Source organism: Eubalaena glacialis, chromosome 3 (genome assembly GCF_028564815.1).
Source record: "Eubalaena glacialis isolate mEubGla1 chromosome 3, mEubGla1.1.hap2.+ XY, whole genome shotgun sequence".
In the NCBI taxonomy this organism is placed as follows: domain Eukaryota; kingdom Metazoa; phylum Chordata; class Mammalia; order Artiodactyla; family Balaenidae; genus Eubalaena; species Eubalaena glacialis.
The window spans coordinates 93,586,376-93,730,554 of NC_083718.1; the positions used below are offsets into that span (position 1 = coordinate 93,586,376).

Below are 144,179 nucleotides of genomic sequence, written 5' to 3' on the forward strand. Positions count from 1 at the left end.
AACATAGCGTAAGCCCCCATCCTATGTGACCTCAGGGAGTTCTGTCCACTCCCTAAGTATTTCTAAGATTCCTTGGGAAATGCTTACATGTTCCACAAATATATTATTGTTTCTTGCCATCTCTTACTCCAGTCTACTGCCCTGTGTTTCTCACAAGATCTCTTCATACTATCTCAAAATCATTTCAACATCCTACCAGGATTATCCCCCTAAAGTTTTGCCCCAAGTGTAGACTTAAGCACCTACCTAAAATCCCTAAGTACAGCTAACCTGAGGCTTTAGTATTTATAAATTTAACCGCTGGCTCAAATATAAAAGGGACTACAAAACGGGAAAAGATGATCATTTAAAACAAAATTTTAATTATCATTGCCCTAGAATCTACTGGCAATATTTTATCCCTGAGGGTTCTCTACCAGTGAGCTCTCTCCTTACCCTCCAGTTGGTCACAGTGCTGTAGAATGGCAGCTCTCCTCCCAAAATCAGGAGTCACTTTAGCATTATCTTTTCCTTTCCAAGCCATGGGCTTTTGGTCTTTTTCTCAGACCCAGCCAGAGAAAAGGCTGGCCTCTAGGTAGGGGCCACATTTTCTCCTCAAGGATGACTGATAGTGGGAACAAGCACTGAATTCAGGAAAGATCTCCTATTTCCCATCATGTAAAGTATGCCATCGACCCTGGCTCCAGGAAGCCAATCCATAATAGTTGATAGTGCAGTTTCCAAAGTCTGACTCACTCAGCCTTAACTAGGCCCATGTGTGGTTCACTATCCTATTTTGACACTGCCATGTCAGATCCAGTCCAGTTCCTTTTCACACACTTTTCTCCAGGTTATAGTGAAAAGAATTTCAGACCTTCATGTTCCTCTTGTGGACTGTCCTCCCAAGCTCTTATAAGCAAATATTTATACTAAAAACATGCACACTCCTAAAGAAAAATAGTAATCATATTCTGTCACAGAGCAGCCTAAGACTGGAAATATAAAGAATACTATTAACTGTAGGCAGTCAGTTTTATTAAAAATGCAATATATGTGCAAAAGATGTACATAATTCATTCAGACCCTGCCAGGAGTATATATAATATACAGTACATGGATCTTATTACCTTTTTAAAGTATTACATTTTCTGAATCTCAGAACACATCATGTCCCAAGGTTTTGAATAAGGAATTATGGACCTGTGTAATCAAAAGCTGACTTAGGATACTATACATAGAGAAGCCTAAAGATGCTACCAGAAAACTACTAGAGCTAATCAATGAATTTGGTAAAGTAGCAGGATACAAAATTAATGCACAGAAATCTCTTGCATTCCTGTACACTAATGATGAAAAATCTGAAAGTGAAATTAAGAAAACACTCCCGTTTACCATTGCAACAAAAAGAATAAAATATCTAGGAATAAACCTACCTAAGGAGACAAAGACCTGTATGCAGAAAATTATAAGACACTGATGAAAGAAATTAAAGATGATACAAATAGATGGAGAGATATATCATGTTCTTGGATTGGAAGAATCAACATTGTGAAAATGACTCTACTACCCAAAGCAATCTACAGATTCAATGCAATCCCTATCAAACTACCACTGGCATTTTTCACAGAACTAGAACAAAAAATTTCACAATTTGTATGGAAACACAAAAGACCCCGAATAGCCAAAGCAATATTGAGAACGAAAAATGGAGCTGGAGGAATCAGGCTCCCTGACTTCAGACTATATTACAAAGCTACAGTAATCAAGACAGTTTGGTACTGGCACAAAAACAGAAACATAGATCAATGGAACAGGATAGAAAGCCCAGAGATAAACCCACGCACATATGGTCACCTTATCTCTGATAAAGGAGGCAAGAATATACAGTGGAGAAAAGACAGCCTCTTCAATAAATGGTGCTGGGAAAACTGGACAGGTACATGTAAAAGTATGAAATTAGAACACTCCCTAACACCATACACAAAAATAAACTCAAAATGGATTAAAGACCTAAATGTAAGGCCAGACACTATCAAACTCTTAGAGGAAAACATAGGCAGAACACTCTATGACATAAATCACAGCAAGATCCTTTTTGACCCACCTCCTAGAGAAATGGAAATAAAAACAAAAATAAACAAATGGGACCTAATGATACTTAAAAGCTTTTGCACAGCAAAGGAAACCATAAACAAGACCAAAAGACAACCCTCAGAATGGGAGAAAATATTTGCAAATGAAGCAACTGACAAAGGATTAATCTCCAAGATTTACAAGCAGCTCATGCAGCTCAATATCAAAAAAACAAACAACCCAATACAAAAATGGGCAGAAGACCTAAATAGACATTACTCCAAAGAAGATATGCAGATTGCCAACAGACACATGAAAGAATGCTCAACATCATTAATCATTAGAAAAATGCAAATCAAAACTACAATGAGATATCATCTCACACCGGTCAGAATGGCCATCATCAAAAAATCTAGAAACAATAAATGCTGGAGAGGGTGTGGAGAAAAGGGAACCCTTTTACACTGTTGGTGGGAATGTAAATTGATACAGCCACTATGGAGCACAGTATGGAGGTTCCTTAAAAAACTAAAAATAGAACTACCATATGACCCAGCAATCCCACTACTGGGCATATACCCTGAGAAAACCATAATTCAAAAAGAGTCATGTACCAAAATGTTCATAGCAGCTCTATTTACAATAGCCAGGACATGGAAGCAACCAAAGTGTCCATCATCGGATGAATGGATAAAGAAGATGTGGCACATATATACAATGGAATATTACTCAGCCATAAAAAGAAATGAAATGGAGGTATTTGTAGTGAGGTGGATGGAGTTAGAGTCTGTCATACAGAGTGAAGTAAGTCAGAAAGAGAAAAACAAATACAGTATGCTAACACATATATATGGAATCTAAGGGAAAAAAAAAAAAAGGTCATGAAGAACCTAGTGGCAAGACGGGAATAAAGACACAGACCTACTAGAGAATGGACTTGAGGATATGGGGAGGGGGAGGGGTAAGATGTGACAGGGTGAGAGAGTGGCATGGACATATATACACTACCAAATGTAAAATAGATAGCTAGTGGGAAGCAGCCGCATAGCACAGGGAGATCAGCTCGGTGCTTTGTGACCACCTAGAGGGGTGGGATAGGGAGGGTGGGAGGGAGGGAGATGCAAGAGGGAAGAGATATGGGAACATATGTATATGTATAACTGATTCACTTTGTTATAAAGCAGAAACTAACACACCATTGTAAAGCAATTATACTCCAATAAAGATGTTAAAAAATAAATAAAAAATAAAAATAAATGATGAAGTAATAAAAAAAAAAGCTGACTTAGGGAAAGTGGTCAATATCTGGAAAGAAAAGTTTGAGCTAGATAGATAATACTAAAGCTCTCTGATGCATAAGACATTGTTTGCAGGAAATCTAACCTGTATGGTAATTGTGAGGATTAAATAACTTAACTACTATAAAGTCCTTAGAACAGTGACAGACACAGAGTAAGCACTTAACATCAGTATTGCTGTCAATACTGATAGCAAATCTGGATACAATTCTTTCCATAAACCAGGTGTCAGAGACGGTTATGGTACCATAGAACTAGTATATCTTCTACTGTAAACTTTGGCTTCCCAGGTTAGGAAAAAGGGGGGAGGACAGGATCTAGGCCTCCTGAGGCACAGCAGAGAATGGTAATAGGAAAAAAATTCCACAGGATAGTATAATAAGAAGTAGAATTCAATAGAGTCGATTACATACTTTTGTGGCTTTCTAATGGACCTAAAATGTCGTCTTCCAGATTTCAGTAGGAACAGATTGTATGAGTGTAACAAAAAGAGAATTAGAGAATTCCACTAGATTGTCTCTCCTATGGGCCACTGCCTGTTGTGTATACTTAGCACCTCTCCTTTGCATAATGTAAATGTTCTGTGGGACTGTGGCTCAAATCGTGTGGGAAAGTGGAGGAGAGCACTAATAGCTTGGAATTGTGGTTTTAGTAAAAGAATATATTAAAACATTGTTTGCAAACTCTGCAATTGTGGGATAGGTGGGCCAGCAGTATTATCTATAGGAGGTGTGGTAGGCAGATTTTCTTCCAGAATCTGCTGGGAATACAAAGGTAAAAAGCCCAATTCTCCTCCCGCACCCCCTTCTCTGACCTCTCACTACTGCTGTGACACTCTTGCCCCTTTCACCATGCTCCTAATCATGTCATTACCTTCAATTACTTATAAGAGTATGAACTCTTTCTCCCATTAGAATGTAAACTCCCTATTCACTTTGTTATACAGCAAAAACTACACACCATTGTAAAGCAATTATACACCAATAAAGATGTTAAAAATATATATATAAACTCCCTAAGGGCCAAGACCTTGTGTCATTCTCTGCTGTATTCCCAGACACTAAACATTGCCTGAAACAAGACTCTCCAAAAGTATTTACAGTATTAAAGTAATTAATGAAAAAGAACAAAGTTTGACACACAAGCTTGACAAGGTAAACTCATAAACCAATATAACAGCACAAGTCATTGCTGTTCTGGTTAAATTTATTTTCAATTAATAATCGAATTAAAACAGAAAAAAATAGGTAAGCAGAAAATAATGACTCCATCTCACACACATTAAGATGGCTATTAAGGGCTTCCCTGGTGGTGCAGTGGGTGGGAATCTGCCTGCCAATGCAGGGGACACGGGTTCAATCCCTGGCCCAGGAAGATTCCCACATGCCGCGGAGCAACTAAGCCCATGTGCCACAACTACTGAGCCTGCGCTCTAGAACCCGTGCTCTGCAACAAGAAAAGCCACGACAATGAGAAGCCCGCGCACCACTCTCTGCAACTAGAGAAAGCCCGCGCACAGAACAAAGACCTAACACAGCCAAAAATAAAAACAAATAAATAAATAAAATTTAAAAGATGGCTATTAAAAAAACCCCAGAAAATAGCAAGTGTCTACAATGATGTGAAGAAATTGGAGCCCTTGTGCACTGTTGGTGAAAACGTAAAATGGCACAGCCACTGTGGAAAACAGTACGGTCATTCCTCAAAAATTTAAAAATAGAATTACCACATGCCCCAGCAATTCCACTTCTGGGTATACACTCGAAAAAATTGAAAGGAGGGATTCAAACATATATTTATACATGTGTTCATAACAGCATTATTCACATCAGCCAAAAGGTGGAAGCAACCCAAGGGCCCATCAGTAGAGGAATGGATGAACAGAACGTTGTGTGTATATATATATATATATATATATATATACACACACACACACATATACATATATATATGAATACTATTCAGCCGTAAGAAGGAAGGAAATTCTGCTGTACATGGATGAAACTTGAGGACATTATGCCAAGTGAAATAAGCCATTCACAAAAATGACAGTTATGATTTATATGATTCCACTTGTATGGGGTACCTAAAGTAGTCAAATTCACAGAGACAGAAGGTAGAATAGTGGTTGCCAAGGGCTGGGAGGAAGGCAGAATAGGGAAAGTCTAATGGGTGTAGAGTTTCAGTTTTGCAAGATGAAAAGAGTTTTGGAGATGAATGGTAGCGATGACTGCACAACAACCTGAAGTACTTAGCACTATTGAATGGTTAAGATGATACATTTTATGCGTATTTTACCAACATTAAAAAAAAATTTTTTTTTTTAAAACGGTTACAATAACAATCCACATCAATCAAAACCAGTAGGGACAGGAGAAATTCGGACTAGCCCAGCCTTAACACAACTTGACCACCAGGCTGTGGAAACAGGAAACCAAGGGCGCGGCAAGGTCAAGCCTCCGGGGCTCTGCCCTGGGCGAGACTGCAAGAAAGCCGCGAGTTGAAGCGGGTCACCGGCCGCCTAGGCTGCCACTGCGCAAGCGCATATAGCGGCTACCGCCGAGGCGCCTTTTAAACGTACCCGGAAGTGACGTCTGTAAAGCTGAGACCGGCTCAGGGAGATCTGAACCCTTCGCACAGGTGAGCGGTGCTGCGACTGTCGTCCTGGGGCCGCTATGAGCTGCACCATCGAGAAGATTCTGACAGACGCTAAGACTCTACTGGAGAGGCTGCGGGAGCACGATGCGGCCGCCGAGTCGCTAGTGGATCAATCGGCGGCGCTGCACCGGCGGGTGGCCGCTATGCGGGAGGCAGGGACAGCGCTTCCGGACCAGGTCAGGCAGAGGGTAGGGGTCCGTGCCCTCGGGTTCCGGGCACTTGAGGGGTGGAGGGTGAGGTAAAGTGGGCACTCGGCCTGGAATTTTGTCCTGGTCCAAGAGGGCGGTGGTGAGAACTTTCTGCGGGGTCGGGGCTGAGGATGCTGCCCTGAAGCTCTGCCTCCTGCCTATTAAGTTGCATCTGCGGCTGTTCTGTTTACTGCGCGATTAGTCTGTCTCTGTTTGTCCAGTATCAAGAGGATGCATCCGATATAAAGGACATGTCCAAATACAAACCTCACATTCTGCTGTCCCAAGAGAATACACAGATTAGAGACTTGAAGCAGGAAAACAGAGGTTGGTCAGGCCTTTTTGTGTAGTTATGATTTTTTCATATCCAGTAATATTTCATAAGTTCTTGCAAAACTGACAAACTGTTCACAAAAGCGCACATGCTGTATGTATTTCCAAGTCAGTATTTTTAACAGGAAAGTTAGACTGTGCTCGCCCAGTATCAGTAAAGTTTGTTACATTACCCTTTTCAAGGTCTTCTGATTTTTTATTTAAAGGCAGCTTATCAAAGAGGTGCTTAGTACAGTTGAATTATTGCATGGCTTATTAGGTGTCCCAAGGTGGAGGCTTGCATAACAAGAAAATATCCTCAAGGACTTAAAACTTAATGTTTAAATATTAATTGAAATAAACATTAAAGCTAAGATTGAAAGTTTTATGTTCCTTGTGCAAGGTGGAAGAGGTAAATCGTATCCTCGTGTGTATATTCTTGGGCTTGATGAATACATTATTAATGATAGTAGTATGAATAATTATTTGTATATCAGTTTACAGAGGGCTTTCACGTGTATCATGCCATTGTATTCTCATATCTTCATTTTGAGGTAGACAAGCAAGGTTTTTATTATTACAAGGCAGATAAGAAATAGGCTCAGAGAGGTTAAATGATTTGCCTAAGAGTCGTAATCTAGTAACTCACAGAACTGAACTTAAACTCATGTCTTCTAAGGCCACATCCCGTGTTGTTTCTACCAGATTATGCTGCCACTGCCTAGAAAGATATTTTTCACATAGACCGTAACTGTTGAGTTCTGTGGACTTAAACACTAATTAACAACTTTGGATTCATAATGTTACATAAAGTGTCATAAAATTCCAACTGTTTGAGTTTGGCTTTAGGACGTATATCTCAGACATCACTGCCAAGTTATTTTATTTTTTTGATAGAGCTATGGGTTTCCTTGGAGGAACACCAGGATGCTTTGGAACTCATCATGAGCAAATACCGGAAACAGATGTTACAATTAATGGTTGCTAAAAAAGCAGTGGATGCTGAACCAGTCCTGAAAGCTCACCAGTCTCACTCTGCAGTAAGAAACTTTGATGAATAAATTCTAAATGAATTGAAATCTTGAAATTGTTTTAGATTGTTTACTTTTGAAGAAAAGTAAGCTTGTTTTCCTTTCATGTTTATCACATTTGCTGTAGGTTTTACTATAGCTTTGTAAAGATATGAATAGAAAGAAGCGGGTAAAGGGCTGCTCAGGGCCTTTTATTTGAGTAAGACTAAAGTTCCTCCCCCCTTCACCAAGATCTCTTTTCAAGATGTTAATGAATGCTTAGTTAGTTCTTCCACCAAACAGAATGCCACTTAGTGTTGAAGGTGCTCAGTAAATACTTGGGTGGTTATTATTATACATTTCACCGGTCTGTAAGCTCCTTGGTTGTAAGGAGCATGAATTCATCTTTTATCCCTAACATAGTACTTGGCACATAGCAGGGGGTCAGTACACTTTTATTAAACTGAACTACATAGCATCATACTATGTTGTTAGGAGAGAGAAGTATGGTTTAAAAAAAAAAAAAAAAGACATGGCATAGTTTCTATACTTTGGTTGCTTATGATTTAATTTGGGAGACCGAGTAATTGTTCTTAAGTTTGTAGAGTGCTTCAGAGTTGTCATTGTACATTCACAGGTACTATATCATTTAATCCTAGATTAATAGATTGACATCTCACTACTACTGCAGTGGAATTTACGGAAGATAAGTTTCATCTTAGATCCCATTGAAAGCATTTTAATGACTTCAGTTAACTAAAGTCATAGGGCACAGGGATATTTTAAATATGTGAATGGCTTTCATCTGGACAAGATTATAATCTGTGGTCCAGAGGAGAAAACTTGATCCTTGAAGGAGACAGAGTTTAGCTTTTATGAAAAACTTGCTAAGAGATATGTCCAGTGATAGAATAAGATACCTTGGAATATGGTAAGCTTCCTGCCAATAAAAGTATTCAAATTTAAGTTAAACAGCCATTTAGAGATAGTGTCCAATATCCAATGGGTGGTTAGACTAGAATTGATCTTTTGAAAACAAATTATCTGTGAATATCACAAGATAACTTTATTATGGCTTTACCTCTGAGGACTTAGATTGTAGTGAAACTCCTTTGTAACCTCTGTACCACAGATTAAATGAACTTTTAACATCATAATGCACATGTTTTCATGAACTTCATATCTGTAAAAAAGATGACTTTTTCACCTTTTTATTCTTAATATCCTCACAGGAAATTGAGAGTCAGATTGACAGAATCTGTGAAATGGGAGAAGTGATGAGGAAAGCAGTTCAAATGGATGATGATCAATTTTGTAAGATTCAGGAAAAACTAGCACAGTTAGAGGTAAGATTCTTGATATTTTAGGTTCACAATATTTTACAGAGATTTCAGACTCTGGAAGGTATGCCATCACTGTATTACCACTGTTATGTACTGATATTTCCTTTGTGGTCTGATTTAAAATTAAACTACATCCTCCATACACTTTTCAAGAAAGGAAATGTAATCAGCAGCAAACAATGAAAATGCCAACTATGTATTGGCTAGAAATTGAGATATCATATTGAGAGGGTAGAGAGAGTGGAAGGGACAGAATACACGTGAGCTAAGGTGCCTCATCTGCTATAAAAAGAACTCAAATAGGTAATGTCTAAACTTGATGATCAGGAAATAGCAGTACTGGGCATATTATGTAGAATTATGGAAGTAAATACCAAAAGAAATAGATAAAAATATTAAAAGTGGTTGCCTTTGGGAAACACAGTCAAGGGACTGCAGTCTATTTTATAAGTCTTATAGTCTTGATTTTTTAAAATTAATTTTTATTGGAGTCTTGATTTTTTTTAAAAGCTATTTTCATGTAATATTTTGATTAAAATGGGAATAATTTACAAAGAAAGGCCTGGGGTGTTAGTGTGCCCATAAAATTGTTAAGGAAAAGCATTACAATAGCTCAGCAGTCCCCAACTTTTTTGGTACCAGGGACTAGTTTTGTAGAAGACAATTTTTCCACAGACTGGGGGTGGGGATGGGGGGATGGTTCAGGCGGTAACGTGAGCGATGGGGAGCGGCAGGAACGGCAGATGAAGCTTCGCTCGCTCACCTCCTGCTGTGCAGCCCGGTTCCTAACAGGCCGTGGACCAGAAGCCATCAGAGGCCCAGGGGTTGGGGACCCCTGCAATAGATGATTTGAATGTTCCTTATTACAAGATGCTGTCATGGGCCCTTTGAGAAATACTAGAGAGAAAAAGACAGGGTACCTGCTCAGAGTCTAACAAAAGGAATAAGACTAGTAGTATTTTGGTATGAAATGGTATACAAATGCTAGGAGAGAGATTCAGAGTATTGAGGGAAGCACTTTATATGGTACAAGGTTTAATGACCATGGGCTCTAACTCTCAGTGAAACCTGAAAATGCTATGGCTTCCCAGAATTTCCTGCAGAGAGAATAAGGATGAAGAGTGCAAACTGCCCTACCTGGGAATCAAAGGGAGGCAAGGTCCCAATTAGGAACTAGGAGTTAGTTAAAATGATAGAATGATCTTGTCTATGCCATCCCTAATTTATCTCACTTATGGAAACAGCCTAAGGAAATGTGGGACAAATTTTACTTAATATTTTAAGTGGAAAAAACATGGGCATGGGATTGAGACCCCAGCAATACCACATCTAAGTTGTCTAAGTTTGGACAAGTTTTTGGACTTTTGTGAGCCAGTGTCCTCATCTCAAAAAGAACATGGATGTAGGCAATGGTACTTACCCTACCTATTGTGTGAGATTATAGATGTAAGACACCCATGTGATACCTGGCTATGTGCCCAGTAATTCTTTTCCCCCTTTCCTTCCTTTCTCCAAAACTGTAGGACATCTAGGAGAGAAGATTGAGCAGAGTTAAATTATTATTAGGAATTTGAAAGACAGAAGAAACAATACTAAAACTTGTGGGAACCATAAAGAGTTTGACAAGCAGTGAATTCCTCAAGTGGAGAGGGACCTTGTTTTTTTCTGTGTAGTCCTAACACGTGGCATGTGGAAATTACTCAGTAAATGTTTTTTAAATGAATAAATAAGTAGAATTTTAGGAAATTCTCAGTCCTTTTTGTTTCCTTAAAACTTCTAAAATTAAAATAATATGCTTTCTGTTTCAGGCCCAAAACAACGTGTTCTGATACAATTTGACAGTCAAAATACCTGAAATGAACATATACTTTTTTTTTCCAGCTTGAAAATAAGGAACTTCGAGAATTATTGTCCATCAGTAGTGAGTCTCTTCGGGTCAGGAAGGAAAACTCAATGGACACTGCTTCCCAAGCCATCAAATAATTCAACTTCTGAATGACGGCTGGAGATTGTTTATCGAGGAAGGAAGTTATTATCTCTCTATTCGAGTATTGTCCATTCAGTGTCTTGCCTCAGACTTGATTTAACGTTGATTAAATGTATCAAGTGGCAGTTTAGAATTCGCAGTCAAAAGTGGCTGTCCACAAAACAGTTTTTGGGTATGTTAGTGAAAATACTCACTAAAATACACTGAGTTTCACCATTCCTTTCTCTAAGAGACTACTTTTAATTTTCATTTCTGGGACCTCAATTTATATAAACTGTTTTCAGTTCATTTTTTTTCTTTCATATCTCTGAAACTTAGAGCATTTTATTATAAACCAGCAATTTTATTTTATATAGGATTGTAAATTGCAATTCTTAAAAATTTTAAAAAGAGATTAGCTTTTTCAATCTATTTGGCATAAACTTGGATTTGTTTCCATTTGAGAAAAATAATACAATTCCACAGAAGTAGATTGGCAGATTCTCTAATTTGTAATGTCATTCACCTTTTTTGAAGTTTTAAGTCTCTCTGGTGCTAAGAGTTGGCACTTTATGGCCTGGTGTCTTTACTCTTAATTTGAGAGAACCTATTGCTAGTCCCTGGGAAACATACTTGAAAATAAGTCAACTGTTTTTTTTCTAGTCGTAGTATAATCATCGTATTGTTCAAAGAATGCTGAAAAATTTGTCCTGTGTGTGTTTACGCACACATGTGCTCTTAGTTCAGATGCTAAAGGTAACTTTTATTTATTCTATTAGATGTTAGTAGTCAATTTTTCAATTTTGTCCTACTAGGAAATCTTCAGCTTGGGTAGTTTACCCAGTGTGAAGAAGATATAATAGGTTTATTCACATCATAGTTCTTAGGTACTACATTCTACAGTTTATATATAACTTTCATTTATAATTAAGAACCATCACTTACTTGGCTGTCTTTCATTACTAGTACTAGTAGTTGGCTTTCTTTTTAGATCCATTTTTCACAAGGAAGCAAAGTTTTATCACTTAATGAGAGTTTATTACATTCATAGAAGCTGTGTTGAGATTCAAATGCTAAGTGATCAGCTAGGCCCACTCATCATTTCATTCCCCCATCTCCGTTTACTCACATTTCAAATTTATAAATTACTTCATGTAATACTATCAATTTAGGTTTGCCCAAAAATAATTGAAATAATGAATGCTAAACCTGTCAATATTTCCCAGTAACCGTAAGCACTATACTGCATGGGAGAGACACATCATTAGAAAGAGTTTTTTGTTAGTGCTTTGTGTGGTGTAAACTTTCTTCTGTACAGCCATAAAGAATTAACTCCAAATAAAACAACAGAATTTCTCCAAGATATCCTAAAAGCATCTGATCCCAGTAATACCAAAGGACTTTGCCTAAAGTGGTAGGCTGTAATGAATCGGTATATGTCATTTTTGAATTTGTCAAATTTCTATTCAGAATCCTGCAAACAATTTCCACCCGAAGTGTGGACGTTTTTATCTCATTTCCTAAGAGTATGTAAACTTTTAGTCTAGCCATTTGCCTTGCAGTATATGCCCTAAGTGCCACTCTATGTTCCACAGTTCCATTCAGGAGGCAGGTACCCTATACCATTGGTCAGCTGCCATAGCCAGTTTTCAGTGAAAATGATAAGGTAATCAAATGGCCCATTAAACTATAACATGGTGTCCCTTTATCTGCTTTATGTTCCTTTAGAGTTGTTCGTAAAGTTCTTTACATCTCAGATATCAGGATAAATCTAAATGTTAACTTTTCCCCCTGGCAAATCAAAAGCTTGAAGCATGAGCCTCAAGAGTTCTCAGCACCCTATATAATATGAATTCTAGCTGGTGTTAATACTATGAAAATAGTGTGTAGTTAGAAAATTGAAGGTGAGAAGGAATGTTCTTGACTTTGGTCTGAGTGGGTATGAAAGTTTACTTTGCAGTGGATGATGGAACTTGACTGGTGTGCAAAATTTTAGTACAAACTTATCTTTTCTAATAAAAATCTCATTTTGAGAATATCAGCTAATTTTACTCAGTAATGAGTCTAATTATTAGGAAGTGCAAGGGTTTATTTTTCACTTATATAGCAACCTGTCAGGCACACAGGGTTTTTCATAAATACTAATTATCACATTGTAGTTCGTATAACTGTAAATAGTTGTTTCTGAAATGGTTTTAGAGGTTTCCTCATGGTTAGAAATCATAAGTTACATGATTACAAGTCAAAGTATAAAATTAAAACTGTTTGGAAGTATCTTGGAAAAATGTGTAAATATTATTGATACCTACATTTATTACCTTATATTAATACCTTATGCATAATTTGATTCAAACATTGAAGGTCTATTTTAGTGTTCCTCAAAATGTGGTTCACTGACCTACTACAATAGAAGTTTGGGGATGGAATCTAGGAATTTGTATTTTAATAATCATCCCAGATAACTTCTAAGGACACTAGTTTGAGACTGTCTAGTCTACTATGTTAGGCACTTCATTTGGAGTTATGAATTTTAAAAAGCAGGGGGGAGGCATTGACAGTGTTTTTGAAGAAAAATCTGGTAGAAGAGGCAAACAATGTGATAAATCCAATATAAGGATGTATAGAGTACAGAGGAGGGACTATTTACAACTTGAGCATCCAATAGAGACAAAATGAATAGGAGAACTAGAAAGCTTAGTGCTTTCTAGTTATTATATAATCTCCATTTCAACTGTACCTCATTTTACAGATACTCAGGCACGAGGAGGTTGTTATTATTCCAAACTGAAACCAAGATTCAAACCCAGACTTAAACATATTCTTAACCATTAAGTTAAGATTCCTTTAAATGCCAAATACTATTCAGAGTTCAAGTGGTTCTTGAGAGGAAAATCTATTTCATTAATGGCGCAAAAGATACACCACAGCCCATATATTAGAAAATATTATGAATTTAATAAATGGAGTCTTAAGGAATGAGACATAATTGTCATCTGTTTTCTAGAGTGGTGTAGCTGAGAGTGTGTGCGTGCAACTGAAAAGCACAATGCTTAATCAGTGCTTAACAGTCCTTACTGTTGATACATACAGGAAAGGGTGCAGTTCTGTCTTTCAAATCTGTCTCCTTAGCATATTGTTTTTCAGCCTTCACGCAATTTTCTTGTTGCAAGAAGGTTGCTGCTCTGCCAGAAGTCATGTCCATGTTTGAAGGCAGAAAAAAAAGGGAAATGTCATATGCCAGCTATATGTATTCTCTTTTATGAGGAAAAACAACGCTTTCCCAGAAATCCAGACAGACTTCCCTTTGTCTTATTTGCCTGACCTGTTACATGGTCACTTCTAGCAGCAAAGGAGGCTGGGGACATAGCTGCCGCAAATAAAATCAGTATTCTATTAGCAAAGAGGAAAGAGTATTGAGAAAGCAGCTAACAACGTCTGACACAAGTCCTCTTACACTGAATAGTTTTTAACAAGTGTAAGCATTAGCCAAAGGAGTGTGTTGGTGTTGAGTGGCCAAGGAATGGGCTGCGGAAGACATCTGTCATTTCTTTTTAGGCTGCCCATTATCCTAACTCCTATACTATAGTTAGGGAACCCATCACCTAATGAGGCAGAGCCTTCCTCCCTCCTAAAAAATTTGAAGGTGTCAGATGTTTGTTTTCCCAGCCACTTTGCAGCCAGGGAAGACACCTCTGCCTTAAAAGTTAGTGATACAAAGAAGCAGGGAACTATGCTGAATTCTTTGAATAAAGGCAGTGACTACAACACTGGCTACTACATCCACCTCCACAGAAGGAGCAGCAAGTGGCTGTACTGACAACATTCAGTATCCAGTGTCAGCAAAGTCAATGGTGTAAGCTGCAGTGTCTCTGCCCCAGTGGACACCGTGGGGTCCTCACTGAAGCAATTATCTGAAGTGATTATAGAGGTTGTATATAGCCTCTAATTCTGGTTTTCTGGCTATCCAGAGATCCTGAGGATTACCTGAGGATTATTAGCTTTTAATAAAATCACTTTTTGTTAAAATTAACCTGAATTGACTATAATTAAGAACGCTGACTGATAAAATAAGCATAGTTTAAAAAGCAACAATGCAAATATAAATTTTGTCAACACATTATGCATAATTTTGCCCTTATGTTTTAATGTAATTTTTGACTTATAAAAAGATGTGACATGCAAATAAATTATCAAGCATAATAATTCATAACCTAATTTAAGAAATAGAACATTACCCATATGTTACATTTATTTATTTGTGCTCCTCTCCTGTCTCTACCCCTCTGCTCCCTCTTTTTAATAGTTTTATCACATGAGAAAAGACCTGAAATATGTATATAACACTAAAGTGACATTTTTTAGTTTTGCTCCTTTTTGAGCTGTATGCAAGTGGTATTAGACTGTATAGTAGTCTATGGGGATTTGATTTTTTTCACTCTTCATTATGTTTCTAAGATTCATTGTGTTGTATATAGCTGTCATGCATTTTCATTGATGTACTAGATTTCATCATGTGACTACAGTATATTGTTAAGAGATACATACATATAAAATAATAAAATTATACATTTTTTAAAAAATCCTTGCTAATATCTGACTCCTAATTTTTAATTCTTCCTCCATCTACCTCATTGATATTAGACACGTTTCACTATAAGCAGTTGTATTTCGTATTCTGCAGTTATTTCACTTGCAGTTGTCTCATGGCAACTTTCCAAGTGGATTAAGGAGTATTATCCGCTAATATTCATAGTGGAAAGCAGATGATGCTTTTTCTTTTGTCACTCTCCAAGAATGCTTAAGAGGAAGTGGAACCTTCAGTGCTTCGATGAACTACAATTCACTCAACATTTCGTCTAGCCTCCTGGAAATGGATTTCTGTATGTTATTGATCCTAAGATTCATTTTTATTTCATACTTTAATGTCTCTGAAATTGGGATATGTCTTATACATGTAGGGGTTGTCATCTAGTTGATTCTAAGCGTAAGAAAATTGGTTTGCATTCCTGGTGGTGTGACTGGATAAAGTCAAGTTCTTGATATTTCAGTCAACAAACTAAGGACCATTTGAGAAAGGAATGGGGGTTTAGCTGTTTTCTGTGAACTTTCCATTAGCACTTACTGTAAAATCAGGAGTGCCAGCATAAGAATTTGGAGTATGGCTGTATTCATTTTCTATTGCTATGTAACAAATCACCACAAATTTAGCAGTTTAAAGCAACACCTATTTATTATCTTACGGTTCTGTAAGTCACAAGTCCATGCACGGCTCAGCTGGGCTTTCTCAGGATCTCACAAGGCTGAAGTCAAGGTATCATCCGAGGCTAGCATCTCATCTAAGGCTCTGGGCCCTCTCCCATACTCACATGGTTGTTGGCAAAATTCACTTCCTTGCAGGTGTAGAACTCAGAGGCCTTCAAGGCCCACAGGAGATCATCTCTGACTTCCCTTGCGTTCTACCTCTACACTCCCTTTGAAGAGCTCATCTGGGGACTTCCCTGGTGGTCCAATGGTTAAGACTCTGTGCTTCCAGTGCAGGGGTCACAGGTTCGATCCCTGGTTGGGGAACTAGGATCCTACATGCTGCCGGTATGGCCAAGATAAAGTCTCCAGCCACTGAGGGGGAAGAAGAGAGAGAGAGAGAGAGAGAGAGAGAGAGAGAGAGAGCTCACCTGATTAGGTTAGGCCCACACAGAATAAGCTCCCTCTTGATTAACCCAACTGATTAGATATCTTAATTACATCTGCAATGATCCCTTTTGCCATTGACGAGATATAAGTGATATCCTCTAAGATCTACAACCCCAACCCATGCTCAAGAGGAAGGAATTATACACGGCAAGTGTACCAGGTGATAGGAATCTTGGTGATCATCTTAAAATTCTGCCTACCACAGTGGCTTCTGGCAGCTTGGAATAAAATCCTGGAGACAACAATGAAACACTCTTAGGAAATGCTGCATTACCAGTATTCTTGGTGGCCCAAGAATACTTCTGTGTGGAAAAACCTCCACATCTATGAGACAAAAAAGAGATTTATTAGCAAGATCCACCAATGCATGCTAAAATAAGTGGACTAAAGTTCAAACAGAAAAAGGATATTTGCATAGTCTCTGTATCAGTTTCCCAGAGTTGCCATAACAAATTACCACAAACTGGATGGCTTAAAACAACAGAAATCTATTCTCTCACAGTTCTGGAGGCTGGAAGTCTGAAATCATGGTGTTGGCAGGTCGGTTCTTTCTGGAGGCTCTGAGGAAGAATGCGTTCCATGCCCCTTTTCTAGCTTCTGGCAATTCCTGGCATTCCTTGACTTCCATATGCATCATTGCAATCTCTGCCTTCTCAGTTTTCACATTGTGTTCTCCTTATATGTCTCTGTGTCCAAATTTCCCTCTTTTAAGGACACTGGTTGTTGGATTAGGGTTTATCCTAGTCCAGTATGACCTCATTTCAACTTGATTATATCTGCAAAGATCCTATTTTCAAATAAGGCCACATTCTGACTTTCTGGGTAGACATGAATTTTGACAGGACATTGTTCAATCAAGTATGGTCTCAAAGTGTCTCCACCACAATATTTAATTATTATAAAGGGAAAAACAGTAATTTTACCATGAAGAATCCTGGCAGACAACACTGACCAATTGATTAGGTAAACATCACTAATAATACTTTTCAACATCATATAAGCCCTGATACAATGCAATGAGAAGGGTACATGACCTCTGTAACATTCTTCCAAATAATGCATAACCTCAATCTAATCAAGAGAAACATCAGACAAAACCGAATTAAGGGAAGTTTACAAAATAACTGACCAATATTTTCCAAAGCATCTAGGTAATGAAAGACAAGGAAAAGCTGAGGAACTGTCATAGGATAGAGGAAACTAAGGAGACACAGTATTAAATGTAGGGTGGGATCCTGGATTTGATTCTAGGAGAGAAAATGGATATTAGAGAAAAAACTGTGAAAACTGAATTAATTTTGTAGTTAATATTATTGGGTCAAGGTTAATTTCCTACTTTTGAAAATTGTTCTATGGTGAGGTAAGATTAACATAATAGAAAACTGGGTGAAGGGTTTATGGGAACTTTCTGTGCTGTATTTCTAATTCTTTTGTAAGCCTAAAATTATCTCAGAACAAATATGCATTCCCCTGATTACTAATGAGGCTGAGCATAATTTCAAATGTTTATTTGCCTATACAGAGATTTTTTTAATATAGACATTCAAGTCTTTCCTCCATTTTCCTTTTCTTTGATTTTTTTTCTTATTGATTGATATGTATTAATTTACTATATATTCATGATAATACATTGTCAGTTTTATACGTTGCAAATATATATTCTCCTAGTCTGTTGGTTTTTTATTTTTTTATGCTGCCTCTTGATGTATGGCATTTTCAAAATATGTTCAGGGACTTCCCTGGTGGTGCAGTGGTTAAGAATCCGCCTGACAATGCAGGGGACACAGGTTCGAGCCCTGGTCTGGGAAAATCCCACATGCCACGGAGCAACTAAGCCCGTGCACCACAACTACTGAGCCTGCACTCTAGAACCCGTGAGCCACAACTACTGAGCTCGCACGCCTAGAGCCCGTGCTCTGCAACAAGAGAAGCCACTGCAATGAGAAGCCCACGCACTGCAACGAAGAGCAGCCCCCAATCGCCACAACTAGAGAAAGCCCGCATGCAGCAACAAAGACCCAACGCAGCCATAAATAAATAAATTTTATAAAAAATAAAAACATGTTCAAATTTATTACTAAAAGGAAAGAGATTCAGAAGAGTTGGACTAGTAAAGAAGTTTTAGGAATACCTTAACTAATTTACTTTGCTTTTTTTCTTGCTTTATATACACACAAGTGTGACATAATTTTTTTTTTAAAAACTAGGTCTAAATTAGTTTAAAAGGGCTCTTTTAATAAATATAAAATTCTAAGTAATAAAAGTATTATGTCATAGTGTGCTGCTTTTTTTTTTTTGGCTGCGCCAGCACAGCTTGCAGGATCTTAGTTCCCCAACCAGTGATGGAACCCATGCCCCCTGCAATGGAAGCACGGACTCCTAACCACTGGACCGCCAAGGAACTCCCTATGTCATAGTGAAAATGGCAACATTTTCTTCTTGCTGGTACATAAATAATGATGTATCACACAGTCAATACTGTCTTAGATTTAATTAAATAAGTATAATTCATTCATTCAATGAACATTTATTAAGTACTGTTATCTCAGTCACTATCCTAGGTTTAGAGGATACAATGATGAACCAGAGAACTGAAGCTTACATTATCGTTCAGGAAGTAGGGCAATGAAAAATTAAATTCATAAATGTGTTAATTTTGGATAACAATACATGTTATAAAGACAATAAAACAAGCTAATATTGCTATGGAGAGCAATGGTAATAGTGGGTACTTTTACTTTAGAAAAGATCTTTGTGAGGTGGTAACATTTGGGCTGAAACCTGAAAGATAAGAAAGTGCCAAATATCTGATGATTTGGGGAAAGAGCATTCCAGGCAGAGGCAAGAGTAAAGGCAAGGATTCTGAAGTAGGAACAAATTTGCAATGTTGGTGGCAGTGGATTAAAACACAGTGAACCAGGGGTTAGAGACTTAGTAGAGACTAGGTCATTTAGGGCCTTGTATTATAGATCATTGTAAAAGAGTTTGGATTTTATTCTAAATACAATTGGTTTTATTTTTAATTAAATTTGAAATAGCTTTGCTCCATGCTTCTCTCTGGCTGATTCCCAGAGCTAAAATGTTATGGTGATTACTTTTAGTGCAGCAGCTTAGCATGTCCACATAATTCTTCCGTTAAGTGCAATGTTGACATTTTAAAGGGAAGCATCATAGGGATTACCTGGCGGCGCAGTGGTTAAGAATCCACCTCCCAATGCAGGAGACATGGGTTCGAGCCCTGGTCCGGGAAGATCCCACATGCCGCGGAGCAACTAAGCCCGTGCACCACCACTACTGAGCCTGTGCTCTAGAGCCCGTGTGCCTAGAGCCCATGCTCCGCGACAAGAGAAGCCACCGCAATGAGAAGCCTGCGTATCACAATGAAGAGTAGCCCCCCGCTCACCACAACTAGAGAAAAGCCTGCGTGCAACAACGAAGACTCAATGCAACCAAAAATAAATAAATAAATTTATTTTTTTTAAAAAGGGAAGCATTATATAAAGCTTCTGCCTTGGGCTTCCCTGGTGGCGCAGTGGTTAAGAATCTGCCTGCCAGTGCAGGGGACATGGGTGCCAGCCCTGGTCCGGGAAGATCCCACATGCCGTGGAGCAACTAAGCCCGTGTGCCATAACTACTGAGCCTGCGCTCTCATCCATCGCTGCTCAAGAAAACCTTATAAATGAGTAAGGGATGCTTACTTTTTTTTTTTAATTTATTTTATTTATTTTGGCTGCGTTGGGTCTTCGTTGCTGTGCGCGGGCTTTCTCTAGTTGCAGCAAGCGGGGGCTACTCTTCCTTGCGGTATGCAGGCTTCTCATTGCGGTGGCTTCTCTTGTGGAGCACGCGCTCTAGGCGCGTGGGCTTCAGTAGTTGTGGCTCGCGGGCTCTAGAGCGCAGGCTCAGCAGTTGTGGTGTACGGGCTTAGTTGCTCCGCGGCATGTGGGATCTTCCCGGCCGAGGGCTCATATCCGTGTCCCCTGCATTGGCAGGCGGATTCTTAACCACTGCACCACCAGGGAAGCCCAGGATGCTTGCTTTTGATTCTCAAATAGACTCCAGAGAAATGTGCTTATTGATAATGGTAGAGAAAAAAGAAACCCACAACTATAATCAATCTCATTGTCTATGTTTCTCGAAAGAAAAATTAGTATGATAAATAACCAAAAATATATGCAACTTTAAAATTCTGATTATTATTTCTTAATGGAGTAAATATCTTCCCCAAATCCATGATTACCCTGTTGTATAGGAAATGGTTTCCCAAGTGACTTCACAAGCTTCTGCTTTAATTAACTTCAGTTTAAAAAATAAACATAAAAATATAACTACATTTTGGGGTTTTTTTGACTTCAAAATTAATCTGAAAAAATATTATTGCCTTAAAATGTGATCTCCTAAGAATGAAACCTATGAGTGGTACTTGTAGAAAGCCTAAATCATTTAAACTAGTGATTTAAATCAATGATTTAAGACTAAATCATTTAAACTTGTGAATTACTCCATCTTTTACTTTAATGCATCGGAAGCTAAAATGTATGCTTCTGGATTGATACACATTTGCATTTTGTGTTAAGTGTAATTTGATACTAATTATGGACCAAGGAGGAATTTAAAGGCAATTGAGACATAGAATGAGGATGATAAAATAGTTACATTGTTTAAGAAGGTCTTTAGAAGCTATGTGTGATGGTAGAAATCGAGACTTTATTCTTATTAACAGGACTTGTATTTATAGAATTTAGTGAGGCTATTACTTTTTACATTTCCCATTGCTGTGATATTTGAGAATGTGTGCTCTTAGACCTAATTCTACTTTTAGCCCAGCTTCACATGACCTTATTTCTAGTGCAAGAGCCCAGGGCAGTTTCTCTGTAACACTAGATTAGAATATCCAAACGAGATCTATTGCTGGGGAGGAGAAATCTTAATTTAAGATTTGGACAGAGGAAACAAAACAGCTAGGTTGACATATTTACATTCTGTACTTCCCAACAGAACACTCCACTTTCTAACAAATTCTTACATTGTTGTTCAGTGCTATTCATTCAACAAGCTTTTGAGGGTTGTCTATGCCAGGCACTGTCAGGAAAGAGCAATGCAAAGATGAATGTCACAGGCCCTGTCCTAAAGAATCACTAGCTAGTATAAACTAATAATTACAATAAAGTGAGCTATGAAAGCGCTGAAAATGAAGCAAATATCTGTGCCTGGGAAAGCGTGGGAAGGCATCAAAAAGAAGAGGCAGCTTGGAGGTGGTATGGGATTAGACCAGTAGCAACAGAGGTGGAAAGAAAAATCTTTGAACATCAGAAGTAAGATACTACCTCCTCTTATAATTCAAGATGATTTGCTCAGAAATGAGCTGTGCACCTTTCCTTCATTGCAGTTATTTCAATGTGTATGTTCAGATTTTGGTTTTGTGATTATTGAATGATGCTAGACTGAAAGTTCCTTGAGGACAGAACCATGACTGTTTGTCTTTACTATAGTATACACCCCAGCGACGACGCATACAAGGTGCCGGACAAATAAGTGTTGAAGGGGAAAATAAAGTGGTGGGAGAGTTCTCAGGAGCGTGACTGGTCATTTTTTATCCAATATTGTCAAGTGAGAGAGCCACAGAATCTGTGAAAAAGCATTCCTCTCACCAGAGGGGACTGCTCTATCGTTTGGCAAGGTATATATAATTCATTGCACTTTTCTGGGGCCAGAATTAACCATTTTCCTCCTTCCCTCTTTCCCTGTGGGATGAGTCATCCATTTGCCCTGATTTCAACCTTTCGGTTACTGATTCACCCCTTTGATTACCTGATACACCATGCGGATCTTCTGTTAACTAAAAAGGTCAGTTGAAGGAGTTTGTTTTTTAATGATTATGCTACCTTGCTCACTCTTGTCTGTCTGTTGCAAGCAACATAGTTTGTGGGAAACAAAGTTCTCACGTATGGCATTCAAATTACCTTGCTAAAAACCTAACTCTATATTAAATAAAAGTCCAGTCTAATGTAGCGGACAAGGGAAAGAAGGCTTGCACTGTGAATAAAGAGGAACTGGGGTTTGGGGAACTTCCGGATTATCGCTGAGAAAAGAGAAATCCTTTACATGACATTCCTGATATGCCCTCCTAATTGTTCGCCTTCAAGGTTTATCCTGGTCTCGGGGCCTAAAACATAATCAGGTTTGCAAAGATCAGAGACGCCGAAAGTCACCCTCCACCCCGCCCCGTGCGTCCCAGTGGAGTCAGCAAACACCGAGATTGCTTCCTGCAGCTCACGGAGGAGGGGAACTAAGGGAACGTAGACACCACCTCGGTTGTGGTTAAGCGCAGCGCACTGGCCGGCGTCACTCAGCCCTCGTGCGCAGGCGTACTAAGGGTACGCTCCCCCCCCCTTCCTGTGCACGCGCTCGAAGCCCGCAACTCTCGCGAGAGAAGCGAGATTTATTCCTACGTACCGGGCCGTGCTGCTTATGGCGGCGCTGGAGAGGGGGCGCTGAGCTGTTGGGGTGAGTACGACCTCAGGGTCCAACTGGAGGTAGCAAGAAGCCACGTTAAGGGCGGATGAGAGGACCAAGACAAACGGGAGAGACTTCTGAGGCAGGGTGGGCACTCCTAGAGCTCCGGGTAGAGAAGATACCACCCTGAGTCCCTGCCCCGGGCTTTTCCACCCGGCTCCCGTTCAACTGTCTAGGCCTCACGTCAGGCTGCAGAGCAGAAGCGAAGAGTCTAGGCCAGGCGGTCACGCGTGGTGGTGGTGGTGGTGACTAAAGTGGGGGGAGGGAGCGAAAATGGAGGCTCCGACCGCAGCCAAGATGGAGGCAGGGGTGCGGGGCTCGGGCGCGGAGGCTGCTGGGAGTTGTAGTCTGGCTGCTTCCTCCTCTGCGGCTTGGTGGGGGGAACGAGAACTACAAGTCCCGGCGGGCGGGGCGAGGGGGTGGTGGCGCGGTCCTTTGTGTGAGACTGGAAGAGCTGGAGGCATAGGAGAGGGGCCTATTCTGACTCTGAACCCTGTGGTATCTTGGCCATCACCTGCTTGGGGATCTGACTACGAGTACCAGAGCGTAGTGCGGCAATGGCGCCTCCTTTGTGTATGGACTGAGACCCCGCTCCATCTAACTGCTTAGAGACACCTCCTTTCCTCGGCCACATCTGGCACGGTAGTGCGGCCGAATTGTCATCCTTACTTCCATTCACCTAGAGCTGTTTATCTTGGGTCTCAACACCCAACCTTCCCCTCTAGTCCTCCCCTTCGGCTTCTTGAGAAGGAGAACCAGCCCCTAAACTTAGGCACATGGCTCTCACCCTTCTAATCCTGGGGTTAGGGCGAACTCGGTGAGAACTCAGTGGAGTTCTCCTTACTCCCCCTCTGGTTCTTATGGTGTAAGAGCCCGGCCCATATTGTGCAATGAAAGGCATGGCTTCGTCATTCTATGTAGAATTAGTTTTTTAGAGCCCTGGTCGTAGACACTTTCGAGGTTCTTAACCATCCGATGTATCATAAGTAGGAAATCTTAGTGCTACGGTTCTTTTTGCTTTAAGGTTTTCCTTTAGAAACACCCAGTAGCTCCTCTCTTGCCTGACAAGTGAGGCAGGGAACCCTCTCTAAAAACAGCCTTCAATCCGCAAATACAAAAGCTGAACGTTGTTGTGTGAGGTAATTTCCTTGTTTTGCACCTAAAATGAGCGAAAGAATGTGGTCCTCTTAAACAGTTGGTAGACAGGGTGAAGGAGGAGGGAGGACGCCCAAAGGCACTTTGGTAGTTAAATCTTTAAATCCTTCCTGTGGGAGACTTAGCTTTTTATCAGGATGGTATGAACTGGCAGCTCTTGACCAGAGCTACCAATCTATAAAATGTAGGTACCAAATTATAACCCGCTGATATGTTATTCTATATCAAAACGCTGAGTAATTTTCGAGTTTCTAGAAGGGAAGCATTTTCAATACTACGTTGAGGGGCAGTATAATACTTTTGTGCCCTTTTGGTACTAACCAGTATTGGGTATTCTTGGTTTGGGTAAGGAAGGGGTTTATATACTTGAATAGGCATATGCCTGAGTCATAAAATCTTGATAAATTTTCAACCTTTTTTTTTTTTCCTTTTAGCCATAGGCCCGAAATAAAAGAGATGGTAGTGGTTTGAGTGATTTTGCAGCTGCTCTGGATGTTTACCATCGAGATGAGTATTTATAGCAGCTGAGTTGAAAAGTAAAGCATTTGAGGCACAGAAGATAGGTTTTCTTTTTTTGTAAATAAGTTCTGACTTGACAAGTATGACCTCTAGAGTATGGTTGAAAATTCTGGTAAATTCCTAGCAAATAAAAAATGAGAATGTGGAAGCTGACATGTAGTCCTGCTTTATCCTACCCCTGTTTTCCCTTCCCTCCATCTAAAGACACACAATGCAGGGCCATTACAACGTTTAAAAAAATATTTTCTTTTAAATTGTGGTAAAATATACATAATGGAATTTACCATTTTAACCTTTTTTTTTTTTTTTAAGTGTACAGTTCAGTAGCATTAAGTTCATTCACATTGTTGTGAGGACCAGTCTGTTGACAAGGTAGTTTAAACATGGAAATGCCATGTGGGCAGATTTTTAAGGAGTTGAATTTGAGGACTGCATTACAAAATAAAAATCTTGAGATCTTGTTAAATAAGTACAAGGCATTGGTTTGCTTTCTTAGTTTAGTCTTTTCAAAAATCAAAGGGGGACTACTTTGAGATTTTTGACCCAGACTGTCTTATGGAGAGCTGTAACTTGTAGGATTTTTCATGATAGAGAATTACAGCTAGAAGAATTATAACTATTTTTTAAGACTTAATAGCTGGAATGTCTTCAGTGGTGAAATTGCTGTGGTGGGGGTGACTTGTTTTCTTGAATCCCATCATTTCTTGCTGTTAAATGCTTTCTGCCAAATCAAGATTTTTAAAAATTCCTTTGTTTTGGTATTAGAATGTTTTCCGCTTGCATGTGTGAGTACCTAGTTAAAAAAATAATTCAAAACTTTTTTCTAGTTCATACATACTGCCAGGCCAGAGGAATTCTTAGATGTTTCTGTTTTGCTACATTTTTTATTAGGGGTATTAAACTGAATATTGTGTATTGAAAGATTATTTTTGGAGCATTATATGTCCTTTTAGGCTGAGGTATAATATTAATGTGTAGTTGAAAATAAATTGATCGGCAGTTTATTCACGTTGAACCTGTAGGCTATCCATTGGTTTGCAGCTGCAGCCAATATATAACCAGTTAGTTGTTTGCATTTCTGTTTCTCGGATGTAGTAAGTGCAGACTCCTGCTATGGGCAGGTTTGCTAGGTACTGCCTCCTTTTATCAGTGAAGGTCTTTGTTCAAGGGCCTTACATTTACTATTGCTTTATTGGGCATGCCAATGCCTTTTTCCCCTCATCAGTCTATATCTGCTCTGACCAGTGTGATAGCCATTAGCTGTGTGTGGCCATTGTGCACTTGAACTGTGCACAGTTCTGAATTGAAATGTGCTGTAATATAAAATAAGCATTGGATTTCCAGGGATGTTAAAAACATGTCAGTTACCTGTGGGAACTGATGACACTTGGATTTGGTTAAATAAGATACTTAATTAAAATTAGTTTCACCGTTCTTTCAAGTTCATATGGTTACTAGAAAATTTTAAATTACATATGTGGCTTGCACAATATTTCTGTTGGATGGTGCTGGTCTACACTATTCTTTGATTTTTGTGTCTGGAGCATTTCTTCAGCTTCTTTCCACACTGGCATTTGTCCTATTTCAAAGTATTAGTATATGTAAAAGAAGTTAAGTGATGGGTGGGTGTATAATTTTAAATATCTAGTAACAGCACAATTGTTATTACTAAAGTAAACGTATAGAAAAAGATGGTTGCAGCAATTTGATTTTCTTTTATTTCCGCTCAACGTGTTGATGACTTAAATTGTTTTAAGGTGGTTAATTATCTAAACTTTATCATTTTCCTTAGATCCCAAAGTAAAACTGAATTAAAACCTGTTAGGCACTTCAGTTATACAGGTTAGAGAAAAATGTGATATACTTAAACTTGTCTTGGGTTAATGCATCAAGAAATACCAACTGGGGAGTTGAGGCAAGAATGAGTGTTAGTCGTATAAATCAACAATAGAGAACCTTTTCAGTTCCGTGCTACCTATTTGGGTCTTTGCTCTTATTCTCAAAGAAAGTACTCTGAAGAAAGTGGGTTAGGTGGAGGGACTTTTATAGACTGGTTTAGCATTTCTTTAACATTCTTCCCAAGTGACTGCTGTACAGACTTTGAGTATAATTTGTCAAAATGATAAACTGGGTTATGTGATAACATTTTAGATGGATTAATGCCATATAAATGTATTAGTTCAACATGTATTAGTTTAGTGCCTACTGTGTGCCCGGCTTCAGCTAAGCCTTTACAATAAAGCAGCGAACTGGAGGAGACAGTAAATAACAGAACAGGTGATGATAGTTTTAAGGCAGGTGAAATAGGGCATGACTGTTTGGATTATCAGATCAAGTAAAGGAAAACTAACTTCTAAAACAGCATGACATAATTGATAATTAACTAATGGTGATAGTGTTCCCATACAGAGCAAAGGGAAAAGGAGTTGATTACTTAGTAATCAGGGAGACTCTCAGATCCACATTTAAATTGTTCCTTAGTTTTTTTTATTAGTACTCTGTATTTCATGTGACTTAAGCATCTAGCTTTGGGGGCGGGGGGGAGATTGTAGGGGGTACACTTATGTTCAGAGGATTAAAGCAAAAGAATTGGTCAGTACCACCCATGAATGTCAATAATCTTCGCATGAGTGGATAGCAAATTTATTAAAATGCCCAATGGGTATCTTTTAAAAGAAGAGGTTATTTCTTGATTGGATAATTAAGACTTTATACAGTTCACCAAAACAAAATTTTTTAAAGTTGGTGGACCTGTCTACCAACTTGAATTGTGTCTTTTGCTGTTACAGATTAACTATCTTTTGCTGTATTATTTTCTGCTGTGGTAAGTTTAGCAGTACCTGGTTAAGTGCTATCGGGGGCTGTGATAAAGAAATAAACTTGAGTTTGTCTCTCAGAAATTTGAAATATAATTGAAGGAACAAGATACATAAACATGTAAGTAAAGTGCAGAAATGATTTGGTACCAAAAAGCATGATGCCAGCAGTGGGAGTTACTGTAATAAATCTGTGCTGGAATGGTCAAGAAAGGCCTTTTTTGTCGCATTGAAGATGACAAAATGTATTCTTTGTGGAAAGACCCATATACACAAAGACTAGAATTCAGGAATCTCCCAAGAGTTGCGTTTAAGAATTAGGGAGGAAAATGCACCTATCTAGAAGAACTGGAGAGCAGAAGAAGGTAAAGATAGAACAGACACACCTTGAATGGTGGCGGTTAAACGCTGGCTGCAAGTCAGAAACACCTTGCGGGCAGGGTGGGAAAGAAAATATACCAATGCCTAGGACCTAACCCCAGTTAAATTAGAATCTCAGGGTGGGATCCATGCTCTAATTCCGCCCCCCAAGTCCCAGGTGGGTTGGATTTGCAGCCAGGATTAAGAACTTCCCATTTAGAGTGCTGGAAAAATCACTGAGGATTTTGGACAAGGTGATGAGATGAATGAGATCAAATTGGAATTTTAGATAAATCAGTCTGGTAGTGTTATGTGGCAGAATATGGAAAGGGTTGACACTGGAAGTTAGCAGATGTGTCAGACCCCTGGACTAAAAATATGTCATTTAGGGCAAAAGATGAATACACAAGGTATCTTGAAATATTGATAAGACTTGCAACATTGGTTGTGTAGGTGGAGAGGGAGGAATCAAAGATCATTACAGAAGTGGCCCTACGTCAGGCCAGTTAAATTACTCTTTGAGTGGGGACTGGGCATGTGTATGTCTTAAAGCTTCCCAAGTGATTTGAGAATCATTGCTCTAAGAAGTATCTAGTCTGGGTAATAGGAGAATGATCCAAATACAATTGAAAGATTTGACAAATGTAACACTTGATATTTGAAGTTACAGTATAAAGTCATGGAATGTTAGGTATACCCAATGGCCACAGATCAGCTGTTACTGACTTTTCATTTTGCATAGGAGAAACTGAAACTCAGGGAGATTAAATAACTTGTTTGTGACATTTTACTGGTAAGTATCAGTGTGATTAATATTGAGCTCTCCTACTTTGTTTCACCAGCTCTGACCTTTCACCTTATAGTCATTATTTCTGATGTTCTTAAAATATACTGTCCACCTCTCAGCATATCTAAAACCAAATCCACCTTTTCTTTTCCCCATATAAGTCATTTTAGTTAACATTTGAGGCACTACAAAATAATAATTTTTTACAGCTAATACAAAGCACAATTCTGTGATTTTATTCATACATATATTTCACTTCTCTTCTCTTCTCATCTTAATTGTTTCTCTTCTATAGACATTCCTCATCTGTTTATGGCAACAGCTCTAATGAGATGTCTGTTTCCTTCACTAAGTGATCCTTCATAGGATTTCAGGATTTCATACCCTTTCATCAAGAACTAAGGCTCTCTGTTTCCTGTTATATCAAGTTGAAACACTTCATAATCTGGCTTTACTGCATCTGTCACACCATATATCTCATTTCACTTTAACCCAGCCCTCTGTTCTAGCCAGGCTAGCCTATTGATTCCTCTGAAACAACCAGCCACACTTGTTGTGACAGTCTCATGCAATAAAGCTCCCTTGATGCCAGGCATAGAGAATCCTATACATGGTCTCTGCTCTCAAGGGACTTAGGATTTAGTTGTATACTCTGGCTTGGTTTATGTGATATTTTATGCCTAGAATACTCAGCTGTTTTCTTTTTCTCAAAAATCTGCCTGTTTCTCCAAATTAAGCTGAAATATTCTACCTCTTACTAAAAGCCTTCTCTGACCATGTTGCTTTGATGCACAGACGGTGATGCATAAACAGTAGTATTTCTAGAATAGTATGTGATGTAGTAGATACCCAGATATTAGTTGAGCAAATTAATTTTGGACATTTTGTCCTATATTCTAGTTTTTCCTCCATGTATAAATAACTCTTCTCAACAAGGGTGTAAACTCCCTGATGGCAGGAAATTCTTTTATGTTTTCACAGTACCTAACACAGTGCTAGGTAGCTACAAAACACTTATACTAAATAGAATATTATGTTATGTAACTTCGAATTTATTTTGGGGGAGGGGGTGTCAATAAGGACTGAATAATTTCGGGTTTTGAGTGTACGTACCAAAGGAGGTATCCATTAGCACTTGGGAGATTGCTCAAATGACATTGAGTGTGTGTGCTTCCAAGTTTTCTGCATTGCTTGATTCTAAGTTAACGAAATGAGTTTGTCCCTCTAGCTACCCTCTGTCCCTGATTCTTTTATGTAAGTTATACTTAATGTCTTCATTCTTATCTCTAGTATGAAGTGTAACAGAACAGACTTTACCACCTGAAACTGCTGCTTCAAGTTCAGATCAGGCAAGGAACAAACCTCGAAACAACCAACAAGACCAAAGAAGAGTACACTTAAGTTGAAGACACAACACTTGATCTGAAACAAGAAGTTTGTGCCTACTCAACAGCTTTGAAAGAGCACTTCCCAACGCTGCTAGTAGTCTTTGTTTTCTTCAGTGCTGTACTGTGAGATTGCCTGGTGCAGCAGCAGTTGTATTCTTTATTAGCTTGATAGGTCATTTTCTCTCGCACGTGCGCTCTCTCTCTCTTTCTTTTCTTTTTTTTTTTTTTTTTTTTTTTTAAACACTAGCAACTTTCATCCTTTGAAACGTGTGCTGAAAAAGAAGAATCAGCAAATACTACTGAAAGTGCAATATTTGATTATCACTGCGAGGTAGGTTTATCGTTTCCTATTGGCAAGAATCAGTTTATAATTCTGGATTTCCTAATTATTTGGTTAAATTTAAAATCTTAATCTGTTTGCTTCTAAAGGTATTGTGAAAACAATTTATATTCTCAACTATTAGTCTGAAAATATCAACACTAGATTATTTTATTTATTGTCTTTTGTTAGATGACAATATTTATGCCCAAAACTGGGATTTTCCACCCCATATTATATTTATTAATACATACAGATCTCTTGATTTATTGGTCTCTTAGAAAGAAAAACTCTCTCTGTACTATTTAGAAGTTAGGTTTCAGTTAGGAGTGCCCTTTGTAGTCTTTGAGGTAACCTTGGGTAAAGAAAGCCTGCAGAAAACGGACATTTGAAGGTGAGTTGTACTTTGTTAAGAGGGAGGAGAGTTTTTGGTAGAGGTATAGAGGTAACGGAATGAGCAGATTTGGGGAGATCTGAAAGCACGTGGTATATGTTGAGTAGTCTATGATGAACGGAGTAGAGAATACAGTTTTGTGGGGCAGAGAGAATAACTGGAAAGGGAGGCTTGCTGGAGGCAGGTTCTACAGGGCCCACTCTACTTGACTTTATTTCTCAGGAAAGTTGTCAGCTGTTTATAAGCAAGGGCTTAATGGATTTCGTATTTCAAACCTGAGATAGTTTATTGCTTCAGATTTTAAAGTTACATATTTATAAATGTATCTTTCAAAGACAAATGGTGCTACTTTCAAGGAATAGGCTGAGGATGGGAAGACCTGTTAGGAGTAATAGATAGAGTGTAAGGAAGATAAAAGCTAGGGTAAAGGCAGAGAAAGAGGTAGACACTAGGTTTTTTTTTTTTTAATTTTTTATTTATTTATTTATGGCTGTGTTGGGTCTTCGTTTCTGTGCGAGGGCTTTCCCCAGCTGTGGCAAGCGGGGGCCTCTCACTATCGCGGCCTCTCTTGCCACGGAGCACAGGCTCCAGACGCGCAGGCTCAGCAATTGTGGCCCACGGGCCCAGCCACTCCGCGGCATGTGGGATCCTCCCAGACCAGGGCTCGAACCCGTGTCCCCCGCATTGGCAGGCAGACTCTCAACCACTGCGCCACCAGGGAAGCCCACTAGGTGTTTTAATGGTAGAAGTAATAGGACTGGTGACTAGTTGAATGGGAAGTTGAGGCTGGAGGGAATTGATTTAGTCTATCCAGTTGTCCAAGTTAGAAATCTTTGTTCATAGGAATAGGGAAGTTCAGGTAGGGATTTGTGGAAATCTCTTGTTTATTAGATAGTAATCTGAAGTTGAGAAAATATTCTAGTATGGACTGTTAAACAGTGGTTGTTTGGGGGAGGTAAGATTGTGAAGGGCAATTGTTCCTTTTTAATCTTTAGTTTCTAGAGTTTCTAAAATCAGCAGAAATAAAGGCTTGAAATTCAGAAAGGAGTCGTCACTTTATAGGTAATAAAGGAAGAAGTGCCAAAGAAGAGAATGTTGAAAGAAATAGGTAGTCCAGGTAGGAATGCCAAGGAAGAGAATTTCAAGAACTGGGTGGTAATCCTTTTGTAAAACGCTTCATTGATCAAATGAGACGGGGAATGAAAACAGACCACTCCTAGGTGGTTGTCCTATAAAAGCTTCATCACCATTACAAGAAGCAGTGGGCCTTTATCTCCAGTTTATTTAAAGGTTGAGGACCTGGCTGTGGTAATGACCTTACTGTGGACCAGAATTATTCCTTAATTTAAAACTACCAGTAACACCAATTTATTTAAATTATCCATAAACAGACATTTAATTACTCAGTATGAAGGTTATTGTATTATTTGCTTTTTTTGTTTCTTCCTACCTCCTCATCTGATTTTTTAAAAAATAATTTTAGACTGGTACCAATTGTGCTGGGTTAGATAAAATAATGGGGATTGAAATTGTACAGCTCTATCGTTACTATTCAGAAGGGTAAAAGATTAGATGCTACAGCTTTCATTGCATTGACATGAATTGTAGAGATGGATTTAAAGTAGAAGTGCTTTTTGTTTAGCCTAATCTTTGTATTCTGAGTATTAGTTTACTACAGGAATATCCCCCCCCCCACCCCGCCCCGGGGGTGGGGGTGGAGGTAGGGGGAAGCAAATCTGTAAGGAAACAAGACAGGGTGACTAGGGGAGGGCTGTTGACAACCTGTCCTAGAAGATCCCAGTTTAGTCATCGAACTTCTCAGCAAGCCTAAGCTCAAAAGCCGCTCCCTGCTCCTCCTGGCATCAGCTGAGCCATTGGCATTATTGGCACTGGCCGCAGTGGCATCGCAGACCATTGTGAGAGAAAGCCATCATCTGCTACATGAACATTTTTAATGTGTAAATGCATGCATAGCTGTCAAAAGTTTAGTTATATAGATTAATTCACATATTTACAAACAGATAAATAACACTTGGGGGGTTATTGACAGTGAGACATGTTCTGATTGTACAGTTGTGAATTATTCCATTTAAAACGAGTGCAGCTAAGGAGACAGATTTGGTAATGCAGTAGAACCACAGATTTTGTTTTTATTTATTTTTTTACTTTAATTTTTATTGGAGCATAGTTGCTTTACAATGTTATGTTAGTTTCTTGCTGTACAGCAAAGTGAATCAGTCATACATATACATATATCCACCCTTTTTTAGATTTCCATCCCATTTAGGTCACCACAGAGCATTGAGTAGAGTTCCCTGTGCCATACAGTAGGTTCTCATTAGTTATTTATTTTATACATAGTAGTGTATATATGTCAGTCCCAGTCTTCCAATTCATCCCACCCCGCCCCTTCCCTCCTTGGTAACTATAAGTTTGTTCTCTACATCTGAGAACCACGGATTTTAAAAGAGCCTTTGTAAAAAACAGTAAAAGTAGTACATAATTAGGAATGAATAAAAATATTGAGTGGGATTGGCCTTAAAAAATATCAATGAATAAGGCTTATAAGAAGGTTGTCATGTAAAGATAGACATGGATTGTTTTGATGAGTATTTTGATCAAAGACGGTTTAAGGTGACAGGAAGGAAAGCAAAGCTAGGAACATTAAAAGAAAACTAAAGCCCCAGGTGAATGAGAAGATAACAGGGTAACTTGGCTAGGGGTGTGGAGACCTATGGTCAGGAACTATAAATATCTTGATTGATTTTCAAAGTCAGGTGTGTGAACTTTGGAGCCTGTTCTCCATCCCTAGCAAAAATCCAGGAGCAAACAAATAAAAAATAAGATGTTTCAATAAGGAGATTTGACAGAGTATCTCTTGATAACATAGTGGTCAGTATGGAATATAGATTGGATTATAAGCATTAAAAGGCTTTGACTAATGGACTGATTTTCAGAGAGGTCTCCATATGTGTGCTGCCAGATTCTATTGCTCTACTTTTTAAAAATATTTAGTAGTAAGTAGTTATGTGTGTGCTCTGTACTAAGCACCATTCCAGGCTTTTTGTATGAAGTAACTAACCCTGACCATCCCCACAACCCTGTGAGGTGGATATTAAGGAAGGACACAGAATGCTTAAAAAAGACAGATTACAAAGGCTAATAATTTAAAATTATCCCTATAAATTGGAACTCCAGGTTATCTAAGAAAAGAAATTTAAAAGCATTAGATTAGTTTTTTTCTTTAGTAACAAATGATCAGTTATACAAGTACTAAAAGGAGAAAATCTGATTTTACTAATTTATTAAGGAGTAATAGACTTTTGGTTTTTTTTTTTTTTTTAGTTATATAAAGTTACTCAAACTTTAGTCTACAGAATCAAGAAGCAATCACTCAGTGCTTTCTATATATTGGTCAGGGTACAGTAAGAATAGTAGTGAAATGTACTTCAGTGAATAATAATTTAGAACATACCCAGAAGACAGCAATTAGTCTGAAAAACAGTTGCATTCTGAAAACTGAAAGGAGCAAAGGAAGTTAAGGGGAAATATGTTTAGATTAAGAAAACAGTCATTTTCTAAAACTGTCATACAGTGAAATAGGTTGCGTTTTCTAAACTAATTCCTTTTCAGTGGGAGCCAAGCAGACTAGGTTAGGAAAAAGGGGGGGAAAACAACTCAGAGATGTTGCAAGAAGAAATTACGGAGCACAGAATTATGATTTTTTTTTCCCCGCATCCCAAGGGAATTTGGAAATCACGTAGGCCATCATTTTACATCCGCGGAAACAATCCCAGAGAAGTTTTAAAAAGTATGAGAAGCAAGACTAAAAGCCAGTCTTTTGATTCTAGTTCTGTGTTCTTTAGGGAACTTTAGTTAATTTCTTGAATTAGAAGTGAAGTTTAAATTTGACCTGTGATTCTTTCCAGTTCTCCTTTTTTAAAAAAAAAAAAAATTATTGTTAATGATTTTTTAAAAATTTTTTGGGCCGCGTTTGGGTCTTCTTTGCTGCGCATGAGCTTTCTCTAGTTACGGCGAGCGGCGAGCAGGGGCTACTCTTCGTTGCAGTGTGCGGGCTTCTCATTGCGATGGCTTCTCGTTGCGGAGCGCGGGCTTAGTTGCTCCGCGGCATGTGGGAATATTCTTGCACTAGAGATCGAACCCGTGTCCCCTGCATTGGCAGGCGGATTCTTAACCACTGCACCACCAGGGAAGTCCCGTTAATGACTTTCTGATTAAAAACAAATACATAGAAAAGAGTAGAAAGTCTAAACTTGGTGTTGGGGATATTCGTCTGCTGTGTTCATTACTATACATGTAGAACCTAGAACAGTGCTGATGCATTGTAGGCATTCGAGTTCTGGTTTAGCGTATAAAACAGTGGTTAAGAATGTGAGCCATGGAGTGGGTACTGAGTTCTGTTCCCATTTACCATTTTTAGCTCTGTGCACTTAAAACACCATCGAAGTGTTACATTGCCTGTGAGTATTGAAGTAGACTTTCCTGGTCCTTCCTTTTTAAAATACAGTTAAAATCATATTATAGAAATATTTTTGTCATTATATAAATTACTATGAAACTTTAGATTGTTTCTGGGAATTTGTTATTAAAACATTTTAATGAACACGTGTATTTGTGCGTAAAGCCTTGTCCACATTTCACATTTCCCCAGGATAGGTTTCCTGCAGTGGAATTATTAAGGAAAGCACCTCCACATTTTGGTACTTGTGGTTAAACTGTATTTCAGAAAGGTTGCACCAGTTTGCCACCTTGAAAATATATTAGCATGTTGTTCTTGACCTACTTTCTCAATTTTTTTAATCTTTTACCATCGATAGTTTGATAAATGAATAATTTGTTTTATCTAAATTTTTGCTTGCCAGAATTGAAGTTCATATGTTTTGTGTTTAATGAATGATCTTTTAAGATTTATTTGTTTTAATGTCTTTCCATAATTCAGCAAATGAGTGCTTACTATGTGCCAAGCACTGTCTAACACTAGGGATTTAGCTCTGAACAAAAAGCCCCTGCTCTCATAGAGTTTATATTCTGGTAGTTTAATTCTTATTGATTTGCTTAAATTCTTTAATGATACACTCATATATTTACATTTGTGTTTGTTCTCTTTAGGTTTGAGTATAAAAGCTTATACTTTTTATGTAATCAAATATTCTTTCCCTTGGCGTTTTTATCTATTGACTTTGAACCTAGGAAGTCCCCCCTTCCAAAAACTTTATAAATGCATACATTTTTATTTAATATTCGTTAAGGCATTTAACACAGTTCATGTAGAATATATTTTTTGTATGCTGTGAGATGAGCAACTAAATTGATTTTCCCCCATTTAAAAAAAAGCCAAGTAACATTTACATACTGGTCCACCACCACCCCCCTTTTTTTGATGTTGTCTTTATGTTAATTTTTATAAACAAGCATCTGTTGTTGAGCTGTCTACTTTTTCCATTCGATTTCTCTTTTTACGTAATTGTTTGGTGGTTTTGTTTGTTTTGTTTTTTAAGGAACATCCATTTTATTTAATGGTGCTTCTTTAAAGTTTTGATGGTGCTGGTTTTTAAAAAATTTAGCTGAACTATTAGGAATTCTTTTAAGGGTTAACATACTGTCTTATCTAAAGTTGCTTGAGTGATATATGGGTTTCCCTTTTTAAAAAAGTAGCCCTCAAATCAGATAAAGGCTAGAGAAAAATACTTAAGTCAGGAAAGGTGCTAGGAGAAAGGAGAGGTTCTGTTTCAATTCTGTTTTGTTTTTTTTTTTTTAGTTTTTTAATTCATTTTATTTATTTATTTATTTTGGCTGCATTGGGTCTTTGTTGCTGGGCTTTCTCTATTTGCGGCGAGCAGGGGGCCACTCTCCACTGCGGTGCGTGGGCCTCTCATTGCGGTGGCCTCTCTTGTTGTGGAGCACGGGCTCTAGGTGCACGGGCTTCAGTAGTTGCGGCACGTGGGCTCAGTAGTTGTGGCTCGCGGGCTCTAGAGCGCAGGCTCAGTGGTTGTGGCGCACGGGCCCAGCTGCTCCACGGCATGTGGGATCCTCCCGGACCAGGGCTCGAACCCGTGTCCCCTGCATTGGCAGGCGGACTCCCAACCACTGCGCCACCAGGGAAGCCCTCAATTCTGTTTTGATGTGCACATCTAAAGGTGAGATGAGATGAGCAATATAGCCTAAATTCCAGTACGCTTGTTGGGGAACAGTTTAGTCTTAGAAAGAAATAATAGCTCTAATCCCTTCTCATTCTGGTTCATTTTCCCTTAGGGTGAGAAGAACATGAGTCTTACCTCTTACCTTCAGCTAGGACTACTAGGACTGGAGACTTGAGAATGTGGTTTTTGCAGCTTCCTGGCCTGTGTATTACAGATCGTATCATTGCGTTCTTACTTGTATGGCGATAACTAGTCTAAATGTGAAAAAAGCACAGCTTGAAAGTCATGATCTAAGTCAGTGATGGTGGAATAGTGGTCTTCAAATTAATTTGATCATACTGTTTAACAAGAAGAGCATGTATGGTCAATATGTACGTGTATATATTTATAAATTGTGTGATTATATTCCTCCATTTGCATTGTGAAGCAGTGGTACAAATAGGACAAAGGTGAAATAAGCAATATTGTGAAAATAGTGTACCTGTTAACAGTGTAGAAACTTTTCAACCCCACTAGAAATATATATATCTGGATGCTTAGTTTATAAGTGTTTAATTTAAAAACTTTATGCTATCATGAATTAATATCTGAGGGACAGTATGCATTTTATGTTTTATTGATACTGGTATAAGTCTGTGTTATAGTCTTGATCTTAATGTTTTGTCAGACTTGTCAGATCTCATTAGATGGTCATTTGTTTCATAATGTGGAGGTACAAGAACTAATACTAGGATTAGAAGTGTTGGCTCCCAGTTCTCTGCCTTTGCTTGCTTTATTAACATTATCTTCTAAGATTCTTCTGTGGGAATCTTTTTCAACAGTTTGTCTATTTGTGAGGGCAGTTTAGTTAAACTAGATAGCTAAATATGTACAGTTAATTGGAGAGATGTAAACTTTAATATGCTGAAAGTAAATTAACGAGGGCTTCACTGTCAATCTCTTCTGAGGTTCTCCACTTTCCTCAGAATGCTTACGTAGTATATGACATGTGATATGACCTGACATATCAACTCAGCAAGGCCTCTTCTATAAATACATAATAATCATTTGTAAAAGCTAGTTGTTATCTCTGGCCAAATATATATATTCTAGTTCAGATATTTTCTTCCTACACCCCATTAGATTATCCTGTGTGTACCCTACTTGAGGGAGACAAGTGATTGAGAATATTGGATTCTGTGTAAAGTTGTGGGACATTGAGAAGAAGTTGGGCTCAGTTGTCTTGCTGTAGCAACCACCAGAGTCCATATGGCATTTTTAAAATTGTAAATGTTATGGATTAGGGGTTAAGTAAGTGCTTTAAAAAATACATTTCAGTTTGACCGTTTAATGTTAATGCTATAATTTATTTTGTTGATAGAAATCTGATTAAATGAATTATATTTTGCTAAAGTAACTTAATGATAAATGTAAAGATACACAGGTTGACTGTCAAATGTGCGTTAAATTGTTATTGATCATAGTTGTAAACATTGTGCTATGTTATCACAGCTGTGTGAGATGGAGAACGTTTTTACTGTGTCATCAGATCCTCATCCCCCTCCTACAGCCCCTCCTTCACTTTCTTTACCTTTATCTTCATCTTCTACCTCATCTGGGACTAAAAAACAAAAGAGGACCCCCACGTATCAGAGATCTGTAAGTCAGGGAAGTAGTCATCCCCGCTTTTTTCTTTGTGTTAAGAGCATGACTAAGAAGGGCCACTCAGTTTGATTGAAATACCCTGCAAACTCACTTTCTAACTTCCCTAAGTATGTCCTTCACCTTGAATCTTGAAAGGTAAGTTTAGTAGCTTAGGCCTTGCTACTCAAAGTGTGTCCAAAAATCAGAAGTATTAGTATCACCTTGGGAGCTTGTTAGAAGTGGAGAATCTCAAACCCCTGCCGCTGAATCAGATTTTGTATTTTAACCAGATCACTGGGTAACTTCAGTTTGAGAAGCCCTAGTTTCGAGTCAGTATTGTAGAGGTAGACCTTCTTGGTTCAACTCCTCTGTCATTTGACTTTGGCAGGTCATTTAATCTCAATGTCTGTTTCATCATTGGTTAAATGGGGACAATATTACTTCCTCATGGGCTTTTGTAAAAATTAAATGAGTTAGTATACATCCGACACAAAACAGTGTCTAGCATGAATGAATTAGAACTTAACCACCTACAGATGTGATGGCTTTGATTTGCATGATTTGGCTATCCCACCCAGTGTTTAACTACTTAAAACTTGGGTTTATCTTTCTAGAATTTCAGTCATCATTTTTTTCCTGATGAAAAATTTTTTTACTTGCCCAACGTCAAACTTAAATGAAAATGCTTATAAGTCAAATTTTCAATGAAAGGGTCTAAAACTGCGTGTAAAGATGTGGATATGTTGCTATAGTAAATCAATTATAGACCTAACCTTTCCAAGGGATTTTGTCCTATTTCATGCTTCACTTAAATAAAATGAAATATCCAATGTGATAGACAGTATCTGATGATTAAATAGGTCCCAGTGCATTGCATTTAAATAGCCCTTCTGTTCACTAAAGAAAGTTTTATTTTGCTTTATCTGACCATAGAAACAAATGACAGTATTTAGAGATTTCAGTGTCTGAAACAGGTGAAAAGATTTAATTATACCTGTGAAGTGATTGAAGATTTTTAGGATTGAAGAGCTTTTGTTGTCGGAGTTCTTAGAAAACTCTTGCTTTCTAACTCATTGTTTTGAGTCATCTTCCATTAAAGGACCTGAGCATGCATGCATTTTCTAGTTTGAAATAAGTATTGCATGGAAAGTTTCTTTTATTGTTTTAATCTCTACTAACTTAAATAATTGCCTTCAAGATGCATGGCTTACCAAATAGCATCAAGGTTTCTATTTACGTTTCAAAATAAGTATTAATAAATTTAATGAAATGTCCTGGTAGTTTGGGTTTCCATCTCTTGAATAGTAGTTACCTTTGTTCTGATATTGTTGTTTTAGTAATTTAGAGTTAATGTAAAGGCAACTTTTACTTATGTAGTTACTTTATCTTAATATTTAAACTCCACAAATTCTATTTGTTTGGTAAGTGAAAATTTTAGCATAAATTGAGGCAGTTCCCCCAAAATAATTTGAATTACTTCCTCTGAAATGTTTTATTAGCTAAATTAACATTTTAGTAATAAAAACACATAATCTTCCCTTTATTTGGTTTACCTTTATTTTCTTTGCCTTTTTATGTTAAAAATTCAGTGATTTGTTCATCAGACTTAGTAAGCTATGGAGGTAATATACAGATCTATATGTATTGAGTTCTTTCTCTTTTTAAAACAGATGAGCTTTGATCCAAATCTTCTCCACAACAATGGGCATAATGGGTACCCCAATGGTACTTCAGCAGCACTGCGTGAAACTGGGGTTATTGAAAAACTGCTAACCTCTTATGGATTTATTCAGTGTTCAGAACGTCAAGCTAGACTTTTCTTCCACTGTTCACAGTATAATGGCAACTTGCAGGACTTAAAAGTAGGAGGTAATCTGTTCGTTCTCCTTTTTATAAAACTAATCACAAATTTATCTTGCATATCAACTTACTCATGACAGTATTATGCTTTTGGCCTTTTAATTGTACCAATTACTGAAGTTTGTTTATATAAATTAGCAGAATCCTGATTTCTGTTGTGGTGGTAGTCTTTTTGAGGGATGAAAGAGTAATTGATTAAAAGATATCTTTGAATATTTTTTAAATAGACACTTGGTATATTTAATTGTTATTCCCCCAATAATGACTGTTTGGCTATATATTAGATTTTAAGCTAGTGAAAATATTAAACTTTATAATGTTAGTTTTAATTATTTTGCCACGTACTAGTTTGAGTAGTACCTGAAAGAAATAACTCTTACAATGTCACCACTTGGACCATGTGGGAATTCATTTTGGCTGACAACACAGAAATTACTTTCACATGTGAAAATGTGGCTTATTAAAGGACTGAAGTTACAAGGTCTCAGTGTGTGTTTTTTTTAAATATCTTTGAGAAAAAAGAAAAATAGTTACATGAATATTTGGCATACCAAATACTCTAAACTGTACGAGAGTGTTATTTTGGTTAATCCTCATTTTACAGATGAAGAAACTCAGGGTATAGAGGGATTTTGGGGGTGAGGGGGGAAGCTTGCCAAATCTCATCATTACATTGCGTCATTTGTAGTACGTGTAGGTGCCATGAAAACTAAGATATGGCTAGCTTAGTCTAAAGCAGTGGTTCTGAAACATTAGTGTGTATCAGAATTACCTATAAGGCTTGTTAAAACACAGATTGCTGTACGTGATGCCCAGAATTTGTTTTGGAGTAGGTCTGGAGTAGGGCCTGGGAATTTGCATTTCTGCTGCACTCCAGGTGATGCTGCTGTTGGTCCAGGGACCACACTTTAAGAATCACCAGTCTAAGGAAACTCAAATGCCTCATTAAGTTTAGCTTGAAAGTGAGATACCATTTTGCCAAAATTAGTCCAACAAACACAACACTCTCTTTGTTTTAGATGATGTTGAATTTGAAGTATCATCTGACCGGCGGACTGGGAAACCCATCGCTGTTAAACTGGTGAAGATAAAACAAGAAATCCTCCCTGAAGAACGAATTAATGGACAAGTTAGTGACTTAGATGCTTTATGTTTTCTTAGGGCCCTGCATTTGCATATCTTTCACATTAGAAAAGGAAGATTCTCCCCATCTCCTCAGTTTGCACGCAAGAGAGCTATAGTATATAAAAGTTACTATTTTAAAATTATATCAGAAGCACTGGCATTTCTTGACCTGAAATAAAAATTTGGTCAAGACTCAATTTGGGTTTTTATATATAACCCTAAGTCTGTACTTACAGTCAGCTTATGTACTGTAAGTTTGAAACTTGGCAGCATGACATCCTCTTGTGGATCATATTAAAATGTATCCCTTTGTATAGTATAGAGGATATTAAAATTCAGTTTATATTGCACAGTGCTGCTCCTGAAATGATTAGCAATGGAAATTTTTTTTTTTTTGACTGGTAGGTTGTGTGCGCTGTTCCTCACAACTTAGAGAGTAAATCTCCAGCTGCCCCGGGTCAGAGTCCAACAGGGAGTGTATGCTACGAACGTAATGGGGTAAACTTGTGTATTTTTCTTAAACCTTTGCCTGATCCACCATGTGATCTATAAGCGTACTTTAAAATTCAAAATAGAAAACGTAAGCTGCAGTTGATAAAAATCAGTTTAAAAGTTGGTTTTGAAGAGGCTTCGAGTGCAGCATTATCAAAAAATCTAAAAAGAAAAAAATCCATAGGACTTCCAAGTGTCTTAGCTTGCCCAAGTGTGACCTTAGTTAGAACATTAAGGTAAAATGCTTCTTTTACTCGCTTTTTTTGGGGGTTGTGGGAGGGGATCTTTTTTCTGGTTCCTTTTAAGCACTAACTCAGCTTTTTTGTTTGGAATGCCTTATATAAAAATTGTTTTTTTTGAAATGTAACTACAGCCTCTGGGCAAATGCTTCCACGTGTGTAAGCTTTTTGAAGTTGGATTGCTGCTCAGCTGTGGACTCGCAGAAGTCATCAGCACCTTGGAGGGGAAGTGTGTTTATGTGAATAAACTATGTACTTGTCAAAAGGCATTTAATTTTAAGAAATTTGGCTTTAAATGCCAGTTTAAGAAGTATTTAACAAAGTAAATCACAGTATACACTGAACATGCATCCTGCCAGTATAGTAATAATAACTTATTAATTCACAGGAAGTGTTTTATCTGACTTACACCCCTGAAGATGTTGAAGGGAACGTTCAGCTGGAAACTGGAGATAAAATAAACTTTGTAATTGATAACAATAAACAGTAAGTTCTTTTTTCCCACCTAAGTGGTTTTTTTTTTTTTTTTTTTCCTTTTACAATAAATTTGAAGCAAGTCAAAAACCTAACTTGTAAATCTGGATAATTTTCATGATCTTTTAAATTTTTATTCATCAGCTAAGCATTTGAGCATCAGTTCTATGACAGGCACTATGCAGGGTGTCAGAGATAGGAGGATAATTAAAACATGGTCAGAACTTTCAAGGAACTATTCTAGAGATCAGTGAAGGTTTTGCCATAGCAGCAGTGCTTGAGGTAAGCTTTAAGACGAGGAAGTCACTAGGGAGATGAGAAAATCATTCTGGATAGAGGAAGTATCATTTGGGGGAAGAGGCCAAAAGTTGGAATTGATTAAATTGACTGGATCATGGAAAGATGAAGTTTGAACTTTATTCGTTAGTCACAGGTGTCTTTGAAGGATTTTAAATGGGGAAGTGTGATTGGTTTCTATTGTTGGAAGTGGTGGAGATGGTAGGCTTTTGGAGAGTAGGGATGCTATAGACTAGAGGCAGAGTTATGAGAATATGAAAGATGAGAGTCTAGTATAGACAGGCCAGGGATGTTTGGGTATAAAAGTCAAGTCACATTGAGAAGATAAAATCACGAAGTTTTATAACTTTTTAGATAGAGGTGTGTATTAGAACTCTAAGGGAAGGGGAGGCCCAAATGCTATTTTTCTGGCTTGGGCTACTGGGCAGATAATGATACCATTAACTGGACTAAGGAGGTACAGCAGAAAGTATTAAGGGTAGGAGAAGAATTGTGCTTATTTTGGCATTTTGAATTTGAGGTGTCTGTGGGGGAAGATACTGAATATGTAGTTGCATATATAGATCTGAACAAGCTAGTTATGGGCAGGAGATAGAGCTGTTGAATTCATTGGCATAAGCAGTTAAGGAAAGTGTAGTTAAGAAAGCCCAGGGATAATTATTTTTATTTTGGAGTGGGAGAAACAGATACAAGTACAGAAGGAAGTTAAAAACAGGAGAAAGTGCTGGGAATGGACTTTGAATGGCAGTACAGAAAGAAAAGTCCCAAGAGTGTGCAGAATTATTAGCCTTGAACCTTACCTCTTCTAAGACTAGAAGGAATCGAATTGAGTTGTAGATTGATACTAGTAGTGCTAGTCTGAGGCCTCAATTTAATGTCAAGTTAGGAAACTTGGGAATAGGGCTTGAGTTTGAGGTGGATGGGGAGCCAATGAAAGGGCTTTATTTAATCTTAATAAGTTCTTGAATGTGCTAAGAACTTGTACTAAATATTTTATGTACAGTTGTTAATCCTCAGAACAGCCTCATCTGGTAAGTTTCTTCATCTGTAAAATGAGGTATGTTCTCATAAAGTAACTTGCCTAAAGTCATACAGCTTTTAAATTGACGTTTGAATCCCAGTCTGGCTCTAAATAAAGCCTTTTCGCTGTAGTAAGTTGCAAGAGCAAATAGGATTTTTCCAGTGTCTTTGTTAGTCTGTTAAATTTTTGAAATTAAAAAAGCACAATTGGGCGACAATTTGTCCATGAAGAATTAAGGGAAGTAATTAGTTGGTCTGCAGATCTTATAAACAACACCAACAAACACTACTGCATCTTACACTGTATGTGCCATCTTTAAAACGAAATCTGATTTACATTGCTGCTATAGCAATATGTGATGTCTGTTTTCAATGGAGGTGAACGTCACTTTTTTTTTTTTTAATTAAATTTATTTATTTATGGCTGTGTTGGGTCTTCGTTGCAGTGGCGGGCTTCTCATTGCGGTGGCTTCTCTCGTTGCAGAGCACGGGCTCTAGGCTCGTGGGCTTCAGTAGTTGTGGCACACGGGCTTAGTTGCTCCATGGCATGTGGGATCTTCCTGGACCAGGGCTCGAACCCCTGTCCCCTGCATTGGCAGGCGGATTCTTAACCACTGGGCCACCAGGGAAGTCCTGAACGTCACTTTTCTAAAGCATAGCAAATATCTCCTATAATCACTGCATTTACTCATGTTTCTTTTATGACTGTTTAATCAGAAATAATTGATGGGATAGCTACTAAATTCAGTATTCATTGCAAACAGGACCATCTCTTATTTATCTCTTTATCCCCTGTACCTTTGTTTGCAGCATATAATACCTACTCAGTGTTTGTTCACATAATGGCCTTTCTAAAACTTTAGCATTCCCCATCTGGTTGCAACCAATTTGTGGCCTTATTTCAGGAGTCTGAGAGAGAAACGATGACATGTATGTGTGCCCAATTTAAAAGGCTAGGGAGTTTGGGCAAAACTCCTTTGCATATGAAGCCATATGAAAAGGATTATGTATTATAAAACCTTATATTACTGATGATACAGAATTCTTGAGGCTTCAGAAAACTAGTTTATTGTTTCTCTAAACTCATCATGTCTAACCAAGCCAATGCATTTTTCACCCCTCTTTGGTCCCCACCGTCCCCACCCGATTCTTTTGTTCTAGTACTGGTGCTGTAAGTGCTCGTAATATTATGCTGTTGAAAAAGAAACAAGCTCGCTGTCAGGGAGTAGTTTGTGCCATGAAGGTAAGTGTCGATCATATTTGAGAAACTTTAGTTTTTTCTTTGACCGCTTTAAGTCTTTCAAACCCAAGCCTTTTGTTTTTCCTCTTTATCTTTCCTTTAAAAATATTTAATTGTTAACGTCAGAAGTAATCTCTTAAAATTCCTTAGTTACTTATTATGTTCTTTAAAATGGGCCATTTAATTGATGATATTAATATTAGACTTTACCAAGTAATATTGTTTCCAGTGGCGTATAATTTTATGAAAAGGCTTATTGATTGTAAATTGTAATCATAAATATGTGCACTGAATAGTACATAATATTCCTGCTGTTTCTTCATGTTTGTTTGGCTTTAGGATGCGTTTGGCTTTATTGAAAGAGGTGATGTTGTAAAGGAGATATTCTTTCACTATAGTGAATTTAAGGGTGACTTAGAAACCTTGCAGCCTGGAGATGACGTGGAATTCACAATCAAGGACAGAAATGTAAGATAGTTGAATAACTTGATCTTTGGCCTTCTTTTAAGATAAGTAGTGAGTTAAAATTTTAGGAAACACTTAAAGTGACATGGTTCCCCTCGCCCTCTCCACTCCCTTCTGATTTAGGGTAAAGAAGTTGCAACAGATGTCAGACTATTGCCTCAAGGAACAGTCATTTTTGAAGATATCAGCATTGAACATTTTGAAGGAACTGTAACCAAAGTTATCCCAAAAGTACCCAGTAAAAACCAGGTAAATAGTGTTTTTTCAGAAGAGTCATCTTATGCCTCATCAGTAATAGAATAATACGGTATGGTATACAGAAGTTTCATTACTTTCAATTAATGTAATTTTGTGACAGTGGAGCAATTAAATATTTAATGTGTGTAATTAAACTAAATAAGAAACCATCGGTACATCCATGAATATGTTTTTCTTTTCGTTTTTTTTTTTGTTTTTTTTTTTTAAACTGGGTGATATGGAGAAGGGGGCAAAAAAAATGCTGGTTAGATTGGGAAAAAATTCATGTGTGCGTGCGTGCATCCCAGTTTGGTTTTTTTTCCTGTTGTTGGTGGGTGGGGGTGGGGTGGGGTGAAGAGATGAGACCAGTGGTGTCATTACTAAGGAAATGTAGAACATAAAAGACTGAAATTCTTTTCCTTAAATAAAATCTCTCAGTATCAGAGTGCAGGATCTTAATTGCAGTATCATGATTTTATGGTTGTGTCATGTGACCATAGAACACAAACCTTTCAAATTGGACTTACGTTATCAGCACCTTTTTTTCCTTTAGGGAGCTGTTATAAATAACATGGGTTTGCTGTGTGTTCTTCTTGTTTGACTTAGAACTAGGAAGGGTGAGAAATCTCCAGCTAAAATAGTTTTTCCTTTTCATCAGAATGACCCATTGCCAGGACGCATCAAAGTTGATTTTGTGATTCCTAAAGAACTTCCCTTTGGAGACAAAGATACGAAATCCAAGGTGACCCTGCTGGAAGGCGACCATGTTAGGTTTAATATTTCAACAGACCGTCGTGACAAATTAGAACGAGCAACCAACATAGAAGTTCTATCAAATACATTTCAGTTCACTAATGAAGCCAGAGAAATGGTAAGTGTTGGATATTATTAGATACGTACCCAATCTTGGAGGCGGCAGGGCAATGTTATAGTCAAGTTTGTAATATGGTATTGAAAATTCTTTTGAGTTTTGACAGTATTGGGCAATTACCTTATTAAGGTGATTGAGAACACAGTCACTTGAGTCAATCTGGGTTTGACACTTAGCTCTGCCAGTTACCTTGAAATAGATGTGAGAAAATTTTAGAATTAAGATCTGGAGAGGATGATTTCTAAGGTCTTTTGAGAGTCAGTGATTCTCTGGCCCTTAAATATGAAGACTGAGAAGATTTAAGTTCATCATTGTAGAAAGTAGATCTTTCCAGACTGTTCCATAAAATGTTTAGTAAACACTAGGTTAAACAAAGTAGGTTTTGTTTCTTTCGTTTTTACAGCAGGACTTTGCAAATTCTTTTCAGCGAATATATGTCTGGAAATGATAGATGCCAGAATTGTTGCCGAAACATATTTTACAAGTTCCGTTTTCGTGAATTAACTTTATCAGATGTAATTTACATTTACTTCTGTTTGGAGTCATAACATCTACAGTATATCTCAGTGTTGTCAGTAGAACTGGATACATTCAATGAAAATTCAAGTTTCTTGAAACTTCTTAACTGTTAGGAGAACTGATCTTGTTGGACATCTGCAGTGTGCTTTAAACTTTAATGCATGTTTAGTTTCTTAGATCTGTGTTGCTTTACAGTATGGAGTACATTGTTGAATAGCTTGCTTACCATCAGGGTATAGCAAGGATTAAATGTCAGAGTATTGTTTAGGCTATATTCAAAACTGATTATACAATAATCATCTCTGTAATATGTAAATATGCAATGTGTAAGTCATTGGTGGGTTGATAATTGTATTTTAGTAAGTATTTGAGTACTTGCCATGTGCCAGTTACTCTGGATATAATGCCCTTACAGAGCTGATAATTTAGTATGAAGGAAAAAAAACATGAGGATAGAACTTCATATATTTTATTTTTCAGACCTAAATCTTAAGTCCTCCTGTGCCTAAACTCACAAATTTTTGAGGTAGAGATTAGAGAGTTGCCTTTAGTTGACTTCTGAGGTATTTGGAGTATTGTTCTGTAGATTTTTAATTTCTGGAAGTTACAGTGTCATAAAGCTTCGGCATTATTTGGAATCCTGGTTTTTGCCACTTACTAGCTGTGTGCTTTGGGCAAATCGCTTAACCTCTTTCAACCTCAGTTTCCTCTCCTTGTAAAACAATATTTTTCACAGAATTGAAAATTAAATGGAGTATGTTGTATGCATTTACTTTAAAAATGATAATTTTTCTAGTGCGTATTGGCCAAGGAGTAGCATCTGGGGAGTCTCAGGCAATTGCTTAGAGATCAATTTACTTTATTGAAATCAATGAGTTTGTATTTAAGTGGAAAAATTTAAATGTGGGTACAAAATTTGGCTATTTAATACAGAGAATTCCTAATGAATTTAACTTGATGATACTTCCAAACTTGAATGCTGTTGTCTTGACAGTCTTCACAGCCAGTGAAAGTAATGTTTTGGTTTCAGGGTGTAATTGCTGCCATGAGAGATGGTTTTGGTTTCATCAAGTGTGTGGATCGTGATGCTCGTATGTTCTTCCACTTCAGTGAAATTCTGGATGGGAACCAGCTCCATATTGCAGATGAAGTAGAGTTTACTGTGGTTCCTGTGAGTAGTTTTTGAGAAAAGTATGGGAGGTTTTCTTGATCCTTCCTTTTTTGGTTTTAAAGTTACTTTTGTTTATCATTTGTAGGATATGCTCTCTGCCCAAAGAAATCATGCTATTAGGATTAAAAAACTTCCCAAGGGCACGGTTTCGTTCCACTCCCATTCAGATCATCGTTTTCTGGGCACCGTAGAAAAAGAAGCCACTTTTTCCAATCCTAAAACCACTAGCCCAAATAAAGGCAAAGAAAAGGTAAGTTTTAATCAAAATGATTTTTGCAGTTCTTTATTCCTCTTCTGCTTAAAGGCAACCACTGTCCCCACAATAATGGAGTATTGTCTCTTTCAGAATTCCCTGTAATATTAACAGTGAACTAATCTAAAGCAAGGTTTTTAATCTCATCAATATTAACATTTTGAGCTGGATAATTCTTTGGGTGGGAGGAGGTGGGGACCTGTTCTTTGCATTTGGGGATGTTTAGCAGCATCCCTGGCCCACTAGAGGCCAGTATCTCTTCTTCTTCCCATGTACAACAGCCAGACATGTCTCCAGAATCTGCCAGATGTCCCCTAATCACCCCCAGTTTAGCATTGCTCATCTAAAATGATAGTACTTGTCATCCAAGCAATTTAAAACTTTGAAATTTTGGTAGACTCAGTTCACACATTTGAACTCCATTTATTGAAAAATCCACTAAATCCGGAAATATGAAGCTATCCATAAGATGGCCTCTGCTCTTAAGTAAATAACAAGAATTGTATAGAAGCAGGTGATTCAAACAATGTTAAATGCTGCTATAAAAGGTCAATGAGAGAGCTTTGGCAAAAATTAATTCTAAACTGGCAGGATCTGGGATGGTTTCACTAAGGCATTGACATTTAATAGGTGGAGATAAATGAGGAAAGGATATTCCTCACTGAATAGAGGTACAGATGAGAAAAATTCAGGGTTTCTTTATAAAACACTAATTAGTTTAACAGGAAGATAGGGCTTCTTTTTGGGAGGGGGAGGTGATTTCTGATTGGCCGTGAAAACTGAAGAATAGGCATGTTGTCAGTAAGCGCTCCCTCCTCAACATTAAAATTAGGTTAAAACTTTAAGACCAAATTAGGCAGACTGAGTCAGCCCTGGGTTAAAAGGCAAGACCATCTATTATTCATACGAAAAATACATATTTTAGAGAACCCTAGATAGGAAATTTCTACAGCTGTACCAGTTCTTTGGCTCAGGAGTCTGTAATAATTGCAGTTGTGCTTATATTGTTTTTTTTGGTGGTTGTTCTTGATTCTTTTCATTGTTTTCTGACTGTATTTCTTTAGGAGGCTGAGGATGGTATTATTGCTTATGATGATTGTGGGGTGAAATTGACTATTGCTTTTCAAGCCAAGGATGTGGAAGGATCTAATTCTCCTCAGATAGGAGACAAGGCAAGATAATTCTGCTTATTTGAGAGAGGAGGGAGGGTTAAAGGTTATCATCTTTATCATAAATCCTGAAAAATGGTTTCTTTAAATTTTATCAAGTTTTGCTAACATTCTTTTGTGCTTACAAGTTTAATATATGAACATCTTCCTATTTAAAAGCAGCTTATTCAATAAGAACAGGGTCTAGCAAGCTTTTTGTTAAAGCTTTTTGAGGAATTAGAATTTAAGCATTAGATATGTCAAAAGCAATTACCTTATATAAAATTAATAATATTGGTAAGAAAGTTAAAACAGTCACTGAAGCATTATCAGAATAACATCACGCCAAAGGTTTTTATATTGCTGTTCATTTTTGTCATACTTAGTGTGTCTGGTTTTCCAATTGACCTCCTTTAGAGAAATTAAGAATCTAATACACACTGGAGAGCAAAACTTGATCCTTGTGAAAAGTGGAATGAGAAGTAGAAGTGATAGTTCTGGTTCCATCAGAGTATTTATAAAAAGGATATTTAGAGTGGAAAGCAAGGTCTGGGGGAGTTGTCATTTCCACTTGGCGTGAAACCGGACATGATATTAATGAGTGCTGTTATTTTCCACAGGTTGAATTTAGTATTAGTGACAAACAGAGGCCTGGACAGCAGATTGCAACTTGTGTGCGACTCTTAGGTCGTAATTCCAACTCCAAGAGGCTCTTGGGTTATGTGGCAACTTTGAAGGATAATTTTGGATTTATCGAAACAGCCAATCATGATAAGGAAATCTTTTTCCATTACAGGTGAGGAATGCCTTTTAGGAACTTAGAGCTTACAATCCATTCTTTGGTTTTGGAGTCAAAAACATTAGTATTGGGTAGTTATGTATTTTTTAATCTCAGATTTCGTATTGGTGAAATTTTGGCAATATATAAGGTTAACTGTCTACCTCTGTAGAGAAAACATGTGGTCAAAAGATACAGAAAGACCTGTACCTGCCTTGAACATTGGATAGGAGCCTTTCTGCTTCAGTAAAAGAATACAGTTTTATGTGTTGCTACCAGAGAGTTGTATATTTGATTTGGTGTTATAGTATAGTATAGTGGTTAAGAGCATGGGCTCTTAGAACCGTACAGTTCCAGTTTGAATCCAGGCTCTGCCACTTAGTACCTGTGTAAGTTTTATCGAATGAAAATAACTTCCTGTCATCTTAGTTTCGTTATCTTGAAGCTGAGGATAATGGTACCTCTTCATAGGATGTTTCTGAAGATTATATGAGTCAGTGCTTAAAACAGTATCCCGCTTAAGTAAGCACACCATGAATATTATAATAGAAGAAATAAAGGCTACTTGCTACTGTTGATGTTTGTGGTAAATGCTTATTCAAATGTCATTTCCTTCCCCTCCCCTGCAGTGAGTTCTCTGGTGATGTTGATAGCCTGGAACTGGGGGACATGGTCGAGTACAGCTTGTCCAAAGGAAAAGGCAACAAAGTCAGTGCAGAAAAAGTGAACAAAACACACTCAGGTAGTGAATTGTGACTTCTGATTATTAGGCCTATGTTTTGAGTAGGAGGGTGAGGGGTAGGGTGGGAGAGGGAGAGAAAAGCCTATTGTTCTAGATCAATGTTTCTTCAGGTGTGATCCCCAGATCCAGCAGCATCACCTGGCCACTTGTTAGAAATACAAGTTGTCTGACCCCACCCCAGACCTACCAAAACTTTGGAGATGGGCAGTCTGTTTTAACAAATCCTTCAGGTGGTTCTGATGAACACTGAAGTTTGAGAACCATTGTTCTAGATTTTCTAGGTCATTTGCTTTGAGTTTATTATCAGTTCAATATCTCTTTTTAAAAATAACCCCAAGGTAATAAATCTCCATGGGATTGGGGGGGGAGGCATTCCTCTAGAAGACAGTTTTGGAGAAGAATGAGTTTAAATGTGAAGAATAATGACAACTTAAGGAAATCATTGCTATTTAGGATCTTTGACTTTTAAAAGGCCTACAACTTACTTTTTTGGCTTTCGTGTAAACTCACCAAATAACTTTTTCTTGGTGTTATTCTAGAGAAATGGGAGCTAAGAATGTTCATTCAGTTTAATAAGTAAGTGTTTTAGAAACTGGGGGTACAGCAGTGAAGAAATAAGACAGATTGGCAAAAAAGATGAGTGAAATATCGGATCTAGTATGTTCAGAAAGATATTAAGATAAAATAAATTGGGGAAGTATATAAGTATTGGGGTTAGCAATACTTGTAGAGACCAAGGAAAGCCTCACTAAAAAGGTGATATTTGGTCATGTGGAAAAGGTGAGAGAGCAAGACATGTTTAAATATGTATACTTATTAAGTCTTTAAACATCTTTATTTTAATAGTAGTTTAGAAGTATTGCATTTCAGGACTAGCAGGAAACCAGCCAACCCTCTGTTAACGTTTGTTCTGTTAATGTTGGCTTTTTTTTTTTTTTCTTCGGTCCTGTGCAATAGAGTTTAAATAAAATTGTTGAGGGAGAGGTATACGTGCTTTTGTTTTGTAGTGAATGGCATTACTGAGGAAGCTGATCCCACCATCTACTCTGGTAAAGTCATTCGCCCCTTGAGGAGTGTCGATCCAACACAGACTGAGTACCAAGGAATGATTGAGATCATGGACGAAGGTAAGAGCATCGCTATCAGATTGTTTTGAAATTTGCCTTACCTTCAGATGAGTGCGTCGAAGATTTTAAAATATGGTAGGGTGGCAGTTGTTTTCAGACTCCTTAAAAACTGAATCAAGGAAAAGTGATTTTATTCCCACAATACTTGGTTTTTATTTTTTATATCCCTTGGAAATGAGATCAGCCTGGGTTTATGTTGTGAACAAATGACTGCTGTAGAGCATATGGCTGATATGTGAGCTACTAATGCTGAGTTATACTGAAATAGACTGAGAACAAAATCTCACACTAAAAATATGCATTTAATGTTTGATAATCAGACATTCAAGTTGGCTGGGTTTAGTACAACTTTGCAGTTTTCCTCTATTATTCACTGGTTATTTACATCAGTATTAACAAAATTTCCTAGTAACTGTTGAATTCTATAAACATTTTTGCCTCCTATAAAAGTTTACTATATCTATTACTTAATAGCCAGGATTCCATGGGGATCCTACTACATTTCTCTAGGTCACGGCTCCCTACATTTTCATTTCCTGTCTTTTTCTCCCTATCTTTGACAACTCCCTGAGTCCTGGTGTCATCCCTTACCCCAAACAATTAACGCCAGAAAGACCAACTTTGTGCATAAAATAAGTTTGCAGTAGAAATGGTAGTAGGGAACACTGGTGATTAATACAGCAGAATTACCATAATGATGGGGTTGATGAGAGGATTTGAAATTCTAACCAAAGACGATAGCTTGGCTTACAAAGGGAATAAATCTTGTGTTCATCTAGGAGTCATAGGAGAACATAAAGTGGGGAAGAGAAGGTCATTTGAGAGAAGGAAATGAGCCTTGATGAACATGTTCCTTTACTACATGAGGTTCTTAGGAATTTCTGTTTTTAATAGAACCAGTAGCCTAATACACACATCTCCAAATATGAATTGACTTTATAGCAAGTCAGTCTTAAACTAATGCCAGGGTGACACCATATCCTTAAAAGGGCCACAAGGGTATGGGCAACTAACTTAAACTCATGAGATAATATCAAAGTGCCCCATTTCCTCCTCTGTATCATGCACCCTTTTATTTACTTTTGCATTCCCAACCCCCAATCCACTTATTCTTCAACACTGGCTATTTGATAGTCTAAAAGCAAGGTTTTGTGGAAAAGGAAACTTTCCTGAAATCTCTAAGCCTAGAGTTTTCTGCGGCTAGAAAGGTCACTTTTCCCCACTTGGTGGTGAGAACAGCTCTTTTATTTAGGAATACAACTAACCCAATATAAGACCATGGGTTTTAGAGCTGGACAGACCTAGATCTGAATACCAGCTCTTCCACTTCTAGCTGTACAACCTAAGACAAATTAATTAAATCTTTACCAGCTTAGTTTCTTTGGGTTTTTTTTTTTTTTTTTTTTTTGGTTTTGGTTTTGTTTTTTTTATTTATCTTATTTTTGGCTGCTTTGGGTCTTCGTTGCTGCGCGTGGGCTTTCTCTAGGTGAGGCGAGCGGGGGCTACTCTTCGTTGCGGTGCACGAGCTTCTCATTGCGGTGGCTTTTCTTTGAGGAGCACGGGCTCTAGGCACGCGGGCTTCAGTAGTTGCGGCTCACGGGCTCTAGAGCGCAGGCTCAGTAGTTGTGGCACACGGGCTTAGTTGCTCCACGGCATGTGGAATCTTCCCGGACCAGGGCTCGAACTTGTGTCCCCTGCATTGGCAGGCAGATTCTTAACCACTGCGCCACCAGGGAAGCCCCAGTTTCTTCATTTTTAAAATGAGGATAATATCTTCAACCTCAGAATGCTCTATAAAGATTAAATATGCATAAGAATAAGTGTTTAATAAATGGTGGTTACTGCTAGTACCACTAAGTCAGTCTAGCTGTCTTTAGTATTTCTGCATGACTTGATCTATTGGAAATCTCTCCTCAAAGTTTTTAGTTCCCGTAAGTTTGAGAAGAAAATCTTCACTTACCCCTACAATCATCAAGAGAATGATTAAAAGCATTCCCAGTTTTGAAGCTTCGTCTTCCATCTAATGTTTTTCTCCTCTTTTCCGCCTTCGTTGATTCAGTGAATTCACCATCCAGGTGAACTGATAGGCAACTGGATGGACTCTTTGGCCTGGTTTTTATCCATAGCCTGCACTGACCTCCAGCCAACATTTTACTCTAGGGCAGAGCTCAGCAAATATGATAGCTTGTTTTTATAAATAAAGTTTTCTTGAAACACAACCAAGACTGTTTGTTACATACTGTCTTTGATTGCTTTCTCACTGCAACAGCAAAGTTGAGTCATCATGACAGAGACAGGATCCTACAAGACTAAAATATTTACTATCTGGCCCTTTAAGAAAAAGTGTGCTGGGCCCTGATCTAGAAGAAAGGTGCCTGTAGGTTTGAGGGAGCCACAATCAGAACAAAGAAAGGAGGTGGAATGCCAAGAAATGATTTATCTATTTTGTGTTTTTGCCTGTGCCTGGCTTGTTTAATGCCCAGTCGGGTATGGATCAGAAATGTTTTTGACTGGCTCATATTGTGAACTTGGGAAGAAGATAATCCAGTGGATCATGTTAGCAACCCATAGAGCTTTAAAAGCTCAAAGGTAATGAGATTGTGAGTGCTAGTGTTTTTTTTTTTTTCCTCCATAAATGTGGTTTAAAACTGTTCATTAGCTAGTAAGGTGATAATGAGCTACAAGCTCTCATTTGTTTTTGTGGTAGTATTTAGCATTCAGGATTTTATTGGCGCTTTAAAGTAGAATTTCTTAGGTATAAAAAAAATCTTCTTAGTGAATATATTTTTAGCAAATTAAAAATTCATTAGGACCATCAGCAGAGGGCTGTTGTGAAATATTAGCTTTTAGACTTTGTACCTGTTTCTCCTTACAGGGGATATGAAAGGTGAGGTCTATCCATTTGGCATAGTTGGGATGGCCAACAAAGGGGATTGCCTACAGAAAGGGGAGAGCGTCAAGTTCCAGTTGTGTGTCCTGGGCCAAAATGCACAGACTATGGCCTACAACATCACACCCCTGCGTAGGGCCACAGTGGAATGTGTGAAAGATCAGGTAAGTGGTTATATCTCTTGATCTGAATTTGATCCTTTTATGAGTTGGTAACCAAATAGTAACCAAAACCTTGAAAATTTTTCAGCCAAGGGGGAACCATCAACATTCATTTGGTTTTTATTTCCACTTTACCCCCCTTTTCAGTGATTTGAAGTAGCTTATTAAAAACACAGAGAAAACCGCATGGAAAGAAAAAACGGCAATAGTAGCAAAAGGAAAGTAAGAGTAGTATTAATAGCTAACACAATGGGGAAAATAAGTTTGGAGTGAGATTTCCAGAATAGAAAGACTGTAATGTTTTTCATACTTGCGCTCAGAGCTTCTTTTGCAGACCACACAAAGAAAGAAACCATGTGTAGAAGTGTTCATAAAATAAGCTTCGGGCAAACAAAACTATTCCTGGTACTTAAGTCTCAAGGAAATCTCTGAGTCCTCAGGACATTTTTTGGTATCAGTACAGTGACTATAACATTTTGTATGGCTGTTTCTAAAATACCATAACCCAGCTTAATAATTTTGGGAGGGATCAAAACAATGCATATGTTCAAGTAACAGCTTCCTAATGATTTTGCTTAATTCGAAAGCTTAGTTCATACAATATATGTAGGCACAAGGTAACCTTTCTTTGTTTCTCAGGCTATGATAGAGTGGATGGCAGTGGTTTCAAAGATACATTTCTTCCCTGACAAGTTTTGCAGACCCATATGCTGTTGTTATAGCCCAGGCAGCGAGCATCAGCACTGACGCCACATTTTATAAACCCCTACTAGCTAGGGGCAAATTGTGCTTCATTCAAAGTGAGTTTCTTTTCCCTGCTGTGTGGTATGTCTTTTTTATGCTGTCTTTTTAAAATTTCAGTTTGGCTTCATTAACTATGAAGTAGGAGATAGCAAGAAGCTCTTTTTCCATGTGAAAGAAGTTCAGGATGGCATTGAGCTACAGGCAGGAGATGAGGTGGAATTCTCAGTGATTTTTAATCAGCGCACTGGCAAGTGCAGTGCTTGTAATGTTTGGCGAGTCTGGTGAGTTCTTTGTTGTTGTTGATTAGTAACCTCCCTGGACTGTCTCTTTCGTAATCTCTGCTTTATCATATTTTTTCACTTTTCCATCACTGCTTTTTTTTTTTTATCCTCTTCTGCCACTTTCTGGTTATTTCTTCATTGTCTAAATTTTGTAGTTTAGCATTTCTGGCACTATGTTTTTGTTTTGTTTTAATAACAAAATAGCATGAGAGGAGCTGGGAGTCTCTGGAAATATTTCTTCATATTTTCCTTTTCTAATGTTTTTCCATACCTGCTACATTGTTTTATGTGTTTGTGGAACTGGTCTTCTGATTGCAGACCAGTCTAGGGATGACCCTCACCCAAATGATTCTTCCAGCTCCTAAGCAGTAATAAACATTGAGTTCAGAATAAAAACATAAACTTGTCTGCCCTGTCTTGCTAGTTAGTTAGTTGGCTAGGTGAGGCAAGAGTCTCCCCTCATTAAAACTGAGTCATTTGGGTAGTTAGGTAGAAGACACACTCCTCTGCATGTACTTTTCTTCCCACCAAGTGTTGCTTCTTCTCACCTCTTGACTTTGTTACAGCGAGGGCCCCAAGGCTGTTGCAGCTCCACGACCTGATAGGTTGGTCAATCGCTTGAAGAACATCACCCTGGATGATGCCAGTGCTCCTCGCCTAATGGTTCTTCGTCAGCCAAGGGGACCAGATAACTCAATGGTATGAGGGCATACAAGGTTTTGGGCGGATGGGGGCAACTGACAGACCAACATACTACTTGAGAACCTATTTTAGCATAACTCAAAGAGCTTACTTTAGCAAGGTGCTTCAGTATTGCTATCATAACTAGTTAGGATCCCTGCACATTGGTTCAGCCCCTAACGTAATGGTTGCTTACAGTAAGAGGAACATTTCTTGGTGTTCCTGATACTCTGAACATAGTTTAGGAAGGCTTACTATAGATTTCCTCCTCTGCAAAAGAATTGGTGGTGATTGAGAGTAATGCTTTGGTAGTCCCTTTTGGAATTGTGAGTGTACAATGATTGTCATGCGCCCAGGTCATTAACTGCAATTTTATTTCCTCACAGGGATTTGGTGCCGAAAGAAAGATCCGTCAAGCTGGTGTCATTGACTAACCACATCCACAAAGCACATCATTAATCCACTATGATCAAGTTGGGGGGATTCTGGTGAAGGGTTCTGAATATCTCCCTCTTCATCCCTCCCAAAATCTGGAATACTTATTCTATTGAGCTATTACACCAGTTTTAACACCTTCCTCGTGTTATGTTTAAAAAAATAAATAAATTTAAGAAAACCATTTTAAAATTATGCACAGTTGCAGGCTGGAAAACTTAAGGTGGCGCCTTATAGAATCAATTTTAGGAGCTTTATTTGGTGCATTTAACGCAACTGGTAATTGCAAATCCACTTCTGCCTGTGTAAGTGAAAAATATAGACTGTTACCTTGTTGGCCCTATGAAATTCTGCACTTGATACTTAGTATATACTCTACCTTCATTACTTCTGGCAAGATGTTCTGCCTTAGCACTCAGTTGCATTCTTTTTCCTTTTCTTTTCTGTTCATTATGCTTTAATTCTGAGAACCATATGATGGTAGAATATATTAAAAATTACAAAAATTTGCATAGGCAAACCAGTTCTTTAAGTTGATGGCCAAATGTTAAAATGTTATTTTTCATATCATTTATAATCTTGTCACAGTCCACTTAATGATGTTTGGTTAGATTTCAGTGAAAATTATCTTCCAGGGTAGTTTTTTTCCCCCCCCTCCCCGGGGATAGGGGGTGTAACTTTACCACAATTAGTATATATGGTGCAGAATTTCATGCAAATGAGGTGTGCCAGCAGTGTGATAATTTAAACGTATTTAAAGAAAAAACAAAAGGATGAATGCACAAACTTGCTGCTGCTTAGATCACTGCAGCTTCTAGGACCCAGTTTCTTTTACTGTTTTCAAAACAAAACAAAACAAAAAATAATAAAAAAGTTGTGCCTGAAATGAATCTTGTTTTTTTTATAAGTAGCCGCCTGGTTCCTGTGTCCTGTAAAAAGTACAGGCACTTGACCCTTGGTGTAGCTTCTGTTCGGCTTTATATCACGGGAACGGATTGGTCTGATTTCTTGGCCCTCATCTTGAATTGGCCATATACAGGGTCCCTGGCCAGTGGACTGAAGGCTTTGTCGAAGATGACATGGGTCAGCTCAGGGGATGTGGGGGAGGGTGCTTTTATCTTCCCCGTTGTCGTTTGAGGTTTTGATCTTCTCTGGGTAAAGAGGCCATTTATCTTTGTAAACACGTAACACTTTTGCTTTCTCCAGTTTTCTGTTAATGGCGAAAGAATGGAAGCGAATAAAGTTTTACTGATTTTTGAGACACTAGCACCTAGCGCTTTCATTATTAAAACGTCCTGTATGGGAGGGGCGGGTCTGGGTGCGGCCTGCCGCGTGACTCCTGGGTCGGAGGCCCACGTGGCCGGGGCGGGGACTCCGGCGCCTGGGGCGCCGACTGATTGCGTAGGGGGCGGGGCCGGAAGTGCCGCTCCCTGGTGGGGGCTGTTCATGGCGGTTCCGGGGTCTCCAACATTTTTCCCGGTTGTGGTCCAAATCTGTCCGAAGCGGAGGCAGTGGAGCTTGAGGTAAGGCTCTGGCGTGTGTAGCGTTCGACTTTGGAGCATGCTGACGACTCCTTGTTGCCAGGAATCGAGCGGAATCTACGAGCTGGAGACAAAGGCCCTGGGCGGGGGGTCCTTCGTTTTGAACCCTACGGGGGAGCTCTTTGGAGACAGGCGGGGGAGAGAGAAGGGGAGACGGTCTGGAGGCCGCCCACCAGAGCTCAGAAGATTTAAAGGAGTAGGAAGGGGGGTTTTCTTTACCTTAGGCTGAGGGCGGGGCCCAAGGGCTATTGAAAAATAGACGAGGGTGGGGGTAGCTAGAAGACTAATCCAGAATTCTGAGATCCACAGTAACCTGCAAGTGTTTTTGCACTCCTGAATCACTTTGAGAACCAAGTGGAGATGAACGTGTACGGAACCAATACATTTCAGACTCTGGTTTTACTTACTGTTGATTACAGAAAGCTTTGAAGTACTGTAGATGTGGTTCGACAGTTAACCCTAATTGCTGCTTTCCCACAGGTTCTTGCTGGTGTGAAATGACTGAGTACAAACTGGTGGTGGTTGGAGCAGGTGGTGTTGGGAAAAGCGCACTGACAATCCAGCTGATCCAGAACCACTTTGTAGATGAATATGATCCCACCATAGAGGTGAGGCCCAGTGGCAGTCCGCTGACCATACCTCTCTCTTTCGGTTTACTCTTAACCCATTCCCTTTCCCATACCTTTCAGCTATTCCTTAGCTAAAGGAATGATCAGGAGAGAAAATAAAAAGTTATTTGGGGCACTGTGTTCAGTAATACAATAAGTAAAGCTTTACCTGTTTTTGGAGAAGAGTTCACTTTTATTAGCTACTGAAGATTTTCTAAAAAGTTTACAGTTTTTAACAGTTTTGAAAACGGTTACAAACTCAGTGTTGAACTCATTTAGTTTCTCCACATATGACAGCTCCGTTAAAAAGAAACACAAGTCATAGATAGAATACCTGAATGATAGCAGGATGGAGATGAAGGATTCAGAGATCTGAGTGTTTCTTAGCCACTTGAAGCAGCTGAGACTGTGGGTTAGGGAAGAAAGAGCATGAGATTTTGAGTCACTGTGCCTAGGAATACGGTCCCTGTTTGCAGTTAGTTATATGATAGTGAGCAAATCACTTTTCTCATCTATTAAATTACCATAAACCTGTCTTGCCTGACACGCAGGGGATGTTGTGAAAAATCAAATATGTTAAATTTTTGTGGATGCTAACGCACTGTGTAATTATCACTTATTTAAAGTTTCTGTTGTTTTTGTGGGAGTTCATGTTATAGATTGGCTTCAGTAAATGGCATCTAAAGTGCTTTAAGAGTTTGTAATCTTATTCTAGAGATTATTTTAATCCACATCCTGGTCTTCGTACCACCCAGCCATTGAGTGTTTAATGCAAGCTAACTCTAATATAGCCATTATTAAAAATTAGTCATTAGTCCTTGGTAAAATTTTATTTTAGGCTTACCAGCTTTAGTATTAATGGTTAGGACATTTTAATATTTTTCAGAGTTTTATTTGTTGCGAGGTAATTTACATAAGGTGTATAAATCTTACATCTATAGCTCAGTGGCTTTAAATTTGTGTACACTTATGTAACCGCCACATAGATAAAAATATAGACTATTTCCAATGCCCGGGAGAGTTCTCTCATGCCCCTTTCTAGTCAGTAAACCCCCCTATACTGCCAGGAAATGACCACTTCTCTGACTTCTACTATCATAAATTAGTTTGACTAAAACCTATCTTTATCATTTTAATTTTGCTTATTTCCTCAGAACACTCATACATTTGACCATATTTCACACTTTAAGGAAATTTTGACAATGTGAATTCTATGTTAATTTGAAAGTATATTACAGTCCCGCAATGGCGTGAGTTACAGAGGCGCTGTTCAATGGGCTGGCAAACTGTGTTGCATACTGTTTCTGGAGCCAGATCTTTACTAAGTGTGATGAGGTTATTTTCTTTGAACTGAATTCCCAGAATATAAATATTAAGATACAAGTAAAATTTTTGCCTTAGAGCCAAATTGAAAAAAAATTTTTTAATATGATCTATGCATGTCTATCTTCCCGAGGAATTAATGTAACTATACCATGTTTGGAACCTTTAGGAATTTGATTCAGGAACATTCCCCAGAGGTACAGTCTGTCATGATGAGAAAAATATTTTGATATTATAACCTTGTCTGAAATAAAAGGTATTTGTGTATTTAATCATAAACACAAAAGATAGTGCATCCTGGACCAAGTTATAATTGGTGGAGGTATGTTTAGAATTGTAAATGGATAATAACTCAAATAAGAGAAGTACAGTTCATACTTCAGTGAATATAATCTCTAGTCTAAGTGCGGTAGAACTGTCTTTTCAATTACCATGTTTTCTTCATCTTTTCCAGGAACAGAGTGACCACATTTTCCTTTCTATAGGCATATAGCATTTGGGGCTTTTTTCCTAGGGTGACATTAAGTACTTTCTGTTTGTGATTATATATCAGCAGTTTGAGGGACAAACCAAAGAGACAGAATTGGACTTGGTTAGGAGCTTATTTAACCTTAGCTATAGCATAGCATTCCCTGTGATTTTTAATAAAAATGGAATCTCCCTCTCTCCCTGCCCCCCTCCCCTCCACACCCCAGGATTCTTACCGAAAACAGGTGGTTATAGATGGTGAAACCTGTCTGTTGGACATACTGGATACAGCTGGACAAGAGGAGTACAGTGCCATGAGAGACCAATACATGAGGACAGGCGAAGGCTTCCTTTGTGTATTTGCCATCAATAATAGCAAATCATTTGCAGATATTAACCTCTACAGGTACTAGGAGCATTGTTTTTTCTGAAAGGATGATCTTTAAGTGTGTTCTGAAGTTTTGGGGTGGGAATGAGGATACCACACTAGGGAAGATACAATTTTTTAATTATGAAAAGAATTGCTTTTAGGTTGTGACATTGAGAATCTGGGATTATTACTGAAAGTTAATACTGGAGTTTATTTTATATAAGCCACTATGTCTAGAATGCCTGATAATACATAAATGAAGCTTGCTTGCTAATGGGAGTGATTCAGAACTAGAGGTGTTATGAGAGACCACAAAGGCATTTCAGAGAGGAAAACACCTCTGAGAAACATTCTTCAGTATGTAATAGTGAAGATAGCAGGAAGAAACAAATGGGGGGAGGGGGGTTAGATAAAGGTGAAAGCAAGGCAAAGGAATGTAAAGATGGTCTTTCTCCACAGAACCTTAAAGTTTCAAAGCTCGATTGGACCATAAAAATTCTAATACAACATTCTTATTTTACAGAAACAAAGTTCAGAAGGTGGTTTGTTAGGTTTTCATAGTCATGATTGATTGTTATTCATAGCAGAGCCAGGACCAAAAACCCAGGGCTCCTTTTTCTTAGCTCTGTGTTCTTTAAGCAGAATAATATAATGGTTAAGAATATAGACTCTGCCTGGGTTGAAACTTGGCTCCATCATCTCTTAGCCATGGAACTTTGGGGCAAACTACTAAATCTCTGGGCCTCAGTTTCCTTATCTATAATATGGAGATAGTAGTACCTACCAAGAGTTGCTGTGAAAATTAAACGAGTTAATAAATACGTGAATCACTCAGAGCAGTGTTTAGCACAGAGTAAATGCTACACAAGCGTTCTGCTTGTAGCCTGAGTCTTGGCGTATGCTCCATCCATATGACGATGTCGACTCTCAGAAAGAAACTAGTCTAAAACTGGTTTTCTTCCCCTAAACCTGCTCTACTTTCCATTTTCTCTCTGCAGTTAATAGCAGCACTTAATAAAATGCTTAGCACTTGGCAAGCACCAAAAAAATATTTGCTGAATTTCTAGAAATCATTTTTCTCCTTAGGTTGTCTTATATTATCCCTTCACATAGGTTACTGCAATCACACCAAAGCTCAGTTCTGCAGATAGCCAGTGAAATGCATTTCAAGTACATGACTTTGTATGTAATCCCAGGGTAGAGTCTAGAGCAGTGCTGTGCAGTATGGTAGCCACAAACCATATGTGGTTGTTTAAATTCATTAAAATTGGGCTTCCCTGGTGGTGCAGTGGTTGAGAGTCCGCCTGCCAATGCAGGGGATATGGGTTCAAGCCCTGATCTGGGAAGATCCCACAGGCCGTGGAGCAGCTAAACCCGTGCACCACAACTGCTGAGCCTGTGTGCCACAACTACTGAAGTCTGTGCGCCCAGAGCCTGTGCTCCACAACAAGAAAAGCCACTGCAATGAGAAGCCTGCGCACCACAACAAAGAGTAGCCCCTGCTCGCCACAGCAACGAAGAGAAAAGCCTGCGCACAGCAACGAAGACCCAACAGAGCCAAAAATAAATAAATAACTAAATTTTAAAATAAATTCATTAAAATTAAACAATTTAAAAATCAGTTCCTTGGTCCCATTAGCAACTGACTTTTCGGGTGTTCAGTAACTTCATATGACTAGCATATATAGTGGGACAGTGCAGCTAGAGAACATTTCCATCATCATAATAAGTCCTATTGGACAGGGTTGATCAAGAGAATCTGGAACAGTAGTTTCCAAACTGCTGTGTGGTATGTCTTACTTGTCATTGAAGAGAGAACTGTCAGTTGGGAGTTCCAAATCCTTTAGTCCCCTGTTAATAAGAGCAGTTCTGGTGTTTCCTATTTTATATCTTGGACTATAATTTGTTTGAAGAAAATGTTTGGACACCACCCGTCTAGAGAAGTGGATAGACTGTCTTTCATTAAATACTGTCACTCTCAAGGGAGCTTCAAAAAGTTATTTGGAGGCAGTAAGCTTTACTTTTTATACTTCAGACCTTAACCTAGAGTGTGATTTCAAGTTGCCAGTTAACTCCAGAGCCAAGCTCTTTGGAGAATCAAGGGGCCTAACAGGGACATGTGTCAAGATAGAAGGTGAACTGGTACTTGGCTTCCCTGCGGCTGCTGCATCAAGTCTACACCAGTCTTCTTAGTTTGCAAGGCCTTTTATAAGTAGAAAAAAAGTGAAACTCAGTATAGAAGCTAATAGGGCTAGGTAAAATTTGCTAGATTTTCTTTTTTGCCCTAGCTGTTTATTCCTTCCTAAAAGTTTATTCTTATGATAACATATTCCCTTTTTTAGGGAACAGATTAAGCGTGTAAAAGACTCAGATGATGTACCTATGGTGCTAGTAGGAAACAAGTGTGATTTGCCAACAAGGACAGTTGACACAAAACAAGCCCATGAACTGGCCAAGAGTTATGGGATTCCATTCATTGAAACCTCAGCCAAGACCAGACAGGTATAGTACAGCTTTTAGCATCTGGCAAGGGTTTATTTAAGGTAGAAAAGTTTGATTGATTGACTCTTCACTAGAGACGTGATCCACATTCTTTGTTGTTTTGGATTTTTTTAATACTGTTCTATTTTTTTAATCTCCAGTTTAAACCCAAAATGAATTTATTAATATTCAAGTGTGGTTTCTTTTTTACTCCTGCAAATTAACATACACAAATATTTCTAAAATGAAGACCCTTGATTAAAGATACTTAAAACATTAGTCCTTTCTCCATCAACACCAGCTACTATTTAAGGCATAGGCCCTCCTGAATGGAATCTTTAGATCTGGTAGTTCTATATGTCCCATGTTACCCATTTTCCTTTACTTGAATGTTATCTTTGCAGAAAGTGCTATTTGTATATCAGCCTGCTAATGTGACTCAATGGGAATGCTGAATCAGCCTGTTTTATCAGCTAATAATTTAATAATTGCAATTTTAAATCCACATAAAGAAGTACAAATGAGAGAGAGCTTACAACTTGGGTTGTGTCTGTTAAGCTGTCTTTATCATTTTCTCTCTCTTATAGGGTGTTGAAGATGCCTTTTACACACTGGTAAGAGAAATACGTCAGTACCGAATGAAAAAACTCAACAGCAGTGATGATGGGACTCAAGGTTGTATGGGATTGCCATGTGTGGTGATGTAACAAGGTGAGCATGTGGTCTGTTGACATAATTTTAAATATTATTTAGGCAATTTGGAGGAGTGTTGCTGTTATCTTTTCTATGTTGCTATTTAACAGAGTTTCTGCTCACTTACAACTCTAAAATAAAGAACTTTCCTTATGGCACCCTTTCTGAGAGTACCACAGCCTAAACTGTTTTTAAAACATTTAATTATTTTACAGACTGTTAAATTTTCAATAATATTAGAAATTAGAAGACATTGTTTATGAAATGTATTACCAGGAGCTTGAAGGATCACTACATGATGATGACATGGTGTGTATTCTTTTCTCATAGATACTTTTAAAGTTCTAGCATCAGAAAAGAGCCACCGTCAAGGTAGGACAAGTTTGGAAACGAACGTATTATCATTTATGTTGATTTTGTAACCTTGTTTTTCTAATACTCTCTATGTACCATTTATACAGATTCCATGTTTATTTCAGCTGCACTGACACCTTGGTCCTGACTTCCCTGGAGGAGAAGTATTCCTGTTGCTATCTTCAGTCTCACAAAGAAGCTCCTGCGATTTCCCCAACTCTCAGTAGATCAGTATAATTTTCTCTATTTGAGAAGTTCTCAGAGTAACTACCTCCTCACTTGGTTGTCTGACCAGAGAAATGAACCTCTTGTTACTCCCAGTATTTCTCCACCCTGGGTTCTCCCCGAGCACACACAAACAAACCTCCGCCACCCCAGGTTTTTCATCTGAAAAGCAATTAATGCTCTGAAACAGAGAACCAAACTGTAGAAACATGAAATTCTGTAGAAAACAATGTCTTGAGCTCTGAAGTAGCAACTGCTGGTGATTTTTTTTCCTTTTTACTGTTGAACTTGGAACTATGTTGGTTTTTGGAGAAATGTCATAAATTACTGTTTTGCTGAGAATATAGTTAATGTTGCTGTTTGGTTTGTTTGTAATGTTATCAGCTATATTCTATAAACTGGCATCTGCTCTGTATTCAGAAATACAAAAGTGAATACTGACTTTTTTGAGTCTATCCTCGTCTTCTCGACTTTCTTGTAATTAAATCTGACTTTCACAGTGAAGTGCCTTTTTCCTGGAAGTGGTTTGTAGACTTCCTTTACAATACTTCAGTGGAATAGATGTCTTAGAAACTGTTATACATGAAAATGATTGTCTGAGATATGTCTGTGACCCGTCTAGCTTTGAGGGAAAGATATACCAATATGATAGCAGATGCCATTTCTTACATGTATGAAGTTGATTCTTCTAGAGACCTGTTTTGGGGCTTTCCCAAGAGAAAGGTGAGACTATAAATGATTAGGAATAATTTTGCTTACTTTTTACCTCATCTCCACTTTTTTTTGTTTTGGTAGTTTACTACCTGCAAAATGTATATAATTTGTTTCTTCTAGCTTACTGATAGTCTGATGTTCAATGAACTTCCATTCATATTTAAATTTGGGTCATATCAGAACGTCTACATTTGCAGGTGTTCAAAATTATAAAAATTTGATGCAGGTTTATTTAATAGCTGTGATCAATGATTCTCAAGCCTCAAATATGTTAATAGACACATTTTCATTGCGTATCATGGTAATTATTCATGTATATAATTGCCCTCGGTCCCCTTCTCACCCCATCCCCTGTCCTTCACCCCATAGCAGTGGCTTGATTATTTCAGTTGAGTAAAGCATGGTGCTAATAGACCAGGGTCACAGTTTCAAAACTTCAGTGAGCCAGTTAGCATCACAGAGAGAGAAATTCTTCCACATTTGCTCGTTGCACCATTAATTCCAGCTAGTAGTTTTGCCAGATGCATGTGGTTAGTCCTGCAAGGAGAGAAGAGGTCAGTTAGCACAAATTCTTAACCATGACTGGAAAAACTTGTTATCCTGAGAAAGGTCAGCTTAGAAGTCCTTATAAATAAAGGATCTAGACCCTGTTTTTAGCCACATGGAAACCAAATTAAGCCAATATTTCTTCTCATGTTTTTGAGAATGAGGATGCCTCAGATCAAAATTTTTCAATTTTTCTTTATTCATAATGTTCTTTGAAGGGTTTAAAACAGGATGTTGATTAATTAGTCTGGGCATACCAGATAACAAGCTGATGAGTTCTTGTTCTGAACAAGAAGTAGCCTTTGGATTGGAATGGCTGTTTGAGAAGGGAATAGAGAATGTAATTAATAGTTATGAGGATTTGGAGGCTTGGCTTTTCCATTTGCAGATAATATCCTGATAATTCTAATGAGTAATAGACTTGGATAACTTTTGATAAAAGAATACTTCCAAAACGGCCACTTCCTGTTCTCGTCTTCTAATGTGTAAATACTTACTGAGGTCCTCTTATCTTCTAATATGAATTTTCATTTATTAAGCAAATTTCACATTGCCTTGAAATGAATTCGGAAGAGAAGAAAAAACATAATGTACCCAGAGAATGAGTTGTGCTCCTTAGTGTTAATTCTGAGAGCTTTCACAGTCCGCGCCGGTAAACAGAAACTCTCTGCCACTTGGCTTCTGCTCCTCTTGGAGCATTGCTCTGTCATTTTCTTGAGGATAGATGGAGACTTGTCACCTCAGTTGTCATTGTCTTCCTCTTCTTCTTCCTCTTGTCTATGTGACTGACAGTGTGATTCTTATGAATGTCAAATTGGGGGGAAAAAAATAACTCATTTTAGGCTCTTGTGCCCATTACCCTTGTATGTTTGTATCTTTTAGTTTTCTCAAGTATGTTCTAAGCACAGAAGTATCTAAATGGGGCCAAAATTCAGACTTGAAAATGTTCTTTTTAATAGCTTCTTAAAGAGTTACACTTTGGTATGCATTTTGGCACAGTAGAGTGACAAACTTACAGTTAAAACGCTGAATAACTTCAGTTAGTGTGGTATCAGATAGTTTTTAGAATATGTTTGTGATTGCTGAAGACAATTACAGTTTACCTCAAAATCTGAAAGTCTCTTTCCCCAAGTTAAGTGCCTGGCCAGCTGTCATAAATTACATATTACTTTATGTCTGTTTGTTTCTTAAAGGTTGTACGTTCAAGATTGTGAAAATAAGGTGTTCTGTGTGAAGGCTACCATGCCTGTCTATAAATGAATCTGTTGAGTGCTGTGTTTGCTCCAACAGCTTACTATAGAATGCTACTTGGTCATATCGTACTTATTACAGTTTTCACTTCAGGAGTGTAATAGGTAAAATTATCCTCAATCTGTATTGTAGTGGGCCCCATGTTTAGTCTTTCGTCATCCTTTAAACTGCTGTGAATTTTTTGTCTTGACTTGAAAGCAAGGATAGAGAAACACTTTAAAGAGATAGTTTGGTTTTTTTCCATTCCAGAATTTGTGAGCATAGTCATGTTTTGCTTTACATTTACAGTCATGAACTCTTAAGCTGGCAGCTACAACCAAGAACCAAAAAAGGGTGCATTCTTCTTCTTATAATTCATCTCTGCTAATAAATTATAAGAAGCAAGGATAATTAAATTAGAGAAAGTATTTAATTTGGGTGGTTTCTATAAACAAGAGACTATAATTCTTGTACATTATTTTTCATCTTTGCTGTTTCTTTAAGAAACCTAATGTGCCACGAAATTATTTTAAGGTGTTTCTTATAAGAATTGTTTTTAAAGTGTTCTTGTTATCAGAGTAATTGTAGATATATTTCAAAATATAACTGGTAATTTTTAAAGGCCTGAGTACTGACCTAAGAAGCAATTGTATGAATTCTCTGGAGGGAAGGGAGGATCTCAATGGAAGTTGTATGACTTTTATATTTCTGTGCCATTAAATATAGGTTAAAAATGTCAATTGTGCAGTTCTGCTGTTTAAACAGGAACTATTGGCCTCCTTGGCCCTAAATGAAAGGGCTGATATTTTAAGTTGACTGTTTTATTGTAAATTAATCCATCCTAATTTTTAAAAATTTGGTTGAATATTTTTCTTGTTAAATGTTTGAAAAATAAAAACTGGAAGTTCTTTGCTTAGTCATAATTGCTTTTTCCACTGATTGCCTTTATTGAAAGTTAATATTTAATTCAGACGTTTGGATGTGACATTTGGACAATATTGGAAGATCTGAGTTCCTCATTTTGTCTCAGTATAAAATATGTCAGAACCTGCTTTATTATGTTGAGGTGATTCAAAGCTATATGGCAGATTCTCACACATTAACGTGAAGTGCTAAAAACTACCATTGGATCTTTTGGTCTATTTTTGTACTACTGTACAGTCTACCAATCTTGGTGTAGTTTTGAGAGCATAAGTCTAGGAGCCAGAGAACGTGGGCTCCAACTATAATTTTACTACTCTAGCCAATAGTTTCCTAATTTTGCAAAATAGGGAAGTTGAATTAGGATATCTCAGATTTCCCAATCCTAATTAAGGAGATATAAAAGAATGATTTCAAACCTAGGCTTTTTTTTTTATTTCTTTTTATAATTATTATTTTATTTATTTATTTTTGTCTGCATTGGGTCTTCGTTGCTGCGCGCGGGCCTTTCTCTAGTTGCGGTGAGCAGGGGCTACTCTTCGTCGTGGTGCACGGGTTTCTCATTGCGGTGGCTTCTCTTGTTGCAGAGCACGGCCTCTAGGCACGCGGGCTTTAGTAGTTGTGGCTCACAGGCTCTAGAGCGCAGGCTCAGTAGTTGTGGCGCATGGGCTTAGTCGCTCCGTGGCGAGTGGTATCTTCCCGGACCAGGGCTCGAACCCGTGTCCCCCTGCATTGGCAGGCGGATTCTTAACCACTGCGCCACCAGGGAAGCCCAAACCTAGGCTTTTTCAGTCAACACTGGAATACTGTGATTATGAGGACCTTGATTCATTCTACCAAAGACATCAATTTTTTTTCACTTTTTTCTTTAAAAAGGCAGAAATGTGGATCATTAGTATTTGACTGAATTAAGCTTAAGGAAACCAAATTTAAGCAACAAGATACTGTTTCTAGCTACTGGGATGAGTGTAAATATTTTACATTGTAAAATGTATATGAAAAACAGAATTGTGGACTGGTGTATCTAAAACAGATTTCCTCCTAAGTCAGTCAGCTATGCCTCAACATCAGATCTTTTGTTCTTCTAATATTTGACACCCTGATAACTGAGAAAGAGGAAAGGAGGAAAAGATATTATCTTACTGATGATAGCTGCTGTTCCGCTTGGCAAGATGAAGCTATAGAAAGACAAACAATGGAAAAGTAGCTAAGGAAACTTGTTTATTTGGAATATGAGGGGACCTCCTATGCATGTCTGTGCTATTAAGGTTTCTGTTCTCAGAACAAGCAATTCTCAAGGTCATTAAGAGGCCAACAGAGTCGCATGAGTTGTTTGATATCCATAAATACATGTAAAGGGGCCAAGAGTGTGCGCTAGTGATCATTTTGCAAAACCACTTAGGACACATTTCAGATTATGTCCAGCTCCATGACTTGAGAGCACAGAGAAGCAGTGTCCAGTATCCAAAGGGGAAGGGTATGCTTTGTAATGCTTTCAGTATAACTCTGGGCAATGAAGTGTGGTCCTATACCTTAATAAAAGAAAACTGGAACTCTAGGAACATCCGAAATGCAGATAATACATACCCTTTGCAGTGCCAAAAGGAACATCAAAGGTTCAGATTCAGGAACTGGAAGTAAACCTAGTGAATTAATCACTCTTATCTGGAGACATTGTATTCATGACTTACTTTGCACTTGCACCAAAATAGTCTGCTTATTAACCTGTAGTGGGGAGGGGGGAGATGTTCTTTTTCAACTTAATGCTTAATCTCGTCTTAAAACTAGTGTAAATACAGATTGCCATCAATTTGTAGGCACCCTATAAAGAGAACAAGGGGTAGTGCCTGCAATATTGGGGGTTAAAGCGATATTAAATGTTTCTAAAGATAGAGGCAGCTACGTGCCTAACCAGGGAGTACGTGGTTGGAACTGAGCAGTTGCCTACTAGAGCCTTCAGACGCAGTAGGCTGAAATATTACCCAGGCTAGGAAAAGCAATCTTCTAGAATGGCTACTGTGGAAGTAATAAAATTGGCGCTATTGACACTTGCTGGAGGAGCTTGAGATGTGTGAATTTTGTATGATATTTGTCTGAAGGAAAACCGCACACTATTTTAAAACATCTTAGTGTAAATCAATTCTCCACATGTACAATTGAGACCCAACATTAAAAAAAATTTTTTTTATTCATTGGAATGAAGTTTAAAGACATCTTGAAAATTAGATCAAGAAATCTCATAAGTTTATGCTTGTTTTGCCTGTGAATTTGAGCAGTTTGACATATGATATTAAAGCCTAGCAAGGCACATGAACTGAAGTTACCAAGGCCTGTCGCCCCATCGTTCTGCAGCTGGTGTGACATTTCCTCTCAGAGAAACACATTTGGATTCCACTAGGAGGCATAGCCACATGCCCTAACAGAATGTTTTTGTTTCGTTGGCTCAGTATGTTTTCCTTACAACTTTCCTTCCTAACCCATGTAGCAGGTTTTTATTGAACCTACTATGTGCCTAAATGCTGTGCTGCTCTGGGCATACAACAGTGAGCCAGATAGGCTGGCTCCTCATTCATCTTTTATATTGCATTGAGGAGAGATCTCGAAAACAAAAATTTCTTAGTTGCAATTTGGTGATTGTTTCAAAGGAGAAGGATATTGTTTACTGAGACATAACTTGCTTAGCCTCACTCTTCCAGTTGTCGCCCTCATGACACTGCCCAGGGTCACCTACACAATTTTTCTGAGAATAATCAAAGCTACCCAAGATGCACAGAGCCTGTCTCATGCCTCATTGCCACTTGGGCCTCTCCTTTTCAAGTCAAGGCTCTCATAAAAGGAAACTGTATATTGCTTCACAATTTCAAAGTGCTCTTACATAAATCTCGTTTAACCCTCCACAAAAGCCATGTAAAAGAGGAATGGTCTACATTTTACTGATGTGAATCCTATAAAAATAGATGGGTTTATTCCAGGTTTGAACCCAGGTCTTCTGACTTCGGATACTGTGCTCTTTTTGGTTCACTAGTGCAATTGACCCTTGAACAACACGGGTTTGACGTGGGCAGGTCCACTTTTACGCAGATTTTTTTTCAACAGTAAATACTACAGTACTACACTCTGAGGTTGGTTGAATCCAGGGATACAGAGGAATCGCGGATACTGAGGGCTGACTGTAAGTTATAGGCGGGTTGTCGACTTCATGGAGAGTGGGCGCCCCTAAGGCCTGCATTGTTCAAGGGTCAACTGTAGCTTTCAAACCATGCTGCTCAAAGCCCTTGGAGTATGGTAAAGGAGATTTCCAGGAAAGCCTGAGTGGGCAGGGCTCTGCTCTTCCTTCCTTGTCCTTCAACCCAGGCTCCACTTTCATCTGTTTTGGGGTGGGGTTTTTTTGGCATATTATCCAGATATTTTATTTTTATAATCTTAAATATCAAGAATGACAATTTTTAATTCAACTACCTGAAGTTTTGTATGAATTGACCTTGTGTTTCAAGTAGTCAATTTTATTAATTTTATAAGAGTAGTAATAGAACCTGGTTTTAAAAAAATTGAAAAAAATTGGAAACCACACGTAGAATTACTTAACATTTACACAAAGTTAATCACTTTAAACTTTTGTTGTTGTTGTTCTGTCATCTTTTGTGGTGATATTTATGCACAGGGTCACATGCTGTGTGTGTGTGTGTAAGATTGAATCATCTAGATATACAGTGTTTGTACCTTACTCATTTCACTTAATAACATAAATTCCACACCTTTTCTAAGCCAGAATATTTACAACATCTTTCTTTTGAAAACTATATAGTACTGTAATTTATATAACCTTTTCTCTGCTGACAAACACATGGGCTGTTTTTTTATTTGATGGTTGATTGTTTTGTCATATCAAATATCATTATATTCAACATATATTTGCCAGTATATGCATAGAGCAAATTCCCACAAAACAGTTGAGTTTACACTTGATGCATTTTTTTTTTTTTTTAATTTTTAAATTTTACTTAACTGCGCTGGGTCTTAGTTGCAGCATGCTTGTGGCATGTGGGATCTTTTTTTTTTTAGTTGCAGTATGCGGGATCTAGTTCCCTGACCTTGGGAGTACAGAGTCTCAACCACTGGACCACCAGGGAAGTCCCCAATACATTTTTTATTTTAATACATATGGCCTTAATTGTCTTCCAGATAATGTTTTATCAATAGATTCCTTCCAACAGTGCATGAGAAGATGTTTTATCCCAGACCCTAGGCAACCCTGAGATATATCAAAATTTCAAACTCTTACCAGATTAATAGGTAAACTGTGATATTTTTGTCTACTGTCCAATTTGCATATCTTTAACTATAAGCACTTTCATTTGTTTTTCATTTTAGGCTTCCACTCAAGATTTAGTTTGAAGATTCCATAAGTAAAAGTTTAAACACCCCTTGACTTCTATCTACTCCTACAACCATCTGTCAAGCTGGGAATCACTACACTGCATCCTCATGTCTAGTCCAGAACCCAATACTCTAGGCACAATCACGGTCATTGCACAACTAAGCAAGAGTGAGGCCGTAAATGACACCGTGGTTAAGAGCCCCGACACAGGAGCCATAATTCCTGGGCTTAAATCCCATCTCTATCACTTAACAACTGTGAGACCTTGGGCAAGTCAGTCTCTGTACCTGAATTTCTTCAACTGTAAAATGGAGGTAATAATAGTTCCTCAAAAGACTGTTGTGAAAATTAAATGAATTAATATATGTTAAAAAACAACAACAACCTTGGAACAGTGTTGAGCACTGTTATTATTGCACAGACCCCACGGCATGCCTCCCTCTCTCTCCTGACAGAATGCAGTATACTTTTGATGTTTAGATTGCTTTGTTAAAAGCAAATTGCTGAATTTTAGTTCCATGCAAGAGGCAGGAAACAAAGTCAGTTTGTCTCACGGAAAAGGATGAGTCTTACGAATTTGACTTCTTTATTTTTAGGCATGTATGGGAAATTATGACTGACAGGGAAATGAGGCTAAATACAGTAAAATACCATAAGATTTCAGAATTTGATTATATTCCAAACTAAAACTCATTCCTTAGGTTTAAGGGAACTTTTATACACCTCTAGCAGGGTGACAAAAATAGTCCATAGTTGCTGCTGGCAAAAGGGCTGTATTCCAAACCAGAGGTTGTAATGAACTCAGAACTGCTGCCACTGAAGCAATGTTACAAAGGATTAAGCTCATCCTGAAAGTTTACTACTGGTAGCCCCGAGCCCCATAGAACGCTTTGGCATCTGAACCATGAGTGACTGTGAGGGCATGGAGGAGGGTGGGGTGAAGAGCAGGTTGGAAAGGGCTGGGCGCTCCCAGCAGGTTTCACAGCAGGCACAGAAACCTGCTATAGTAGAATAGAAGAAGGGCTTTCTGGACAAAAAAGCCAGGCAGCAGTGATTGCCTGTGCACAGCTCATTCCTGTTAAGTGTCTGTCATCTCCTTCCTGTAGCGCCTCAGGTTACAGGTATCTCTAACTTGATAAAATACAATAAATCTCCGCTTTAAAAAATAGTTTGTAAATTTGTTATTTGGAACTCTGAATGTTTTCCATTGGAATAATGTTCTAAATGATGGGAAGCATCTGGGTAAGCTCCAACCAATGTAGTCCATAATTTGGATGAAATATTCACATTAACAATTTTTAAAAGACATAGAAAATAATGATTTTCTTTTGCTAAAAACTAAAGCAAAAATAGAATTAAATGAGACTAGTTTATATACCGATGCTTGAAGAAAAACCCAGTTTAATTACAGAAAAAGAATGAGTAGATAGACTTGTCCCATTTAAGGGAACTTCTGGACATTTTTCCTTAAGGGCTGTAGATGATAATAGGACCAGAATATGTTTTGTTTTGCTTTAAATTCAGTTTTTTAATGACAAAAATAATACTTGTTCATGGTAGAAAATGCAAATAAGACAAAAGAAAAAAGTAAAAAATTGCCATCATTCCACCGCCCAGACAGAACGCTGGTATAAGTTGTCCAGGCTGTTTTCAATGTCTATATTGATACATAAATTAAATGCCTTTCTTTTTTTTTTTAATGAAAACAAGATTATACTATGTATACATCCTTGTAAAATGCTTTTTCACTTAATAAAAATCTTTGAATGTTTTCCAGGTTAATATATATTCATCTACTCATCATGTTAATGACTGAATGGTATATTACGGGTGTACCGTACTTTAATCAATCTTCTATTGCAGTTGTTCCTACTTTTTAAAAAATATTTATTTATTTATTTGGCTGCTCTGGGTCTTCGTTGCAGCGCGCGGGCTCTTCATTGCGGCACTCGGGCTTCTCTCTAGCTGTGGCACGCAGGCTCCAGAGCTCGTGGGCTCAGTAGTTGCAGCGCTCGGGCTTAGTTGCCCCGCTACATGTGGGATCTTAGTTCCCCGACCAGGAATCAAACCCACGTCCCCTGCATTGGAAGGCGGATTCTTAACCACTGGACCACCAGGGAAGTCCCTGTTCCTACTTTTTGACTCTTATAAGTTTGGCTACAATTAACATTATTGAAACACATCTTTGAGCACTTGTATAATAATTTTCTTAAGATAAAGTCATAAAAATTAAATTGTTTTATCAATGGATAAGCATATTTTTAAAGGTTTTTGATAAATATATTGCCAGATTTCCTTCCAGAAAGGCTAAAATCTTACACTTTCACCAACCACATGAGTGTCTGTTTCCCCATATATTAAACATTGAGTATTATCAAGAAACTGGTTCTTTTTTATAATCAAATTCACTTCAAATTATGTGGGAAAACAAAAATAAACTGTAAATTTTTTTAAAAATGGAGTGTTACAATATATGCAGTTTTAGAAACTCTTCATAGTATAATCAATCATATTTTCTTACCTGCATCAGGTGGAATTCCCTAAAAGACAGCAGTTTCTTAAGATCTTTTCATTTTTAATTTGATGGTAAAGACTTGAAACTTGTCCTGCACTTTTCCCCACTACTTACACCTACCAACATTTGTCTGGACATTTCTACCTGCTAACAACTTTATAATCCTTAATTTACTTACTCAGTGAATCAGGAATATTAAAAATTATACAGGCCTTGACTACCCCAAACACTACCCCCACATCTCAGAGTGTCTCTGCTTTCTTCTCCCCTCCTCCACTCCAGACTCAGCGATAAAGCACCTCTCCTCTCTTCCAGGTTCTTCCTCCACCAGGGTCTTGCTTCCACCTCCTCGCATGTCCTCCAAGACTGGAAACTTGTTCTGACCTGTAGTTTCCACTCTCTTTATATGTTTACTTTCCTCCATCTACTTGTTTCTGCCCCTAGAATTCTATAAATCTGCTCCTTTGACCCTAGTTTCCTCTAGTTATCATTCTATTTTTTCTCCTTCCACTCTCTGCCAACATCATTAGGAAAGAAGAGTCTCCACCTTCCTCAGCTCCCATCCACTTTTCAACTCACAGCCATCAAGCCTCCTCTACTCTCATGGCTCCTCTAAAGCTTCTCAAACAGGGGCTTCCCTGGCAGTCCAGCGGTTAAGACTCCGTGCTTCCATTGCAGGGGGTGCGGGTTCAATCCCTGGTCAGGGAACTAAGATGCCACGTGGTGTGGCAAAAATAAATCAATAAATACAGAGGTGGGAGAAGAGGCCCTTGAACAGCTTCCAGTTTCCACACCTTTTCATCTGCAACCTTGAAGCCATGCTCAGTACCCACCCTCACCATCCCACAGTCAATGATTGACCATGATGAGGGTATAGAGTTGGACCAATTCTGCTCAGTCCTGAATTCCTATAATGGCAGTCTTTTTGGGGAGCTCCCCATTGGCCTGGCCAAGACTTTTTCAGACTACAATCCGAGGCTCTTCAGTCCCAACCTTACTGAACTAATTGCAGTTCCACAGGTGGGTCATGACTTCTTGAAAAGAGTGCATTTATGAAAAAGGGTTTGGACTGTAAAATGGGTGGGTATATAAAAAATGTTTGAGGGGGCATCAATGGGATAAGACCATGAAGTAGCAAGGATGATCCCATAGGTTCAAGGAACTTTGTTTTCTCTGTAGTGCTCCATAGTGATAGGGAAATTTATTCAAGAAGTTCGGCCATTTGTATGGATAAAGTCTTTCATGATCCAGTAGAGACTTGTGTGAGGTGTCTAAAAATCTATACTACTAATCTAAACAGTTCTGAGAAGTGATCTACTCCTGTCCTCCATTATAGGATTGGCTGAAAACCATCTCTCATCACTAGAAATAACCTTGTCTTGTTTTCTTCATAACACCCATTACTACCTGAAATTATTGTGTATTGCCCATTAGAATATAAGCAGAGGCCTTGTCTCTCTTGTTCACTAAATGGCATTGCTCAGGACAGTGTCTGGTTAGGTTTTCAAAAGTTGAGGCCACACAACTAGTAAGAGGAGGAAACAGAATTAGAACCGAGGTCTAGTTCACCTTAACCACGTAAACTTGGTCTTCTTAAGTGCCCAAGAAATATTTGTTGAAACAATGAATGAAGAGTTAGTGAATGTTTTTGAACTGAGAATATAATGATCAAAGTTGTATTTCAAGAAGATTTAGCCTGGCAGTATTTTGCAATATGGATTGGTGACAAGGAAAATAATTAGAATCTATTGCAATCATCTGAATTTGAAGTAACTCATGACTTATCATTTAGAATTACATTGGTTGCTAGTAGCTAAAAAACCCAGACTAATCAGTGGATAAAACAAATTTATTTTCTCATATATTAAGAAGTCTGGAGGTGGGCAGTCCAGGGCTACTGTGGTGGCTTCAGGATACCATCAGGAACCCAGGCCCTTTCTTTCTGCTCAGGCATTCTTCACATGTGGCTTTTGTCCTGCTTGTCACTTGTGTTACAACAATTGTTGATTTGCACTCAACCTACCCAGATATTTTCTTATTCCAGGCAGGAATAAGAAGAAGGGCAAAAGGCAAAACATATGCCAGCTGAGTTGGCCTCTTTTAAAAGAGCTTTTCCAGACATCCCGCCCAGCAATTCTGCTTCTATCCCATTGGCCAGACTGTGTCACATGGCCACTCTCACTGCAAAGAGGTCTAGCAAATATAGTTTTTTGGCCGAGCACATTGGTTAACATTTGTCAACATTAGTTAACTTTTGTTAATAAGAAAAAAGAGAAAATGATTTTTGAATAGACAACTAGGGTATCTGTCACAAATAGAATGGGAAAACTGGAGGGTAACATATAAAGGTTAAGAGTCATTTGAAGGAGAAGCTGATTTGGGGGGGGAAATGTTTGGTTTGGATATATCAATTTGTAGATACCATTGGGAAATCCAGATGGAAATGTCACCAAAAAAGAGTTCAAAAGGAACAAAAAGTATTTTGGTTGAGTAACAACTTTGTAATGTGTTCTAATATTGTTGATTGAAAGGAGAGGATGGCCATAAAGCTAAGCCGTAAAATGTTCTCTTTGCAGACAAAGAGGCTTGTCCCAACTTTCAGTAGAAAATAGTAGTTAAAAGATCGTTCAGTCCATGCCCACAATTCTGTTCCAAATCTGAAGTTCCACACTGATGCTACTATCTTTAATATACGCTGTTACAGTTCATAAATTCTGCTGAGTCTAGCTAAGTACTTTATTTACCTAACAGTAATTATCACAGACAGGTGTACCTTGGAGATATTGCAGGTTTGGTTCCAGACCACCACAAGATAGTGAGTATCACATAAAGCAAGTCACACAACCTTTTTTGTTTCCCAGTGCATATAAAAGTTATGTTTACATTATCCTGTGGTCTATTAAGTGTGCATTAGCATTATATCTAAATAACAATGTACATATCTTAATTTTAAAATACTTTATTGTTAAAAAATGCTAACCATCATCTGAGCCTTCAGAGAGTCTTAATCTTCTTGCTGGTGGAGGGTCTTGCCTCGATGTTGATGGCTGCTGACGGATCAGGGTGGTGGCTGCTGAAAGCTGGGATGGCTGTGGCAATTTCTTAAAATAAGACAACAGTGAAGTTTGCTGCATCAATTGACTCTTCTTTTCATGAACGATTTCTCTGTAGCATGCACTGCTGTTTGATAGCATTTTACCCACAGTAGGACTTCTTTCAAAATTGGAGTCAATCCTCTCAAACCCTGCCACTGATTTATCAACTAATTTTATGTAATATTCTAAATCCTTTGCTGTCATTTCAACAACCTTCACAAAATTTTCACCAGGAGTAGATTCCAGCTCAAGAAATCACCTTCTGGGAATTCCCCAGTGGTCCAGTGGTTAGGACTCGGCACTTTCACTGCCAGGGCCCAGGTTTGATCCCTGGTCGGGAAACTAAGATTCCGCAAGCTGTGTGGAGTGGCCAAAAAAAGAAAGAAAGAAAGAAAAAAGAAACCACCTTCTTTTCTCATCCATAAGAAGAAACTCATCCATTCAAGTTTTATCATGAGATTATTCAGTCACATCTTTAGGCTGCACTTCTAATTCTAGTTCTCTTGCTATTTCCACCACATCTGCAGTTACTTCCTCCACTGAAGTCTTGAACCCCTCAAAGTCATCCATGAGAGTTGGAATCAACTTCTTCCAACTCCTGTTAATGTTGATATTTTGACCTCTTCCCATGAATCATGAATGTTCTTAATGGCATCTAGAATGGTGAATACTTTCCAGAAGGTTTTCAATTTACTTTGCCCAGATCCATCAGAGGAATCACTATCTATGGCAACTGTAGCCTTAAGAAATTTATTTCTTAAAGAATAAGACTTGAAAGTCAAAATTACTCCTTGATCCTTGGGCTGCAGAATGGATATTGTATTAGCAGGCATGAAAATGACATAAATCTTGTTGTACATCTCTATCAGACCTCTTGGGTGACCAGGTGCTTTGTCAATTGAGCAATAATATTTTGAAAAGAATTTTTTTTTTCTGAGTGGTAGGTCTCAATAGAGGGCTTAAAGTATTCAGTAAATCATGTTGAAACAGATGTGCTGTCATCCAGGCTTTGTTTTTCCATTTATAGAGCACAGGCAGAGTAGATTTAGCTTAATTCTTAAGGGCCTTAGGATTTTTAGAATGCTAAATGAGCATTGGCTTCAACTTCAAGTCACCAGCTGAATTAACCCCTAACAAGAGAGTCAGCCTGTCCTTTGAAGCTTTGAAGCCAGGCATTGACTTCTCCTCTCTAACTATGAAAGTCCTAGATGGCACCTTCTTCCAATGTAAGGATGCTTCATCTACATTGAAAATCCATTGTTTAGTGGAGCCACCTTCATTCATTACTTACGTACATCGTCTGGATAACTTGCTGCAGCTTCTTCATCAGCACTTGCTGCTTCACCTTGCACTTTTACATTATGGAGATGGCTTCTTTCCTTAACCCTCATGAACCAGCCTCTGCTAGCTTCAAACTTTTCTTCTGCAGCTTCCTCATCAATCTCAGCCTTTGTAGAATTGAAGAGAGTTAGGGCCTTGCTCTGGATTAGGCTTTGGCTTAAGGGAATGTTGTGGCTGGTTTGATCCTCTCTCCAAACCACTGAAACTTTCTCCATATCAGCAATGAAACTGATTGTCTTTCTTATCAATCATTCGTGTGTTCACTGGAGAAGCATCTTTAATTTCCTTTAAGAACTTTTCCTTTGTATTCACAGCTTGGCTGTTTGGTGCAAGAGGCCTGGCTTTTGGCCTATCTTGGCTTTCAACATGCCTTCCTCACGATGCTTAATCATTTCTAGTTTTTGATTTAAAGTGAAAGACATGAGACTCTTCCTTTCACTCGGACATTTTGAGGCCATTGTAGGGTTATTCAATGGCCTAATTTCAATATAACTGTGTCTCAGAGAATAGGGAGGCCCAAGGAGAAGCGGGCAGACGGGAACCAGTCAGTGGAGCAGTCAGAACACATACAACATTTATCGATTAAGTTCACTGTTTTATACGGGCATGGGTTCGTGGTGCCCCAAAACAATTATAATGGATAAGATCACAGATCACAAATCACCATAACAAATATAATAATAATGAAAAAGTTTGAAATATTGTGAGAATTACCAAAATGTGACAGAGACACAGTGTAAGCAAATGCTCTTGGAAAAATGGTAACAGTAGACTTGCTCCTTGCAGGGTTGCCACGAACCTTCAATTTGTAAAAAAACACAATATCTGCAAAGTGTGTTAAAGTTAAGCACAATAGGACTTCCCTGGTGGCACAGTGGTTGAGGGTCTGCCTGCCAATGCAGGGGACACGGGTTCGAGCCCTGGTCTGGGAAGATCCTACATGCCGCGGAGCAACTGGGCCCGTGAGCCACAACTACTGAGCCTGCGCGTCTGGAGCCTGTGCTCCGCAACAAGAGAGGCCGCGACAGTGAGAGGCCCGTGCACCGCGATGAAGAGTGGCCCCCGCTTGCCGCAACTAGAGAAAGCCCTCGCACAGAAACGAAGACCCAACACAGCCAAAAATAAATAAATAAAATTAAATTAAATTAAAATAATAAATAAATAAATAAATAAAAGTTAAGCACAATAAAATTGAGGTCTTCCTGTATTTTGCTGTAACCAGGACTCTGTGTTATTGTGGAAGGAGCATGAGATTTTGGTCCAGAGAGACTTGGCTTTGCATTAACAATCAGAATGACTTTGGGCAAGGCACGTCTCTCCCCAGAGCCCCAGTTTTCTCATTTGGGAAGCAAGGGTAAGGTACTCCTTGCCTTATAGCATTGTAAGCAGGATCAAATAGATAATATTTGGAAAGTGCTTTGTATACTATAAAATGTCATGCATGAGAAATATATTCTTTTTGTAACAATATATAGAGTAAGGGTCCCTGAGCACTCTAGATGGCAGTTGTGCTTCCACAAGATTTGAAGTAAATTTATGACTTAATTCATTAAATAAATTCTGTCAGGTGAATTTCTGCCAAGTCAGGAATATTTCTTAAGGGGGGGGGGTGTGTGTGTGTGTGCGCGTGTGTGTGTGTGCGTGTGTGTGTGTGTGTTGAGAGTTTGATGAATGTACCAGCATATTCCCCGACCACAGAAAGCTGTTCTCAGGACTGAAATCCTGAGGACCTTGACTTTCCAGAAGCCTGGACGATTTCATTGTGTTTCGCTAGGGTGGAAAATAGTCATTAGTGGTCCAGTCATACAAGAAAACTACACGTGAAGAGAATCCAATCCATAGGAAGATTTAGAGAGTATTGAAATGCAATTTCTGGCCTACCACAGATATCTTGTCTAAAATCCCAGGGTAAACACTGAAGGCTTCACCTGTTTTTCACAGTCAATGCCTAAAGCTATAAATAGGTCTAAAGCTCATCTGTCTCCTTTTAGCAGAGAAGGGTCAAATTACAGGGGCAAAGCAAAATAATAAAATGAATGTCAGCGTGTTTTACAGTGTCAGCCAGTCATCCCTACAGTCTCCTGTCTCTTCCTTTCTACTGTGCTATCCTAGAATCAAGAATCCCAGCACAATGTCTCTGTTGAAACTTCCAGGTAGGTGTGCAAAAGTGTTTGGAGAGTTCACTGCTTTTAATATGCAATCAATCCTTTAACTATCATGTCAGCTTGGGAATCCTTTATTTAAGGTTCATAGTATTTTTAACTAATACATTTCAGGAAAAGACAAGACAAGGTTTTCAAGGGGATTTTGGTTTTTAGTTTTAGGAGGGAGGTAATCTTCTAAAACTGTATCATGTAGTAGCATCCTTGATGATCCCAGTAGAAAACTGTGTAAGATATTTATTATCTACTCTGCTAGTCTAAACAAAACCTGTGCTGCCACACTTGGGAGAAGGGTCCTATACAATGTCTTTAGCTATACCATTAGCTGAAAATCATGAGAATAATGGCAATATTAATATTAACCTGTGTATTCTGATGGTTCACAATCCAGGTTTGTACACAGAGTAATTTTCAAAATAATAATTTTATAAGTCTTTTTCAGTATAAAAGTAATACGTTTCATGTGAAATAAAAAGAGAAATTTCACTGAAAAATAAGAGTAATAAACACTCATTTAGAGAAACTGAGAAATTTAGAAAAGTAGTTATAAAAAAAAAAACCCCACAATCCTCATCATCCAAAGATAACTTTTAACATGTTAGTGTTTTTCTTTCAAACTATTTTCTTTGAAAATTTAAAGAATTTTTTAAAAAACCACAGTTGAGATTATATTATACATGTGACTTTGTATCCTGCCCTTTTTTTGGCTTCACATTATAACTTAATCAGTTACCATGGCACTCCAAACTCTTCCTAAGCATCATTTTAAATGGCTGTATAATATTCCAATTTTCTTAACCAATCCCTTAAGTTCTTTATGATTTTTTTAAGTATAAATGTGCTCTGACAATAATATTTGTACCTAAAGCTTTTTCCATGTTTAAGGATTATTTCAGTAGAATAGATTCTCAGAAATGGCTGTTTGGTAGGTGTTAACTGTTTACCAAATAATCTGTTTTCATTTACCTGCAATCAGCATTGTATGAGAGTTTCCACCCCTCTTGATCAGGTTTTTAAAAATCACATTTTACAAAGATTACCTTTTTAAAATTATAAACATAAATTTAAAGAGACAAATTAGAAAGGAAAAGAAAACGAAGAGATATATAATAACTATACTCCCAGGGTTTTCTATTGGCAGCAAATTGTAGAAAAATGGAAGAATGAGCTTTAATAACACATCCCACCACACCCCTTTCTTATACCAACCTACCTACTTCTATTCCAAAGCATTGATTAGTAGCCACAATGATTTTTGAAAGTTGTTCATATATTTCATCTTGTTCTATTTTATTTCATACAGCTGAAGAAAAACGTGAGTATTTTGGGCTATTTTTCCTGCCATTTGCCAAAGTATCAATTTCTAAAAGATACTATTCTTTAATTCAGAAGCATGGGTATTTTTCAGCAGTGTTTATTAATGATACCATTAAAAGCCAACAAAGATTTATAATGACCATAGATCTCCCATAGCATAGCAAATGAACTCATGAATTTTCCTGCCTCCAAAAAAAAAAAAAAATCCCTTTTTTAAAGAGAACCTCAGAGGGCATTCATTTGATATTCTGAAATAAAATAATCTTCTCCTTTAGACATTAGTTAAGGGGATCTACTGAGTCCTGCCGTAGTAAACCCTCCTCCAATGCAAAAAATTCCATGGTGAATTTTTGTGACCGGATAAAGTGAAACCCATTTTTGATAAAATTGTAACTTTTTATGTATGTTCCCCTCCATCTCAAGTCAGACTTGTCCTTTGATGGACTGATAGTACTCATGGTGCCTCTGAGTTCCTCTATGAGATGCCATGTGGCAGATGAAAGATCTACAACCTATCTTTCCTACACATTAATAAAGCACTGCTGAGAAATAAGCATGTTTTTCTGGGTCTGTTGGGTGAAGAAGCAAGCATGATATTTCTTTTCTCAAGAGTCTTGCACTTCCCATGTTAATAATAATAATCCCCAACTTCTGGATAGTACTGTGTAGTTTTTTTTTTTTTTTTTTTTTTTTTTTACTGTGTAGTTTTTAAAGTATTTCTTGTTTAATCTTTACAACAATTCTCTGAAGTTGACATTATTATTATTAATATTCCTCTTTTATGATGATGAACACTGAGGCTCCTAGTGATTATATGGTTTTCCCAAGGCCACCCAGCTGTCACAGACACTTTTTCTCACTCCTAGTCCAGTGTTCTTTCTGCTTCACCACTCTACTTCTTGTTTCTATTCTCTTATCTATTCTCTGTCTAAATGTGGATGTCCTAACCTCAAGACATTGCCACTCAGATGCTCCATTATCTCAAACATGCTCAAAAAAGAACTCAGCAATTATCTATACAAACCTCAGGGAGTCATCTGTTCTTTACTCCATGAATTAGGTTGTCACCAAATCTTATCTACTCACCTTTTGAAATATCAGTTTCACTCTTTCCTTTCCCTAATCACCACCACTTCCTGAAGTATTTTTGAAAGGCAAAGCTCTTGAATTAGGAATCAAATTTCAGCTGTGGTTACATGAAGCCAAAACAATTGGTTGATTCAGTGGAAGGAAATAACAACCATATGATTTTTGGTGATAATGTAAGCTACTTCTTGAGAGTAGAGTTTCTACTTTTCAACTGTCTATAGTGACTTAGGGAGATACAACCTAGTAAAAACAATGTTTAAAAACATGAAACAAATAGATATGTGCAGTCCCACATAATGGATGCTTGTTTTGGAAGACCCAGATCTCAAGCAAGTAGGATTTGGTTCCTGGGACTCCATTTCCATACTTTCCTTCCTGAGACCTCCAAGAGCATTGCCACAGACCCGTCATGACAAGCCAGTTGCATAGTCATCTTCATTCTCCTCCTCCTCATCATCAGAGCCCACTGGCCTATTTCCATTTGCTCCCCATGGTACATGAAGCCTCTTCTAATTTCTGCTTGTCATTCATCCTTTAGGCATGTGCTTGCCTGTGATGCTCAGGGAGGAATGATACTATTTCTGGGGAACAGTTGGCTGTGGGGTGGGGAGGTATTCTCAGGTCATCAAACGTGTCTACTTAGCGTTTTGTTTGTTCCTTCATGGATCTTGGTGCTTGCCAAAAAACTAGGGATAGCATCCAAAGATGCTTGTCAGTTTCAGGAAGTGCTTGAGCTCAATGAGACAAATAGATGCATGACGTTCAGCCAACATATTGGCCTTCTCTGTTACTCTGCTGTGACAAGCCAGGTTTGAAAACTGGCTGACCTGACTGTTAGCGTTGGTGAAGTTATGAGTCAATTACTCTCATTTCCAATGTATGCTTCAGCCTATACTAAGCCATACCATTTATCATTTCCTTAATAACCCAAACCTAACCCCAAATACCAAATATCAGTCTGAGCAATGCTACTAAATTATGTCATTCAGTTTAATCTGGTATTCTATTTTCCTTTAAAAAATTGCTCTAAAAAAGCATTTTCACATACATTATCTCACTTGATGTCACAACAGCCTTGTGAGTGAGGTTTGTAGGTATTCGTATTCCCACTTTATACATAAGGAAACTGAAACAGGAGAAGGTGAAGGAGTTGTTAAGTACAGAACAGTACTTGAATACAGTACACTTACCTAAATTGTAATTGAAAATGTGTCATTGTGGAGACTTGTATAGACATTGAAGGGGCAGGAGTGGGGGGATCTATCTTTCTGCATGCAGTTTGCTTTGTCATCACATGAAGAATGTTTCTGTCTTCTGCTGTTGCTCCAAATATCCAGCTGTTTGCCATTCTCATTATTTGCTACCTGCTCTTTTCTGGAAATACCAAGAGACTTTTAGAAGTATTGGAGGTTATAACTACTTACATGGAAACAGCTGGGTGTCTGGAAAACACAGTAGAACTTAACAGAAAAGCAGATACTTGATGGCCATCACCACCCTATATGATAAAACTGGTTGTCTTGTATCCTAAGGATCTTGGGGTTGTTCATTGCCAGGCTAAAGGTCATCCTTCCACCCGTTTTAAGAATGGAAAAATTAAGGCAAGTAAAAGTAAAATGGGCTGTCCAAAGGTCACTCATTATGGAAGGCCACATGTCCACAAGAAATGGGACTCCCAACACTAGGCAGTAAATATTAGTGATTCCCCTCCCCCCCCCCACACCAGCACATCACCAAGTCATCAGGATTTGAAAAAAATGAGGTTGTGATGTGTGACAGAAACACAATATCTGTCTTATGAGGAAGAAAGGCCCTAAAGTACACATTTATTTCTCAGAACTATTTAGATCACTTATTCTGTTCAGGAAGAAGAACGCCAAGGACCAACAACCCTATCCACATCTTTAAAACCGTCAGAAAAACTCCACCAACCTGATAGGAAGGACTATGCTGCATGGTTACCATGAAATCAAACTTAGCCCCGCCAGAAAGAGGTGATCTTGGGTTAAGTGCTAGTCTGCAAGAGCCCAATCCCATCTTTAGGACCCTCCTAAAGTGTGCTGTAAGAATCTGACCCGTGATTCTGAGAATGGATTTCCAAGCTACCCACACAGAAACCCACTAAAGAGAGAATGGGCATGAAGCTCCATCATGTTTCCGGCACACTGGGCGGAGAGCAGGGGAGCCATGTACCCAGGGCAGTCCTTAGCACTGTGCCTTATGTGTAGCAGAAACTCTCGGATGACTCCTGAGAAAGTGCTTGAATACTAACACGCGAAAACCCCTTTTAGCTATTGATGATGCAACGCGGAGCTTTGCTGAAAAAGTGTTTGCCTCTGAAGTCAAAGATGAGGGAGGCCGTCATGAGATCTCCCCTTTTGATGTGGATGAGGTCTGTCCAATTTTGCACCATGAGATTCGCGAACACCTATTCCAGCTGGAGGCTCTGTCCACCCCCACAGAAGGCAGAAGGTAAGTGGTGTAAGTGGAATGTTTAGTACGTTGGGACACAAGGAAGGGGAAATGTCAGGGCAGATGGTTCACTCTGAATGGTGATTCAACTTGGAGGAAAAACTCTGTCAGAGTTAAACCCACACCCCCCTCAAACACACACACTAAATACACTAGGGCGAAGCGATGTGGACCAAAAAAGAAGAAAACAGTGGCCTTCCTACCTTCATCCAATCTGCCTTTAGTTGAAGCATTCCTGTTTACCCAAGCAAGAGGACATGATCTACCACGTGATTGTTCCAAACCAAAGTGGGCTGATGGCTGCTGTGCACACACTCAATTTCCACACTTATGAGTGTAGAAACTGGAACTTAAGAGCCTCATCTTTGGACTCTGTCCTTAGTCAACCTTAGTGTCGTGCTGCCTGATAGGAATCCTGCCCTCCAGCCAGTCTGACCTCCTCCAGGCCTCAGGGATACAGCCCTCCGTTTCTGCCCTCAGGCCCTGCCCATCCTATGCCTGTGATGCGTAACTACTGCCTTCCCTGAACAGATCCCTCTCCACAAATTCTGTTTATTTTCCCTTCTTTGAACTACTCTGGTACTCATTACCCGTCACTATGTGCCACAGTTTAGTCCTCAAACCTGTTATTGACCACTTACTTGGATCCCCCTCCTCAAAACACTCCCCTCCCCCAAACACTCCCCTCCCCCAACCAGCTCCATGGGGAGAAGGTCATTCTGCAGTCCTTCCCTTGGTTTTATTTCTTTAAGGAAATAACAACAATCCACCTTCTTTGGCATCCCCCCCCCATAGGACCTAACATAGGGCATGGGTCAAAGTAGAAACTGAATAAATACATGTTGATTTGAGGAAGTAATGTTGATTAAGCAACTTACAAGTTCCAGGTAGTGTGCTAAGCATTTTATAAACATTAAATCTCACAGAAATTCTGTATGGTAGACATTATTACACCACTTTTTTAGAGAGAGAGACAGAAGCTCACAGAATTTAAGGGACATGCACCAAATGACACAGGTACTAACTGACATAACCTGTGCTTACTGCAGCACCCAGACTGCCTGTTCTGCTGGGAGTGGGCCTCCTGTGCAGGACAGTGTCATGCTGAGAGTCTTCTAGTACATTCCCTAAGGCCCACCGTTCCAAGGTATACGAGGACGAAGGGAACACTGTAACATGATACCCCTTTCCATAAGGTTGGATCCTATTTCTGACACCCAGCCCACATTTAATTTTCACTGTTTTTCCTCAAAATGAAATTGTATAGTGGAACATCAACTTATCACAATGAAACTCCTAATGAAGATAAAGTTAACTCTTTTTATTTTTCAATTTCAGACCCAGAAAAAAGCGTTTCTTTGGACAGAAGACCGTTAGTTTGTCCGTTCCACAAAGTGAAACATCTTCCACCACATTGCCCCACATTGATGAATACAGTTCTCCATCTCTCACCTACCAGACAGTGCCTGATTTTCAGAGAGTGCAGATCACAGGCGATTATTCCTCTGGGGTGAGTTGCTTCTTGCCCCTCACACGTAGCTGCTAGGAAGATACTCAGCTTGATTGTTTCAGCTTCTTTCCTTCCTCCCCTTCTTTTTGAAGAAGGTGTTAGCTCACCTGTCCTTTGCTATACTTCATTATCACATTTCAATACCAATATGCTATGACTTTTAAAAAAATTTTATTGAAGTATGATTGATATACAATGTTGTGTTAACTTCTACTGTACAGCAAAGTGATTCAGTTTTACATATATATATATTCTTTTTTATATTCTTTTCCATTATGGTTTATCACAGGATGCTGAATATAGTTCCCTGTGCTATACAGTAGGACCTTGTTGTTTACGATATGCTATGACTTATATTTCTGTTTTGCTTTTATCATCTCACATAATTTCTCCTCCTTTATCTCATTTGCTTGCACATGCGAATACGCAGTAGAATGTGGTGTGTGTGTTACAGAATACAGTGGACAGACTTTGGCAAAAGAACCAAAGAGAGTAGCAACTGAACTAGTCTCACTGAGGGCATCATAAAGCAGGAAAGGGAGCCTCAGGGAGGCCCAGGGGGCAGGGTGGGGAGGGGCTCTTGGGGAAAGATGGACCCAGAGCAGACCTAGAATGGAGAGACGGGCTGCAGGTAGCATTAACCAATCAAAGAAAACAGATCAGGAGAAAGAGAGAGAGAAGAGGAAAGAAGAGTGGAGAGACCAGAGAAAAGAAGATGAGAGAGGACTTCCCTGGCAGTGCAGTGATTAAGAGTCCGCCTGCCAATGCAGGGGACATGGGTTCGAGCCCTGGTCCGGGAAGATCCCACATGCCGTGGAGCAACTAAGCGCGTGTGCCACAACTACTGAGCCTGCGCTCTACAGCCTGCAAGCCACAACCACTGAGCCCACATGCCACAACAACTGAAGCCCACGTGCCTAGAGCCTGTGCTCCGCAACAAAGAGAAGCTACTGCAATGAGAAGCCCGTGCACCGCAACGAAGAGTAGCCCCTGCTCGCCACAACTAGAGAAAGCCCACGCGCAGCAATGAAGACCCAACGCAGCCAAAAATAAATAAATAAATAAATTTATTTAAAAAAATAAAAAGAAGAAGATGAGATAGAAGTCAGAACATTCTAATGCAGCTATTGTTTTTTGACCAACTGTCCTCTCCAATTTCATCACAGATGCTTACACAGTAGATTATTGCTTGGAACAGATTCTGGTATGCCACAGGGATAGTAAACTCAGGTTGCAAGCAACTTAACCTGCCTGTCCTATCCAGAACAGTTGGTCAATAAATAAATCTCTGCCACATGGACTTGCAAAATCAGCATCATATTGGTGAAATTGCTGTTTAGCCATTGGTCTATTCTCCAAATATAGTTTTAATGACCAGTCCTAAACCCTCTTCTCATGTAACTGACCCACTAAGGGTCAGTCCCAAGATATTTTAAAATGACAGAGCAATGAAATGGACACTATTCTTGTTTATTCGTTTTCTGCATGATAACATGTGTGCTCTATAAATGGCAGGGATTTTAGATGCTAAATAACTGAAACAAAAAGTTTAATAGCAACGTGGAAAACAAAGTTTGGAGAAGGCCAGAGATCAAAAAAACCATAAATATTAAGAGACAAACTTGATCCCTATGTGCTTGGTGGAAATGAAAACAGGAATAAAAAGAAAGAAGATGAGAGGAAGGACAAGGCTCACAGAAGTCAGGGATTAGCTTTTCCTCCTATAAAAGCTGGAGGGCACCTGAAACCTTGGCCTGGAGTCTTTTCTTTTCTTTCTTTCTTTTTTATTTTTATTTTTTTTTAACATTTTTATTGGAGTATAATTGCTTTGAAGAACCAAGTATGTGGCTACACCTGTTGGCTGAAGGTGGCTGAGCTGCTGAGCTACACTCCACCTAGTTGTGGCCTGTACCTGAATCAGTCTTTGCCTTTATAACTGAACAGAGAGGTAAAGGGGGAATTAGGGCTAAGTTCCCAAGGCCATTCATCCCAGATAAACAACAAATTCAATGTAATCAGTCCTTATTGAGCACATACTCTGTGCCAGGCACTGTGTGCTAAGTGCTGAGGACGAGAAGGTGGATAAGATCCAGCTCTTGTCCTCAAGGAGCTTTTAGATGGGTGGCCCATTAGGTAGCAAAGGAACAAGCATGCTATTGGAAGCAGACCCCCAGACCTAGCACCTGTGCCAGACTCTCTTGGCCAAGGTCAGCAAGACATTAAAAAGAGTTCAACTGTTTAGGATTAATATCTGGACTTCAAACCATTGGGAACAAGCTTACATTGGTCCCAGAAAGTCTTTGGGCTCTGATGACGAGCATGCAATGATTTAGAGTTATAACTGTTTGGGCATGTCAAGCCCAGCCAGGAGTTGGGGATGGGGCCAGGGAAATAGACCAGTTTTAGGAAATTTCCAGCAGTTCTAAGAAAATTTTACTCTAGAATCTCTGTTTTTAGTCCCAGATAAAATTCTGTTCAAAACCATCCCAAAGAGTGACTTCTCACAGGATGATGTCTTGATCTGTCTCTAGCTACAGAAGGCAGTGCATGGGTAACAGGGTTTGAGGGAAGTGTGACACCTTATTCCTCCCCAAATTTTTCCCACACTGACCAGCAGGTGATTTGAGTTCTCAAATTACACCAACATTGTCTTTCAGTTGAGATATTGTCTTCAGAAGCCCATACGTAAAATGTTCTTTTGTTACCTGGAGAAAGTATTGTCCATGTTAGAATGGGTTCTTTTAATCATATTTGTTAGATAATCACTGCTATCTAGCAAAAACCAAAAACAAATACAGGACTGTAAAGAAAGACTCATAGGACAGACACGTTTTGGCAGAAATGGAAGAGCGATGAAAACTTCAGGGCCTGCTCCTTGAGGGGGACCCAGGGCCCAAGTTGAGTGACAAGTAGGAGCTGCTCAGCAGGGGCTGTGACACCCAGGAGAGCTGGGAGGTGCCAATGACAAGCTTTACCCACTTCTCCAATTTTCACAGGAGCTACTCTGAAATTTTCTTGGTAGGTTACGGTTGAAGATTTCGAAATGGTTTGCAAAGGTCTTTATCGGGCACTGTGTATACGGGAGAAGTATATGCAGAAGTCATTTCAGAGGTTTCCAAAAACCCCTTCCCAGTACTTGAGGAACATTGAGGGTGAGGCTTGGGTACCAAATGAGAGCTTCTCTCCAGGTAAGTGATGTTCTTATATAATGTCTGGAATATAGCTTTAGGTTTAACTACTAACTATTAAATGTGCCCCATGATTATAAGTAACCCAGTTTTAAGATATCATAGTCATCTTTGGCTCCATTCTCTCTCCCGCCCAAGTGCCCAATCACTTGATTCAGTCTGTACAGTATCTCTCAGAACCAACTCTCTTCACCATTCCTCAAGCCCTAATTTAGGTGCATATTTCTCTTTGTCCAGATCATTGCAATAGCTTCCTAACTACTCTGTTAAATTCTAATCTCACTTCCTTTCGGTTCATCCTCACTTTGGTAGCAGTTATTATAAAACAGATCTGAGCACATCCTTCTCCTGACAAAAACCTTTAACTACTCCCCCTACAAAGTTAAGTCCAGTCTTGAGCCTGGCATTCAAGACCTACCACCATCTAGCCTTCTAACTATGTTTTATTTATCTGTTATTTATTTATTTTTGGACTTGCACACTCAATCTATTTATAAACTTACCTCCTTTACTCCACCTTTGAACTCTTTGTCCGGGTTGGAAGCATATCCTGTTGTCCATTTAGTTCAGCACATTCCTGCCCCTGTACTGTTGCCATGCCATTCCCTGTGCTGCATTGCCCTTCCTTTCACTTTTTTACTATATGTGCAAATGTCCAGATCCAGTCTCATCCTTCAAGGTGCAGCCCAACCATTATCATTTCCTTCCTTCCTCTTCCTCTGACCTCTGGATAAAAGTAAACTACATGTTTTGACTTTCCATTGCACTTTATTTACATATCTCACTTTTTACTTTCTGTCTTGTATAGTGCATATTTTAAAACAATCAGATTTTAATAATTTCTATTGTATAACTGTATCATAATTTATTTAACCAATTCCTATATTTTGGCGTTTAGATTTCTGACTTTTAAAAGTTTATTTCCAACAAGGTTACAATAAGCATCTTTATTAAGACATCTTTGTACAATTGCTCTATATCTTTAGGATTAGACTTCTAGAATTGAAATTCAGGGGAGGCAGCTATTTAAGGTTTTTGAACTATCAAATTGTTATGTTGTTAAAGATTTTCAGTTCTAGAGCTTCTTCTCTTTAATTCCTTTTAATATTAAAATCATATTAAACATGTTCCAGTTTGGTAACTCATAACATTGGTTTGTTCATCTTCTGTAGTATTGACATTTAGGATGTTTGTCTTGCCTTTGTTTCTCCTAAATTATACTTTATCTCTCTAGTATATTTAAGAGTAGGGACTCGAAAGTTTATATTTGACATAGCGATGTACTGTCTCACTTCTTTCGTGTTCCTTATCTCCGTTTTGGATAGAAAATGTGCCAACTTTTTCTTTTTTTTTTTTTTTTTTTTTTTGGTCATCAAAATTTATACAGCAGGTTCTTTTTTTTTTTTTTAAATATATATGTTTCTTAGTAAATTTATTTATTTATTTCTGGCTGCGTTGGGTCTTCGCTGCCGCACGTGGGCTTTCTCTAGTTGCAGCGAGCAGAGGCTCCTCTTCGTTGCAGTGTGCGGGCTTCTCACTGTGGTGGCTTCGCTTTGTTGCAGAGCACGGGCTCTAGGCATGCGGGCTTCAGTAGTTGTGGCACGCGGGCTCAGTAGTTGTGGCTCGTGGGCTCTGGAGCGCAGGCTCAGCAGTTGTGGTGCACGGGCTTAGTTGCTCTGTGGCATGTGGGATCCTCCCGGACCAGGGCTCGAACCCGTGTCCCCTGCATTGGCAGGCGGATTCTTAACCACTGTGCCACCAGGGAAGCCCTATACAGCAGGTTCTTATTCGTTATCCATTTAATACATATTAGTGTATATATATCAATCCCAATCTCCCAATTCATCACACCACCACACCCAAACTTTTTCTTTCTATATTATTTTTCTCACTCTGGCTGTCTTACAAACAGGAGAATTTCTGATGCCTTGGGCACATACTTGTTGAAAGTAAAAGAAGTGCTTTAAAGTCTGTGACAGTATGGAATTTGTTCTTGGCTTTCTTAGGTTGAAATTGTTAGCAGTGGAAAGAAGGGGACCTTTATCCACATGATCCCTTCTCAAATCCTTTAGCAAAAATTGCATGTGCTTTAAAAGGTGGGAAGTATATTATAATTACAATAAGAATTACAACTCTTTGGGCTTCCCTGGTGGCGCAGTGGTTGAGAATCTGCCTGCCAATGCAGGGGACACGGGTTCGAGCCCTGGTCTGGGAAGATCCCACATGCCGCGGAGCAACTAAGCCCGTGAGCCACAACTACTGAGCCTGCGCGTCTGGAGCCTGTGCTCCGCAACGGGAGAGGCCGCGACAGTGAGAGGCCCGCGCACCGCGATGAAGAGTGGCCCCCGCTCGCCGCAATTAGAGAAAGCCCTCGCACAGAAACAAAGACCCAACACAGCCAAAAATAAATAAATAAATAAATTTATTAAAAAAAAAAAAAAAGAATTACAACTCTTAGAATTTATATTTATATTAAAAACCACTCTAGATGGAGCACAAAGGATTTTAGGGCCATGAGACTATTCTGTACGGGACTAAAAGGGTAGATACATGTCATTATGCATTTGTCAAAACTCATAGATAGAAGGTACACCACCAAGAGTGAACCCTAAGGCAAACAACACTATGGACTTTGGGTGATCATGGCGTGTCCGTGTAGGTTCATCGATTGTAACAAATGTTCCGCTCTGATTTGAGGTGTTGACAGCGGGGGAGGCTGTGCATGTGTCGGGACAGGGGGTGTGGGGACTCTGTACTTGGCGCCCAATTTTGCTGTGAACCTAAAACTGCTCTAAAAAATTAAGTCTATTAAAAAATAACCACTCTAAATTAAGACTGATAGAGAAGCTTGGTTTAAATAAGGAAAAGGCCCAAACTCTAGTTTTTAACGGTAGTTTTACTTTTATTTCTACGTAGTCATCTCAAATGTTAATAAAATGCTCTTAACAGGAAGACTTTAACAACTTTAATAAATAACAAAAATGGTTTGTAAGTAGTATTGCAATTATATAAACAGCAATTCTGAAGAACTTGAAAATCATTCTTACACTAGATAAAATGTTATAGTTATTTTATACTACTAATTTAGTCACCTTTGGGAAATAATGTAAAAATAAACTTTAGCTTAGCTCTGGGTAATTACAACTTATGACATACAGAATTCCATACAAATGAGATCTTACAGTATTTAACTTTGGTTATTTTTATGTGGTCATTCATCCTATGTGCTGATATATTATTGTGTGTTTTATTGAAAAAGTCTTTACCCCTCCTATGAAGAAGAGAGAAGACCCCTTCCGAACAGATAACCTCCCAGAAAACCTCGGTTATCACCTCAAAATGAAGGACGGTGTGGTTTACATCTATCCTAATGAAGAAGCAGCCAGCAAAGAGGAGCCTAAGCCACTTCCTTACCCAAATCTGGACACCTTCTTAGATGATATGAATTTTTTACTTGCTTTAATTGCCCGAGGACCCGTGTAAGTGTTAAGACCTAAACTACTGCTACTATTACTACTACTGACAGTAAGGCTATGTATTAATTAACTGCTTACAAGGTTCAAACACTATGTTAAAACCTTCATGTGCATTGTTTCTTTTTCTCCTCACAATCGTTCTATGAGGTGGGTATTTTTATAACTCCCGATTTACACGCTGAGACTTGGACGAGTTAAGTGATTTGCCCAAAGTCACACAGGTGGCTGAGACAGGCTTTGAGCCCCAATCCTCCCTCATTATTATTTATGCACAATTTTGATGAAAAGATTAAGTCCTTGGAGCCCAATACTTTTCAAGTTAGATTAATGCAGAGTAAGCCAGTTCCATTTGGAAACAAACATATTTGTTTTCTACAGGTTATAAGGGTCCTGATGGTTTTGAAATTGTGACTGTTTTCCTTAAATGTCTGGAATTTTTTACAATCATGATTTAATTTTCACAGTAAGACCTATACCCACCGGCGCCTGAAGTTCCTCTCCTCCAAGTTCCAGGTCCATCAGATGCTCAACGAGATGGATGAGTTGAAGGAGCTGAAGAGCAACCCCCACCGGGATTTTTACAACTGCAGGAAGGTAAACATATTCGCTGCTCAGGGGTCATTCCTGGACAAAAACATTAATCCACTTATTTCTTGAACAGGACAAGAAAGATACTGTTTTTCTGATTCATGTAAGATTTCTGCAGGTTCAGTAGAATTTCATGAAAGCAGATAGATGATGTCTAAAAGATTAAAATGCCTTTTCTACTGTTTTCCGCATAGAAAGGTTTATCACATTATTGCCATACAAAATTATAGTTATCATCAACAACAAAAATAATAAAAACGAATAGAACCTCAAAAACCGCTATTCTAGGATTCGAAAGGTCTTCATTCTAGTCCTCTTTCTTCTACTTCCTGACTGTAAGACATTGAGGGGGGAGTGATTAAATATTTCTGAGTTTAAGTTTCCTCATTTGTAAAACTGGGAAATATATCTGCTCAATCTAGCTCACAAGAGGATTGTGAATAGCAAATGGAAAACTAATCAACTAGAAACACTTCCAAGATGTGTTCTGACCACTTAAGTGACTGCAAGGAAGTGGGAGTAGGAAATATATGAGCAGAGGTTTGGGACCAAACCCTGGCTCAGCCACCTGTATAACCTTGGGCAAATTACTTAATCTATCAAAACTTCCGCTTATAAAATTGTACTCATAAAAATACCTAACTCATAAGTGCCATCGCTGTGCCATGGCTTCATCATTTCAACCTTTCTCCCTTTGGGGCTGAAAGCTGTAGCAGCTGCCTCACTTCCAGCTGTGTCTCATGGGTGGAGAATTGTCCCCAAGACTTTTGTGTGGATCAAATGTAGGAAGTAAATTTGATGCACAGATATCCAAGAGAAGCAGGCAATATTATTGTATCCAGCCTAACCTTTCACATCCTCACAAGGGCTCAAAAAGGTGCTATGGGTTCATTTTTTGCTCGGCCACCTCCACCAGCTGCGAGGTCACACCCCTATCATATACTCCTTTCTCCCATCACAGCGGGATTGGCAGGCACCACAGAGCAGCATAACTCAAGCTGATTGTTGGTTTTTCTTTCTCTGAATGTACACACAGGTGGATACCCATATCCATGCAGCCGCTTGCATGAACCAGAAACATCTATTGCGCTTTATTAAGAAATCCTACCAAGTTGATGCTGACAGAGTGGTCTATAGCACCAAGGAGAAAAATCTGACCCTAAAGGAACTTTTTGCTAAATTAAAAATGCATCCCTACGACCTGACTGTTGATTCTCTGGATGTTCATGCTGTAGGTTGAAAAGATAATGTCAGTTTCATCTAATACTCAGAACCCCACACGCCTTTCTCCTACAAACTCTCCCTTCTCAGAGCCCGCTAAACTACGTGGGCTTACCATGCTGACTGAAAGAACCCATGGACAACTTTGAGGTTCTCTCATTGTCAGCTGTATTGGATTCCATTCTTGGAGCCCAAGCCCTTCTCCTGTTTTGTTTTTTGTTTTTTTTTATAAATTTATTTTTTTTATTTTATTTTTGGCTGTGTTGGCTCTTTGTTGCTGTGCGCGGGCTTTCTCTAGTTGTGGCGAGCTAGGGCTACTCTTCATTGCGGTGCGCATGCTTCTCATTGCGGTCGCTTCTCTTGTTGCGGAGCACGGGCTCTAGACACGGGCTTTAGTAGTTGCAGCACGCAGGCTCAGTAGTTGTGGCTCGTGGGCTCTAGAGCACAGGCTCAGTAGTTGTGGCACACTGGCTTAGTTGCTCCGCGCCAAGCCCTTCTCCTGTTACCAGGCCCCTGTTCCTTGTGGCCATTCCCTAACTCTCTGTGTTCAGGCAGCTCTGATAAAGATACACTTGTGCTCCTGTTTCCTGATGCAGGGACGTCAGACTTTCCAGCGTTTTGATAAGTTCAATGACAAATACAATCCTGTAGGAGCAAGTGAGCTACGGGACATCTACCTGAAGACAGACAATTACATTAATGGGGAATATTTTGCCACTATCATCAAGGTGAGGAGAAATCAACCAGATCTACGGTACCTGGCCTGGTTCTTGAGGAGGGGGAAGAAGAGAGGGAGGGAAGGAAGGAGAAAAGAGGGAAGGAAGGAAGGAGGGAAGAAGAAAGGGAGGGAGGGAAGAAGGAGAGAGGGAAAAAGGAAGGAATAAAGAGGGAAGGAAGGAAGGAAAGAAGGGAGGGAGGGAGGGAGGAAGGGTGCTATCCCTGGGGTCAGGCAATACACAAATGAATGTGATAATTTCTTCTGAAACATTCACTGTAATGATTTTAAAAGACCTTGATTCCTAGGACAGAGACACTAAGGGTGTGGATTTGGGATTAAGGACCTGGCTCTTCCAGGCTTTTGGAGTTGTAAGTTCAGGAAGAATTAGGATCAGAATCCATCCTGATCTTCATGACACCTGAACATTAGGAGGCAGGAATGACAGGTGCAGTTGGGAGATGTGTGTTTTGGGAGATAGGGGGCATATGAAAAGCTGAATTTCTTTTGCAGCAGTGCCTTGGGATTTCATCATCTTTAGTCTGACTCTTGTTCTCTCTAGACTCCATTACACCCTATCAGTCTTTTAGCCCGACTAGCTCCCCCTCACCTCTCAGGCTCCTTACATCTTAACCTTGATAGTTTTCCTCCGACTTCCTTTCACATTTCCTCTGTTCTTCTTAGTACCCATCTCCTGTCCCTAGACCCCACAGGTTTAGACCCCTGAGGGACCTGTGGGAATTCCTGGCTTTGGACTCCTCTCTTGGCTTCGCAGGAGGTAGGTGCAGACTTGGTGGACGCCAAGTACCAGCACACTGAGCCCCGCCTGTCTATCTACGGCCGCAGTCCTGATGAGTGGAGCAAACTCTCCACCTGGTTTGTCCGAAACCACATCTACTGCCCCAACATGACATGGATGATCCAGGTCCCCAGGATCTAGTATGTACCCACCCACTGGAAACCCTAAAGCCTGCCTGCATCTCACCTGCCTCACCTCCTCCACACCAACAAGGAATGTGCAGCACATCTGGACAGAAATAAGCTTTGTTAAACAGCACTCAGTACTGGGACCCGGGTGCCTGGTTTTGTCCACTCTGGGTTTAGCACTCTCGATGACAGACAGGAGTTAGGAGGATCATTTCAGTTCAGTTTTCTAACCAGGTTTTTTTGGTTTTGTTTTTTAAAACAGGGGACTTTATGCAGATCACAAAATAACTTATTGAGAATGATTAAGACTTCGGATAAGAACTATATACATTTTACTATACATTTTCTTTCTCTTGGTCTTCCTCTCTGTGTCCAGTTCACTCTGTCCCATGTGCATCTGTACGGGGGTGTACCTTTCTTGTATCAGAACCTCTACCACTGTCTGCCAATTGTCTCATCTATAAGTGCTCAAGTTCTCCATAATTAATGAGTATTTATCAGTAGTATTATCACCTGCTAATTACTCATTGCCCTCAGGGATGTTCATATCATTGATCTTTTATCCAACTTAAGTGTTTATATATTGTCTGGCCACCTACCTCCATGCTCTGTGTGCCCTGTGACAATGCAAGAGTTTTATCCTGTCTCTTTAGCCAAAAAAAATGTAACTTTTTGACTGGAGTAAAACATCCTGCCTAATATCATTAAGGCAGAGATATTAAGGCTTTAGAGTGTGGTGGTTAGAAGCATGGGCCCTGGCTCTGGACTGGCTATGCTTGAATCCTGGCTCTACCACTTACTAGCTGTGTGACCTTTGGCAAGTTGCATGACCTCTCTGTGCCTTAGTTTCATCATCTTTAAAATGGGGTCATAATGGTACCTAATTTATTGTGTTTTATGAGGATTAAATTAGCTAATACTTCTGGCCACTTAAAAGAGTGGATGGCATATATTGAGTGCCATATAAGAATTTGTTAGATTGCCCCCTGGCCACAGCATATCAGAGGTGTTCTTGATTACTGTTTCATGCTCACGATACCACACACATAAAAATCATTGAACCTTTCATGACAGAGTTCCCATACTCTTCATTTTCTATCTGGACTTAGCTGTGAACGTTTAGTTTTCTTACCACAGAGGATTTGTAGAAGATATAGGGGCACGTGGTCCAGCAAGAAATTTATACCTTCTATTCCAAACCCAAACTGAATCCTTCTTTATTGGTAACCAGGAAGAATGTACCAGAGTGGGGCTTCCCTGGTGGCTCAGTGGTTAAGAATCCGCCTGCCAATGCAGGGGACACGGGTTCGCGCCCTGGTCCGGGAAGATCCTACATGCCGCGGAGCAACTAAGCCCGTGTGCCACAACTACTGAGCCTGCGCTCTAGAGCCCGTGCTCCGTAATAAGAGAAGCCACCACAATGAGAAGCCCGCGCACCACAACGAAGAGTGACCTCCGCTCGCCCCAAGTAGAGAAAGCCCACGTGCAGCAACGAAGACCCAATGCAGCCAAAAATAAATAAATAAATAAAATTTAAAAATAAGAATGTACCAGAGTGGACCTAGGATGGAGACACTAGGTCTTCTCCTGAACATGGCGTTTAGTCCTTTGCTTGCCTTTGGTCCTTTGCTTTGAACTGTCAGTCCAAAAAAGCTTTACCTCCTAAATTCTCTTCATTCCTGCCTCTAGTGATGTGTTCCGATCTAAGAATTTCCTTCCACACTTCGGAAAGATGCTGGAGAATATTTTCATGCCAGTGTTTGAGGCCACCATCAACCCCCAGGCTCACCCAGACCTCAGTGTCTTCCTCAAGCATGTAAGCATGGCCCTGAAGGCCTTCCTATGGCTGCACATGACAGCCCGCCTACCTAGCCATGATTAATTCTTGATGCTTATCTCTGACATTTGGTCCTTGCCTTTGGAAGCTGAAAGTTTGTCTGAGGGCTGGGACCCTGCGTTCAGACTGAACCCATTACGTGGCTCACTCTTCTTGACAGATTACTGGCTTCGACAGCGTGGATGATGAGTCCAAACACAGTGGCCACATGTTCTCCTCCAAGAGCCCTAAGCCCCAGGAGTGGACCATGGCAAAGAATCCATCTTACACTTACTATGCCTACTATATGTACGCAAACATCATGGTGCTCAACAGCCTGAGAAAGTAAGTAGATGAGAACTGGAGCTAGAAGGAGAATCTATTTAACACACCTCTTTCCTCATACAGTGGCACCCTAGGTGGTTGAGGGCCTATGCTGCTGGGATGCTGCCAGCTGGCCCAGAGCAGAAATTTCTTTCCCTTGTCTTTTTCTTCGGTTTCTTTATTTATTTAGGTGCAGGAATGGACAGTTTGGAGCCTTCAGTAACTTTCACAGTTCCTTTTCTTTGGAAGTTTAGGAATTTACGCTAATCACTGTGCAATTTATTATAAAATTCCATACATTTTACCCTTCTTGATATATCTGGGTAAGGAATAAATAGAGGACTATCATAATGGGGTTTTCTGGAAACGTTTCCCCGCTAAAGTGTGAGTAGGAGAAACAACGACATGGTGATATTGGTAAACTTTGGGTGGAAACTGAAGATGCTTCTGTTCAGGTAATCAAAACTTTCCTCCATACCCTCATATCCTCATTTTTTTTTTTCAAAAAGCCTGTGTTTGGGAAGAATTAAGATTATGATTTGGAATTGTCAGTTTTGCTGAATACTCTGGATACCCCACTCCCTTTCACTCCCTTTCAGAGTGTTCTGGTGTTTCCTACCAGATTTTCTTATAAATCACTCTATGCCCAGAATTGTTGCCAGGTCCCAGTCAGTCACCTGTGATTGCTATAGTAGCTCCATTTCCCTAGGGAACGAGGCATGAATACGTTTCTGTTCCGACCTCACTGTGGGGAAGCTGGAGCTCTCACCCATCTCATGACAGCATTCATGACAGCAGATAATATCTCTCATGGCCTGAATTTGAAAAAGGTGAGTTGGAAGCTCTCTTCTCAATATTAACTTTTATATTGGAGCTAGAGGAACAGAATTTTTTCCCTTATCACTCTGTCACAAGTCATTATCAACACTGGAATCAAATTAAAGTAGAGCAAAAAAAAGCTTTTTGAGATTATTTAGTGCATTTCATTTTACAGAGGCCCGGAGAAGTAAAGGAACTTGCTCAAGATTACCTAGCTAGTTGGTGGCAGGGAGGAGTTAATGCAGATCGCCTGACTCGCGTTTTAGAACTCTGACAAGGGATAAATCAGAGGCAGCTTGGCTTACCTGAAACTGGTTTTCACCAGATTTCATGTTATAGCATGTTTTAAAATGCCTCTGGTGTGAGTCAGAACTTTCTTGTAGAGAAAAAAAATGTTTCAAGGTGAAGTCTTTTGCCTAAGATGGACCGTCTAACTTAGACAATTAAAACGCAAACAACTGGGTTTGACTCAATGCTTCTGAAAATTGATCCCAAATAAATTTCTTCTAAATAGTATTTACATTTAAAAACTAGCATTCTTCTTTACAAGGGGATTTAAAGAATCGGTGATAATTTTGTTGAAAGGTAAAACTTGAGGTAACCAGGAGGTTTTAACTTTTCTAGTTTGTATCCCTTTTTCAACATTAAAAAAATTTTTTTTCACTCTTCCTTTACAGAGTCCTGTGTTACAGTATTTGTTTTTCTTAGCCCAGATTCCCATCGCTATGTCGCCATTAAGTAACAACAGCTTATTTCTAGAATATGCCAAAAATCCTTTTTTAGATTTCCTCCAGAAAGGGCTAATGATCTCACTGTCTACAGATGACCCGATGCAATTCCACTTCACCAAGGTACACATATGGAATTTTGAGTAATACAAGTATATTTTTGCTGAAATATTGTTTACCACCCAGAATTTTAACGTCGAATCAAGATATTTCATTATTCTTTTGGTGCAGGATGTGGGTTATTTCTTTTAATGCATTCCTTTTTCTTCCTTTCTTCTTCTTCTTCTTTTTTTTCTTTTTGGCCTCATTTAAATGAATAACCCAAGGAGCCCCTAATGGAAGAATATGCCATTGCTGCACAAGTCTTCAAGCTGAGTACCTGTGATATGTGTGAAGTGGCAAGAAACAGTGTTCTGCAATGTGGAATTTCTCATGAGGTAGACCTGCCCTTGATTGGCTGTCCTTCTGAGTTTAGAATTTGGTAACTTGAATATTGAAAAATTAGTTGGAGAAACATGTTGAAAAATTATTTCACAAATCATGTGCAGTTACTATGGACAGGGGCTAGAAAAAATTATTCTGTCTCTCTGGCCATGCTTTTTGGGCAAGGGAAATAAAATATACTTGATTTCTCAGCAGACCTTGCATATTGAGGTACTGGATGAGTGCTTTTAATGGTTTATTGTTTTCCTCTTGCCCATAGCTAACATAAGGAAGGAATCTTTGTGGAGGATGTAATTATTGTCTATATCAGGGTAAAAAGAGACAACAATCATTCTGTTTCCTTTTCTCTTATAGGAGAAAGCAAAGTTTCTGGGTGACAATTACCTTGAAGAAGGTCCTACTGGAAATGATATCCGAAAGACAAATGTGGCCCAAATCCGCATGGCCTATCGCTACGAAACCTGGTGTTCTGAACTTAATTTAATTGCTGAAGGCATTAAATCAGGAGAATAAAACAAATAAACCAAATAATAATATGGGTGAGATTTTCATTGTAGAGTGTGAATAACAATAGTTACCAGTTATTGAATCCCTACTACAAGCCAAAGATTGTATTGGATATTGTTCCATTGACATTATTTCATTTAATGTTTTGCACAACTTTATAGGTATTATTACCTCCATTTTGGGGAAGATGAGTAAACTGAGGTTGGTGAAGTTAATAACCTGCACAATTGTAGAACACAGGGAATATAGCCAATTTTTTTATAATAACTGTAAATGGAATATAACCTTTAAAAATTATGAATCACTATGCTGTACACCTGTAACATATAGTAGTGTACATCAACTATACCTTAATTAAAAAAAGAAATGACCTTTGATTAAAAAAATAAGCTGCATAAGGAAGCACCTAGTGAGAGGTAGCAATGGAGACCTGGGTTTTTCTGACTCTTGAGTCTCCATGACTTCCAGGCAAAACGGTTATTAAGGCAGGGCAAAAATACAAGCAAATGATGGGACTTCCCTTGTGGTCCAGTGGTTAAGACTCTGCACTCCCAATGCAGGGGGCCCGGGTGCAATCCCTGGTCAGGGAACTGGATCCTGCATGCCGCAACTAAAATATCCTGTTTGCTGCAACTAAGACCCGGCACAGCCAAATAAATAAATAAATATTTAAAAAAAACAAAAACAAGCAAATGATTTGATATAGGGAGAATGTAGGCTTTTGGTTTATAGAATGAAACTTGCTATAGGCACTTAGACTTCTGAAAACTCCTTTTGACAGGATACATCTGAAGGGCGGCTTTCTTAGACAAAAATAGAACAGGTGTACCCCAAGATAGAAAATCTGTAATTATGAGTTATTATACTTATGGAGAATTTATCTTACGAAAGGATTCTTAGTTTTAAGGATATAATTGACAATAAAGTTATAGTCAGCTGTAGTGGTACGTTTTAAATGATTTCACTTACCAAAATAAGATACACATGTAACTTTTTAGAAACATTCCTGTTACTCAAGGTCAGGTGGAATTCAATCCAATTAGCCAGACCATACTTCTATACATATACAGTTGTGCTGCCATCTAGTGGTTGGGCTGATACTTCATTCCACTTATTCAATAAACAATTACTGATCAAACATCTAAAGTACCAGGTACTATTCTAGGCAGCAAAGGTATAAAGAATAAGATTTCACTTCTACTCTCAAGTTATTCACAGCAAGAAGTTATAGCATGAGTAGATACAAATGTGAAAAAGAGCATTTTGTGAAACATCTCAGAAAGTAATGACGTTTCAAATGGAAAAAAAATTAAAAGCAAATTCCTGCATGCTTCCACATTCTGTACAGGTAGCCATAAGCATAGGCGTGATCCCAACAGCATGTTTGTACTAGCCCTGGTGTTAGAATGCTCTCTCTGGTTTCTGAAGCTGAAGTTCTGTTTGCTGAGTATTTGTAAGTCCCTTGGAAAACCTGATTTTATTTTACCTTGGCCTCTTTGTCATCAAAATAATATAAATTGCCAAATTAAACTTTCTATTCTCAGATTTTAAAAGGCATTAACTACCATTATGTATATCTCCATCTTACCCATGAGAGGGCAGTAGAATACATACATGTTAATTCATTTATTAAATCCATGCAGATTTGGTTTCCAATTTGATACTTCGATCTGCTCATTTTGTCATATAATCTCCTGGAATTCAAAGTTTGAACTTTGAAATGAATTTGAATTTTAAAATAAATTCCAAAGCCACACTATTCTAGCCCCAAATTTTATCTTAAACAATTGTTTGGGAAGTTTTCTAAATACATAAGTGTTTTTTTTGGTGGTGAGCAGGAGGAGTCCATAAAGATCAGTGTTCAAAATTTACTACAAATTTATTTCCTCCTTGAGACATGATTAAAAATATGTCTTGTCATTCCTCTTTTTTCCCCCCATCACAGAAGAGACTTCCTGTTTCACTGTCCACGGCTCATGGTTTCACAGTGGTTTGGGATATGCAGCTTTTATTGCTTTGGCTACGTTGGCTTGTGACAGTCATCTGTGATGTGTAACCAAACACTGCTCTTTCTGGCCGTCTTCTATTTTGGTACCTCTATGCGAACAGATGTGGGGAGAGTTTGATCACCAAATCCAAGAGGTTCTGGTGGGGGTGGGGTGAGGTAGGGTGGAGTCGGGCGGGCAGAGACAGGGTGGGGTGGTTAGCAAGTGCCTGGGAAACAGGCTCAAATCATCCTTGACTCGCAGCCTTAGTGAAACTGGGCTGCTGCTAGCAGTAGGCACTGCGCCATGCACATACCTGAGTATGAGTGTGTTGCAGGCGTAGCGCTTAAGCATGTGTGTCACAACAGGGCGTGGGAGCCGACCTCAGGCACTGGGAGTATCAAAGGCACCCCTGCTCTGGGATTTCAAGCCTCAGGTGTCCGGAGCGTCATTTGCATCTGTGTATGTTTCAAGTAGGCGCTGTACTGCAATTGCCGGAGAAATGTTTGTTTCCTCCTTGAGCTCAGCCCGAGAAATGGTGCTGCTCTTTCACTGGAGACACCAGGCTTACTGAGCCCGGTGGCAGGAGACAATTCTATGGTTTCCTTGAGTGAGGTGCCATTTGGATTCCTTGATTAGGCTTTCTCTCGCGGGTGGTTGTGAGGAGTCAACCTTCGTGTAAAGTTCTGGTCCTTCGCCGTGGGGCCTGTCGGACGGCAGGCACGGCGACGGCGAAGGAGCTTTGGCTAGAGGCCCTCGGCCGGACGACAGTGGCGCCGGTAGCCTGCCTGCTGGGGCCGCACCCTTTCGGCGCCCAAGGTCCTGGGCAAGGTTCTGGCCCCTACGCCGAACTCCAGAGGGGGCGGTTCCCCTCTGGACAGTCCCCGGGCGGTGCCGGGGGCGGGCCCGACCGTGAGGGGTGGGAACAGGAACCAATAAGAACAGGGCTTTGCCGGGGCGGGGCCTGCGGCCGGGCGTGTGGGGGCGGGACGGAGCCCACCCAGAGTGGGAGCGAGCCGACTGGGCGCTTCTGCGCGGAGGACGAGAGCCTCGGAGCCCAGCCGCGGAGGCGGCGTCGAGGACGAGAGCAAGTAGGGGCAGGGCCACCCGGGCGGGGTGTGAGGCAGGGGCTTCGGACCCTCGTGGCGGAGGGGGTCGTACGCCGGGTGTCGGGAGCGGGGCCACGGAGCGTCGGGCGCCGTCGGGCCGCAGCGCGGGAGCGTGCCGGCGGAGGTGTAGGCGCTGGCCACGCACTCTCGGCACCTCCCCGGCCTGGAGGGACGCCCGAGCGTGCAGCCCGGCGCCCAGCGGATGCCGCGCGTTGGGAGCCCGCTCGTCGGCCTCGGCGGTTGTGGCGGAGCCTGGCTGAGGGTCTCCTCGCCGCTCCCCTCGGGGCGCGGGGACGCTCGACAGTCCTGGGGTAGAGGCAGGGAGCGCCCCGCATCCAGGAAGAAACGCGGGGCTCTCTCCAGGATTAGCCGCGGCGCTTGAACGTCGACAGGCTGAGACGACGGACTTTACATTTTTGCTTTTTTGTGCTTTGATTCTTAACAGAATCTGACGAGCACAGTAGTGAAAGTTGTCAAGTAGGATTTTGATTTAAAAATCTGGCATTGGAACATATAAGAGATTCTAACTAGTATGGCAGAAGATGATCAGAATATGAGTCAGGGGCTGGAGCCTCGGCCAGGACCCACATACCAGATGTGATTCCTCGGTCAAATCGACTTTTCTGGGCCTACGTTTCCTTAGCTGTAAAATCGAGATGCTCATGCATACCTGGGGGTATTCTGAGGGTCAGATGAGATGCGTGAGAGTATTCTATAAGTGTTAGGTATTGCATATTCTGTAAAACAGCTACTAAGTGCCAGGCACATAGTAGGCACGATGTAAACCTTTACCCTAAAGCTAGTGATTCACCTACAGTGTTTTAGATAAAGTCCTACATCTTCGTTTACTGTGTAAATAAATTGCTTAAGCTCATTTTCCACAAATCACCATTGTTGGAAGTGTCCGTTTTTAACTGATTAATGAGTTTTTCTAGAATAGCATATATTATCGATACACTGTTACTGAATCGTTTACCAAGAAGTTTGGTAGCAATCAATCTATGTCTTTGCTTTAGATAAATAGTTGTAGTTTAAGTTACCTGGTAAAGTAACCTGGGAGTATTGTTTCAAATTAGACTTGTATTGCTTTTGTAAGATTTAAGTCCTACAAAACAAAATTAATATATAGCCGCATTTTGGGGGTACAGCCTTTATTATAGACATGTGCATTATTTTCTTTGGGTATGTGTGTGAGGTGTTGCGGCGGGAGAGCAGAAATGAAAAAACAGAGTAGTAGTTTGCAACCAGCAGACTTTGACTAGGGATACTTATAGGCGTGTTCTGAAGTTGTTTCCCAGGCAGAAACCAGGAAATGTAGTAATTGTGTCTCTTGGCTTTTCATTAGTTTTTTTGTGTTGAGTGTGGCAGTAGATTTTTTTAAAAATGCAAACATAAAGGAAGAATATTAATTTTTCTGGTGTGACAATAAGCACTTTTCTAAAGCTGAAAATTACGTTTTAAATGATTTGTAGGAAGTCTTACATTATGGACAAGAATTTTAGACCAGTGGATACCAAGATCAAATTAAATGGAGGAGTAGAGAGAAAGTTTCTAGTGAATGTAATTTTTGTGTTGCTTTAACAGTTTTACATGTTTCAACAGTTCAGTGCAAGATGGATGCTTTGAAACACCAATTTCAAACATGTACTCCATGTATAAATTTTGCTGTGATTTATAATTTGTTGATCTTGGAGGACTGAAGCCTTATAGTCACGTTATTTATTGAGCACCTAATACATTCCAAGGCACAGTTTTAGCACTTATATTATATTCATGTATGGGCAGGATATAATTCCTTCCATCTAGGAGATTACACTTTACCAAGTGGGCTAACATAAGCTGTTTTTAAAACTGATGTTAACAATAACATCAACCAGCATTTACTGGGACCTCCTTTGGCCAGGCAGTGCTCTAGATTCTTTACATGCATTATCTTATTTAATCCTTACAACAGCATCATGAGGGGTGTTATTATTATGATCTCCTCATTGAGAAACAAAAAGGTTGAATAACTTTCCCATATCAAACAGCCTAGGTGCCAGAGCTAGGTAGGACTCAAACCAGACAGTTGGGCTCCAGAAATCCTGATCTTAACCTCTTCATTATACTGAGTTTAAAATTCTGTGAGTGAGATACAAATGAAATCCAACAAGCATTTAAAAGAAAGTTCTGTAAAGAACTTCTTCAAAAAGAAGGAAAGAAAGAGAGAGAGAAAGAAACTGGTATTGCAAGGTGTAGATGAAGGCATATCCAAGCTAAAATTTAATTATACTTTATATATAGGAGAATTTTTTTTTCCTGGTGAATGATGTGGGATTCTTTTTGTTTCTAAGCCCTCAGTCACTCAGTTACTGCAATTATGGCATTATCTTAATACTATAAGAGGTGATTATTTTTTAATAAGAAGTTTAAAATGTTTGTTCTCAGACCATAAGTTAAAGTTAGATTCAAGAAAAGAAAATGTTTCCCTGCCTTCAAGGTGCTTATAACTAGACATGTAAATAAGTCCCTACAATTTCAGTGTGATAAGAGTTATAACAGAGATATAGTTATAGAGTTAATGGGACCATTGATGAGGGAAGATAATTCTGTATATGGTAGGGAGGAGGATTAGTGAGAAGATACCATATTTAAATTTGGCTTTAAAGGATGAATAGGAGTTTGCTGAGTTGGGGAAGGGAACAGAAGATATGGATGAAAACCAGGAATATTATGTGAAAGTATATGGTATGTTTGAGGAATGTGTTGTAGTCCACATTGTCACTAAAAGTCAGAGTGTATAGAGATGAGGGGTTGGGCTAAAGAAGGTGGTGCCTGGAAATAAGCTGAAAAAAATAAAATTGCAGAGCTTGGTTGCCAATCACGTTAGGATCGCTGAAATTTCTAGAAATTAGGTAAGTGTGGGATTTCAATGCCTATCATTTGAAATAATGAAGATTTGCCCAGTTTGGCATAATCTTTCACTATAGAATATGGTGTTAAAGGTAGTTTTAATACTTTGAAGTACAGGATATACTATAAAACAACATACAGATTTACGCAAGTAAAAAGTTATGACTCAGAGAAAGAGAAAAAAGAAGTCTGCGGTGCCATTTGGTGAAGAGCCTGTTTATCATGCTGAGGACTTTGGACTTGATTCTAAAGACAGTGGAGAGCCAGCGAAGGACTTTAAGTAATTAGGAAAGATAACATGGTGGTGGTATGGTATAGAGGCTGGATTGGATGGAGAGGCAAAAGGTAGAGAGATAAGTTAGAAGGCTGTTGCTATTGAAATAGCCCAGATAAGAGTGGATAAGGGCCTGGAGTAGGAAAATAGTAATAGAGATGAAGAGGAGAGGACAGATGATATTACAAGACTTAAAAAGTGATTGGCTTTGAAGGTGAACAAAAAAGTAAAAACTTAGTTTCTCAGCTTGGGAAACTGTGGATAGAGGAACTTGGTTTAATTTTTAATGTGAGGGGAAGATAATTGTTTCAGTTTTGAACATGGTGAGTTGGAAGTGTCTATGGAGCATTCAGATAGAGATGTCAAGAGAGGATCCAGAGCCCAGAAGAGAGGCCGAGATTGGGGATTCAGATTTCGGAGTTAGCCAGTAAGTGGAAATTGAAGCCGTAAGAGCAGATGAAATTGTTTGGGGGGAAGACAAGGAATTAGAAGAGAAGAGGGCCAAGGATAAATTATTTGCTTTGTATGAATAGAAGGGATTCATTTATACTAATTTTCTTATTAATTGTGATTATAAAGAAATTAAATGGGTTTTAGTTGAAGATTAAACAGCTTTTACATCCAAATGAATCCTGTTCTTTTAAAATTTCACTGGGAGTTACTCATTTATTCCCAAAGTGTATTGCCCAAACAATTATAGGAGTACCTCTTTGTAAAAAAAAAAAACAAAATCTTTATAGCAAATTCACAGCCAATCAAGAAAGTAGATCTTCTGGCTTTATGATAGAATTCTTTTTCCTCCTCTGTACTTTCTAATTCCATGCTTATAATAGATGGGCCCCAACTTAAGATGGTTCCGCTTCTGATTTTTCGACTTTACAATGGTGCAAAATTGGTACGTACTCAGTAGAAACTGTACTTCGAATTTTGAATTTTGATCTTTTCCTGGGCTAGCAGTATGTGGTGTGATGCTCTCTCCTAATGCTGGGCAGAGGCAAGGAGTCAACCTCCCAGTCAGCCACATGATTATTGATACAAGGATAAACAGCCGATACACTTATAACCATTCCATACCCATAGGACCATTCTGTTTTTCACTTTCAGTACAGTATTCAATAAATTACATGAGGTAGTCAACACTTTATTTTAAAATGGGCTTTTATCAGATCTTCCTCAACTTACCATGGGGTTACATTCTGAAAAACCCATAATAAGGTGAAAATATCATAAGTTGAAAATGCATTTAATACATCTGACCTACCAAACATTGTAGCTTAGCCTAGCCTATCTTAAATGTGCTCAGAACACTTATATTAGCCCACAGTTAGGCAGAATCATCTAACACAAAGCCTATTTTACAATACAGTGTATTATCTCATGTAATTTATTGAATACTGTACTGTATATGGAAAACAGAATGGATGTATGTACAGAATGGTTGTAAGTGTATCACTTTTTCACCCTCATGATCCTGTGGCTTACTGGGCGCTGCGGCTCTCTGCCGCTGCCCAACATCGTGAGTATCATACTGCATATCACTAGCCCAGGAAAAGATGAAAATTCAAAATACAGTTTCTACTGAATGCGTATTACTTTGGTAACATCGTAAAGTCAGAAAATTTTAACTGGAGCCATCATAAGTTGGGGACTGTCTGTAGAACCTGTTTACGTTGAATCAAAGGTAAGAAAGCATATGACTTTCCCCTCACTTGGTTGTTAGCTCTTAGAAGTCAGAGATAGTGCTTTAAAAAAAAAAAAAAAGCCTCCCATATATTTAGATTATCAATAAATGGTTGATTCATCTTGATAACCAACTTATTCAATCTTGGCTCCAAATGGCTTAGCCATTTCCAAAATTCATTTTCATCTTCAAAGGGTGAAGGTTTGTCAGCACTGAGGAGATTCAAAAGAAAGTGTTACGGCTTTGAAGGCATTTTCAAACAAGCAGTTTCAAAAATATTTTCCTAATTTGTAGTATCATTAGAATAAGTGTATGATCTTCTAAGGCAGGGCGTGGAAAACTTTTTCTCTGAAGGGCTAGATAGTAAATATTTTAGACTTTGTGAGCCATACAGTTTGTCATAACTACCCAGTTCTGCCAAAAAAGAGCCATAGACGATACTTAAATGAATGAGTATGGACTGAGGTCCAGTTAAAGTTTATTTATGGACATTGAACTTTGGATTTCATAGCATTTTCACATGTCACAAAATGTAGTTATTTGATTATTTTTTCAACCATTTAAAAATGTAAAATTCTCAGAGGCCAAAAACAGATGTTGGGTCACATTTGACCCACAGGTAGGCCATAGTCTGCTGACCCTGTTCTAAGGGGTGTTCTTTGAAGTACTTGGATTTGTTAGTTTAGTTTTTATAAAATAGTTCTTCAAAGTTATACCTCCTGCTTCTAAATTCTAGTACATTTCTTAAAACATCTGAAAATTTTTCATTCATACTCTGTTTCTCATATAGAGTAATTAGAATACATTCTCTTCATTAGTTTGGAACCCGAGATACAGAGAAATAGATTAACTTGTACACTGTCAGAATCAAAAATATGTTTGAAAATATTTTTCAGCATTCAGTATTCCTTACTGAACCAGTTAAACAGCAATCTTTTTGCCTCAGCGAAAGTGGGGACATTGAAAGCTAGGTGGAATAAAAGGCCAAAACTGGAAGGAGTGTCCTGCACTGGTTCCCAGAGGGTTGGGCAGGATGGAATCTTTTATCTTTTTCCTCTTTGAATTGCGTGAATAATTTTTATCCCAAGGAAAACGAAACATGAAGTTTTTCTTCACTTCAGGGGCATTATAGCAGGTTATAAGATTGAAGGATTAAATAATGGTGAGATAAGAGGAAGAAATTTAAAGGACTTAACTTTTTCACATCTAGCCATCCCAGATGTTTCTCTTGCACCTTATATTTTTGAGGAGGAAATTTATGATATTTTTTTGCTTATAAATCTTAGATTCCTGGTTAGCAGCCTGAAAACATAACTTTAACATTCAGTTCAGGCAGTATTAATCCATTTATATTAGTTATAAGTAATATTTATGCTCTATTTCTTTAAGTTAGATTTCTGACTTTCATGGTTTTCATAGCAGAGATAAATGTTTACAACAGGGGGCATGGAGGACAATTATTAGTTTTTCTTCAAAGTTTAAATTCATAGAAGTGGCATATTTGTGGATTTTTTTCTGTGTGGATGTTAAGATATAGGACAGATGGAGGTGTGTGTGAGATTTGTTCTTGCTGCTACTTAAAAGATATGTGCTTTTTTTTCTTTCTCTCTTTTTTTCCATTTGAGTTACAAAAACAAAAAACTCTGGCTGTCTAGGATATTTTTGAGTTGGTTACTTAGCAATATGAAGCATAATTTTGTATTTAAATATTTATCTGTATTCTTTGATACTCTGGTTAAATAAGAGTCTGTTAAGGCTGATGATGTTAGGGCCTGCTGGGAGGAAACGACACAGCCTGCTTTACAGCAGTATTTACTGCAAAATCACCTTTTCCCTGGTTCCTACTTAAACTGTAAGGGGTAACATGGAACAAAAGAGCAGCATTATGTGAATTAGAGTGATGGTCAGTTTGGTGATGACTGTAATGCAATGGTTATTGCACAGTTAATTTATATTAACATAATTCAAGTTTGAGCAGAATGGTTGGTAAAAATGGTGAGACGCTATCTAACTAGGTTTTGTTTTTTAACTTTAAATGCATTCTTCAAGTGTGATGTTTTTAAGAGTTCAATGATAATTGTTATTTAAAAAGAAACTAGATCAATGTACCCTTTAAATGTACTGTTTAATTATTAGGAGAAGAAAGCATGTAGTAGAAAAAATACAGAGGCATGTTCAATAGCTGCATCTAGAAGTACAAAAATGTTGAGGAAATGGTGACTTGAGAAAAAGTGTAAGACTTTTTAAAAATGGGTTTATCAAATGTGCAAAACCTGACTAAAGTGACATATATTTGTATTAATGTTGCAAATGAAAATTAAAATCTTTAAAATTGAAAAGATTCTTGGAAACAGCATACTGGACTTTTCAATAAGCCTTTTAAAATATTTTCAAAGAGGACTTCCCTGGTGGTGCAGTGATTAAGAATCGCCTGCCAATGCAGGGGACACGGGTTCAGTCTCTGGTCTGGGAAGGTCCCACATGCCGCGGAGCAACTAAGCCCGTGCGCCACAACTACTGAGCCTGTGCTCAAGAGCCCACGAGCCGCAACTACTGAAGCCCGTGCGCCTAGAGCCCAGGCTCTGCAACGAGAGAAGCCACTGCAATGAGAAGCCCGTGCACCGCAACAAAGAGTAGCCCCCGCTCGCCGCAACTAGAGAAAGCCTGCACGCAGCAACGAAGACCCAACGCAGCCAAAAATAAATAAAATTTAAAAATATATATATATTTTCAAAGAAAGAAAAGAATATAAAATTATCTCAATTTCCCTTTTATTTAAGGACCATTCCTGAGAAAGATGCATTATTGTTTTATTTTGTTACATATCAGTGGCATAAGAGAAAAATGGCTACATATTTCTTGAAAAAAGTATTTGTCTAGAATGCATGGGTGTTATGTTTATGATGTTTGGTGATTAGTCAGTGGAAAATTGAAAATTGCGCCTCTTCGTGTTGACATACCTCTATTCTGTATCATTATGGGACATTCAACAATGCTTATAAGGTGGCTACCGTTTGATGCAGACTTTACAGTCCAAATTGTTGGGATCACTGATTTAAGTTTCACTATGCTTTTAGTTTGTCACATATGGTAGCAAGATAGTTAATAAGGAAGATTTTCTTGTGTTGTTTAAATTTAGCTCCAACTGTATGGGCATATTTATAGAAAAGGAATTGTTGATCCTCATAAGTTAAACTGGGAAAAATTTTTGAAGTAATTGTAAGTAGTGGAATAGCAAATATGATTAGAAAACATAGAGGAGTTATTTTAAACATTGTTTGAAGCTACTGATAATAGTGCTTTTTTTCCCCCAAAGGTCCACACTTACGTTTTATTGAGTATTTCCTCAAAGCACCCTTCCAACACTCAAGCAGAGGGAGGGAGGGAGGGAGAGTGACAGAGACAGAGAGACAGACACAGGCAGAGACACAGAGACAGAGAGACAGACAGAGACAGGGATGGACATACAGACAGTAGTCAAAACAGCACAACTTACAGTGCAGGCATCCTCCTGCTTTCTTCTGAATGTCCAGGGCAGCCGGACTACTGGTCTCCTTGAAGCTTTCCCTCCAGCAGAAGCAGTAGGCTGGGCATGAATGAGCACACCGCCCAGCAGGTCGTTGCTGGGCTCTCTTTCTGTCCCATTTGTTCTAAGGGCTTAGAGTGCTCTTTGGAATCACTGTTTTACGTATACAAAGCTTTGGTATGTGCTGAAAACCCTCTGAATCTCTTGGGTGTATTGAAAAATATTGAAAGTTATTAATTATTATAAAGGAGACTTGCTGAGTAGCCAAGTTTTTAAAATGTTTTATTCAGAGCTAATTATACCCATTTACTATGTCACAGCAGAGTTTGATAATTGTTAAGAGGTAAGGAGCTAAGCAGATTGTGGGAATCTAGAATTTTTCTAGTTGAAAAACATTCTCGTTTGGCAGGTGTTTTCCAGTATTTTTGAATAGCAAAATTTGCATATTTAACTGATATTTTTGGCAACCTAGTGAACTAAATTTGAAGCTATATGTCTAAGGGTTCCAAAACATTGTTATGGCAAGTAATACTTGTACTCTTTTACTCTTTCAAACATGTTGCTACATCTGGAAGAGAGCCTTATCATTAAAGAAAATTTGAACAAAATAAAATGTAGAGATATTGTAAAATCTCATTTCTCTGTCTCCAAACTTTTAATTATTATTTTCCTGAGGGGAAGTTTAAAACATAAAGAAAAACATTTAGCTAAAAGATCCATTTGCCCTGCATCAATAACTGAGTTCAATACGGATTCCAAGAAGAAAATGAATTCTTACACCTTAGTTCTTAATTTACTCTGAAGAGATTATGAATGATATTGCTAACCATCATTTTGTATTAAGACCAAAGAATTTCCATTACTAAGTAGAATGAGTATGGTACTATTTTTACCGTTCACAACAACTTATTGTTTCATCTAGGGTTTTCAACCCTGACCCAATATAAAGCAAAAGAGTGCAAGACTTTATAGTGAACCTAATAAGTATGTAGTAACATTGTCCTTGTGTGTTCCAGACTGGAATTAATTTATGAACAGGAAAGGTCACTCATTGCATTACGTTGACTCTTTTCTAATTTTAATATTTATATTATGTATTAATTTTGGAATTTTAAATGTATTTAAATAATGACCAAATATTTGATGTTAACTTTATGTTTTACTTTATCATATGTAGTAAGGTTAATTATTGTTTTGTGAAACTTCTGTTTCAGTTGTGTGTGTGTGTGTGTGTGTACTATGAATCAAATCTATTTCTTACCATGGGTTTTGGTCAGAAGGGTTTAGGAAGCATTGGCCTACAGTGCAAGAGAAAGAGGATTTGATTCGATAGGCGAATCTTTTCTCCCGCTAAGCAGGCTCAAGACCCTTAGGGATTGTGTGTGTGTGTGTGTGTGTGTGTGTGTGTGTGTGTGTGTGTATTCTGAAAAACCATACCAACCTATACGACTGCTGTTACTGCTCTTAAATGATCCCTCTTTGATTTTCCATTCCTCCTGCAAACAATTATGATTGCTCACTCTATTTCCTTCCCTATTAACATTATGTGTGCCTACTTTCCTTGTGTTTATTGCTTCCCTCGAACCCAGTTTCTCCCCACATACATGCCTCTCCTTTACCCAGTGCCTTAGACTTCAGTTTTGCTCTCCTCATATCACTAGGTTCCTTTGCTCCACTGATCTCTGTTGTGCACAAGAAGCAAGGCATTCCCCCTGCTGGAAATAATTACTAGTTTTCCTATCTTTGGCTCCGGTTTACTTTGTTCACTCTTGTGCCCAGCTTTAGGAGACAGATGAAGAATCACGTAGGTAGGCCAGACCCTCTATGAATCATGTTTCCAACTTCAATTGAGTGTACTTCCATTAATCTATTAATTACCCAGCTCATTGTTGAGCAGTTCTTAAAAATTTTATCCTCAAGTAGATGGGCTTTTTCTCTAAATCTTAATATGGCTATTGTAATTTTCAAAGATTAAAGTTACATGGTATGAGCAAGCTTAACTGATTTGGTCTGGGTCTTAAGCATACACAGATCTTCTCATCTTTTTTCCAGATCCATAAGAACTGTCATACTTCTCAGACTCCTGACTCCTCTTTCTTCCGTGTGACCTAACTTTCCCCTCCCTCTTCCACGTATTTATTATATCCTTCATTATTTTTTTGCTGCATTTTAAAAATATATATAGGTTTTTTTCCCCAACCTTAAAGCATTGTATTTAAAATTGCTTCCCCTTTTTGATCTTCTTTTTATTATTGACTTTAAAATAAATGTATTCATACTTGATCCATTTTCTCACTAATTTTCTCCCTAAGCTTTAGCTGTTATCTGCCCTCACTGTCCTTTTTTTTTTTTTTTTTTAATTATTATTTTTTTGGCCGCACCTTGCGGCACGTGGGATCTTAGTTCCTTGACCAGGGATTGAACCCATACCCCCTGCAATGGAAGCGAGGAGTCCTGCCTAACCATTGGACCACCAGGGAAGTCGCTGTCCTCACTGTCTTTTGACACCATTTATTTAATGCCCTGTTACCAAATACAAGGACCCTTTCTCGGTCCTTATTCTCCTTACCTCTTTCTTTTCTTCTTAGGACATTTTCCTTCCATGATTATTTGTGATCCACATTATCCTGGTTCTGTTACCTCTCACTAGTCTTTTTTCCACTCTATCTGATTCTCCCTTTTCTTTCCATCTATAGTTCCTAATCATGATTAATGTTCTCAAAGGTTTAATCCCTAATTCTTTGCCTTTCAAAAACTCTCTGCTTATGTATGTATATGTATGTAACTATGTATTCTTGCTTTTTTCTCTGTGATGTCTCTTTTAAACCTTTACCCCCCTTAAACCTTTGGCTTTTCTATCTCTCACTTTACTCTCAGCAAATAATTGCATATATTATTTCAAAGAGAAAATAGAAGCCATTAGAGGGGAAGTTAATCAACATACAGACCCCAAACCTACAAATGTACCTGTGTCTGTGTCTTTCTTTCCTCATTACCTTCCGTTCCCGTGGAAGAGCTGTCCCTCTTTCTGTCAGATGCTAATCCCTCCAGTTCCATTTGGAGGCCATGCCTTCTCTCCCACGTGGCGTTTGCTCTCTGCCATTGTTTCTTCTCTATCCTCTACTGACTCCTTTCCACCAGTGTTTAAACAAGCTTAGTTCTTTTCTATCTTAAAAAAAAAAAAAAAAGCTTTCCTGGGCCACATGTTCCTGTACAGCTACTACTCTCATGTCCACTTGCCTACCTGGATAAACTCCTTGAAAGTGTTGTTTGCAGTTTCTGTTTCCATTTGTTCTTTCCCATCCACTTCTCAATTCACTATGCTCTTCCTTCCTTCCACTGAATCTGCTCTTGCCCAGGTCCTAATGACCAATAGACACTCAAGTCTTTACTTTGTTTGACTTTTGACAGTGCACTGTTGACCATTCTTTTCTGTTTGAAAGGTTCTCTTCCTTTGGCTCCCATGATTCCACATACTCCTGGTATTTTCTCCTTTCTTTTATCTACTTTCATGACTTAAATGACCATCTATGATAGAAGAAGACTGACCCAGAATGTCCTAGAACTGACCTGTTCTGGATTAGTAATGTTTTCAGAGTTTATAAAGCTTATCTCTAACAGAGCATGGTGATCTATAAAAGTCAATTTAAAAATGAAATATGTTTATTTAGTAATACTGTAAAGGATTTGTGATATGGTATGGTAAGAAATAAATTTTATTTTAAAAAACTTAACTACTGTTCTTTCTGTTTTTAATTCCCACAATACGTTATATGAAGTGGGTGCTTAGAAAGTATTGGATGAATCCTTTAAAAAGTAAGTTGTATTTTATGAAACAAGTGCTATAAAAGTAATTTATGTTTATTTTTTAAAATTAGATAAGCCAAAAGAAAACTGAGCCATAGTTCTAATACCCAGAGATAAGATAATCACTGTTAACATTTTGGTGTTATATACATATTCACTTTTTTATTCATATAGTTTGTTTTTTGTTTTTTGGCTTTGCCGTGTGGCTTGCAGAATCTTAGTTCCCCAACCAGGGATTGAACCCGCGCCTGAGGCAGTGAAAGCGTGGAGTCTAACCACTGGACCGCCAAGGAATTCCCTCATATAGATTTTAAAATTAACTTATACTATACAGTGCTTTATAACATTCTTCTTTTACTATGAACGTGTATGACTTCATAATGTTCCATTGTATGGATTTACCATAATACATTTAAGTCCCCTATTGGAAATTTAAGTTATTTTGAATTTTACAGTATTCTAAATCTACTCTTGTGTGTATGTATGTGTGTGTGTGTGTGTGTGTGTGTGTGTGTGTGTGTATCTTTGTGAATTTGTTCAATTATTTCCTTAGGATAAATTATTGGAAGTGATGTTTCTACATCATCATATATGTTTTTTAAAAAGCATTTATTAGGGCCTTATTTAATATAGAAAGATATGAAGAATGCAATTTATTTATTTTTTAAACATCTTTATCGGAGTATAATTGCTTTACAATGGTGTGTTAGTTTCTGCTGTATAACAAAGTGAATCAGCTATACATAAACATATATCCCCATATCTCCTCCCTCTTGCGTCTCCCTACCACCCTCCCTGTCCCACCCCTCTAGGTGGACAAAAAGCACCGAGCTGATCTCCCTGTGCTATGCGGCTGCTTCCCACTAGCTATCTATTTTACATTTGGTAGAGTATATATGTCCATACCACTCTCTCACTTTGTCCCAGCTTCCCTTTCCCTGTGTCCTCAAGTCCATTCTCTACGTCTGCGTCTTTATTCCTGTCTTGCCCCTACGTTCTTCAGAACCTTTTTTTTTTGTTTTTAGTTTCCATATATATGTGTTAGCATACGGTATTTGTTTTTCTCTTTCTGACTTACTTCACTCTGTATGACAGTCTCTAGATCCACCCACCTCACTACAAATAACTCAATTTCGTTTCTTTTTATGGCTGAGTAATATTCCATTGTATATATGTGCCACATCTTTATCCATTCATCTGTTGATGGACACTTAGGTTGCTTCCATGTCGTAGCTATTGTAAATATTGCTGCAGTGAACATTGTGGTACATGACTCTTTTTGAATTTTGGTTTTCTCAGGGTATATGCCCAGTAGTGGGATTGCTGGGTCATATGGTAGTTCTATTTTTAGTTTTTTAAGGAACCTCCATACTGTTCTCCATAGTGGCTGTATCAGTTGACATTCCCACCAGCAGTGCAAGAGGGTTCCCTTTTCTCCACACCCTCTCCAGCATTTGTTGTTTGTAGATTTTTTGATGATAGCCATTCTGACAGGTGTGAGGTGACACCTCATTGTAGTTTTGATTTGCATTTCTCTAATGATTAGTGATGTTGAGCATTCTTTCATGTGTTTGTTGGCAATCTGTATATCTTCTTTGGAGAAATGTCTGTTTAGGTCTTCTGCCCATTTTTGTATTGGGTTGTTTGTTTTTTTGATATTGAGCTGCATGAGCTGCCTGTATATTTTGGAGATTAATCCTTTGTCATTTGTTTCATTTGCAAATACTTTCTCCCATGAAGATTGCAATTTAAAAGACCCATTATTTGACCGTTCTGATAGATCCTGTTTTAACATTAAAAACAACAGCAACAGGGGCTTCCCTGGTGGCGCAGTGGTTGAGAATCTGCCTGCCAATGCAGGGGACACGGGTTCGAGCCCTGGTCTGGGAAGATCCCACATGCCGCGGAGCAGCTGGGCCCGTGAGCCACAATTACTGAGCCTGCGCGTCTGGAGCCTGTGCTCCGCAACAAGAGAGGCCGCGATAGTGAGAGGCCCGCGCACTACGATGAAGAGTGGCCCCCGCTCGCCACAGCTGGAGAAAGCCCTCGCACAGAAACGAAGACCCAACACAGCCATAAATAAATAAATAAATAAATAAATAAATATTTAAGAAAAAAAACAAAAAACAAAACAACAAATACATAAGGTCAAGCATTGTAAGAAGTTATAAAATGAGGAGTAAAAAACTTGCTCCCCTACTCCCAAGTCCTTCTCACTGGTAGCACTGTAGGCAATTTCTTCCATATCCACCATAATTCAATAAGCAGGGCTTATAAGATTCAGTCTTGTAATAACAAAAAATATGGTCTGATTGTATAAAAAGTACCAACGTGAAGATAATGAAACTTTTATTGACACAACTGACCATATACTGAACTGAGAATGTCCAAATGATCATAAGATGATCACTTCCTAACCACCTTTTTCTCTGCTTTGAGGAAGACAAGAGATCTATCCCACCCACCCCCATTTCAGAAAAGGGGACTACATAGGGTAGGAGTCAGTTGTGTAATATCCAAACTCACATTATTGCAAGGTATGTGTATGGATGTGTGTGTGTAGATATATGTGTATCCTTTTTTAAAAGTCTAGAGAAAAGGAACCATAATTGAGATATATTTTCCCCACTTTTATTTTGGACATCTTTCCATATCTGCACACAAGTCTCTACCTTATTCTTTTAATACATGCATAGTATTCAATCAGGATGTCCTATGTAATTGAGCAGTTTGTGTATTACACATAGACATCCAGGTGAGGGGCTGAAATTCAGCCCAAGGTCCACTTGTCAATACTCTATGCCTGTCTGCCCCTTCCCACAAGGATCCTCTTCTCACCCTGCTCTGCCTCTGATAACCCACACCAGGCCACCCGTCAGGCTGGCTACCCCCTCATCCTGCTCCAACACTAACATCTCACAGAGGCTGCCCCTCTGTGGAGTTGCCCTCTTTACCCTGTGTGGGTCCTGACGGTCCACACTCGCAGCCCTCCTACACAGATGCTTTTCTTACTCCTCCTGCTCTGGTGCTTTGATAACCTGCCCTGTTGTGGCTCCTTAGCATCAGGCATGGATGCCTACCTCACTCTGTTCCACCCAATGGCTTTCAGCTGAATTGTTCAGGAAGAGAGGGGAAGAGCTGGTAATAATTTTTTATCTTAGTAATAACTTTGTTTCTGTATGATATTGTTGGGCCTGAGGGTTAGTATATTGCAGAACTAATACTTTTATGTGTTTTCAATGGTAATTTGAGGGATAGGAGATATGTTTAATAGCTGTGTGAATGCAGTTTTACTTTTTGTTGCTTTTATATTGTAAAGTGAGATAAGATACCCAGTGGATGTATAATTTTGGGATGTGATTTGAAAACTTGAGAAATCTGTCTTCTGGCTTTTTTAAAAGCTTTAGTATAAAATGGGAAGTTACATTGTACAATGGATATGAATGTATGTTTTTAGGAGAGCCTGTTATGTCTCAGTTTTAAACCTTGAAAAGTACATCTTCTTATACAGTATTAAAAAGAAAAGCAGGATACAATTACATATACACTATAATTGCAACTGTATAAAAATATCTTATGAAATAAACAGGAAGGAAATATACCAAAATATACCGGTATGCTGGATATGGTAGGCTTATAGATATTTTCCCCGTTTTCTATACTTTCAAAATTTCTAAAAAGTAGCAGTATTACTGTATGACTTTTAAAATCCCTTTTTGAAAAATTGCTTCTTTTTAGTTTCTTTTTAGTTTTTAGGAATTTGTTTCAACCTTTGTACACTCAAGGAAGTAAGAATTTTGCTGCTTTTATTTTCCAATGTCTTGCTAAGAACTTAGCCAAGCTTGAGTTTGTGATTTAAAAACTAGGTTATTTTAAGGTTATTTGAAGTATTTACAAAGCTGAAAAGTTCTAATTTGGGACAGTTATTTCTTACATTAGAGGGTTTTTTTTTTTAAAGGATAAATAGATCAAAAAGATTAAGATAAAACTTCATTTAGAAGATATACAGATGGCCAACAAGCCCACGAAAAGATGCTTAATACCACCAATCATCAGGGAAATGCAGATCAAAACCACAATAAGATATCACCTCGTATCTGTTAGCATGGCTGTCATCAAAAAGATAAGAAATAACAAGTGTTGGCGAAGATGTGGAAAAAAGGGAACCCTTGTGCACTGTTGGTAATAATGTAAATTGGTGCAACCACTACAGAAAATAGTATGGAGATTCCTCAAAAAATTAAAAATAAAACCACCATAGGATGTAGCAATTCCACTTCTGGGTATTACCTGAAGAAAATGAAAACACTAATTCGAAAAGATATCTGCACCCCCATGTTCATTGCAGCATTGTTTGCAATAGCCAATATATGGAAACAACCAAAGTATTCATTGATAGATGAATGGATGAAGAAGATGTGGTATATATATACAATGGAATATTAGTCATAAAAAAAGAATGAAATTCTGCCATTTGCAACATGGATAGACCCTGAGGCATTGTGCTGAGTGAAATAAGTCAGACAGAGAAAGACAAATAGTGCATGATCTCACTTACATGTGGAAACTAACAAACAAATAAGCAAAACTCAAGTTCATAGGTACAGAGAACAGATTGGTGGTTATGAGAGGGGGATGGTGGGGATGGTGGGCAAAATGGGTGAAGGGGTCAAAAGGTACATACAGACTTCCAGGTATAAAACAAATAAGTGATGGGGAGGTAATGTACAGCATGGCAACTATAGTTAATAATACTGTATTGCATATTTGAAAGTTGCTAAGAGAGTAGATCTGAAAAGTCCTCATCACGAGAAAAAAAATTTTTAATTTTGTAACTATGTATGTTGATGAATGTTAACTAGACTTATTGTGGTGATCTTTTCACACTGATAGAAATAGCAAATCATTGTGTTGTGCATCTGAAACTAATACAATGTTACATGTCAGTTATACCTCAATAAAAAAAGATAAACCTCATTTAATTATGCAGATAGTTATTAACATTGCATTAATGTAGTGAAATTCTAAAGTTTCATGTTATTAAAGTTATTTTTATATGTAATTTTCCACATTGTTTCGTTTTGTAAAACTTCCTCTTCTACTGAAACATTTATTTGACTGTGGTACCTAAGCAGTCTTTAAAATTTAGCTCTGAGCCAGCTCTTTCTTCCCCCCAGTCAGGACTTGGTACTAGTCCCCGCTCCCTCCTGATTCAGGGTACGTGTTAAAGCCCTCTGAGTGGTTATCTTGTGGTTATAGTCACTTGGCTTGAGGTGGGCAGGAAGTATCTCCCCCTTTTCCCTTCGGAGGCAGAGAAACATAGACCACCTAGTTTCTTTAAGGAAATCCTCTCTGTTGTCCCTTGTAATCCTTACAATTAAAGAATTGAAATTCTTCTCATATCCTCTTGACAAGGGTAGTGAACCAGGTTTTGGCCACCCCACTTTATAAGCCTTGTCCTTCTCTGTAGAGTAGGGAAGTGTTTGACTCCTTTTGTTTTGATTTTGGCCTTTGAGCCCCCTGCAGAAACTCAGAGAGGACAGGAAAAGTTGCATTTGACATCCTGTTATATTAGCTGATGTTATTGTTATGTCTACCCACAAAAACAAGTAATATATAGTGGTTAAATGCACAAGCTTTGGAGTAAAGCGGAACTAAGTTTGTGTTACCTTGGGTAACCTACGTAACCAGTTCAGTTTCAGCATCCTCATCCACAAAATGGAGGTAATACTGACTGTCAGAGCTGTGAAAATTAAATGTAATAATCTAGGTAGGTACTAAACACAGTGGTTGGCACATGTAAGCACTTAATAAATGAATAATTATTGACATTTAAAATATCACATTTCTATAAAACATATCTCTTCTGTACCTCCTGGATTTTTCGTTTACATTTTACTTGCTGAAAATATTCAAATAGTGGTAATTAGGTTCTACTCTCAGATCAGAAATATGTAAGAACTGAATTAGACTGAGAGGACTGCCTTGAATGTCAGCCATGCAATTAGATAACATTAAATACTTGCCTGTTAAATTATAGCCTTATTTATGGGAGAGGAACAGGGGTGTGGATAATGAACCATATCATTAGATTATTTAGAAAATATTTTTTAAGTTTTGAGCTTATGTATTTTCCAGTTTTTCAAAGTATCTTTATAAATTTATTTTTCTTGGGTAAATTTAGTTGAATATCTTTAAAACACTGGTATTGGTAAAACCTTATAGGCTAACTGCATTATGCTAGTCTTTTATTCAGTATAATTGTTATTTTTCAGTTCAAGGATGTGATTTAATCCATGTACTAATTAGCATATATGTTATAACAGTGGTTCTACTACAAGAAAATTCGTTTTTCTATGAATCCTGATATAGTCTTGGCTAGCTTCATGGTATAAGAAGCTGGTTTGGGAGGTTCTTTTCCAACCTTATTTAAGGCCTATTTCCTCAGTGGCCTTTGCAACCTTTTAGGACCAGTACATTTCTGGATATGGCATAATTTGCAGTAACCATACCTAGATTGTCTCTAAACTAGATTACTAACTGGAACACTACATTAAGGTCTAGCTGCAACAGAAGTATAGTTACTGTTGTGATTTCTAGCCTCCTTGATATTTAGACTGAGGAAGTTTTCCCAAAGCACATTCTTCTTTTCTTCTGCCTGTAGTGCATATCTCCCCTTCTGTAGGCTTCCTTTATTTTTCCCTGTCATTCAGGAAAGCCTAAGGACTATCCAGATGTAAATGACCTCTGTGGGCATGTATTTTACACTTCTCAAAAAATATCAGTAGTTCTTGGTGACTATAGTTAATAGTCAACAATGTTGTTGTAAGAGAGTAGATCTTAAATGTTCTCACTAAAAAAAAAAAAAAAAAGTAGTTGTGTGAGGTGACAAATATATTAACCAACCTTATTGTGCTGATCATTTCACAGGGTGTGTGTGTGTGTATATATATTAATATATATGTATCAAATCATCATGTTGTATACCTTAAACTTACACAATGTTATATGTCAATTACATCTCAATAAAGCTGAGGGGGAAATAGTTATTGCTTCTTCTGACTAGTTCTCTTAAGTCTCAAAGGGAAGAGTTGTTCACATTTTCTATTCATAGGATTTTGGGCCACCTGGTTATTTTAGCAGACCCCTGAATGTCCTCAGGTTCCTTTGTAAAATGGTGAACATTAAAGTTAATGCATGTGTAAGTTGCAATATCTTACTCTATACTCATGGTCTGCTGGGCGTGCACAAGACGATTTATTAGGATGTGAAAAGAGCATTAGAGTTATTTATATTTGTTTTCACCTCAAAAAGTAATAAGTTAAAAAAAAGAAAAAAGGTAATAAGTTAGGCTTTGTCAAATATTTAATATACAGATTGACACTGGTGCCTCCACTCTTACCAGATTTCATCTAAGGCATTAGTCCCAAGGGGAAGGTGTTCATTCCGCAACAAAAAAGAGTTGGCAGTGACATCCTCACTGGTCTTTTAGCTATTGTTCTCTTTTAGTTATTGCAACACATAACAGTCATATGTGTCCAGTTTATGTATGTCCAAGTAGGTGGATTTAGAAATTATGTTTTAAATGATAGAATCATTACAGTCCTTGAAAATAAGATGAGCATTGGCATGAAAATATTTTGTATCTCACAGTAGTTCTCTAGTTTGTTACGGAGAAGTAGTTTTAAAAGTTGCCAATCTTAAAATGTCACACAATTTTCCTTTACCATAAGAAACGTTCCAAAATTGTTGGTTTTCTGTGATGACAAGTGGTTATTGGCAAAAAAAAAATTAAATATAAACACATTTATTGTGTTCCTTAAAGGTAAAAGTTAATAATGAGAGAGAAATCAGTTATTTTTCTAAAGAAACTCATGATTTGGAGAGGGAATTTGATAATTGGGAATGTTTCCATTGCTATTTGTTATTGCCCAAAACAAAGTATGCGTGTCATCTATAAAACTCTCCTATCTGCACACTTAGCACTCTTGGAAACAATTTTCTAGTCTGTTTTAAGATCTTTCAAAGTAGTTTCAGGGGATTTTTAATCAGTTTGTTAAAAATGTAAATAATGTAATACTGTCCAATTAGTTTGCAAGTATAGTTGACAGACGTTGGAGAAGATGGAGGTATGCTAATCAAATTTCAACAAAAACTCTTGCTTAATTGGTGAATGGAATTTACCAATGAGTATTTTGATTCAGTCAATGAAGCTCTTCTTTCATTGGCTCTATGTATGGTGGCAAGTTATATTTTTCAGTTACTATGGCCCTTTATGTTAGTCAGCTCATGCTGCCATAACAAAGTACCACAGACTGAGCGGCTTAAACAACAGAAATTTATTTTCTCACACTTTTGGAGGCTAGAGGTCTGAGATTAAGGTGTTTAGCACGGTTGGTTTCTTCTGAGGCCTCTCTCCTTGGCTTTATAGGTGGCTGTCTTCTCCATGTGTCTTCACACAGTCTTCCGTCTGTATCTGTCTGTGTCCACATTTCCTTTACTTATAAAGACAACAGTCATATTGGATTAAGGCCCACCCTAGTGACTTCATTTTAACCTAATTACCTTTTTAAAGACTCCTTCTCCAAATAGTCGTATTCTAAGGTACTAGGGGTTAGGACGTCAGCATATGAATTTGGACATAATTCAGCTGATAGCACCCTTAGAATCAAGTATTGAAATAAACTGAATTTAGAACTAGATCTTTGAATTACTGTTTCAAGGAAAAAACGTCATGTTTAATCACATTGCTTTTACTTAAAATATTTGTAATTAATCATATTTTAGTGAGAGTGAAATGGTTATTTTACGTTCCTCTTACATATTTAATTTTTAAGAAAAGTAATAAAATGATTTTTAAAATATCTTTTAAATTTTTTATTTTTGTGTGCTTTATAATTTGCATGATGTTACTGTATTGTGTATGTTTATAACTTATAAATATACATAAATCATTCTTTTATGTTCATAGGAGTTTAGAACCAAAATTTGAAGACCCCTGACTTAGATATTGCCCCCTTTTAAAATGTCTTTCTATCATGAAGGGAATATGTTACATGATATTAATAATAACAGGGGTTTTGGAGTTCCAATTATACTTTCCCCACTTATGATAACATATATGACCTTAAAAAGTTATCTAATCTTGCTAAGCCTCAGTTTCCTCTTCTAGAAAATGAAGATATCTTCCTCTAAGGATTGTTGTAAAGGTTAAATGAGAGTATGCATGTAGTGCCTGGCAAATAAGAAATGTACAAAAAAGTCATTATTGTGGTGCTTATAATTATTTAAGTAAGTTGTTTTGGTATTACTCATTTATCTTTAAAGTATTCTAAGATGTTTTCCTATTCTACAAATGGGGCAACTTCATATCATTAGAGGCCCTTAAAGTAATAGGCATTGCTAATTTTCATAAACCTTTCCTTATTATGTATTCTTATAGTCAGGATTTAGTCTTTTATTTAACGAGTATTTACTGAAGGGTTACTATCTGGTGCATAGTCTTCTAGGTGCTGGGGATATAGTAGTGAAAAAGCTTACGTTCCAATAGGGGAGACAAACAATAAGTAAACAAATAAATAATAGAATTTCAGGTAAAAGATAAGCTCTATGGAGAAAATATAGCATGGTGAAGGCATAGAGAAATATGTGGGGAAAGAAGGCTTATTTGAGATAAGATGAACAGGGAAGGTGAAAACTGAGTACAAATCGAAAAATGAGAGAGGGAGAAATGATGGTGGCGTGGATTAATGTGGTAGCAGTGAAGATGGTAAATGGTTGGAGTTAGAGATATGTTTGAAAGTGGAGCCAATGAGAATTACCATTTGTCCTAGTAAGCTTGGGCTACTGTAACAAAAATACCATAGACTGGGTGGCTTGAACAACAAAAATTTAATTCTCACAATTCTGGAGTTTGGGAAATCCAAGATCAAGGTGCTGTCCAATCCAGTTCCTGGTGAGGGTCCTCTTCCTGGTTTGTAGATGGCCGTCTTCTCATTGTAACCTCCCAGAATGGAGAGAGAGATCATCTTTATCATGTCTCTTTTTATAAGGGCACTAATCTTATTCGTGAGGGCTTCACCCTCATAACTTAATTAACTTCCAAAGTCTCACCTTCAGATACCGTCACATTGGCAGTTAGGGCCTTCAACATATGAATTTCGGGGGAACATAAACATTCAGTCCATAACACCATTGGGTTAGTTATAAGGATAACTCCTAGGGTCACACAGCTGTGGCAAATATAACCTCCAGTAGTACCCAGTAGAATCAGTGGGCAGCAAAGAAGAGGACTTGTAGTCATTTGGAAGTTTTTTGAATAATGTGGGTAACCAACTATATAATACAATCACAAAGTTAGTATTATTCTAAGTCTTTGGCTTGTGCCTCAAAATTCTGAATATAATCTGCATTAAATCAACTATCATTTTTTATTCTTTCATTTTAGAAAAACCTCAAAAATTTCTGTGATGGATATCTCAACAGAGTTGGTAGAATTGTTAAAAGTCAATTTTTTTTGAAGAATTGTCTTTCTTACTTTGCAATTAGGCACAATAACTGCTTGAGATGTTTATGTTGTCTATTATTAGTAATATTAGGGTTTTTTAAGTTTCTTTGCTATTTTGGGAACCATTTTTAGTTACCTATAAGGCTGTTTCCTCTGATAGGAGTGAGATAAAAGGCTGATATCCTGTATGTGCTTGCTTTGAAGATTTGTTATTCAAGGAACAGTCAGCAAAATGGTAAAAGTTTTGAAAGGCAGAAGCCAGTCTGACATTTACTTTTTTTCCCCTCTGTTTCTTTGTTCCTTTATCATTTGCTTTAAAATAGTTTTAGCTAAATTTAATGATGTATTTTAGGCAATATTTCTTCCTGTGGCTTTTATTAAAAATTTATCTCAAGGCTTTACAAATTAAATGCTATATTAATATTTTAATTAAATATACTTAATAGAAATTTCAAAAAGCAAATACCATGAGCAGTTCAAATTCCTACCCATCTTCCTGAGTAGATTTTATTATGTTCAATTTTTCTCTGACGCATGTCTTAGCATCTTCTGCTGTAACAAGTACAGGAGTGACATTCTGAGATTTAGGTTCACTTTAGGTCTTTTAAGACAGCATTGCAGAAGCATTTACTCCTCTTGGCTATTAATGCTATCTCTCTTTTCATTTTCATCCCTAAATTTCCTTTTTTTTCTAAATATACCCAGCAAGAATGACTCCAGAATATTAAGATTCTTAAGGTCATGGAACGGTATAAAGAAGTATTTGTTGTAAGGAGAATTCAAAATTGGGAAACAATTACAGAACAGTATTAAATGTAATGGGAGCACACAGAAAGAGTGATTAACTCTGGGTAAAGGGCTAAGGAAGATCTCACAGAAAAACTTTGAACTGGTCTTGAAAGTACATTGTATGTTCATGAAGCAATTAATAGTAGCTATCATTTATTGAGCAGTTACTGAAAGCCAGGAACTGTCTTAAACATTTTATTTACATCATCTCATTTAATCCCCATAACAACCTTACAGAATAAATAAATACCTGTGTCTTTTGGGGCAGAGAGTGCTAAGACATATATCAGTTACTTAACCTCTTTGTGCCTTGTTTCCTCATCTGCAAAATGAGGCTAACAATACTATTTACCTCATGGATTGTCACAAGAATTAGATGAGTTAATATCGGTAAAGTGAGTAGAACTATGCCTGGCTCATAGTAAGTGCTCAATATGTATTACCTATAATCATCATGATCATTCTATAGATAAGGAAGTAGGCTTAGAAGGATTAGGTAATTTGACTAAGGATACACAGCCAAGAAACAAGTCTGGTGGTATTTGAACTCTGTGTAACTAGTAATTTTCTAGCTTTAAACCACTAGTAGATGCAAAGTATTCAATGTTGTTACCATGTAGCATGTGAGCAAAGGCAAGTGGCAGGAGTCAAAGCTGGAATCAAAGGGTGAAAGACCTCATATGTCATGTTAAGGAGTTTGGACTTTATCTTGTCACTGGTAGTACACCATGAAATATTTACAGGATTAATTTTATCATTTAAACCAGAAAGTATTTTAGAGCAAAATCATGATCATTTTTACGCATTATAAAAACACAGATGTGTGTGTACCTATGACTTTTTTTAAAGCTTTAAAACTCTTCATGATTTCCTTGTTCCAATTTTTTCATTAATATTGTTGGCCATATATTTATTTGTTTTGCCATTTTGTTAGTATTGAATATCACCACAAATAGTAGCAAGGGTCAAATGTTTAAGATATATTTGTGGAGAAAAAAAACTTAATACTGAGGAAATTATGCCCACTAATTTAACTTATTTCTGCAAAGTAGTGGGGTTGGGGGAGATATTATTCAATTTTGATAGCAGAACCTTGCTCTGTTCTTGAAAGTGCATGGTTCTTTGAGGGTATGTTTTGCTAATCACCTTGGTAGATTATGGAGTACCAGTAAAAGATTTTAACTGGTTTGTCACTTGATCATATCTAAGTTTTAAAAATAGCACTCTGGCAACAATATTGGAGGCGGGTTGATACTGGAGGAAGGTAGGCCATAGAGGAGGCTACATTATAGTAGATCTAGGAGAAGTATGATACGGCATAAATTAAGGGTTTTGTAATGGTAATAGAAATAAAGAGAGACATTCAGGAGGTTAGATTGGTGAGAATATGTACTGACACCCATACACATACAATATTTAAATAAGTTGTGGCAGTAATGTCGTAGGCATTATTGGGCACTTTGTACAAGACACTTTATATATTTTTTCATTTGATCCTTCCAATAACTCTGCTGGTGAGTCTTATTCCCTTGTTATAGATTAAGGCTGGATTGATTAAGAGTACGAGGCCACACCACACAGTAAGTTGTAGAGAATTTAAATTTAAATCCAGGTGTCTGCCCTCAAAGCCTGCCTTCCATGCACCGTGATGCCTCCCTTATAAATTAAATATTGTAGCCTCCACCTACGTTTTATTACATACCTATTTCTATGGTTTATTTCATTGATTGCTGAGTTAAAAGTTGTTTATTCTGTTCACCTAGGAATAACTTTCCTACATTGAGAGAATATTCTTGGCTCTTTGCCTCACTCTTTTTTTTTTTTTTTTTTTAAACATCCTTATTGGAGTATAACTCCCTCACTCTTAAAAAGAGATTTTGAAAAGATTTTTATTAAGGAAGCAAAATGTAAAAGGAGCATATTTTCTCTCCAGGATATTTCTTTGCACACTTAACCTCATAATAGTAATCACTAACAACAAATTAAATTGCAGTACATAGGTCCAGAAACTGGCTTTAATAAAAAATCAAAGACTGTCTGTTATTAAAATATCTGGATGTATTTTATTCTTCTCTGACAGCAGTTGCCTATTGTGATAATTTATGGTTTTGTATATTTTTACAGTGACTTACTTTGTTCTGTGTTGATACATAAAAGCCTTTGGGTTTCTGAAAAGTTTCAGAGCATGAAGGTGACCTAGCAGTAGACTGTTCTCTTTACAAATTGGTATCCTAATATCCTTTCTCTAAACTTGTGCTTTATACTGAAGTGGACTTTAATGTCTCTAGAGCAGAGACTTCACAAAATGTTTTGACCATACCCCACCATAATAAATACATTTGCAGTCTATCTATTACACATCTGAAATAAACATCTCTGAAGCAATACTTTCCCTTATTTACATACAGTGTATTCTGACTTTTTCTATTTCACACTATTCTATTTCGTTAAAAACATTTTATGACTTCCTCTTCTAGTTAGGGTTAGAAAGACTCGAAAAACATTTGCTCCCGTAGTAGCAAGAAAATCCTGGACAAAATAAAGATCATATATTTCTCTGGGGCTTGTGCACAACAGTGGACAGAAGGAAACTTTGATGAACTGAATTCCAAAATGAATGTGTTTATAAGTGAGTGGAAAGCCACAGCAACTTTCATACCTGGGGACAAGCACATGGTCTGGATACAAGTAGCCCTGCCATAGATGGTGAGGCTTTATAGAGGCAAGGGGAAATCTGCCAAGCCTTAGTTAACAGTATGGACTCTTGGAATTGAAATGTGGATTGGAATTTGGAAGAATCCCAAATGTAAAAACAAACGAGTTGGCCCAACAATTATCTGCTGTGTCCCCCATCTTCAAATTTCTACTAAGAAAGCAGCATTGCAGGAGGGTGTGGGAAGAGCAAAGAAATTGTGCAGTCTCATGTATTTGTGCAGTGATGCTCTGCCAGAGTTGAGCTGAGTCCAAAGGTGAACCAAAAATACCTGAAACTATAGCTGGGGGTAATTTTGATAGAAAACACCAATTAAAGATCTAAGAAGCTCTACAGACCTCAAGCAAGATAAATATAACTAAAACCACACTTAGGCTTATTGTAGTCAAATTGTTGAAAAGTGAAGATAAAGAGTAAATCCTAAAAGCAGCTAGAGAAAAAAAGCTACATTATGTACAGGGGAACTAACATAAGAATGGCTGCAAACTTCTCATTCTATAGAAACAATGCAAACTGCAAGTCAGAAGAATCATAACCTTAAACTAATTAAAGAAGAATACTATCAACCTAGAATTCTATATCCAGCAGAATTATCCTTCAAAAATGAAGGTGAGGGACTTGCCCTGTGGTCCAGTGGTAAAGAATCTGCCTTCCAATGCAGGGGACGTGGGTTGGATCCCTGGTCGGGGAACTAAGATCCCACATGCCACGGGGCAACTAAGCCTGCACGCCACAACTACTGAGCTCGCACGCCTCAACTAGGGAGCTCGTGTGCCACAAACTACAAAGCTTATGTGCTCTGGAGCCCGCGTGCCACAACTAGAGAGAGAAAACCCACACACCACAACTAGAGAGAAGCCTGCACGCTGCAGTGAAAGATCCCGCATGCGGCAACTAAGACCTGACGCAGCCAATAAATAAATAAATAAAAAATTAAAAAATGAAGGTGAAATAAAGTTATTTTAAATTAATGAAAGAGGAGGAAATTTGTTTGCCACAGATCTGCACTACAAGAAATATTAAAGGATGTACACAGAGATCAGTGAATAGTCAGAATTTATAGATGAGGAAACTGAAACCCAGAAAGGTAAAGTGACTTCCTGAGGTCACACAGCTAATAAATTGCAGGGTTAGGACTGAACTCCATTTCTTCTGATTTCAATAAACTCTTTGTTTGGGTTACAGTATAACATATTTAGTGGGAAAAGCAAATGTCATTGGAGTAATCACATTCAGGTCTGAATCTCAACTCCTCCAGCTGTTGGAACCTTGGACTGTTGAGAAAATCTCTCATCTCCATTTTTCAGGTAAAAAATATGCACAGAGAGATTAATATCTACCTTTATACAGTTGAGAGGAGGATTATAATGTTTGTTAAAGGACCTTGTACACTGAAGGCATAAAATGAATCTTAATTCTCTTCCCCTCTTTCTACTACGATGCCTTTTTGAAAAATCAGTACAGGGTGTTTTTTTTTTTTTGAGGGGGAGTCATCTTTTCCAGAGATTTTATCTTTAGTCTTATCTCTTTCCTGAAATAAATCACCCTTATGACACCAATAGTGATTCTTTTTCCACTTGGCTGTGTTCCTTCTAGTATCTGAGTAGTTGGAATCCTTTTGGCACCCATTTTCTTCAGATAGCAACAGTCATTCTGACACTACACCTGAAACTGGCATTTTAAAAAATAGGCATCTATGCCCAAGCCTCCTCTTTTCCTAGGACAAAGGAATAGCTAGGAGCTTAAGGTAAATCTGCAGTGAATAGTATAGTATTCTTGGGGGCTAAATGCATTTATGAGGAAGAAATATCAGATTATTTAGATGTTCCAGGATACGGTTGTATGACAACTTGTTTTACATTTCCTGATCAAAATCTGCTGTTCAGAGAAAGGTAATACTGGTCCTACAGAATTTAGGCTTGAATACAAAGAGTGATTTTTGTTTAGAATAATTAACGTTATCTTACTCAGCATACATTCACTGTTTCCAAAAGGTCTGAAATTCATGACAAATATGGACCCTTGTTAAGTCCAAAGCTTCTTTGCATCTAAGCAGTAAGCCTTATGTGAAAATTGAATAGAAGACTATTTTAGTGAAAGTTAGTCATATTGTCCCCAGAGTGAAATTCACTGTGTTTGGATTTTGTTTACTTTAATAACAAGTTTATTAACACTATTTAATTAAATGATTGTCACTTCATTATTAAGGATACAGAAGACCAGTAACACCTGCTTTGAGGGGCACTAACTTCAACAAAGGAGACCTTTTGTTTTTAAATTTGACATTGGCAGTGTTTTCCCTTAAAGCATTCAGATTCAGGAAATTAAATCCTGATGGCTTTTTCTTTTTCTGGCATGGCAAACAATTAGAGAGCTCAGTATCTCTGGCTCTGGTAGAGGAAGAACAGGTTGAAATGAACTGAACTGTCAAGTTTTTAATAGTAGCTATGATATAGAAGAAAACCTTGGGCTTTGGTAATTCATTTATCTTCTCTGAGCATAAGTATCCTCACCCATAAAAATGTATACAATAATATAATAATCAAGGTTGTTAGGAGGAAAGGAGATAGATTAACTGCAACTGCTTTGTAACTAGAAATACTATGCAAATTAATATTGAAGTAAATAACATGTTTTAAAAGGATGATTTTCTCATTCACATTAAGAGCAAAAATGCATAGGATTTTCAGAGTGTACTAGGTATTTTACCTTTCATCTTATTTTTCATATTTAAAAACTAACTTCACTGAGATATAATTTCAAACGGTAAAATGCAGCCATTTTAAGTGTATGGTCCATTAGTTTCAACAAATGTATACACCTATGTAACTACCATCCCAATCAAGATATATAAAATTTTCTTCATTCCATAAAGTTCCCTTATACTTCTCTGTGGTTAGTTCTTACCTTCCTGGCCCTAGGCGACCACTGATCTGCTTTCTTTCATAATAGATTAGTTTTGCCTGTTCTTAAATTTCATATAAATGGAATCATACTGTATGTACTCTTGTTTCTGCATAACTTGAAAGACATCAAGTTATTGTACATATCATTAGTTCTTTTTAATTGATGAGTAATGTCCTATTGTATGACTATATCACAATTTGTTTATGCATTCACTTCTTGATGACCTTTTGGTTGTTTCTAGTTTGGGGCTAGCATGAATAAAGCTGCTATGAATATTCATGTAAAAGTATTTGTGTGAACATTATTTTCCTTTCATATGAAATGCCTAAGTGAGATTGTTACCTACCAGGGTTCTTGGACTCTTTAATCAATAGAAGTTGATGAGAGGCCAGATGAGAAATTCAGGCAAGGCTTTAATGGGATTTATGCTGCAGCAGGAGGGAATGAAAACAAGTTATAGGTTCCCTTGCTTGTGCCCTGAGGCCAAGGGCGAGCTGGTCCCTTAAGTGGGGTGAGGATAGGGGCATACCCATGCATTAGGCTGGAGGGGTGTCTTAGGTGGTCTGCCCACCCGCTTGGTGGTGCAGTGTGCAGGGGTCATGCCCAGTACCCTGCTTTTGCTCCCAACACCTCAGAAGTGGCAGTTACATTTTTGGTCTTTTTGTATCTTGTTGTTCATAATTTGCCCCAACTGCACATACACAGTTATTTTTAGTTCCTTATAGTTTCTTTGTATTCTGTTGCTCAAGGAGACATTTGTCCAGGTGTAAGGACTGCAGCAAAGGGTCCCAGGTCCCAGGCCCCAACCTGTCTCAAAATTGCTGTCTCATGGCAATCATATGTTTAATTTTATAAGAAACTGCCAAACTATTTTCCAAAGTGGTTGTACCATATTATACCAGCAGTGTTTGAGAGTTCCATGAGCTCCAATACTTAGTATTCTTTTTAATTTTAGCCATTCTAGTGGGTGTGCAGTTTTTAATTTGCATGTTTTTGATAACTAATGATAGTGTGCATTTTTCAGGTGCTTTGTTGTACTTACTGGCTACTCCTAAAATCTTTCGTAAAGTGTCTATTCATATCTGATGCACATTTTAATTGTGTGACTTTTCATTCAGTTGTTATAGTTCTTTATATACAATATATTATGGATTTAAGTTCTTGTCAGATATATGTATTGTGTATAATTTCTCCCTGTCTGTGGCTTGCCATTTAATTTTTAAAACATCTTTAGAAGAGCAGAAGATCTTAATTTTGATGAAGTCCATTTTAGCAATATTTTGCCTTTATGGTTAGTACTTTTTGTGTGCTAAGAAGTCTTTTCCCTCCCTAAAGTTACAAAGATTTTTTTTCTTATTTTTTCTTCTAAAAGGTTTATAGTTTTAGCTCTTAAGTTTAGGTTTATGATGCAGTGATTCCCCCTTATCCATGGTCTCAATTTCTGTGGTTTCAGTTACACACAGTCAATCATAGTCCAAAAATATTAATGGAAAATTCCAGAAATAAACAATTTATAATTTTTAAATTGCATTCTGTTCTGAGTAGCATGATGAAATCTCCTGCCATCTTGCTCTGTCCTACAAGGCACATGAACAATGCCTTTGTCCAAAGAATCCACACTGTTTACGCTACCCCCCCATTATAGAAAGAAACAGTATACAGAGTGTTTGGTATTGTCAGCAGTTTCAGCACCCATTGGGAGTCTTGGAATGTATCCCTCATGGATAAGGAGGGGACACCTGTACATTTCAAGTTAATTTTTGTACCTGGTGTGGGTAAGGGTCGAGGTTCATTTTCTCCATATGGATATCTATTTATCCCAGTGCCACTTACTGAAAAGATTATTCTTCCCCCAGTTTTGTGGAAATCAATTGTCTATATACAAGTGGGTCTATTTCTGGACTCTGTGCTGTTCTATTGGTCCATTTGTCTCTGCTTTCACTAATACACATTGTCTTGATTACCATAGCTTTATAATGCCTGAAATCCACTTTATTATTTTTCAAAATTATTTAGGCTATTCTAGGTCGTTTGAATTTCCATATAAATTTGAGAATCAACTTGTCAATTTCTACAACAAAGCCTGTTATGAATATGATTAGGATTGTGTTGAATCTACAGGTCAATTTTGAGAGAATTAGATATCATAACAAAATCAAATCTTTTAGTTCATTAACGTGATATGTCTTTGTTTAATTCTTTAATTTTTTCTCAGTATCTTGTAGTTTTCAGTGTATAAGTCTTGTACTCCTAAGTATTTCCTGTTTTTCATGCTACTGTAAATGTTATTTTAAATTTCATTTTCCAGTATTCTCAGTATCTATAAGTACAATTAATTCTTAAATATTGACCATGTATCCTGAGACCTTGCTAAATTCGTTCATGAGTTCTGTTAGCTTGTAATTGTAGATTTCTTGGGATTGACTAAATATACAATCATGTTGTTTGCCCAAAAAACCTTTCACTTCTTTTCCAATCTGAATACCTTTTATTTAATTTTTCTTGCCTTATGGCATTGATTATGACTTCTTATACAGTGATGAATAAAAGGGGGAAAAGACGACATCCTTACCTTTTCCCAATCTTAAGGGAAAGGTGTTCAGTCTTTTACCACTTAGTATGCTATTACCAGTAGTTTTTTTCATAGATGCCCTTTATGAGATTGTGGAAATTTAATTACTCATTTTCTGAAGGGTTCTTTTTTTTTTTTATGATTGTGAATGGGTATGAGTTTTTTCAAATGCTTTTTCTGCATCTATTTGTTTTTATTGAGGTATAGTTGATTTACAATATTATATTAATTTCAGGTATGAAACATAGTGATTCAAAATTTTTATATATTATACTCCATTTATACTTATAAAATATTGCCTATATTCCCTGTACTGTGTATGATATATTCTTGTAGCGTATTTATTTTATACATAGTAGCTTGTACCACTTAATCCCCTAATTCTGTCTTGTCCCTCCTGCCCTTCCTCTGCCCACTGGTAACCACTAGTTTGATCTCTGTATCTGAGAGTCTGTTTCTTTTCTTTTTTTTTTTTTTTGATATTCACTAGTTTCCTTTGTTTTTTAGATTCCACATATAAGTGATAACATACAGCATTTGTCCTTCTCTGACTTACTTCACTGAGCATAATACCCTCCAGGTTCATCCATTTTGTTGCAAATGGCAAAATTTTATTCCTTTTTATGACTGAGTAGTATTCCATTATATATATATATATATATATATATATATATATCTCCTCTTTATCCATTCATCTGTTGATGGACAATTAGGTTGCTTTCATATCTTGGCAATTGTAAATAACACTGCTATGAACATTGGGGTGCATATATCTTTTCAAATTAGTGTTTTCATTTTTTCCAGATATATACCCAGGAGTGGAATTGCTGGATCATGTGGTAGTTCTGTTTTTAGTTTTTTGAGGATCTCCATACTGTTTTCCACAGTGGCTGTACCAATTTACATTCCCACCAACAGTGTACAAGGGTTCCCTTTTCTCCACATCCTTGCCGATATTTGTTATTTGCGGTATTTTTGAGGATAGCCGTTCTAGCAGGTGTGAGGTGTGGTATCTCTTTGTGGTTTTGATTTGCATCTCTCTGATGATTAACGATGTTGAACAACTTTTCATGTGCCTGGTGGCCATCTGTATGTCTTGTTTGGAAAAATGTCTGTTTAGGTCTTCTGCCCATTTTTTAATTGCATTGTTTGTTCTTTTGATGTTGAGTTGTATCAGCTGTTTATATATTTTGGATATTATCCTCTTACGGGTCATTTCATTTGCAGATGTTTTCTCCCATTCACTATGCTGTCTTTTCATTTTTTGGTTTGTTAATTGTTAAGGTTTTAAGCTTAATTAGGTCCCATTTGATTATTTTTGCTTTTTTTCTTTTCCTTTTCCTTAGGAGACAAATCCAAAAAAATATTGCCATGATTTATGTCAAAGAGCATTCTGCCTATATTTTGTTCTGGGAATTTTATGGTTTCTGTTCTTATATTTAGGTTTTTTGAATTTATTTTTGTATATAGTATTAGAGAATTTCTAATTTCATTCTTTTACATGTAGCTATCCAGTTTTCCCTGCACCACTTATTGAAGAGACTGACTTTTCTCTCTTGTGTATTCTTACCACCTTTGTTGTAGATTAATTGACCACAGATGTGTGGGTTTATTTCTAGCTCTCCATTCTGTTCTATTGAAGTATGTGTCTGTTTTTGTGCCAGTACCATACTGTTTTGATTACCATAGCTTTGAAGTATAGTCTGAAGTCAAGGAACATGATACCTCCAGCTCTGTTCTTATTTCTCGATTGTTATGACTATTTGGGGGCTTTTCTGTTTCCATACAAATTTAAAAATTTTTTGTTCTGGTTCTGTGAAAAGGTCATTGGTAATTTGATAGGGATTGCATTGAATCTGTAGATTGCCTTGGATAGTATGGTCATTTTAACAGTAATAATGCTTTCAGGGCTTCCCTGGTGGCACATTGGTTAAGAATCCACCTGCCAATGCAGGGAACACGGGTTTGAGCCCTGGTCCGGGAAGATCCTACATGCTGCAGAGCCACTAAGCCTGTGCACCACAACTACTGAGCCTGAGCTCTAGAGCCCACGAGCCACAACTGCTGAGCCCGCGTGCTACAACTACTGAAGCCCGTGTGCCTAGAGCCCATGCTCCACAACAAGAGAAGCCACCGCAATGAGAAGGCTGTGCACTGAAACGAAGAGTAGCCCCTGCTCACCGCAACTAGAGAAAGCCCTCATGCAGCAACAAAGACCCAATGCAGCCAAAAATAAATAAATAAAAGAAAATAAGTAAATTTTAAAAGTAATAATAATAATGCTTTCAATCCATGAACACAATATATCTTTCCATCTGTTTCATCTTCAATTTCTTTCATCAGTGTCTTACCGTTTTCCAAGTAGGGGTCTTTTACCTCCTTAGGTAGGTTGATTCCTAGGTATTTTATTCTTTTTGATGCGATGTAAATGGGATTGTTTCCTTAATTTCTCTGATAGTTTGTTGTTAGTGTATAGAAATGCAACAGGTTTCTGTACATTAATTCTGTACCCCGTAACTTTTTTAAAACTTTATTTTTATTGATTTATTTTTGGCTGTGTTCGGTCTTCGTTGCTGCACACGGGCTTTCTCTAGTTGCGGTGAGCGGGGGCTACTCTTCATTGCGGTGCATGGACTTCTCATTGGGGTGGCTTCTCTTGTTGTGGAGCACGGGCTGTAGGTGCTCGGGCTTCAGTAGTTGTGGCACATGGGCTCAGTAGTTGTGGCTCATGGACTCCAGAGCGCAGGCTCAGTATTTGTGGTGCACGGGCTTAGTTGCTCCGCGGCATGTGGGATCTTCCCGGACCAGGGCTCGAACCTGTGTCCCCTGCATTGGCAGATGGATTCTTAACCACTGCGCCACCAGGGAAACCCTGTACCCTGTAACTTTACCAAATTCATTGATGAGCTGTAGTAGTTTTTTGGTGGTGTCTTTAGTATAGTACCATTTTATCAGCAAACAGTGACAGTTTTACTTCTTTCTTTCCAATTTGGATTTCTTTCATTGTCTGATTGCTGTGGCTAGGACTTCCAATATTATGTTGAATAAAAGCGGCGAGAGTGGGCATCCTTGTCTTTTTCCTCATCTTAGGGGAAATGCTTTCAGCTTTTCACCATTGAGGATGATGTTAGCTGTGGGCTTACCATATGTGGCCTTAATTATGTTGAGGTATGTTCCCTCCATATCCGCTTACTGGAGAGTCTTTTTGATAAATGGGCATTAAATTTTGTCAAAAGCTTTTCTGTATCTACTGAGATGATCATACGGTTTTTATTCTTCAATTTGTTAATGTGATGTATCACATTGATTGATTTTCAGATATTGAACCATCCTTGCCTCCCTGGGATGAATCCCACTTGATCGTGGTGTATGATCCTTTTAATGGATTGTTGGATTCCATTTGCTAATATTTCATTGAGGATTTTTGCATCTATGTTCATCAGTGATATTGGCCTATAATTTTCATTTTTTGTGATATCTTTGTCTGGTTTTGGTACCAGGGTGATGCTGGCCTCATAGAATTAGTTCAGAAGTTTTCCTTCTTCTGCAGTTTTTGGAAATAGTGTGAGAAGGATAGGTGTTAACTCTTCTCTAAATACTGGTAGAATATACCTGTGAAGTCATCTGGTTCTGTACTTTTGTTTGTTGGTAGTTTTTTTCTTTTTTAAATCACTGATTCAGTTTCATTACTGGTATTTGGTCTGTTCATATTTTCTATTTTTTCCTAGTTCAGTTTTGGGAGACTGTATATTTCTAGGAATTTGTTTCTTCTGGGTTGTCCATTTTATTGGTGTAGTTGTTTGTAGTAGTCTTTTGTGATCCTTTGTATTTCTTTGCTGGCAGTTGTAACTTCTTTTCTATTTCTGACTTTATTGATTTGGGCCTTCTCTCTTCTTTTCTTGATGAGTCTGGTTAAAGGTTTATCAATTTTATTTATCTTTCCAAAGAACCAGCTCTTAATTTCACTGATCTTTTCTATTGTTTTGTTTTGTTTTGTTTTTAGTCTCTATTTCATTTATTTCTGCTCTGGTCTTTATAATTTCTTTCCTTCTACTAACTTTGGGTTTTTTTCTTTTTCTCGTTTCTTTAGGTGTAAAGTTAGGTTGTTTCTTTGGCATTTTTCTTGTTTCCTGAGGTAAGCTTTTACTGTTATAAACTTCCCTCTTAGGACTGCCTTTGTTGGGTCCCATAGCGTTTGTGTTGTTGTGTTTTTGTTTTCATTCATCTCTAGGTGCTTTTTGATTTCTTCCTTGATTCCTTCAGTGATCCATTGGTTGTTTAGCATATTGTTTAGCCTTCACGTGTTGGTGTTTTTGCAGTTCTTTTAGTTCATTTCTAGTCTCATAGCATTGTGGTAAGAAAAGAGGCTTGATATGATTTCAATCTTCTTAAATTTACCATGGCTTGTTTTGTGGCCTAGCATATTATCTACCCTGGAGAATGTCCTATGTGCACTTAAAAAGAATGTGTATTCTGCTGGTTTTGGACAGAATATTCTATATGTATCTATTAAGTCCACTTGGTCTAATGTGTCATTTAAGGCCAGTGTTTTCTTATTGATTTTCTCTCTGGATGATCTGTCTATGGATGTAAGTGGGGTATTAAAGTCCCCTACTATTTTTGTGCTACTGTCAATTTCTCCCTTTATGTATGTTAGTATTTGCTTTATGTATATAGGTGCTCCTATGTTGGGTACGTATATATTTACAGTTGTTATATATCTTCTTGGATTGATCCCTTCATCATTATGTAATGTCCTTCTTTGTCTCTTGTAACAGTCTTTGTTTTAAAGTCTGTTTTGTTTGATGTAAGTATTGCTATCCCAGCTTTCTTTTGATTTCAATTTACATGGAATAACTTTTTCTTCCCCTCACTTTCAGTCTGTGTATTTTTAGATCTGAAGTGAGTCTCTTGTTGGCAGCATATATACACATATTGTTTTTGTATGCATTTAGCCACTCTGTGTCTTGACTGGAGCATTTAGTTCATTTATATTTAAAGTAATTACTGATATACGTGTACTTACTGTCTCAATCGTTTTGGAGTTGTTTCGGTATTTCTTTTTTGTTCCTTCTTTTTTTTGTTCTCTTGTGATTTGATAACTATCTTTAGTGTTATGTTTGGATTCCTTTCTCTTTTGTATGTGTGTTATTTATTATAGGTTTTTCTTTTGGGGTTATCATGAAGTTTATGCATATATATATATATATATAAAACATATACATATGATTATTTTAAGTTGCTGATCTCTTCAGTTCAAACACATTTTAACAACTCTGCATTTGTACTCCTCTCCCCTCATGATTACTGTTTTTGATATCTGTTTATTTTGTATATCCCTTAACTGCTTATTGTAGCTATAGATGAATTTATTACTTTTGTCTTTTCACCTTCCTACCAGTTTTGTATATGACCTTTACTGTATATTTGCCTTTACCAATGAGCTTTTTCCTTTTGTAATTTTCATGTTTCTAGTTGTGGGCTTTTCTCTTTCACATAGAGAAGTCC

General features: G+C 38.2%; 4 protein-coding genes and 1 non-coding gene across 8 annotated transcripts; 4 read left to right on the forward strand and 1 right to left on the reverse strand.

The window, feature by feature from the left end:
* Positions 1-5,947: 5,947 nt before the first annotated feature.
* SIKE1 (suppressor of IKBKE 1) lies at positions 5,948-11,178 on the forward strand. Of its 2 annotated transcripts, none has more exons than XM_061186138.1 (5): positions 5,948-6,184; positions 6,418-6,523; positions 7,406-7,548; positions 8,751-8,864; positions 10,743-11,178. In XM_061186138.1, the coding sequence occupies exons 1-5, from the start codon at positions 6,026-6,028 to the stop codon at positions 10,842-10,844; spliced, it is 624 nt and encodes a 207-aa protein (XP_061042121.1). In that variant the 5' UTR covers positions 5,948-6,025; the 3' UTR covers positions 10,845-11,178. The 2 variants fall into 2 exon arrangements, with proteins under 2 accessions (XP_061042121.1, XP_061042122.1); XM_061186139.1 differs by lacking the exon at positions 10,743-11,178 and adding an exon at positions 10,385-10,462.
* Positions 11,179-22,923: 11,745 nt separating this feature from the next.
* Positions 22,924-59,069, forward strand: CSDE1 (cold shock domain containing E1). 2 transcript variants are annotated; one of them, XM_061183649.1, is made up of 20 exons: positions 22,924-23,022; positions 29,959-30,387; positions 40,224-40,422; positions 41,433-41,542; positions 41,944-42,036; positions 42,658-42,755; positions 45,222-45,303; positions 45,640-45,768; positions 45,889-46,014; positions 46,661-46,873; positions 48,423-48,563; positions 48,649-48,813; positions 49,881-49,988; positions 50,585-50,760; positions 51,372-51,484; positions 52,492-52,611; positions 55,487-55,665; positions 56,524-56,687; positions 57,254-57,386; positions 57,755-59,069. In XM_061183649.1, the coding sequence occupies exons 3-20, from the start codon at positions 40,224-40,226 to the stop codon at positions 57,800-57,802; spliced, it is 2,397 nt and encodes a 798-aa protein (XP_061039632.1). In that variant the 5' UTR covers positions 22,924-23,022; positions 29,959-30,387; the 3' UTR covers positions 57,803-59,069. The 2 variants fall into 2 exon arrangements, with proteins under 2 accessions (XP_061039632.1, XP_061039634.1); XM_061183651.1 differs by lacking the exon at positions 41,944-42,036 and having other exon boundaries at positions 22,925-23,022.
* Positions 32,623-32,708, reverse strand: LOC133089280 (small nucleolar RNA SNORD35). Its single transcript, XR_009700654.1, has one exon. It is a non-coding gene; the product is annotated as a small nucleolar RNA SNORD35 (small nucleolar RNA).
* A 140-nt stretch (positions 59,070-59,209) lies between the features above and the next one.
* On the forward strand, positions 59,210-69,279 carry NRAS (NRAS proto-oncogene, GTPase). Of its 2 annotated transcripts, none has more exons than XM_061183652.1 (7): positions 59,210-59,326; positions 59,825-59,952; positions 61,971-62,149; positions 64,456-64,615; positions 65,182-65,305; positions 65,618-65,659; positions 65,749-69,279. In XM_061183652.1, the coding sequence occupies exons 2-5, from the start codon at positions 59,842-59,844 to the stop codon at positions 65,299-65,301; spliced, it is 570 nt and encodes a 189-aa protein (XP_061039635.1). In that variant the 5' UTR covers positions 59,210-59,326; positions 59,825-59,841; the 3' UTR covers positions 65,302-65,305; positions 65,618-65,659; positions 65,749-69,279. The 2 variants fall into 2 exon arrangements, with proteins under 2 accessions (XP_061039635.1, XP_061039636.1); XM_061183653.1 differs by having other exon boundaries at positions 65,767-69,279.
* Positions 69,280-82,638: 13,359 nt separating this feature from the next.
* Positions 82,639-103,915, forward strand: AMPD1 (adenosine monophosphate deaminase 1). Its single transcript, XM_061186140.1, is given in 18 exon segments — positions 82,639-82,674; positions 82,676-82,727; positions 82,730-82,759; positions 84,072-84,083; positions 87,466-87,646; positions 88,991-89,156; positions 92,179-92,344; positions 95,604-95,823; positions 96,285-96,414; positions 97,445-97,639; positions 98,226-98,357; positions 99,120-99,283; positions 100,961-101,087; positions 101,269-101,432; positions 102,121-102,241; positions 102,908-103,081; positions 103,285-103,395; positions 103,757-103,915. Coding segments are annotated over 18 exon segments (2,340 nt in total).
* The last annotated feature ends 40,264 nt before the right edge of the window (positions 103,916-144,179 follow it).

Bases quoted from the DNA above. Each gene is read 5' to 3' on its own strand.
- CSDE1 (XM_061183649.1), top strand. From the start codon at position 40,224: ATGAGCTTTGATCCAAATCTTCTCCACAACAATGGGCATAATGGGTAC. The intron at 51,485-52,491 runs GTAGTGAATTGT...TTTGTTTTGTAG, and splicing joins AGTGAACAAAACACACTCAG to TGAATGGCATTACTGAGGAA. The intron at 57,387-57,754 runs GTATGAGGGCAT...ATTTCCTCACAG, and splicing joins GGGGACCAGATAACTCAATG to GGATTTGGTGCCGAAAGAAA.
- SIKE1 (XM_061186138.1), top strand. From the start codon at position 6,026: ATGAGCTGCACCATCGAGAAGATTCTGACAGACGCTAAGACTCTACTG. The intron at 6,185-6,417 runs GTCAGGCAGAGG...CTGTTTGTCCAG, and splicing joins GGACAGCGCTTCCGGACCAG to TATCAAGAGGATGCATCCGA. The intron at 7,549-8,750 runs GTAAGAAACTTT...ATATCCTCACAG, and splicing joins CTCACCAGTCTCACTCTGCA to GAAATTGAGAGTCAGATTGA.
- NRAS (XM_061183652.1), top strand. From the start codon at position 59,842: ATGACTGAGTACAAACTGGTGGTGGTTGGAGCAGGTGGTGTTGGGAAA. The intron at 59,953-61,970 runs GTGAGGCCCAGT...TCCACACCCCAG, and splicing joins AATATGATCCCACCATAGAG to GATTCTTACCGAAAACAGGT. The intron at 64,616-65,181 runs GTATAGTACAGC...TCTCTCTTATAG, and splicing joins CCTCAGCCAAGACCAGACAG to GGTGTTGAAGATGCCTTTTA.